The sequence below is a fragment of the Coenobita brevimanus genome, chromosome 99 (genome assembly GCF_032717465.1).
Source record: "Coenobita brevimanus isolate Jiangsu-jjx chromosome 99, ASM3271746v2, whole genome shotgun sequence".
In the NCBI taxonomy this organism is placed as follows: domain Eukaryota; kingdom Metazoa; phylum Arthropoda; class Malacostraca; order Decapoda; family Coenobitidae; genus Coenobita; species Coenobita brevimanus.
Window position 1 is genome coordinate 17,760,292 of NC_137052.1, and position 144,179 is coordinate 17,904,470.

Genomic DNA, 144,179 nt, shown 5'->3' on the forward strand with positions numbered 1-144,179 from the left:
CATATTTGCAAGTAGTGTATACATGTTCCGTACCTTCTCGCTGATGTGGTCAGCCGGAGATAGTCTGTTATTGATAATCACACCTAGGTCTTTCTCTCTTTCTGATGTGTATAGGGTTTTATTTCCTAACATATAATCCCAATCAGGTCTTTTTCCACTTTTACCAAACCTGATTACATGACACTTGTCCACACTCAATTCCATTTGCCATGTACTACTCCATTCATGAAGTTTATTTAATTCTTCTTGTAGCTCCCTACAAGAGTCTGTGCTAATAATTCTCCTTTGTATTTTTGCACCATCTGCAACCTTAATCAGATAGCTCTCATTTCCAGTGTTACTGTTTATATCATTTATATACTCTAAAAACATGATTGGTGCCAGCACTGAACCCTGTGGTACTCCACTAGTCACTTCTTTCCATGATGAGTAGTTTCCTCTTAGTACTGTCCTCATTTCTCTTTTTATGAGAAAGTCTTGCATCCAACAAAACAGTTTGCCTCGAATTCCTCCTTGATGGTACAGTTTCCATAAAAGTCTTTGGTGTGGTACTGTGTCAAAAGCTTTCTTGAAATCTAAATAGATACTGTCCACCCATCCTTCCCTTTCCTGTATTGTGTTTGTTACTCTGTCATAGCAGCTCAACAGATTAGTAACACATGATTTTTCCTTTTTTGAAACCAAACTGTCTTTCTGTTATCATACTGTGTTCTTCTAGATGATTTACCCAAGCTTTTCTTATAAGTTTTTCTAACACCTTGCTTACAACACTGGTCAGTGACACTGGTCGGTAGTTGAGAGGATTTTGTCTATTTCCTTTCTTGAATAAGGGGACTATATTTGCTTTTTTCCAAATATCAGGTAGTTTCCCTTGACTCAAGGATTTCTTGAAAATTAAAAATAATGGTTTACTTAACTCCTTTGCACATTCTCGTAATACCCAACATGAAATTTCATCAGGACCACTTGCTTTTCCTCTGTCTAATCTACTTAACTCCTCCTGTATTACTTTTTCTGCTATTTGTATATCTGGTAGTATGTGTGGACATGCGTGTTCCACATAGTCCCTCTCAAAAAAATTTTCTGTAAAAACTAATTGGAAATTCTTATTTAGTGCTTCACAAATATCTTTCTCTTGTGTATAAGTGATTCCCTCGTCCGTAATGGATTGTATTATATCTTTTACTTTAGTTTTGCTTCTGATATAGCTGTAAAACAGCTTTGGTTGATCACTACTTTTATTTATTATATCCTCCTCAAACTGTTTTTGGGCTTCCATTCTTATTCTTGTATAGTCGTTTCTTGCCTGTTTGTAATTATTATACGCCCTTTCACTATTGTGTCTTCTGTATCTATTCCACAACAAATCTCTTCTTTCTTCTGATTTTTTACATTCTGTATTGAACCATTTCTGTATTTTCTTATCTGCTTCTTTGTGCTGTGGGATGTACTTCTGGACTCCTATTTCATAAAATTCACAAAATTTTTTATATACAGCATTTAAATCTTGTCCTCTAAGCTCATTTTCCCAAACAACTTCTAAGAAATACTTCTTTAGGTCTTCATAATTTCCCTTTTTATAGTTTAGGCTCTTTTTGTAACTATCATTGCTGTTTACTATGTCATATGCTATCCTGAAGTTATAATTTAGTACTGCATGATCGCTTTTGCCGAGTGGAGGGTGATATATTAAACTGTCAATATCATTTTCTTGCCTAGTAAATATTAGATCTAGCACTGAAGGTACATCAAGTCCTCTTTTTCTGGTGGTTTCCCTCACATGTTGCGTTAAGAAAAACTCTTGTACGAGATCCAGGAGCTTTTGGTCCCAACAGCTTTCTTGGCTATTTATATCCAGAGTATTCCAATTTATATTTGTATTGAAGTCCCCAGTTAGTATAATTCTTTCCGATTTCTCTTCCATTTTATGTAGCAATGATCTTACACTGTGAATTGTACTCTCTGCCAGGTCCTCATATTCGTCTCTTTCCCATGTGTTTGATCTGGGTGGCATGTACAAATTGGCTACAATTACTTTACCTTCAGGTGTGTTGATCTCTACTGCAATCAGTTCTACTTGTGATGGTATATCTAGGTTTATTTCCTTGACTTTTAGATTTTTCTTAGTTAATATTATAATTCCTCCTCCTTTTTTTAAATATCTGTCTCTTCTCCATATATTGTATTCCTCTAAGTTTAGTATGTCATTTGATATCCTTGGTATTAATTTTGTTTCAGTTAGGCATATTATTTGTGGTTCATTTTCTGTGACATAATCATTCATCTCTAGTAATTTAGATACCATTCCATCCACATTTGAGTACATCAACTTTATCATCTTGTTTATATACTTGTCATGACATGGTTCTACTACCTTCCTCCTTTTTCTTCCATCCTGTTTGTGTACCACTTTCGTACCTGCAATCCTATTACTTTGTAAAAAAAAAAAAAAAAAAAAAAAAATCTTCTCTTCTGATCTTCCCTCATTTTTTGTTTTTGCTTCCTCCCTTTTCTCTTTCAGTAATTCCAGTTCCTCTTGTGTTAGGCATCTTTTTATCCATACATTTTTGAACTCCTCTTTTTCCTTAAGATTCTTTGCATTTTTTAGTATCTCTTCCACAGTGTTTACACTCTGGAAAGTCACCTTTAGAGGTCTTGTCTTGCTTTTCTCGTATTTCCCTAACCTTTTGTGTTCCTCTATGTCTTTACTACAGATTTCCTCTTATACTTCTTTCAGTAAGCTCATTACATTTGCCATCTCCTTTTTGTCTCTTGTGATCTTGTTTTTAACTTCTTCCTCTTCCATACCAGTGATTACTATTGATTTGTTTATCTCTACTGAATCTCTGACTAACTTTGGATTGTTTTGGATTATTCTTTTCACCTCCTTTTTAATGCTTTTTTCCTCCACCCTTGTTTCTAAGTCTTTCTTTACTTTCACCATTTCAGCATACGTGGTTTCTACATCATTTTTGTAGCTTTGCACAGCTTCATTCACTTGTGTTATCTTCTCCTCAATATCACTGCTCTGGTCAATAAGACTGCTAACTTGCCTAATTGTCTCTGTGTCATTTTTCAACTCTTCCATAACACTCTCGTGATTGACTACTGTACTTGCCATTTCACTCATTTTCTTCCTAAGTGTACTCAATTCCACTGTTAGTTCACTGATGGTTGTGTCTTTCTTATTGGCCTCCCTTCTTAGTTTTTCTATTTCTTCCTTTTGCAAGTGCATCTGCTTCTTTATTTCATCCATTTCATTTTTGAAAGCCATTTCTAGTTTGCTTACAAACTTACCTAATTGTATCTTTACAGGAATGAGTCAAGCTCGTACTGTCCCGTGTCTTAAACCATATTAATCGTACATATCCTTAAATTTGTGAATTGCTTTGGCACACACTATTTCATTCGGTAGTGCATTCCATTGATCAATTGCTCTGTTTGAGAAATTGAATTTCCTTATGTCTTTATCACCTCTCTTCTTATGCAGTTTTTTGCAGTGTCCTCTTGCTGATGCTTTTCCATATGTTAAGTAATCATTTATGTCTATTTTCTCCTTCCCTGATACGCACTTATATAGCATTATCATGTCATCTCTTTTCCTTCTCTCCTGTAGTGTTGGTACTGTAGATTCAGTTTAGTCTTTCTTCGTAGCTTAGGTCCCTTAAGCTTGGTATCCATCTTGTAGCGGCCCTTTGAACTTTTTCAATCTTGTCTATATGCTTTTTGAGATGAGGACTCCAGACTACTGATGCATATTCCAGGGTTGGTCTACTGAATGATCTTATTATCCTTCTTAGCATGTCTTCATTTATGTATGTGAATGCTATTCTCATATTTGCAAGCAGTGTATACATGTTCCGTACCTTCTCGCTGATGTGGTCAGCCGGAGATAGTCTGTTATTGATAATCACACCTAGGTCTTTCTCTCTTTCTGATGTGTATAGGGTTTTATTTCCTAACTTATAATCCCAATCAGGTCTTTTTCCACTTTTACCAAACTTGATTACATGACACTTGTCCACACTGAATTCCATTTGCCATGTACTACTCCATTCATGAAGTTTATTTAATTCTTCTTGTAGCTCCCTACAAGAGTCTGTGCTAGTAATTCTCCTTTGTATTTTTGCATCATCTGCAAACATATTCAGATAGCTCTCATTTCCAGTGTTACTGTTTATATCATTTATATACACTAAAAACAAGATTGATGCCAGCACTGAACCCTGTGGTAATCCACTAGTCACTTCTTTCCATGATGAGTAGTTTCCTCTTAGTACTGTCCTCATTTCTCTTTATATGAGAAAGTCTTGCATCCAACAAAACAGTTTGTCTCGAATTCCTCCTTGATGGTACAGTTTCCATAAAAGTCTTTGGTGTGGTACTGTGTCAAAAGCTTTCTTGAAATCTAAATAGATACTGTCCACCCATCCTTCCCTTTCCTGTATTGTGTTTGTTACTCTGTCATAGTAGCTCAACAGATTAGTAACACATGATTTTCCTTTTCTGAAACCAAACTGTCTTTCTGTTATCATACTGTGTTCTTCTAGATGATTTACCCAAGCTTTTCTTATAAGCTTTTCTAATACCTTGCTTACAACACTGGTCAGTGATACTGGTCGGTAGTTGAGTGGATTTTGTCTATTTCCTTTCTTGAATAAGGGGACAATATTTGCTTTTTTCCAAATATCAGGTAGTTTACCCTGACTCAAGGATTTCTTGAAAATTAAAAATAATGGTGTGTGTGTGTGTGTGTGTGTGTGTGTGTGTGTGTGTGTGTGTGTGTGTGTGTGTGTGTGTGTGTGTGTGTGTGTGTATTTTTAACAATGTCTGGGTGGTGGTGCGGTTCGCGCCACTTCAAGGAGTGTACACAGTGGTGTGGTGGTGATGATGCTGGCGGTAGTGCTGCGGAGTGTGTCTAGGGAGACTGCAGCGGTTTGGGATCTCGGAGTTTCGGGGTTGGGGTAAGGGGGGTTGGCGCGGAGGCTGGATGTTGCGGGGCAGCGGAGTAGGTAATGGAGGCGTGGGTGAGAAGTGGAGGCTTAGCAGTGCTCGCATTCAGTAGAGGGGCGGAGGTTGTCGTTGGTTGTGAGCTCTGTTCGGCATGCGTACCCTAGTGGGAGGCGGCGAAGGCGGGTGAGAAGGTTATCTTTGATTGGTGGTGGCGGGAGCTGGGCATAGTGCGTGGACTGGGCAAACCTCGTTGCTGATGGGAAGCAGAGTTATACTTGTCGCTGGTGGTCATTGCCGTTGCGCCCTGTTGTTCTATCTATCTATCTATTGCCAGACGCCATAATCCCGTATGGGGTGGCCATTTGACTCAGTTATTTGTTTTACAGGGAGGGGCACTAACCCTCCACCAACCCACTTGACACGCAGGGAGCACGTATGGTTTGGTTATATGGTTACCACCCTGCGTTGTAAATGGTTTCTTGGCTTACAGGAAACCATTTGGCTTGTCACACAATGTAAAGCCACCTGTAACGGAAAGAAAAGCATTAAGTAGTGACAGGAAAGATGGGAGAAATAGGAAGAGAGGAGGGAAGGCACAGAAAAAGAATGATAAAGGGTAAGGAAGAAGTAGGCAGCACTACATCAAGTGAGTGGATGATGGTCGCCACCACCTACCACCTGTTGTTCGCCGCTTGATAATTTGTTTGATAGACGAAAGGCTGGGTTTTGTGTTGATGTCAATGTGGGGACGTGTTGCCGCTTGTTTAGCAGCATTTTGTCTGCTCTTTCGTTTCCCCTGATCCCGACATGGCTGGGGACCCAGTTGATGGTGATGGATCCCCCAGCATTTTGGATCTGTTGGGCAATGACAGGGAAGTCGGTGATCAGGGAGAGACTGTCAGAGGGGATGGGTTGTCTGAGGGTGTGGATAGCAGCAGCTGAGTCGGAGTGGATAATTACGGTCGATGAGGGGGCAGTGTGGAGGGCGTCTTCCAGAGCTGCTGTGATGGTGGCAAGTTCGGTTTGTAATGTGGAGGCTCCGTTGGTAAGCCGGAAGCCATGGGTTCGTTCAGCACGTACGAAGGCTGCTCCGGCTCGTTAATGACGGAGTCATCCGTATAGTAAGTGGTGGCGTTCGGGGGAGTGACGGTGTGTATGTGCTGCAATCCTTCCTGGTGTAGTTGCTGTGTGGGGGTGTGTTGTTTGCCTGGTGAGTCGTAGATGAGGAGGTTGCATGGGGAGGGGGGTCCCATGGGGCCTGGGGACGGTAATGGGCGGCTGGGGAGTCGGGAGTTTCATTCATGATGGCGGAGAGGTCAAGGGCGTGGATGCAAGGGCTGTGCTGTGTAACCAGCTGCGAGAGAGTATGTCTGGGTGAAGACTGGCTGCCGCTTTTAGGCGTGAGAGAAGGGGGAGGGGGGAGGCCGTGCGAGCAAGTTTAGTGGCGAGGCTAGTCACTTGCGCCTGGATGCGGAGGTCGAGGGATTCCAGGTTGCATTCCAGGCGGAGGTTGCACAGTTTGGTCCATCGTGCCGCGCGACATGTGAATGGTGAGCGTGCATTGAGCTCAACTAGCCTGATTAAATGGCACACACATCACGGCAAGGATTGTGAGTGAACCAGCTTCGAAGTCAGCTACCAGACTATCAATAACTATTATTTCGGAGCTCCCCTCCCCCCAAAAAAAGAGCCATGTATAACTGAAAATATCCGCTTATCGTTAGAAGACTTGATAATATTCATCACTGGCACTTATTGAAGCTAAGTTAAAGAAAATGGGTTTTAAAAGTTGTAGTTTTCTTTGTATTTTACGGGTGATTAATTTGTTTTGGGCACTTGTATTATTTCTTAGTGAACTGTGTTTTGACTGCACGACGTACATAACCCAACCCAAGGTCACTGTAAACAATATATAGACAAGCGTTACCACTAGGGATTTTTTTGACAGGTCAGGTGGTGTTAGGCTTGGCTTGTGTGATTACTTTTTCTATAACTTACGGTATATATGTGATGCAAAAACACATGATTCAGCTGAACAATGATCAAAGGAAACAAATGATTAAACTACAGTCGGACTTTCTCTGTAATTAGCTATTCACCTTGTTTTTTTTTTGCAAACCTATTTATTTAGTCCTAACTTTGGCATTTTTTGGTCTTAGCCCAGGCATACCTTGGTCTTAACCTCTGAATCGTTAGGTCCTAGCCCTGGCATTCTGGGGGTCTAACTCTTGGCATACTTTGGTTATCACTTTAGCATACAGTAAAACCTCTTGGATAGCAATCATGTTAGTCTGGCACAATCGTCGCTATCCATGAAACCGCTGTCTTTGGGGCAAACTTCTTACCTAAATATATCAAAATAGTCTGGAGCTTTTTACAATTCACCCCATTTTTCCGTTTTCTGCCATATACAACATGTATAATGTTTGCAAAATGAAGACTAGTGCATATTAGACATGATAGAAGGATACATAAACTTACTTTTTATTGGTTTGGAGTGTTGTTTATTGAATATGACACACTAGAAGTTGACTTGGGGTCTATTGGGGGCTGGGGCAGGGGCAAACTTGCTCTCGCTCTCCCTCACATTCACTTTCAATATTGATGTGCCTCTTGATCTATCCTCATCACCTCTCTCTCCTCCTCGTCATCAAGCCCCTCAAAGACAATTTCCTCATCAGTAACAACAGGTGAAGTATCTGGATCATCTGTGTCATTCACTACAGCTTGTCTCGCTGCCTCACGCCCTGCATTCTCCTTGCTCATGAAACTGGTGATAAGTGACAGCTGCCTCGCCTGGATCTTCTCACTGAACTTCTTGTTGATGATACTGGTGAGTTTGTTGAGGTGCTGCATAGCTTCATCATGGGTGTCAAACCTCAGGTTGCTTATCTTTTCATGAAACTCTCCCAACATTCCTAGCAGTGCTGAGAAGTCTTTTGTCGTTGGTTCACCCTCCTGTGGTTCATCTCGGACGTGAACACCTCCATCTTCTCTTTCCTCGTCCTCTGCCAGCCAGGTGGTTGCTATCCACGCGGTGGTTCTCGCTATCCGCCGTGCATGGGGATTTTTATATCCTGTCGCTACCCCTGAAACCGCTATCCAAAAAAACGCTACCCGAGGGGTACTACTGTACTTCGTTCTTAATCTGGGATACTTTGACCGTAACTTTGGTATCCTACAATCGTAAAAACTTTTTATTTTATTTTTTCTTCAAGTGAGGCATTCTTTGTCACTATCCTTGAAATTATTTGATCCTCATCTTGGCAGGCACTGGTAATAACCTGGCATTATTTAGCTCTAACCATGGCATCAAAATAGGAGGTATTAATGGGAAAAGCTACCAGTCCAAAAGCACCAGGGTTCAGATCTGCCTCTCAGCTTTCTCTGAACAATTTCAGTGCAGTTCCTCTATCTCTCCTTCCTTCTGAATTCCTCATGCCTATAATTTTAGTTTTTCAAAACATATACAGTACAGTAAAAGTCCTCTCATTCGGCATCTATGTGACCAAGCAGGTGCTGAAACAGCAAAAACTGCCAAATGACTGGGAAAACCTACCAAAAAGTTTCTAGCAATCATGGTCGGTCACTCCAATGCAATAACAGTGACAAGCATGTATTATTGGTCAACCCTCAGCATTAAATATTTAATAAGCAACTTTTATTAAATGTATTTAATGATACAATACTCATGAACTTGACTTAACCTTGGTATATCTACATATACTGTATACACCATAAAATAGCACGACAAAGTTTCCATACTTTCGAAAGGTCCCACTCACAAAGCCAGACACTCACAAGTCATGATGGCAAACTGCCCATGCAGTGTTGGCAAGCAGAAATCTTCAAAAGTGCTAAGCTCAACTTTAAAATGCACTGAACTCTAGGTGAACTGTTAAAATTTTCATGTTAAATTGGACTGCAAAATGTACTGGTTATAGAAGAAAATCTAATATTGGCATTAAATTATTATGAAAAGTGCTAGATCAAGTGCCAACAGCACCAAATTAGCAACTATGGGTGCAAGGGTACCAGCAACGAGCTGGCGACCCCATTGTGGGTACCGACTGACTCAGCACATGTGCCGGAAGAGCAGAGAAGTTTTGTAGTGGGACTACAATATTCATGAAAACCGCTGAAAGACCGGAAATACCGTAAGACCAGATGCCGAATGAGAGGATTTTTACTGTACATCCTGCCCTATCCTGCCTCTGTACTAAAAAGATGTACAGTTCTGATGGGATCCAACCTGTTGTCCTCAAGAATCATACTCTCATACTGATGCCCTGTCAATGCAAATTTATCCTCTTGTTTGAAACATCTCTCCAGACTCAAATAAAATAATCTAGTAGAAGCAATAAGAGAATATAAAATGTGACTGGAGTAAAGTACTGTAGTTTAATATCTTAATGTTTCATGAACAATATTTCTAGAATGTCATAAAGTAATAAAGTAACTCTGTGACTGGAGGAGCTGAATGGGGAGAAAAGATTCGTAGAGTACAGTAATGTGAGATCAGATGTCAGAAAGGGTTGATATACCTGGTGTTCTGGAATTCAACCCAAGAAAGTCATAAATATCAGCAGGGTGATGTACTTCGCATATGAATGCAGTATGAAGGAAACATGTGGAGCTGGAGTGAATTGCCTTCACCTGGTGGCATTCGATATAATCAGGTGATTCCACTGCCCGGTAAACTGGAAGATTCTGCTGACCGGTTTAATATCTCTCAACTTCCTCCCCACCTCCTGCAAGGAGGATGGGGAACTATAGAAGGACATCTTCAACATGCAGTCCAACAGGTTCATGTCCAGATGAGACTGAAGCAACAACAACAATAACTGCAACCATACTAAAATATATGCATATCAGTTATAATTTGTTTTATTTGCAGATTATAAACTATACGGCTCTTTAAACCGAGATGGTCATCTCTGGGAGTGATGGGGCTGCACCCACCACTGGCAGTGAAGCGCCAGTTTCATCCATACAGCTTACTGTAAATGGGGTTCAGTATGAAGGTATGGTATGAGAGACTGTCATTTAAATTAAGTGTATGTGACTGAGATGGATAGGGAGAAGGGAAAAGGAAGACTGAGGATGTGGAATGATGGAGTGCATAGGTATATCAATGAAGGTAGTATAAGTTGAGGGGCGGGTAACCTCACAGCTGAGGACAGGGTGACGTGGAAACTCTTTGTCTGTGGCAACCTCCTAGACAGATATTTTATTGGTGGTCATGCTGCAGCAACTAGCATGCTCATGTCTTTTGTGGTGATGTTATACCCAAACGAAACAAATTTCCCTGAAGTAATGAATGCATTATAAAAAGGGCTCCCACAGCCATGTTAGCTAGGTAATGACTCCCACACTGATTGCAGTGCCCCAAAACATTACCAGATATTAGAATAGACCTATTTAAAGTGTAAGTTTGAGATTATGTAACAACAAATTTTGTTAAGTTATCCAAGATACAATATACCTTAAGCCAACGTATTTTGTGATGGTTTATTCAGGTGGTAGGTTGTGGCAGTCTTCATCCACTCACTTAATGCAGTGCTGCCTATTTCATTCAGCTTCATCATTCTGTTTCTGTGTCTGCCTTCCTCTCTTCCTATTTCTCCCATCTTTCATATCACTTTTTATTCTTCTTCTTTCCTTTTCAGGTGAATTTACACTGAGTGACAAGCTTAATGGTTTCCTGTAAGCCTGGAAACCATCTACAATGCTAGGTGGTAACCATATAACCAACCTATATGTGTTCCCTAAGTGTCAACAAATGGGTTGGCGGAGGGTCAGTGCCCCTCCCCGTAAAACAAAAAACTCAAAGACAAACAGCCACCCCTTACGGGATTATGGGGTCTGGCTATAGATAGGTAGACAGACAGAGAAAACACAGCCAGAAAGGATGAGTACTGCAAAAAAATGAGAGCTTACTATACACTTTCTACCAAATTTTCTCTAGAGAGACAGCCACTAAGAAAGATTTACCGGTATCCTCTCCTGACCACCTCTGGCTCCTTCTGACCACCACTGGCATTTTTGTTATACAGTTGTCAAAACACATATCTGATCAAGCAGATGAAGCAAGTAGTGTGAATGACTTTAACACTACGTTACACATACATACTCAATGCAATAGTAGTTGCAATCCCAGGCTTATCTGAATGTGAACCCAGTGGACTGCTGAGCAATGTTATCCTTCTCCTGCATTCCACCATCCTCCTTCTGGGGAACACGAAGTGAGTTGAGGGATGTTTGTATAACTGGGTAGTGGAGTTGCTCAATCATATCAGTGTCATCATGTGAAGGCACTCCTCTCCAGCACCAACACAATGTTATTTAATGGTTAAAGATATGAAGTAAGCCTGCATTATCAGCAGCCTTTTTCTATACTCTTTTGCTGGTAAGTGCAAAACAAACTGTAGAAAAACTGCCTGTTAAAATTTCATCACTGCTGCAATGCTGATTTGGCAGTTTACCCCAGTCTACAGTACCCACCGCTGGGAAAAGCAGTGATATTTTAGAATACATCCCTGGCTTATTTTGAGGACAGCCCACACATGGACAAAGGCACCAAATCCGAAAGTTTCCCTTAAGCTGAATAAAATCATTTGGTGGCAGGAAAATAAAAATTATATGACATACTTGGGCAGAAGAGTTTAACTTAGGAGATTTAAAAATCAACTGCATGGGTAAAGGTGCTTAACAGCTTCATTAATGATAGGAATATAGGCCATGGTCACCTACTGCGAACTTTTCAGCAAGTACAGTGTTGGAGATGATAATAAAATGTCATGATATCTCAGTGGTGTGAATTGTTTAAATGGAAGAATTATACAGTATAGGTTCAGTATATACCCATACTGGAAAAACTGTTTGTTGGAGAGACAACCATTCCAACATTTTCAGCCTAAAATGGATCCTCACACCTAAAGAGGGTCCCAGTCAGATCAAATTTGTTAATTTACATCTACCTCATAAATTTTTCCAAATGTGCGAGTAGCCTAATCCTTTGTGCCATTCAGCCATAGTTGGTCCTACAGATGCATCTCCCACAACATCCCTGGTTTGCTAACTGTGTGGAGTGCTACACTTGACTGGCCCTCCCTATATCATGGTTTCTCTTTCCTTTCTCTCTGTACACTGCCTCACCTCACCCTTAAATGGGGGGAGGGAGGAGGAGGTTGGACTGATAATGTTTTCATTATTCTTCTACTGCACTGTTGGTTAATAGTGAACAGGAACACTGCAGACTGGCTTTGCTGATGTCTGTGAGCATCTTCCCTTGAAGTAAATAAAGATAAAAGAGTACAGTAATGGTTGCTGAGAGAGAAAATGACTCCCAATGTAATGTTCTGGTGAATGAAGAGAGGCCTGAATTGGTATGAGAATTAAAGTACCTGGCTGCAGTGACAGGAAATGCAGTAAATGTGCAAAGGATGTGGACAGTAGAGTGGTAAGAGAAAGAAAAGTGGCTGGTGCTATAAAGGTCTTGATACAAAATGGAGCTCTGAGTGTGGTAGCAGCAAGAAAATTACAAGGAGAATAAGTACCCACACTATCATACAAGTAAGGGTTTGAAACTCTGATGTGGCCTGTAAATGAAAAGTTAAGAGTTAGAGAATTGGAAATGGGATTCTCAAAGAATGTGTATGGAGAGTGGATAGGATAACAAATACTGTAATGTGATTTGTGAAAGTTGTAGGGGAAGAAAGTCCATGCACAACAGTGATGAAGAAGGTATGATTAGGTAGTAGCCATATGGAGAGAATGGTAATGAACAGAGTGGTGAAAAGGGTATAGTGTATGTGAGTGAGTCTGAAGGTGGGAGGAGGTGTGGTAGGCCAAGAAGGTGGATAGTATGGTTAATGAGTGTGTGAGAAAGAAAGGTATGGAAGCTAATGAGGCTAGGGAACTGACAAGGGATCCAGTTGGTTGCATGAACTTTGTATGAAGGAATGTATGACAGGGCTTTGGCACCCCTTTTTTAACATGCTAGCCATCAGACTGACTCTGTCTGTTAGGTAATTATGAAGCTACATGTGGACAGCCGTACCTATCAAGTGGAGCCAGAACTCTGGGGACTTGAATGGTGAATGAATGTGTGTGGCCCATTTCATTGGACATGCTGTTGATTAGTTCACCCAATATCATATTCTTTCCTTTTTCTGGCTTCTTGTATCCTACCTCACCCCCACTTTCAGGGGGGAAAAAGAGGTGGGATGATGTGATGATAATGTTCATTCTCCTGCAGCTCATCCTTGTAATGTGTCTTCTACAATATCAAATGGCTAACCAATCACATGGGATGCTGCACCTGGTTAGTTCTCCCTTACTGTGTTTTCTCTTCCCCTGCCTCACCCCAACTTTGGAAGTGGAAAAAAGGTTAAAATGATTAAGTTTTTTTGTCATTCTTGCAGTTGGTCCCAATGATGTGTCTCCTGCAATGTCCCTGGTTGACTACCTGCGTATGGAGTTGCACCTGACTGGAACCAAGACATTCTGCCATGAGGGTGGCTGTGGTGTCTGTACTGTGGTTGCCACTGCACCGGACCCTGAGAAGCCTGGCTCCACTAAGACCTTCAGTGTTCTTGGGGTAGGGTTATAAAAGTTATTTGTTTATTCCTTTTTTGTACTACTAAGACCATCAGTGTTCCGGGTACTGCTGTCAGTTTATTAATTTCTGGTTCCACTAAGACCATCAATGTTCTTGGGGTTAGCATACTTCACTCTGATGATGTATTTTTCACTATGTATACTATACTTCACTCTAACTGTGACACCACTGTATCTTACAGTGCAGACAGCTGCTCTATGCTTGCAATGGCTGGATGATAGAGACTGTGGAGGGCCTGGGTGACTGGAAGCGTGGCTACCATCCCATGCAGACCACACTGGCTGGCTTCTATGGCACCCAGTGTGGCTATTGCTCTCCTGGCATGGTTATGGCTATGTATGGGTACGTTTTTTTACACATGATTTTAGAGTTTTGAAGCTGTATTGTGAAGCACTGGTTCTTAAACTTCTTACTATGAGGTCATGAATGTGTATTATGAAGCAAATATATGTGAATGGTTATACCCGTGAGGTGGAGTCAGGATTCCTCATGCTTGGATGGTGAGTGGCTGAGTGAATGGTCCATTTTATTTGAGCAAACTGTTGAATAATTCTTCCTTTATTATATTCTCATTTTTTGCCTTGGGCAAGAAAAAAAAAAAAAAGGTCAGGTTGATGATGATTTTGATAAATGTTTCAGAAAAGGTATTACCACAATCAAAAGTCACCAACACTTCCATACCAACTGAGAAGGATAGGTCGTGTGAAATATCTTTATATGACACCAGAAAGATGCATGCAACAAAAAAGTATGGAAAGGAAGGATACTCTCTGACATTCAGTGAGGAATGAAAAGTATGGAAAGCATGACACATACTGACAGGGAAGTGTTGGCAAGGTTTTGTTCAACAGAGTGCAGTTGGAGCGAATAGCTGGTCAAACATTTCATGTCTTCTGATGGCTTATATTCCCAAACTGAGAGAATTGTGGTACAGTATTTTTTTCTGCCTGCAGATGATTCTCTTTGATATCTATCAAGGAGAAAAGTGATGAACATGACCTAAATGTGAAGTAGAACTTGTGGAACACTAAGTGAACTTTTCTCAATGATTGCACCTTATTACTTTGTGCACCATGATATTCTGTTTTCTCAGTGATGCTGCTACAAATGTCTATCATTTTAATACATATCTGAAATTTGATTTTAGCCTACAATGGTAGGACTTGAATCAGTGATACTACTGTATGTAATAAGCATATGATACATTATGTATGCAGTATTGTACTCTGGAGCTGGACCTTAGGTTGCAGGACCCAAGATACTGATAATGCAGTTGTAAGTGTAATGAGCAAGCTCTCATATTATTCAATCAGCTTAGCCAATCACTTGAATACACTCTTTATAATTACAGTATATACAGTTAAAAGACAGTTTGCTCAGATGGTATGGGAATAGAGAAAGAACTGGTGTAGATGTGGTGGTGAAAAGATTTTACTGTTCATGCATGTTTGAATGTGGAAAATGTGGTAGAACAAGAAGAAAGTTAAAAAATAAGGTAAATGAGTTTGTAAGAAAACAAGGAATGGAAGATGAAGAAGCTAAGGAGCTGACTAGGGATCAAAATATGCGACTGAAATACAGTAATCAATGTAACTACTCTATCTCACATGTGTATACGAAGCACATCCATAAAGAAGAATACAAAATAAATATATGCAGGTGGTTTTCATTGTGAGGTGGAGCTAGAATTTCAAATGCTTGAGTGACTGTGACTCATATCACTAAGCATGCTGTCAGTTTTCACACCTCTGTACTTTCTCTTCCTTTGTTTCTGGGTCCTTCATCGCTTTGTCTTGTAGATGGGAATTATGCTGCAATAATTTTGATATGATTAAGTTTTGTGCTGGAGAGGGATGCACTGGCATGGTAGCACTGATATAAATGGGTGACTCCACTGACCAATTATACAATGTCACTCAGTTCCCTAACCTATCCCCTAAACAGAAGATGGTGGACTGCAGGAGAAGAGGGACTTCAGCCTGCAGTTCACTGGGTTCATGTTTAGATGACCCTGGGGCCAAAACAACAAGATTTTTTTTCTTCTTAAATAAAATATCCTTGTTCAAAATACCAACACAGTCAGCTGCAATCCAAAGGCAGTGTGACATCTGCTGAGGCTGAACGTGCTCTAGATGGCAACCTGTGTCGCTGTACTGGCTATCGACCCATCCTTGATGCTTTCAAGTCCCAGGCCACAGATGGGAATCAGAAGCTTAAGAACAGACTGGCTGATATTGAGGTAATGGAACCCCTGCAATACAAATTTCCACTAAAAAATCTGCTGTAACTGACACTAGTTATAACATTATATCTAGCATGACCTAGGCTTGTCAGTTTACATGGAAGTTATGATATTTTCACAATTCTGTCTTAAAAAGGAAAAATCCTTGAAGTGATAAACTTTAGACTTTTCCAGAATCAGAGGTTCTTGTTGAGTGATAAAATTTTTACTGTTACCTTGCTTTTTTTTACTCCAGATGAAAAGTGCAAGTTAAGAGCTTAAATCAAAGGTCCTGCATGCATGACAGAATGAAAGTCTATGTACTGGGAAAAGGTTGTGGATCTGTTTTCAGATGCCATGCCATTACAACAAGTTTTGGTTAGTTTTCACCTGGTGGAATTAATCCACTCCCACAGATTGAATACCAAGCTGTGGTAACGTAAAAAATTAAGTAACTCTTAGTTATGACAAAGGAATGAGTCTCTTGGGCTACTAGTTAAATAAAATCTCCAATATTATTACACATGGCCATAAACTGAACTAAAAAGGGTTAGGGACCTTCCTCACGATTAACATGTTGTTGTTGCTGGTTAACAGAAGTCTGCCTTGCTAAGAAAACCAGTACTCTGCTTAACACTGGTCTGTTTAGTTGAGTAAACCAGTCAATTGCAAGTAGGCAACCACCCCAATGGGGTAAACCCATAAGTTCCCTACACTGTCGATGTTGGGTCTACACCTTAGTGTGGCATGTACTGTACGGTGCTCCATTAGGCTATGCGTGTTATGTGTTATGCTGTGTGGGTGTATTCAACAAGTGGGTCTTGTGTAACCTGTAATTCCACCCAACCTAAATCCAAGTTGGAAACTGACGAGGGATGGGTGATGTCCTGATTAAGCCTAGCTAGGTGAACTCATTCAGCTCCATTTAAGAATACCTCTGATGGGTGGATGATTGGAAGGGGGGAGGGGTGGGGTGGGGGCTTGTAATACAGTGTACTGATGGAGGTGTTGTACTGCCCTGTGCATGAAATGAGCATGCAGAAGTTTCTTTATTGCAAGTATTGGAATGTCTAGAGGTGGGATGTTGTTCAAGAATGTTTGCTAAAGTTTGTGTGGTGCTTGTTTTGTATGCTTAGTTGTGCTGTGTGGCTGTGGAGTTGATGCCATTAGATGCATGTTGTGTGAGGCTGGTTAACAAAATGTTTGTGGAGTGTAGACCTCTAAATCCATGTTGTGAGGGAGCAAGGGAGACATGAAGTGTGACTTTGTTAAGAATTAGGCATTCAGTTATCCTGCACAGTATGCTAAGCAGTGTTACAGTTGTATATGAATATGGATGTGTTGAGTCCGTGTCTCTTTTAAGAAGAGTAATGACTTCGATGTTTTCAAATGATGGGAATGCTATAATGTGCGTACGAGTGCTGTAGATGCTGATGTTTGTGAGGACCTGTATGCCATGTGGTTCTCAGTGTTTCAGGTGTAAGTTGCTGATGCCATCTGACCTGTCTTGTAGAGTTCTTTACTTTCTCGATTCTCGATACTGTTTCATGTCTGTTCTGGAGTGAAGATGGTTATGCTGTGGTCGAGTAAAAAGGTCCGCCTATGCAAAAAAGATCTGTTTTTTGCCTCTGTGTGTTTTGGTGCAGGGTAACTTATGTTTGTGTAGTGGTCCATGAGTATTCTGCTTGTTTTTTGTAAGAAGGGATGTCTTGAGAGTTGGAGGTGAAGGCAATGTGGGTCCAGGAGGTGCTTGTTTGTGATTTAGTGATACTGATAAGTGCTTGGTAATGCTAAGAGGGGTCTGTGGAGTAGCTGAGTGTTGTTACGAAGACTTTACATTTTTCTGTCGTCTTTGTGTTAATTTTGTTGGTTGAGAGTTGTTACAAAGACTCTCCATTTTTGTCTTCTTTGTATTAATTTTACTGTCTATTTTGTTGCTTAACTGCTACAGTCCTGTGACTGTAGCTTGTGTCTATGGGCGAGGGGAGTTGTGTCTGAGTGAGTTCATTATTTTATGTGGCAAGCAGTCTTAGTGTAAAGTTTGGGTTTTCACATCTTCTTTTGCCTCATGGTGTTCGGTGGCTTCACGTATGATGTTAAATTTCAAAATGTGCCTATCAGTGTTGGTGATGGGTGTGCTGTTTTGTGTGCGTAAATACACTATACAGTATTATGCTCCATCTTATGCTTGGCACCTTCCCATCCTTCACCCCCCCCCCCCACAGGACTCCTATAAATCCTGCAGCTTGAAGGCCAAGGGTGGTTGTAAGGGCAAGTGTGGGTCCATGTGCAAGAAGATACAGAGAAGTGTGCATGTGAGGACTGATGGTGTCGAGTGGTACCAGCCCACCTCACTCCAGGCAAGTACCTTCAACTACTGTATATAGGGCTGTATTCTAGGTGGTAAAGAGGGTTTCATAGTACTTCTCCATGATGAGTGTACTTTGCCTATTACACCTTCATATACTATTGTATGTAATTTATATCACTTTAAAATTAAAGTTTGCATCAATAAAAGAGAAGAGGATATTGAGGTGTAATGTGCACAATATATTGCTAAGGAAGATGTGCTGTTAGTGTCTAAATCAATTCAGAATATCAAACTAGATCCTTTTGACTTCCCTCCCTCCATTCTCCCTACCATCCCCTGCTTCTCCTTGCTTTAAGTACAGAGTCTGTCAAAAGTAATGTACATTTCAATTTAGTGTGAGGGACATAAAACAAATCAGTAGAGCTTAGATCAACTGCAACATGATTTTGTAATATTTAAACTTAAAGAAAGAAAAGAAATGTAGATATGGTGATAGGGAAACACAAGCCTAGCACAGATCCTGTAACTACAACTAGACTGATACATACATAAAGGTATTTCATATAACACCTTTCATCGTGAGAGTCAGCAAGGAAGTGTTGGCTAGATTCTAATCATGGTAGTACAGGCAGTAGTTCTTGTTATAAATTAACCCCCACACGCCGGGCAATATTTAATGCGGTCATCACCTCACTATGGGCAATTCTCGGACGCCGCTGAAAATTGCTTGTTTTCAAATCTTAATACCTTGGAAAGTAAAGCACTTACAGAAACGAATTAACCACCATTTTACTCACCAACTCTTCCTCTTGCGAATGAAAGTATCCCCAGGTCTCTAGATCACTGCATTGATGAGTAATGACGTGAGGAAGAGAACTAATTTTCATCGGAAGACGGGCGTGAGAGCATGATGTTTGTGCATCTGCCTGCAGTCCCAACTATGGCTTTGCTGTCAACATGATAACTTCTCCATTCCTAGATAAACTAGACAAAGTGGTGTCCAAGGCACGCCCTATGGCACTATCACTGAGACCTTTCCAAGTATCCTTGGAAAGAGGCTTGGCAGGGGGGGATGAGGCAAGAGTCCACATGAGGCAGGAACGAAATCAGACAAGAAAGGTTCAGAAAAGATCATCATACACCTGGCAAAGTCACACAGACGACTGAAGTATGGTTGGGTGGGCTGGTGGGAGTCTTCCCCAAGCTTTTGGTGACGAGATAAAGTGGCAGCCACTTCAAACTATACCAAGAAAACAAGTGCGGTTCCTAATGACAGCCAGCGCTGACATGCCATCGACTTTTTTACAGTTCCGACCGACACCCGGTTAGGGGTTAAGGATATGTTCTACAAATTACAAAATTTCACTTACAACTGATGCTGTAGGTTATGGGACACTGGCAAATCAGTGGAAATGTTACATGATCATTTTTCTGGAATCAAATGTAGACTTAAAATTGTATTTCCTGGGTATCTGTCTAAAGGAGAATACAGTACCATAATCCCGAAAGGGTGACTACAAACAAATTTCCTCCATGTCAGCATCTCCTTTGCCATCAGGCTTCCCTCCCTCCAACTCATATCTCATTCTCATATCTTTCCATGCCATCCCTCCACCTCACCCTCAGTCTGCCCCTCTTCCTCGACCACACTCGCATATGCTCTCCAGGTCAGTCTCTCACTTTCCATTCCCTCTAAATTGCTACACCACCTCAAGGTACTTGTGACACTTCGCAAACTTTAAAGATGGAAAAAAAAAAAAACACTCATAACAACGATTAACTTTTTTTTTTTTCTTTCAGGAATTGTATGACATTCTTAACCACTTGGGAGCAGAAGACACATATCAGCTTGTTGTTGGCAATACGGCACAGGGTAAGACTCAGTACTGGTACTTCATCTTCTTAAACCGATTTCAAAGAAATTAATAGAAGTTATAAAAAACAGAAATGGAGGTAGGCAAGTCACATAGCAAGAATCAGGGATAATCAATGAAGCAAGAGGCTGACTGACTGGACTCCAAGAGATTGCAAGCATTACAGAAAAAGGCCAGACAAGAGGTGGAGAGATGAGACAGAGAAGCTGCAGGCAAAGCCTGACAGAGTTTGGCGCGGCCAGGGAATTCATGGATAAGGCTGGGAAAGGCCTTTTTTCAGTATAGGACTTGCACTGGCTGCTGTTGCTACTGATGATGAAATACAATATATATATATATATATATATATATATATATATATATATAAACCTGACTCTAATGGACTAATTGGGGCCCAAACCATTCCAAAAAAAGCGAAATTCCGATAAGGGACATCTGGACTTCCTCCTGCTAACCCAGACTTTTTCCGATATTTCAGACATTAGTCCACATTGCGCCAATGGTTTTTTAACTGTTTTCACTATCATTGCAATACTGTACTGTATTGTATCTTCACTACAATAATCAAATGATACACACACACACACACACATGGAAGATCGTGTGTCCCTAGTTTGTTTAGGGTCTACTCAAGGGCGACTGACGTGCTATAGGAGAGAGAGAGAGAGATAGTTGGGTGGATTGTGTATACTTAGACCTGAAGAAAGCCTTTAACAAGGTACCCCACAAGCAACTGACATGGAAACTGGAGCACATAGGAGGACTGAGGGGGAACCTCTTGGAATGGATGAGAGACTTCATGACAGACAGACAGATAAGGACAGTACTAAACGACAGGGCAGAAGGAAGTAACAAGCGGAGTCCCACAGGGCTTGGTGCTGGTGCCGGTAATGTTCCTGATCTAAGTAAACGATATGGTGGATGGAATGAACAGTTATGCCAGCCTGTTTACAGACAATGCAAAGATCATGACGATAGAAGAAGCTGAAGAGACCTGTAAAGTGCTGCAGGAGGATCTAGACAGGATTTATGATTGGATCCAGGTATGGGAAATGAAATTCAATGCAAAAAAATGGAATATACTGGAAATGGGTAAAGGTCCTAAGAGGCCATCACTGAATTGCTCTATGGGAAAGGAACCAATCACATAAATGTGGGAAGAGAAGGTCCTGGGAGTGCTGGTCCAGGATAATATGTCACCCAAAAAACACATTAACAAGACTGTCAGAGATGCACATAGGCTGTTGACAAACATAAGAGTGACATTTCAATACATGGATGAGGAGATTATGAAAAAATTGATAGTGGCCATGATCTGCCCTAGGTTAGAATATGCGACAGTGATGTGGTCTCCTCACAAAAAGAAAGATGTAAACAAGATCGAGAAAATACAAAGAACAGCAACCAAGACTGTCCTTACTCTGGCAGATCTATCGTACAAAGAAAGACTACAACAGCTGGGTCTGCCATCCTCAGAAGAAAGAAGAGATATGAGTGACATGATTGCAGTGTTCAGAGCCATGATGACAGTAGACAAAAACTGACAGAGAAGATCTGTTTCTATGGCATGGGGGAGCAACAAGAGGATATGGGAAGAAACTGAAAAAGAAAAGTTGCTTGAAAGATGTCAAGAAATACCGTACTGTACAGTTTTCCATATAGATGCACTAACCTATGGAGTAGCCTGGACAAAGAGATCGTTCAGTCCAAAAACTTAAATGAGTTGAAAGAAAAGATTGACAATTTGAGACATAGAGACGGGACCCCACGAGCATACCTCATTTTCTGTATATCACAACTAGGTTAATACACACACACACGAGCTACGAAGAAAGACTAAATAAACTGAATCTACCAACACTACAGGAGAGAAGGAAAAGAGGTGACATGATAATGCTATATAAGTGCATATCAGGGAAGGAGAAAATAGACATAAATGATTACTTAACATATGGAGAAGCATCAGCAAGAGGACACTGCAAAAAACTGCATAAGAAGAGAGGTGATAAAGACGTAAGGAAATTCAGTTTCCCAAACAGAGCAATTGATCAATGGAATGCACTACCGAATGAAAAAGTGTGTGCCAAAACAATTCACAAATTTAAGGATATGTACGATAAATATGGTTTAAGACACGGGACAGTACGAGCTTGACTCATTCCTGTAAAGATACAATTAGGTAAGAACAATTAGGTAAGAACACACACACACAGAGGAAGTCAATCGAGGCAGACATCTGACATCGGCGCTCCGTACCGAACCAAAACGGCCAGTGGCATTACCTAAATTAGTATCTTTGTATGAGTCAAGCTCTGTACCAGGTTAGACTAAATGATTTTTCATTATTAAAAGGAAAAAAATAAGAAGTTTAAACAAGACTTGTTCAAACAGAAAAGAGAACCAAGAGGAAAAAATGCACTGAGTCAGCTGAGGTTTGTTTAGACTACAGCAACACGGGGAAAGTGTACATACTCTGTAAGTACATATTCTGTTCTTTTCGTATTCCAAAATGGATACATACTTTAGTAATGCAAATTTGGAAAAGAAAAGGGATAAAGGTAAAAAGCAAAATGATGATTTCTACCAAGAACTGGTTGAAGTGGAGACTCACAATAGACTGGTTGAACGTGTACACAAACTAGAAATGGCTTTCAAAAATGAAATTGATGAAATAAAGAAGCAGATGCACTTGCAAAAGGAAGAAATAGAAAAACTAGGAAGGAAGGCCAATAAGAAAGACACAACCATCAGTGAACTAACAGTGGAACTGAGTACACTTAGGAAGAAAATGAGTGAAATGGCAAGTACAGTAGTCAACCACGAGAGTGTTATGGAAGAGTTCAAAAATGACACAGAGACAATTAGGCAAGTAAGCAGTCTTATAGACCAGAGCAGTGATATTGAGGAGAAGATAACACAGGTGAATGAAGCTGTGCAAAGCTACAAAAATGATGTGGAAATCATGTATGCTGAAATGGTGAAAGTAAAGAAAGACTTAGAAACAAGGGTGGAGGAAAAAAGCATTAAAAAGGAAGTGAAAAGAATAATCCAAAACAATCCAAAGTTAGTCAGAGATTCAGTAGATATAAACAAATCTATAGTAATCACTGGTATAGAAGAGGAAGAAGTAAAAAACAAGATCACATGAGACAAAAAGGAGATGGCAAATGTAATGAGCTTACTGAAAGAAGTATCAGAGGAAATCTGTAGTAAAGACATAGAGGAACACAAAAGGTTAGGGATATACGAGAAAAGCAAGACAAGACCTCTAAAGGTGACTTTCCAGAATGTAAACACTGTGGAAGAGATACTAAAAAATGCAAAGAATCTTATGGAAAAAGAGGAGTTCAAAAATGTATGGATAAAAAGATGCCTAACACAAGAGGAACTGGAATTACTGAAAGAGAAAAGGGAGGAAGCAAAAACAAAAAATGAGGGAAGATCAGAAGAGGAGAAGAAATTTTTTTACAAAGTAATAGGATTGCAGGTACGAAAGTGGTACACAAACAGGATGGAAGAAAAAGAAGGAAGGCAGTAGAACCATGTCATGACAAGTATATAAACAAGATGATAAAGTTGATGTACTCAAATGTGGATGGAATGGTATCTAAATTACTAGAGATGAATGATTATGTCAGAGAAAATGAACCACAAATAATATGCCTAACTGAAACAAAATTAACACCAAGGATATCCAATGACATACTAAACTTAGAGGAATACAATATATGGAGAAGAGACAGAAATTTAAAAAAAGGAGGAGGAATTCTAATATTAACTAAGAAAAATCTAAAAGTCAATGAAATAAAACTAGATATACCATCACAAGTAGAACTGATTGCAGTAGAGATCAACACATCTGAAGGGAAAGTAACTGTAGCCAATTTGTACATGCCACCCAGATCAAACACATGGGAAAGAGACAAATATGAGGACCTGGCAGAGAGTACAATTCAGAGTTTAAGATCATTACTACATAAAATGGAAGAGAAATTGGAAAGAATTATACTAACTGGGAATTTCAATACAAATATTAATTGGAATACTCTAGATATAATTAGCCAAGAAAGCTGTTGGAACCAAAAGCTCCTGGATCTCGTGCAAGAGTTTTTCTTAACGCAACATGTGAGGGAAACCACCAGAAAAAGAGGACTTGATGTACCTTCAGTGCTAGATCTAATATTTACTAGGCAAGAAAATGATATTGACAGTTTAATATATCACCCTCCACTCGGCAAAAGCGATCATGCAGTACTAAATTATAACTTCAGGATAGCATATGACATAGTAAACAGCAATGACAGTTACAAAAAGAGACTAAACTATAAAAAGGGAAATTATCAAGACCTAAAGAAGTATTTCTTAGAAGTTGATTGGGAAAATGAGCGTAGAGGACAAGATTTAAATGTTGAATATAAAAAAATTTGTGAATTTTATGAAATAGGAGTCCAGAAGTACATCCCACAGCACAAAGAAGCAGATAAGAAAATACAGAAATGGTTCAATACAGAATGTAAAAAATCAAAAGAAAGAAGACATTTGTTGTGGAATAGATACAGAAGACACAATAGTGAAAGGGCGTATAATAATTACAAACAGGCAAGAAACGATTATACAAGAATAAGGAGGGAAGCCCAAAAACAGTTTGAGGAGGATATAATAAATAAAAGTAGTGATCAACCAAAGCTGTTTTACAGCTATATCAAAAGCAAAACCAAAGTAAAAGATATAATACAATCCATTACGGACGAGGGAATCACTTATACACAAGAGAAAGATATTTGTGAAGCACTAAATAAGAATTTCCAATTAGTTGTTACAGAAGAAAAAAATTTTGAGAGGGACTATGTGCAACATGCATGTCCACACATACTACCAGATATACAAATAGCAGAAAAAGCAATACAGGAGGAGTTAAGTAGATTAGACAGAGGAAAAGCAAGTGGTCCTGATGAAATTTCATGTTGGGTATTACGAGAATGTGCAAAGGAGTTAAGTAAACCATTATTTTTAATTTTCAAGAAATCCTTGGGTCAAGGTAAACTACCTGATATTTGGAAAAATGCAAATATTGTCCCCTTATTCAAGAAAGGAAATAGACACAATCCACTCAACTACCGACCAGTATCACTGACCAGTGTTGTAAGCAAGGTATTAGAAAAGCTTATAAGAAAAGCTTGGGTAAATCATCTAGAAGAACACAGTATGATAACAGAAAGACAATTAGGTTTCAGAAAAGGAAAATCATGTGTTACTAATCTGTTGAGCTACTATGACAGAGTAACAAACACAATACAGGAAAGGGAAGGATGGGTGGAGAGTATCTATTTAGATTTCAAGAAAGCTTTTGACACAGTACCACACCAAAGACTTTTATGGAAACTACCATCAAGGAGGAAATAGGCAAACTGTTTTGTTGGATGCAAGACTTTCTCATAAAAAGAGAAATGAGGACAGTACTAAGAGGAAACTACTCATCATGGAAAGAAGTGACTAGTGGAGTACCACAAGGTTCAGTGCTGGCACCAATCATGTTTTTAGTGTATATAAATGACATAAACAGTAACACTGGAAATGAGAGCTATCTGAATATGTTTGCAGATGATGCAAAAATACAAAGGAGAATTACTAACACAGACTCTTGTAAAGAGCTACAAGAAGAATTAAATAAACTTCATGAATGAAGTAGTACATGGCAAATGGAATTCAACGTGGACAAGTGTCATGTAATCAAGTTTGGTAAAAGTGGAAAAAGACCTGATTGGGATTATAAGTTAGGAAATAAAACCCTATACACATCAGAAAGAGAGAAAGACCTAGGTGTGATTATCAATAACAGACTATCTCTGGCTGACCACATCAGCGAGAAGGTACGGAACATGTATACACTGCTTGCAAATATGAGAATAGCATTCACATACATAAATGAAGACATGCTAAGAAGGATAATAACATCATTCATTAGACCAACCCTGGAATATGCATCAGTAGTCTGGAGTCCTCATCTCAAAAAGCACATAGACAAGACTGAAAAAGTTCAAAGGGCCGCTACAAGATGGATACCAAGCTTAAGGGACCTAAGCTACAAAGAAAGACTAAATAAACTGAATCTACCAACACTACAGGAGAGAAGGAAAAGAGGTGACATGATAATGCTATATAAGTGCATATCAGGGAAGGAGAAAAGAGACATAAATGATTACTTAACATATGGAGAAGCATCAGCAAGAGGACACTGCAAAAAACTGCATAAGAAGAGAGGTGATAAAGACGTAAGGAAATTCAGTTTCCCAAACAGAGCAATTGATCAATGGAATGCACTACCAAATGGAATATTGTGTGCCAAAACAATTCACAAATTTAAGGATATGTACGATAAATATAATTTAAGACATGGGACAGTACGAGCTTGACTCATTCCTGTAAAGATACAATTAGGTAAGAACAATTAGGTAAGAACACACACAAGGCAAGGTTTACAAATGGGATGCATTTTTTGAAAACCAATCTGTATACTGTTACAAATTTAGTGTTGCACCGACTGTATATGTGACAAAATGTATAGTTTAATGAGAATCAGGGCATCTTACTGACCATATAAGTGAAAGACAACTGAAAAGTGAAAAATGGTGCTAACATATTTCCACCACACAACAGAATGATAGTAAATCAAGGGTCTAATATGCTTTATATACAGTGCACTTGAGTAATTCACAGTTATTTTAGTCTTAATACCTACCGTGACATAGAAATTCAGTGAATTATAAATCATCTGTGGGAAAATTACTTATGAGTCTAACTTCTCAGCAAAGTTGCCCCAACAACCATACGTATACCCGACTAGTCACCAGGAAACACTAACACCCTTTCAGAATTGTATGTAATGCATGTACTTGATGGGAATGAACAGTATTAACTCCAACTGACGACAATGCTTAAGTGGATGGGGGAGCAGGAGGGGTTCCAAGGATTCAGGCACACTACAGCCTCTCAGCATGAGGTGAATGTCATAGTTGCTGGGACAACAGAGTGGACTAGTGCGACCGCTTGTCGCTAGGCGCGGACGGGAAGCGCTATGCTTGTCTTATTGTGCTTGGCTTTTCATGCTTCAATATGACTGGCTTCTGCCTGTAAGTAGCGTAAATGACGCCACGACCTGGATAACTCCTCGGAAATGAGTCACTTGGGACTGCGACTGTAGTTATCAAACCGGTTACCACGACACACAAAGCAATCACAGTTTGGCCAGAAAAGTACAGCGAGATAGAAAATTATGACTAACAAAACTGCAATATATGCAAGTTGACTGTACACATAATGTGCAAATGTTTAGGGCTGTGAGGTGCTGTTAGGGTTCTGGGGTCTTGAATGTGTGTGAAAGAATGTCTGACTCATTTCAATGGACATATTGTTTATAGTTTTTACACTTTTGTGTTTTCTCTTTCTTTGTGATCTGGATCCTGCCTCAAACCATCCTTAGGCCACATCTACACCAGATGCTTGCTAGCATGGGTGGTTGCAGATGAAGATCTGAGCATCACTGTAACTCATACAAGTTCTTACCTGCACCCACCAGCTTCCAGCAGGGCCATCTGTATGAGTTCAGCAGTGTGAAACTCCCACATGGAGCTGCCCACACCAATAAATATATACTGTATTTGGTGTGGATGTGGTCTTAGATTGGAAAAATGTCAGAATAATGATGATAACTTTCATCATAAATATTAAAGTGCGATTCATAAGCAGCATTTGAGTGAAATATAAGTACCCATTCTGTTTATCTATCTTACTGACTCCTTGCACCCTCCTAGGAACTCCACCACTGTACAGCAAATAGTCACTATTAGGATCTTTAGGTTCGGGGGTTCCCAAACCCCCAGGAAGCAGCAAGGTACTGGATCATATTATGATGATGGTGATGATGACTGATGATGACAATGACAATAATGATGATGACTGACAACAACAAAGACAACGATGATGATGGTGACTGATGATGATGACTGACAATGGCAATGATGATGATGATGACAATGACAATGGTGATGACGATGCTGGTACATATACTCGTAGTTCTTCCATCTACAGTATTATAAGTGTGTATGGTATGTGACAGGTGTGTACTGGATGGGCACCCCCTCAGCATATATCAACACCACAAATTTGTCAGAGCTGTATGAAGTAAGGCAGGAGACAGAGGGCCTCACCTTGGGGGCCAATACCAGTATTGGCAGGGCCATTGAAGTCTTCCGTTCCATGGCTGCTGGTGTCATTGGCTTTCACCACCTGGAGATTGTAGCTGAGCACTGGACATATGTTGCCAACACTTCTGTCCGTAATGTTAGTAAACTGAGAGACAAGCTGTGCTATTCCACTGACCCTACTTCATTCTTAGGGCATGTGCATCAACTTTCTCTCTGATGTATCATGTCAAAGACATTTATGTATATGCAGACAATTTTTTTTTTTTTTTTCTACTTCATTCTTATAGAATATCCTTCACAATCCTCTCAGATTCATCAAATAAAAGACAACCATCTATAGGAATATTGGCTTGCAGAAGAAAGTGAGCAGTAAAAAGGTGAAATATTAGGTTAACTTTTGTACCTATGGGAAAAGCATACCAAGCCTTCTCTGCATAGGGATATTAGCCAGCAGAGGAATACGAGAAACAGAAGAGGTGAAATGTTAGGTGAACTTTTGTGTCTTCCATTATTAAAGGATGTTTTAACCAGACTGAAATAATGGGTGTCTGATGATGTGGTGAGTTCATGCATTCCAACCTGATGTGGTCCCTACTGATCTAAGTCTGAGGAGTGGTTGGGGTATCAGTATTCTCACTTTATGCCACTCAGGGATATGCAACTGGTCACTCTGAGCTTAAATGCCTGGACTGTATAGCCTAGTCCTCCACTATGTTCCTGATAGGGTATTGAAGATTTGATCATAGCTAGATAAGCAGGAATAAAGCTGCATTCCACAATTCCTCCCCCTCTCCCCCATTTCCTCACATGGAGAGCAATGGAAGAAACCTCAAGAAGAAGACTGTACCCAAATATTAACAGACCAATAGAAACAAAACTGAATTATTATGATATATATCTATATATATATGTTTATTTTTTTTGTCAGTACCTATCAATTTTATTTACGGTATTTATCTATCCATCTACGACCAGATACCTTAATCCTGGATAGGGTGGCCACATATAATTGCCTCCATATCACCCTGTCATCTGGCACCATACTGACTTGTGACTCAGACTAACCTAACTCATATACCTTTCCTTGATATTGTTTCTTTCTTTCTCCAGATAGGAAGCATTGGTGGAAATCTCATAATGAAGAATCTACACCCAGAATTTTCATCAGACCTATTCCTTACACTTGTGGGGTGCAGTGCTCAGGTGATGATAGCAACAGCAGCAGATGGTGCTCTCTCCACCATCCCCCTGGAGGAATTCACAAACATGGATATGAATCGCAAAGTTATCGTGTCCATCACACTCCCTGCTGTCTCCACCAATGTTCAGGTATTAAAAAAAAAAAATGTGTATCTATTACTGTTATCACCATTAACTTTGTTTTTGTTATCATCTTAATCATCATGTAATCACCATCATCTTAAATGCCACTGTCATTATCACCATTGGCATCATACTGTTATCAGCATTGGCATTTTCATCTTCAACATTGTTGCTGTCATCTTTGTCATCGTCATCATCATTACAAAAGAAAAAAATACAGATTAATTTGTAATACAGTACTTCCGTATGCATTTTACTGTGTTTTTTCACAAGTATTTCAAAGGACCAGAAGGAGATTTGGTGCAGCAAGTTTCTATTGTGCTAGAGCAGTTACTTCCATGTAATTTGTATTAAATAAATGGTCATCCATAGCATGCTAATTCACATTACTTATTTCCATTAAACAACGCAAAGTTAGAACTTAACTGTCACATTATACACAGATTCACTGTATGTCTATTATTTCCTTTAACTGGTTATGAACTTGAACTTACAATAAAGACAGTTACATCCAGTCACATCATCAGATGCATTTGATGTACAGTATACTGGTATTTGCAGTCCTGAATGTTATTTTCTTAATATCTGAAAAAATGCTGGAGAGGGATGACTTATGTGGTGGCACTGATATAACTGGGTGTCTCCACTGCCCAATCATACAAATATCTCTCATTTCCCTCTCTACCTCCCAAAAGAAGAAGGATGGACTGCAGGATATGGGCCACTTCAGCCTGCAGTCCACTGGGTTTATGTCCAGATTGGGTTGCAACTACTCCTGTAATACTATGACAAATATCTGAAAAGATAATAATTTTTGATGGAATCAAACCCTCACTTCATGATTTTTTACCCAACATGGTAGTTTTTAAGAACACATCTACAGCCAAGTGAAGAATTACTGTATTTCTTTTTTCAAGATGCCTGGTGGTCTGATGGTAAAGCTCTCAGATCAGAAAAGGCTGTGGCTTATGTGCTACAGTTTCAATTCCAGAGGTGCCCCTGACAAAATATGAAATACTATCAGGAGAATTGGACAGTCTCTTATCCTTACAGTAACTGTTCTGGACTATGATGGTTTAGACTCAGATCCTTCCACGGGGCGCAATATGAGGTTGGCTGTTACCACTTTCACTCTTTCTTCGTTGCAGCTGCGGTCGTACAAGATCACCCCTAGAGCAGTGAATGCTCATGCATACGTCAACAGTGTAGTGAGGCTGGAGGTGGACAGCAGCAATAACTACACCATCACATCACGTCCCGTCATCCTCTACGGAGGCATCAACCCACAGTTTGTAAGTTGCATTTTCAACATCACATCCCATCATCCTCTACATTGACATCAACCCACAGTTTGTAAGTTGCATTTTCAACATCACATCCCATCATCCTCTACAGTGACATCAACCCACAGTTTGTAAGTTTCATTTTCACACCTTCACCCCTTCTATCCAGTAACACATCTTGCAGTTTATTCTTGCAGGAGAGATGCCTTCCTGCACTGGCACTCACTTAACCCATTAACTGCTCTATACAACCTGGGCTGTTCCGAGTGTGACTGCTCAATACAGCCCTGGCTGCACGGGTGAGTTTCGAATATAGTGCCATGGTGACCAAGGCCGACCCATGCAAGCATGTTTGAGCCTTCAAAACCGAAACCAAAACCAAAACCGAAAAAGAAAACGAAAACCATACATTCCAATAGGGAATCAGACACTTCGATGTTCATCCACGGCTATACCAAGGCAAATACTGAGCTAATATTTCATTACTATATGCTTTGGCATGTGTTCTCTCAATTCCTAAGACAAAATTTGGCCTTTGGGAAATTTCATTATTACCCCTATGTCTGCACACCACGGACACCTCCAAAAAAGCACCACGCGCAGTAGTAGTAGGTTTTCCCTAGGCAGTCTGGCCGAACAGCCCCGAGTCCCTTAGGAAGGCCATGGCCGAGACCGGGCTTTCCCACAGAGCTCTCAAAGAGTGTATGTTGTGTTGTTGGCGTAGGTGATTGTGAGCAATGCAGTCTTCCATAATGTGCTTAATAGTATGGGGTGCTGTGTTGCATCCTGGACAGGCATCAGCGACGGAGTCATCCAGCCTCTTCTGGTAGCTCAAGAGGGCTGGATGGTGTCCACATCTCAGCCTAGCCAGGTGGACCCTGTCCTCACGAGGAAGATAGGATTCAGAAGGGTGGATGTCAGGAGGCCGTGCATGCAGCTGTGTGTTGTCTTTAAGTGACTGAATGGAGCAGTGAGTGATCTGAGTGTGGATATGCTTCTGGAAGCTGGTCTGAGATGGGCGAGGGGGAAGAGATGACAGTATTTGTGTACGGTATCGTGTGCTGGGTGTTGTTTTGATGTTCCTTGGTGTGGGTGGATGTGCTGCCATGTACTGTAGTGGATGTTGTGGGTTTGTGGAGGCTGCAGCAAGAAACTGGGTGCCTCTCATGTCTAGGTGATCCTTGACTTTGAGGACTTTGGTTTCTTGATGTAGGTGGTCTGTGGGTGTAGTAGCTGTGCAGTCTGTGATTATTTTTAGGGCCTTGTTCTGTATGGTCTGTAGAGTGTTGTAGTGTGTTTTGGTCAGGTTAGAAGCCCAGGCAGGGCTTGCATAATTCATCACTGAATGTATGTTTTGTTTGTATACTGTGGTGGTGGTTCTTTGTTGTGTCTGAATGTTGTATGGACAAGTGACCTCAAAGCATTGAGTCTTGGTGTTATTTTATTTTTAATGTTTGTGATGTGTTGTTTAAATGACATTGATGTATTGTATGTTACACCAAGGATTTTGAGCGTGTGTGTGTGTGTGTGTGGTAGGGGAGTGTTATTTATGGCGAGGTGTGGGATGTGACTGTGTTCTGCTGTCCAGTTTGTGAGAAGAGTCATGCGCAGTTAACAGGTTAACTAGATGGCTTAGGAGAAACTTTTCATACTGGAAGGGTTAGCCTTCATTAACTATATCACTACTAGACATCTCTCTTAAGCTTAGAAAAACATCAGCTAGCACCATGAATAATCTTTAAGCAAAATACATCATTGGACTGCAGGAGGAGATCCCTTCAGCTTTATAAAAGATTATTCATTTTCATCAGACGACCACCAGGTTATTGCATTAAGCTAAAGGGTGCTGTCTCATAGTTGTTGAGGTTAAAGAAGTTTTATTTAATCCTTCAATTCAAAAGACTCTCCTAGAGTGAATGTGGGTGTGAAACTAGTATGGCATAAGTGACAGAATTTATAAGTAGGAACAGCGGAAATGGGATGCACATACAGTGCAGTAATCCATCGATCATCCGACGTAATAGAGCCATCCGTACATCTGGATACAGACAAAATCCAGATACAGAGCAGCCTACCTGCTAGTACCCTACCCGTACCCAACCTGTATGTACAGTACCCCTCCTAATTGTGATGATGTTCTTCGGTTTTCAGCTACTATATTTAGACATCAAAACACATATGGGAATATCCAAAATAATGCTAGACACTAAGAAAACTATGCATTCGTTTTCGTTTTTAAAGGCTCCAACATGCTTGCATCTGTTGGCCTTGGTCACCTAATGGCGGCTCTCCATGCTGCACGATCCATTGCAACCTCCCTGTTCAGTCCCTTAACCCTGAGGTCACACTTAATGACCTCGCCCCATGTCTTTCTCAGTCTACCCCTCATAGACAATAAAAATTTAAAAAATCCACAGTCCTTACCACCCAGTGGAAAGCAGACAGGTATTGTAACCAGCTAGCCCCCAGTTGGTGTCTAACAAAATGTCAAACACTTCCATCCGCTGGAGCTGGGCAAGGAGTGGGGACGTGCGGCAAGGTGATGGAGGCCTACTCACCTCAGGAGACTCTGAAGAAAGCCGCAAGCCCACGTCTAACGGCAACTGAACAACTGTCAATGTGCTCGGTTGTGGTGGTGGTGGGGAGAATGGGCTCACAAAATTAGGGGATGGGGGGGCCTGAAGGAGTCGATATTGATCTGGAGATAAGCGCAACGATTCTGACGGAGGTTGACGACATCCCTGACTGCCCGCAGATCCATCGCCAGCTTCACTGGCACCAACTCCGTGTCACAGTGCGGATGCTCGGCATATTCGAGCACTTGCTTGATGCCAGCACATAGCACACCCAAGACGAGGGTTAGTGATGGAGTGGCGGGGTGCCCAGAGTCAGAGTCCTCGTCCTTGTCCTCTGTCAGCCCTGTAGAGACAGCAGCAGCGATCTCCTCATCAGACAATGTCTGATAACCTGGATCGCCGCTGTCATCACCCACCCACTCCCTCACATTGTCGACATCCACATCCTTGTCAGCCATTTACAGATGAAGGTGGAAATCGTCCAAGCCAAATCCCTCAAAGTCATGCATGGTTTTGTATCCCTGAGGAGATGAGACAACCACTTTCGAGGGTTTTGATGGAGATTTCCTCCCAAGTACTCGCCCAGTTGAACACTGCAGACTTGATGTTGTAATGACAAAGATTTTCCAAGGTCTGCTCCCCACGTGTGTTGATTAGTTGTTCATCATCTCATCAAGAAACCTCTCACGGTACAGTCTCTTGGCTGCCACAATAACACCTTGGTCCATTAGTTCAATGAGAGCAGTCATATTAGGTGGCAGAAACGTGCACCTGATATGATCGTTATCAGCAACCAATTCCATCTTTGATGGATGCGCAGGGGCACTGTCAAGGATCAGGAGAGCCTTCACCTGGTCGCGAAAGATACCAAGTTCCTCTGTTTTATAACAGATAACCTTCTTGACAAAGTGTCTACAGAACCAATCTCTGAAGATCTTACAGGTAAACCAGGCCTTCACAGAGTGGTACCACACAACAGGCAGGCTATCCATCAACCCAGGGAGACAACATGGCTGTTTGCACATCTAACAATAATGGACTTGGAAAGTGCATCGTGTTAGCACTGGCGCAGAACAAGACTAAGACACACTGTTTGGCAATTCCCTCTCTTCTGCCAGGGTGCTGGTGGGCAGCTAGTTTCATCAGCATTTTATAGCTGACCGAGAGCAAAGCCCTCATTCTCAAGCAAGCACTGCAATTTCTGGCGAAATGGCTCAACATCCTCTGTTGTCACATCAAAGCCTCGTCATGTGTCTTACGGCCAGTAAGTCCTTGTCGAAGTTTGAACCGGAGAAGCCAACCTTCAGATGCCTTGAAGTCATGCACATTGTGTAGACATGCACTCAGCTGCTGCCTTCAGCTCGGTCCCACGTACAACCACACTGGCACCCCATTGTTGGCGGAACCAAACCAAAGTTGACTGGTTGATGGCTGTGTGGTGGGGCTGAGACATCACCTTCCTGTCACCCTTCCTAGTGCCACTGCCGTAGTCATGTCCGTACTGAGTCAGCCTGGCCTGTGATTTCTTGATATCAAACAAGGCTGAACAGGCCAGATTATATTCCGGCAGAATGTGTGAAGTGGTCCAGCCAGCATCAACCTTGCTCAATATCTCACGCTTCTTCTCCAGAGTCAAAACCTTCCTCTTTCACTTCTCGGGTTGTGGTGGGGCTATCATCACACATACGATAATGCCACAGAGGAAAATCAAGGCCTGAAGAAGGTAGGGAACCACCATCAATGCACAATGGAAGCAGCCATGGTCACAAGCATATCCACACTCACAAACGAAAGGTCGTAACTGAGGTGCGGTACTGCCATGTGAATGCAGTTCTGCCATGTCTCTACCCATGCTTGGTTATGAGTACACGAGTAAAAAATGCCAAACTGACCTAGGAGTGCAAGGATTAATTCTGCTCAGCCGAGCAAATGTTGCCAACACTGGATCCCCATACATCGTGGCCTCAGGGACTGTCTGAGTAATCCAGCTGGTCAGGCGACTTGACCATTCGGTAGGGAGGTGGAGGGCGGCACGTGCCCGGGAGTGTCCGAGTGATCCAAGCGGCTGGGGGACCTTGACTGTTTGGTGAGTAGTCAGATGGCCATATCTGCTAAGCTGTGGGTTAAGGTTTGAATTACTCACGTGAGGCCGGTAAAGTCCAAGCGATAGGGGCGACCAGGGGACTCTGACCATTCAGTGAGGAGTCAGATGGCCATATTTTCTCAGCTCGTGGGTTAGGGTCTGTATTACCCACACGCGGCCAGTAGCATCTGAGTGATCCAGGCAGCTGGGGGACTTTGACTGTAGATTGAGGAGGCTATCTATCTATCTGTTGCCAGACGCCTCAATCCCGTACAAGGTGGCCATAAACAAATCGTCTCCATGTTGCCCTGTCCCCCGCCATTTCACTGCCCTCCTCTCAACTCACACCCCCTTCTCTCATATACCTCTCCACCCCATCCCTCCATCTCATCCTTGGCATCCCTGTCCCTCTCCCCCCCTTCACCTCACCCACATACACTCTCCTCATCAGCCTCTCACCCTCCATCCTCTCCACATGGCCAAACCACCACAGTGCGTTCCTCCTAACGCTTCCTATCACATCCACATCCACACCACATCGGTCCTTTATATCCTCATTTGTCAGCCTGCCCCTCCATGTGACTCCACAGGCTCCTCTTAAATAACTCATTTCCACTGCTCTCACTCTTGACTTGTGTCCTTCCAACAACGTCCACGCTTCACTTTCATACGTTAGAGTTGGTATCACAATACTGTCATGTAGTAACTTTTTCACTTCCATGTTTCTTATCACTGCTTTCAAGGAACCAGCAACCTTTTTTCCTTGTTTTACCCTTTCAAGCACTTCACCCTCCAAACTTCCATCCTTACTCTTCACACTACCCAAGAACTTAAATGCACTCACATTTTCCAATTCCTCACCATCCAACCTCACTGTACATTCACTGACTTCACCTCTCTCAAAGACCATCACTTTACTCCTCCCTACAATTTCCTTTAGATTCCGTTTCTTACACACTCTCCCAAATTCATCCACCAATCCTTGCAGCTCCCCTTTAACTTCACTCAACAACACAGTATCATCTGCAAACAACAGCACAGCGAGTTTCCAAACACTAACCTCTCTCACCAGGGCCACTCCAACATCCACTACCCTACCTTGTACCTCTTTTATTACCCCATCCATGTACAGATTGAACAACCATGGAGACATGACACATCCCTGTTTCAACCCAACCTTCAAAGAGAAAAATTAACTCAGTTCACCATCCACACGCATTGCAACCTTAGCACCATCATACATACTCTTCACAGCATTCAACAACTTCCCATCTACTCCATATATTCTTAACACTTTCCACAATCCTTGTCTATCCACCCTGTCATATGCTTTCTCCAATTCCATTATTGCCACATACAACTTCTTTCCCTTCTCTAGAAACTTTTCCACTAAAGATCTAAGAATGAATATCTGATCTACACAACCTCTTCCCTTCCCAAAGCCTCCCTGTTCTTCAACTAACTCCTCTGTTCTTTCCCTAACTCTGTCAATAAGTATCCTACCATACACTTTTCCTATTACACTAAGAAGACAAATGCCCCTATGATTACCACACACTTCTTTTTCCCCTTTTCCTTTGTACAAGGGAATAATTATACCTGACTTCCAATCCTCCATGACTCTACCTTCCTCCCAGGCCAATCTGCACATCTTCCACATCCATTCTACTACTATCTCTCCCCCATGCTTCAGCATTTCACCACACACTCCATCAATTCCTGGGGCTTTCCCCAATTTGCCTTTCATCATTGCTTCCACAATTTCTATCCTACTGATTTCTTCCTGTCTTCTCACCTCCCTCCTTCTCCCAGCCATTCCCCACCCGCATTACTTCCATCCTCTATGTTCAACAATTCCTTAAAGTGTTCTCTCCATCTGCTCACTTTTTCTCCCGTCTCCACTAGTATTCTACCATTTTTATCTTTCACTCCCCTGCTAACTTTACTGCCATCCTGTCTTACTCTCATCACCTCTTTCCAGAACATTTTCTTACAGTCCCTCCACTTTACACTCAAATTCCTTCCAAATTCCTCATCCACTCTCTTCTTACTCTCTCTTACTAATCTTTGCACCTCTCTCTTCCTTTCTACATATAACTCTCTTCCACCTCTCAACTTCTTCCACCCCCCTATTTCTCATCCATTCATTGTATGCTTTCTTCTTTTGTGCCACAGCCTGTCTCATCTCTTCATTCCACCACGCTGTTCCTTGCACCCCCCAAAGTCTTCTCTTCACCCGACACACCACATCACATGCTGCACATATTTCTTCTGTGAATATCCTACACACACCTTCCATGTCCCCCATCTGCTCCAATTCATATTTCCCCAATCGTTCCTCCACTTCTCTCTTATAATCTGCCTTTTTCTCAACCTCTTGTAACCTTTCCACTCTCCTTGCAACTACTCCTTCTTCCCATCCTTCCCTTCTTCTATTTCTCTCCATCTTACTTGGATCTTGATTCTGGCCACCACCAAGCAGTGGTTAGAAAGTCCACTCCCCCAACCTCTATAAACTCTTGCATCCATTACACATCTTCGCATCCTTTCATCCACACACACATAATCAATCATTGCCTTCCTTTCATTCAGTTCACCAACCACCCTTCTCATCACTCGTCATGTATACCTGTGGATCATTTTGTGCCTGAAGAGGGTATTGGCTATCACCAACCCCCTCCTGGCACAAATGTCCACTAACGCACTGCCATTCTCATCTGTCTCAGCAGGCACACCCCACTCACCAACTATTCCATTCACCTTCACATTCCCTACTTTACCATTCAGATCACCGATCAAAAACACTCCTCATTCCTTCCAAACTTTTCCATGCACACTTCCACATTTGTCCTGAACACTTCTCTTACTCTGCTTGCATGATATTGCGTTGGAGCATACATGCACACAATCGCCCACATTTGTATTCCAACTTTCAATCTTACCCACACAATCCTTGACCCAACTGATCCATACTCTCTTATGTTCTTCTTCCATCTTTTACTCACAACAATACACACTCCTTCTTTTGCCCTCTCATTCTCACCTACTCCTGCACATATACCCCATCCATACTCCCATCCTCTCACACTCTCACTACCCCATTTTGTTTCAGTTAGTCCACATACATCCACTTTTGCACCCTCAAGCACCTGGACAATCTCTCTCTCTTTCACCTCATCATTCGCACCCCTTACATTCCATGTTGCTATCTGTACCATGTCCTTTGTCTGGTCCTTGGCCATCATCTTTTGGTAAGGCAGATGGCCATATTTGCTCAGCTTGTGGGTTAGAGTCTGTATTACTCACATGTGGCTGGTAGCATCCGAGTGATCCAGGCGGCCAGGAGACTTTGACCATTCAGTATGGAGGCAGGTGGCCATATTTGCCCAGCATGTGGGGTAGGGTCTATTACCCACGCTTGGCCAGAGAGGTCGGCTGGCCGCCAAACTGATTTTTTGAATCAGTAGGCCGCCCAACTGGCAATATCGGAAATTTTATGTTCGGATACAGACAAATAAATCCAGATACAGAAATAACTAAGCCAAGGCCTAACATTCATATATGGCGCACGTTGGATACGGAGCATCAGGATAATCAAGTGATTACTGTACCATAAACTCACAATAATCCTTCGTTACAATATCTAGCCCTAGACAATATCAGGCGCTTCTGGCTTGGCTCTATTAATGCAATATCCGGTGAAATTATGCAATATCCAGTACCGACATGATATAATTGGCAGTGCTGTGCAACGTCTGGCATCAAGCTGTATCAACCACCTTCAAAACAAAAGCCAACTGGCTCTGTATTACTGTATTATATCATTACTTTATTGTATTTTATGCTTAATTTAAATTTTTTACTCATGGGAAAATCTTTTGGTGAGAAAGTTGAGATGGATAATAATGCAATATCCGGCTCTATGCCAAATATTGAGCCAATGGGGGGTACTATGCAGTATCTGACCTTTTGCAATATCCAGCATTGGGCTGGGCTGAATTATGCCGGATAATTGAGAGTTTACTGTAATGGATACGATATGAAACAAGATGTGATGTATGGAGATTTGTTGACAAGAAGAGAGTGCAGAGATGGTATGAACAAAGGGAAAGAATGGATGTAGATAAGGGGTGAAAAGGGTTTACTGTATATATGAGTGAGTTTGAGGCTGGAGAAGACATTGTAGAATAAGGAGAGCAGATGGATATGGCAAATGAATATGCATTAAAGTAATGAATGAAAGTTTGATGGCACCTCAGAAATTACAGGGGACCAATTTGGTTGCCTGAAATATGTACAGTGTACAGTGGAGAATGTGGCAATGTTTAGGCACCACTATTTTACCTTGATAGTCACTGGAGTGACTATGTAGCTTATGAATGTCAAAAGCATCTGTAAAAAAATATTGTATAAGAAAGATATGTGCAGATGGTTGGATTTGTGAGGCGGAGCCAGGGTTCTGGGGACTTCAATAATGTGTAAATGACTGTTTGGCTAATTTCACTGAATATGCCTTCAATAGTTCTCCCATTTATGTAATTTCTCCATTGTTACTTCTGTAACTTTTTTTGTGAAGAGGTCTAGATTATGATGATGATGGTGATGATGATAAGTTGCCCAAATACTACATGTTAATGTTTTACCGGGTATTTGTTCTTTTCCACGTGATCAGCTTCATGCCAGTGGGACAGAGGACTACCTAACAGGGCACAGCTTGACAGAAACAGACCTTGTGGTGAAGGCTTGTGAAGTACTGGCCTCAGAGGTTGTGCCTGATGCCTTGCCTCAGGATTCTGCACCGGAGTACCGCTTGGCACTCACACAGGGACTCCTCTATAAGGTAAAACATACACACACACACACACACACACACACAAAATGATGTAGTTTATAGTATTATTATTTTTATTATTATTATTATGATGATGATGATGATGATGATGATGATGATGATGATGATGATGATGATATTGATGATGATGTTGATATTATTATTATTATTATTATTATTATTATTATTATTATTACTGTATTATCATTATTTTACTATTATTAAAATTATTAAAATTTATCATCATCATCATCCAGACCTCTTTTCCCACCCTAGGGTAGGGTGAGGAGTAGCAATGTCCAGACAGCCCAATGGGCCTCACTTCCATTCACTCTTCATTCAAACCCCCGGAATCCTGGCTCTATCTGATACGCCAAAAACATTCACTACGATCTGTAGCTTCACATAAACGTAGCTGAGAAAGTCAATTATTAAAATTATTATTATTATTAAACTTTGCATTATTATTATTATTATTATACATCCAATCTGGACAGCCTGATTAATTCGAAAATCTGTTCCCTAAGTCCCAGTAAACTTTTGTGGTATATGCCTTCACATGTCACCATTATGGTATTAAAACCCACCATCCATACTAAGACTGATTCAAGACTGGTGTGACAGTATTAGTGGAGGCATTTTTATAGAATGTCTATCAGTCTTGTGGGGAATCAGTAAAGTCTGTCTTAATAAAATTCAAATCTCCAGACTGTTCCTTGCCCTACCCTGGGATTAAACTCACATCATTACAAACATCAGATCCCTTACACTAACCACTGCCTCCCCAAATGTGGTGTGTTGTACACCCCTTCAAGCCAATGCTACATTTTCATGATGTATTCTTGGTATCTACAGTGTTTGAGTAACTTTTGAGAATTTTTTGGTTGTGAAGAACGTATTGGGGGCTACATTTAACCCATCCTGTTCGAAAAGTCTCTCCTAAGTTGAATAAGACTGTCTGATGGTAGTTAGAATAAAATATAAAATACCCGGTACATCACACAATGAAGTGGTAAATCAGTTTGTTTTCCCCAGGCGGTGTTGAGCATACAGAGTGCACTAGGCATCAACGTTCCATCTGAGCTGGCCAGTGGTGGTAGCATGATAGAAAGGCCAGTGTCAACAGGTCAGCAGTCCTTCACAACTGATAAGGATAGATGGCCAGTAGGAGAGCCCATACCAAAGGTGGAGTCACTGCCACAGGTTGCAGGTCAGTACACCATACAGTATACAGTCATATTTTGTCAGCTTAGGGAATATTTCAGCACCTCTGTCTCTACCTCTCTCTCTCTCTCTCTCTCTCTCTCTCTCTTTTTTTTTTTACACAAAGATAACCAGAGGAAGGAAAAACAAATTAAATTTTAAAAATTCCATCTATCCATCATCCAGTCCTATGCTGCCCCTTTAGAACCATAGAAGCCCGGGGCTAGGCAAGTTGGTTCCTGACATTTAAGATGAGAGTGACCAGCCTCACTCATCCCTGAGTGGGATTATGTGAGCAATAAACCCCAACCACCCCTTGGATATAAACCTACACAGGCTTAATCCCATTGGAGCACCTTCTTTACCCACTAAAACACCAGGCACCATAATTTGGTTATATGGTTACCACTCAGTGTAGTAAATGGTTTCCTAGTGTACAGGAAACCACTTGGCTTGTCACTCAGTGTAGAGTCACCTATACAGTAGGCAGGAGGAGGAGGAGGAGAGAATGAAGGAAAGAAAGACAGAAGAGGGAGTCATAGGCAGAAAGAATGAAGGAAAGAAAGACAGAAGAGGGAGTCATAGGCAGAAAGAATGAAGGTAAGAAAGACAGAAGAGGGAGTCATACGCAGAAAGAATGAAGGTAAGAAAGACAGAAGAGGAAGGAAGGAAGAGAGGAAAGGGCAGACACCCAAAGCAGCACTACATCAAGTGAGTGGATGGTGAGCACCCCCATACACCAAATTACAGGTGTCCTCTGTTCATAATTCATTTATTTATTTTGTAATTTGTAGTTTACTATTCTCTTTTGTGGTACTCATGCCTTTTGATTTCTTTATAAGGATTCGTATCCAACATGGCCTCCAAAAATTATCTCTGGGAGCACCTGGCTGAAAAAATCAGCAGTACTGGCCTGACTTATTTCATGCATTCTTTCTGTGAAGATTGGCATCATTTGCTTTGATTTTGTTCAGCCCATGAAGCAGAGCCAGGATTCCCAGGACTTGAATGGTGTGTGAATGACTGGCATACTCATTTCAGTAGGCACAGTGCTGATAGTTCTGTCTGTGTTGTGTATTCTGTTTCCTTGTTTTTGGGACCCTGCCTCACTCTCTCCTTAGATGAGAAAGAAAGATCATGCTGATGACAATGTTGATGATGGAAATGCTGTGAGATGATATGGGACTGGCAGCATTTGGGAAAGGGACAGTGAAGAAATTTGAGATAGAGAATGGCATCAATGAAGTACAGTGTGTGTAAAATGCTGTTACTGGGATGAGAGAGAGAGAGAGATCAACTGGACCTGGACCTGCAAGATATGTAAAGTATATTTTTCAACTTAACATGGTAGAGGTTTTCATCCTTTTGCAACTTATTAATTTTAGCTCAGTAGTACAATAAGACAGTACTATGCCTCTGCATTCTTTTCTTAGCACTTCTTTGTAACTGGAACCACTGTCTGACTCTCTTCTTCTTCATTTCTGCAACATTCACAGCCTTTCCTCTAACTTTCGCTCTGTTGAGCACCACCTCTCTAAACCTCACCTTCTTTTTCTAACTGAGACTCAGCTGTCTGAGGCAACTGACAGCAGACCCTTTTCTGTATCCTCCAATTTTCTCTATACTCATTTCAAAGCCAAAGGTGGCTGTTGTGTGTATATATATATATATATATATATATACAGTAACCCCTCCAATATCCGGATCAATAGAGCCATCGGTAGGTTCGGATATTGGTTTTGTCCGGATATTGGGCCCCAGCTTATGGACTTGTACTTACGGACCCTAACACAGAGAAACACCTATACAACTCCCTCCGGAGACCTTTTATACATCTAAATCATCATCCCTATGCTCTACATGTACAGCCAAAAAAACAAAACAGTAATAACCGTAACCACAAAATAGGCAGTAAACCACATTCCTACTGGTACTTTTATGGACTCTAACCGAACCTAACCTAACCGAACTCTAACCGAACTCTGAAAACACATTCCTACTGCAAAACATGCATGAGGTAAGTTTAGTATGGAAAGAAGTACAGTATGACACTTTCTGGTAAGTATAGTATGGGAAAAAATACAATATGAAACATTCTGGTAAATATAGTATGGGAAATAGTACAACATGAAACATTTTGGCTACTTACAGCAAGTCCCTGGCCACCTCGATGAATAACCGCCTCCTCTCGGACTCTGACAGTAAGAACGATTTCCTGAAGCATTTGCACTACACTCTTCCTGAAGTCTTGCACTGAACTTAGTCAATAACACACAGAAGTCCGTTCTTTTCACAGTGTTCACTTTAGTCCAAATAATGTTCCATTAAATTTAAGTGTTGCACATTAACTTTTCCCAAGTTTTTTAAGTTTCCAAAGCCAAAACAAAGAAGGTTAGTTACGTTAAATTTCTTTTCTACTTAGTCTTTTCTCCCAACTTGAAAACCTTAACACAACACACCGTTTTTTCACTGCACAACACTCAAAATTCCCGTGTGGTCTAGTGGAGAAGTTCTTGCTGTTTATTCACTGTCAGAGCCCGAGAGTATCACTGGCAGGCGTCCAAGGGTGCATCGGTGGGTAGTGAGTGATGGCGTACCGACTACAGAAGACTCTGAAGACAGCTGCAAACTCACGTCGAGCGGTGACTCCACTGTAGCTGATGTGCTGGGCTGTGGCTCGGAGCAGGGGCCTGTCTTGGGGAGGCAACGCGGAGTGGAACCAGGAGCTTGGCACAGCGGGGGTCCACGGGCCTGAAAAAACTGTCAATCGTTGACTGACGCAAGGACCGACGATTCTGGCGATTGATGATGCGCTGCCGGAAAGCACACACTTCCTCCACGAGTCCCAAGGGCCCCATCTCCCTTTCGCAGTCCGGGTGTTCCAGGTAGTCTAGGACGAACTCTAGATGTTCCCGGAGTGCGCTCAGCTTGGGGATGGCTGGAGTAGTGTCCTGCCGGAAGTGAGTCTGCATCATCATCGCCTTCGTCGTCGGAATCTTCAAGTTCGGGACTGACACCAGCAACCGAAGACGCGATCTCGATATCAGACAACGTCTGATACCCAGGATCGCCCTCGTCGTTGTCCAACCACTCACGAACATCGTCCACATCAACATCGTCGCCGTGCGTACGTAGCCGTGCATGGAAGTCATCCACGTCAAACCCTAGGAAATCGTACTCCACATCTGTTCCGAGAAGCAGAGCCAGACCAACCATTTTCAAGAGTTTTCACAGGGACTTCCTTCCATGCACTAGCCCAGTTGTACAGCGCAGACTTGATGTTGTAGCGGCGAAGGTTTTCCAACTCTGCCTCCTCGGTGCCACGCCCCCTCCCGCTGTCTCCCCTCAACACTCTCTTTTCCTCTTCCTTTCTATCTTTTTCCACTTCTCCACACACTTCTGACACTTACGAGAGGTTATAGGCACCACCTCCTCACTGTAACTATGTGATGAACTCATCTTGTCACCCCCCCTTCAACCCCAATAACAACAGCTCATCTTGTCACCAATAATCTACGATAAATTGAGTAAAAATCCAATACGTAAAATCACAGCTGTGAACCATGCTTTCAAGAATGGTACCATCGACAGGAAGGACATCCATCACCCCACGAAGGCACGAGGCTGCTTTGCATGGCCAACAATAACGGGCTTAAGCCGGTGCATGCCGTTAGCATTGGCACAACACAAGCCGATATCCGTTCCTTAGAAAGCTTGCGGCCAGGTACACGCTTCTGCGTCTCATCGGCGAGTGTTCGTTGGCAGAGAGTGAGAATGCTAATTGGTTTGGGCTGTGTGGCTTAGATGCCTGCCTGCTCTGATTTGTTCGCCCGGCAGCATGGACAAAACCACGTGACTTTGAGCCCCTCTACCACTGTCCAGGAGGCCGAATCTTGTATGGCAACCAGTGCTGTCACTGAGAAGAGGGTTAAGCCTGTTGTCTCCCCTACCTAACTCAAAACCAGTATATTGGTGGGGATGCCCCTTTGGCTCTAGACGCCTCATATATACTGTATATATATACAGTATATATATGCAACAACTTATCTTGCTCTCATGTTCCTGAACTCGATTCTTCTGAATTCTCTACACTCTGGCTTCAGCTTTCCTGTCATTCTCTGACTAAATATATCTGTGCTGTTTACTTAGACTGAGGAGTAGACTGTAGCACCAGTCGAACAGGGCAGTACTCCCGAGGTTGATAGCAAGTTGGTGATAGGGAGAGCTGGAGCTCCCGTTTCACCAGCCCTCAGGACTTGATCCTGACCATCTCCCTTTTCTGAACATTTTCAGTGCATTCATTTACACAGAGAGTAGGCCAGCATGCTCTCATAATAGCTCTACCTTCAACTGTCTACACCACACTATGTGCGCATAACATATCACACCTTCTATTCACATCTTTAGTAATGGCCGCTGCAATCTTACAATCAAATGAGGTGGTACCTCGGATTGCCACCACCGGCAAGGTAGGGCTGGAGGCACAGGGTCCTCCCAGTCGCCATCAAGCGACTGTGCCGGCAGCGACTGTTGCTATTTCCGGGAATGCTCGTCAGCGAAGGGGTGATGGTGCGGCCTTATTCTTTACCAACATCCGCGGCCTTACCACAAATTTAAACTCAGTTCATTTTTTCCTTCAGTCCATATCCCCTTTGGCCCTTCTCCTCACAGAACCACAAATCTCACCCTTTACCGATATATCTCCATTTTGTTTTCCCGGTTACCATCTCCTTACAAACTTTCGAAACAAGGGTGGCACCTGTTGTTATATCAAATCTCAATATGCAGTTGACACTATTTTAAACTTCACTTCATCCAGTTTTGATTACTCATTATATAAATTAAATTGCCAAAACATTACCAAATATATCTGTGTAGTTTATCGTTCCCCCAATGCTTCTTCGGAACCCAGTGTATTTGATTCCATATCCACTCAATTGAGTAACCTTGACCTTGCCCTTGGCAATGAAATTACCATTTTGGGTGATTTTAACATACACAATGTTGAATGGTTATTGCATTCTGCCCGGACTGACGACGCTGGTCTAGAATGCGAGCTGTTTGCAGAATCGTTTAATCTCACCCAGTTGGTAAAGCAACCAACCAGAATACCTGATAATCCTGACCATAATGCCCATCTCTTGGATTTATTCTTGACAAATAATCCAGATCAATACAGGATAGAGGTACTGTCACCACTTGGATCCTTTGACCACAATCTCATCAAAGCCTCATTAGTTAACCCTCCTACACCTCCCCCATTCCGAACCTGTCAGGGTGACCCGATGGCACTTTGACAGGGCAGACTGGGATGGATTTAGAAATTATCTTGCTGATGTTCCATGGCAGTCTTTCTTCTCTAGTGATCCCAATTCTACCCAGTCCCACATTTGCGACTTAATACTAGCTGGTATGGATTTATTCATACCAAGTCAACAATTCACTAAAAGATCAAACTCTCCAAAATGGTTTAATGGCAATTGTGCCAGAGCAATAGCCCAAAAGTCATTAGCATATAACTCTTACTTAAAATCAAAAACATCTGAATCACTCTCCCAATTTAAAATTGCTAGAAATCATGCAAAAGCTGTATTAAATCTATCTAAATCAAACTTTCTTCAAAAGCAAGCATCAAAACTACTTAACAACCCTAATGACAACAGAATATTCTGGTCAACTCTTAATTCTTTCAGTAATAACTTTAACAAGTCATCTTCCATTCCCCCACTAAAATCTTCAGATGGCAATATTACAAATGACCCACATGGGAAAGCAGATATCTTTGCTAGTACCTTTGCAAGAAATTCTACCATAGATGATACCAGCCAGAATGTCTCAGTACTGGAACTTGATTCTCCCGAAATTGCCCCACTTAAAATACAGACAAGATACATAAAATCCATCCTAGACAATTTACCTACCAACAAAGCTCCAGGCCCAGATGGAATTCCGCCAATTGTTTTGAAAAAGTGTTCCCCTGAACTTGCCTCTGTCCTAGCTAAATTATTCAGACTATGCATAAGTACTTTTTTATTCCCAAATTCATGGAAAGAAGCCAATATCCACCCAGTTCCGAAGAAAGGAAGTTCGTCTGACCCCTCCAATTACAGACCAATAGCTGTCACATCTTCTCTCGGTAAGATATTTGAAACTTTAACGGCCATGCCACGTTGAGTACACCGCTTCCCGTCCGATCGGCGAAGTTAACCCGCCCCGTCCCGACCACTTTTTGACCACTGGTACTCCCCAATCCCGACCATTTTTCGACCCTTTTTTTTTTTTTTTTTGCTAAAACTTTCGCTTTTGGTGAGAAACATCGAAAATTCATAGAGAAATCGCTCACCTGAGGTTTAAAATACTCATTACAGGTAGGAGAGCCTCCTTACCTTACTGGGTTTTCTATCAGGCTGGCACCAAAGAAAACGAGGTCTATGGGAGGATAACTATTTCACACCACTCATAAACGGTATTTATTTATTTACTGTTACGAATTTACATGTAGTACAAGAGTATATTGGTTTTCAAGCAGTAATATAGGCATTATAAGCATTGTTTCACTCACTAATACCTGACCTTTTTTTGCCACATTACCTGATCATCATTTCTAACTGTTTCTTCCTCTAATGCTATGTAAAGTTTGTCCTCCACATTGTCATTGATTGGGGAATCACTCTGGCCCTGAATTTCGTACCGTGGCATGACATGGCTATACTGGCCAGGTCACTGATAACAGGTGAATTGCTGAGACAATGGCATGCAGGGGGGGGGAAGAGGTCATGCTGGGTAAGGCATTTTCTCTGCCTGGCATCTTGTTGAGGAAGGTGTCACGTGTATAAGTACCAAAAATGACTCGCGAAAATTGAAAATTGTGGAAATTATGAACCTTGCAATTGCAGGACGTTGAAGTACGTCCCCGGGATTAGCTGTGACAAAACGTGAGGACGTGGAAGTACGTCCCCGGGACGCCGCGGGTTAAGCAACGTTGGGTCTGGTTAGTACTTGGATGGGTGACCGCCTGGGAACACCAGATGCTGTTGGCATAACGTTCTCCCTACGTGTCAAGTGGGGTTGGTGGAGGATTAGTGCCCCTCCCCGTAAAACAATTAACTCTAAGCCCTTGGCCACCCCGTTTGGGATACATGGCGTCTGGCAATGAATGAATGAATGAATGAATTAATAAGGAAATTGTTAAACATCTTGAATCCAACAACTTAATTAGTGATAGACAATACGGTTTTCACCACGAAAGATCCACCATTGACATACTCAATCTCTTAACTCATACCATCCATCAATCAATTGATCTTTTTGGAGAAACTCATGCAGTAGCTCTTGATATCTCTAAAGCTTTCGACAGAGTATGGCACCGTTCCCTGCTGTCCAAACTCCCTTGCTATGGACGAACGTCTTTTGTTCCTTTGATTTCTTCTTATCTTAGTGACAGGAAAATAAGAGTTAAAGTACATGATGTATATTCGAATTTCCACTCAATTAACACCGGCGTGCCGCAGGGATCAGTTCTGGCGCCAACCCTATTTCTGGTTCATATTAATGATCTCTTATCTGTCACTCACAATCCCATTCACTCATATGCAGATGACTCAACACTACACAGTTCATTCACACTCAGACATCCATTTACAAAGTCTAATATCTCTGCCTCTCAACTCAGTACAGCCATCTCCATAAATCAAGATCTATCTACAATCAGTGAATGGGGTCAAAACAACCTTGTCTATTTTAATGCTAGTATAACTAAATATATACGGTTTACTAATAGACAGATGTTGCCAGATTCGTACATTACCTTCAGTGCTACTAATATTCCCATCTCCAAAAGTATTGAAATTCTTGGTGTCTCACTTAACAGTGCCCTCAGCTGGACCTCTCATGTCAGATCACTTGCTAAAACCGCCTCAAAAAAACTTGGATTATTGTACAGAGTCCCTAACTTCTTCGCCGATGAGCAGTTAGCTATAATTTATAAGAGTCATGTGCGCTCTCAGCCTGAATATTGCTCACCCTTGTGGAATGGTTGTGGAGAGGTTGCATTAAGACAACTAGACAAAATTCAGAATAAAGCTGTTAGAATCATTAACAACCCTGCCATTACATATAAACTACCTCCCCTGCAAGTAAGAAGGAATGTTGCCTCCCTTGCATTATTTTACAGATATTTTTTTGGCAAATGCTCAGACGAAGTTGCGTCCATGGTGCCACCTCTCCATGCCTTCCCTCGTGCTACACGGGCATCTGGTAGTGCTCATGACTGGAATGTCACTCAACCATATTGCAGAACTTCTGCCTATCAGAATTCTTTCATTCCCCGAACTGCATCTCTCTGGAACTCGCTTCCCCAGAGTTGTTTTCCTCCAAATTTCAACCCACAACTGTTCAAATCTAACTGTTACAGATATTTTATAAACAGAGGACACCAGTAATCTGGTGTATGGATTATTTTTTTTCCCCATTTGTTTTTCCTTCCTCCGTTCTGTTATTTATAAAAAAAAAAAAAAAAAAAAAAAAAAAAAAAAAAAAACTAATTCTACTATCAAAAATTCTTTGACTATCTTACTTCTACGATGGAACACATTCTATCCATTTCTCTGAAATCTCCATTCAAGGTGATTTCAATGTTCACCACCACCTTTGGCTTTCCTCTCCTTTCACTGATCCACCTGGTGAACAAGCCTACACCTTTTCTATCCTTAACCACTTAAACGCGAATCGTCGCATTTGCGACGGTCGGCCCAAAGGACATAACGGCGGATCGTCGCGTTTGCGATTTGAGTAAATTTTCAATAACCGCGGGCAAGCAGGCTCCAGCTGGTATTGTCTATCAGTACCACCACCCTCTAGCTACAACTAGCATACTTTACCTTTGTACTACTGACCTCAGTTGTTGCCAAATATCGCGTTTTCCCCCCGTCCCCCCCCCCACCACGGCCCGGCCAGCCTGGCTGTGATACATGGCAGCGCTCTGAGCACTCAGAACTGTAAATCTGCACTCTCCTCTCACAAGCAGTTTATGCTACTAGGAAACGCTTGTTTCCCCAGTTGTAACACTAGCTTTTTTTCTCACGGTTTGCCCCTGTTTAGCGTCAGTTTACTGCAGGCTTTCAAAGTGAGATTATGGCGAGTTCTAGCTCTTCCCAGTCAGTGCAAGCAGCCGACAGGAACGAGAATAAAGTGGCGGACGTAAGGCAGAATAAAAAGCGCGCCGTGGTGATCTTTTGGGAAGTAATATGATTGAAAATAATGTAGTATACATGTTTTTAGCTGTGAAAATGGAAATGTTTGTTGAGTGACGGGAAGACCGCCGCCACAGTGCATGTCGGCCGTACGCTCCGTTGATTTTAGCCTTATTTTCAGTGCTTATTGTACAAATACGGATTCCTAACTACCTTTACGTTGTAGTATAAAGTTTACTGTGACAGAATGAGGCTGTGGTAGAGGGGAAACCGGGTTGCTGGAGGTGTGAAAGTGAAGATTTGGTTACCCAACTTTGCAAGTCTCCACAAGTCCTTGGGTAGTCCACGAAGGCTCAACACCTGTCTCTGGAGAAAGCTGAATGTAAGTACTATCTGCCATACCAAGTATAATGTTCTAGGATTAATCTCTGATTTTTGGCGAATATTTTCCTACAGGTACTCAGACCGCGTTACAACCCCGCCACTCGGGGGGGAACGACTGTACACAGCCGCGTTTAAGGGGTTAATAACCTAGAGCAACTTGTACAGCACCCTACCCGTATCCCTGACCGCCTTGGAGAGAGTTCCAACATACTTGACCTCTTCCTTACAACTAATCCTTCTGCTTACACTGTTAATCTTTTCTCTCTGTTGGGCTCCTCCGATCACAACCTTATCACCTTAACCTATCCTATCGCTCCGGTACGGCCTGCGGACCCTCCAAAGAAACGTCGTCTGTGGCACTTTGGAGTTGCAGATTGGGAGGCCCTCAGGCAGTACTTCTTTGATTTTCCCTGGAATGATTATTGCTTCCATGGCCAGGAGCCATCTGGGTGTGCCTTGCGCATTACGGAGGTTATTCTCTCGGGCATGGAAGCATGCATTCCTTTCTCATATCCTTTGACTAATGCACGAAAGCCTTGGTTTAATCATGCTTGTTCTAATGCTGTCCGCAACAAGGAGAGGGCCTATAAAAGGTACCGGAGCCAACCCACCCCTGAATCACATCTTTTATACGTTTCTGCACGGAATCGTGCTAAGTCTGTTCTTCGCTCTGCTAAAAATACTTTCATCCGTACTAAATGCTCTCAACTCTCTAACTCGAATTCTTACCGCTCCTTCTGGCACCTTGCCAAAAACCTTTCTAACAACTTTACCTCATCATCCTTCCCTCCTCTTTTCTACTCTGATGGTTCTGTAACTATTTCTTCTACTGATAAAGCAGATCTCTTCGCTCAGACTTTCTCCTCCAATTCCATCTTAGACAATTCCGATGCTGTTCCTCCATCACTTCCCCCCTCTGACTTCCTCATGGCTGACATTAAAATTTCTTCAGTTGATGTATTTTCTGCCATTGTTGGCCTCAATACTAATAAGGCATATGGGCCTGATGGAGTCCCTCCTGTTGTCCTCAAGAACTGTGCTTACACCCTGCCTAGGCAAACTCTTTTGCCTTTGTCTATCAACTTGTACCTTTCCTTCTTGCTGGAAGTTTGCTCTCATTCAGCTAGTCCCAAAGAAGGGTGACCATTCCCAACCCTCTAACTATCGCCCAACTGCTTTAACATCCTGTATCTCAAAAGTTTTTGAGTCTATTCTTAATAGAAAAATTTAAAGCATCTTTCCTATCACAACTTTCTTTCTGATCATCAGTATGGGTTCCGTCAGGGACGCTTCACAGGCGGTCTTCTCACCTACCATTCAGACTGCTGGTCATCCTCCTTTTGGGACTTTGGCGAAAGCTTTGTCATTGCACTTGACATCTCAAAGGTTTTCAGTCAAGTTTGGCATAAATCTTTTATTTCCAAACTGCCCTCCTATGGTTTCTATCCTTCTATCTGTGCCTTCATCTCTAGCTTCCTTTCTGGACGTTCTATAGCCGCTGTTGTAGACGGCCATCGTTCTTCTCCTAGATCTATTAACAGTGGTGTTCCTCAGGGCTCTGTCCTATCACCAACTATCTTCCTTTTATTCATCAACGACCTTCTAAGCTGTACATCTAACCCTATCCACTCATACGCTGATGACTCCACCCTTCACCTTTCCATTCGATTCCCGCAACGTCCATCTCAACAGTTACTTCAACAAACAAGGGATGAGGCTATGGCACACCTAATGTCTGACTTGGCTCATATCTCTGACTGGGGTAAAAATAATATGGTTGTTTTTAATGCATCAAAGACTCAGTTTTTGCACCTATCAACCCAACAAAATCTTCCACAGGTATACCTACTAATGTTTTAATAATGTTCAGCTTAATCCTGCATCATCTTTGAACATGCTTGGGGCTTCATTCACTCGGGACTTATCTTGGAAAGATCACATTACATCTCTTGTAAAATCTGCTTCCAAGAGATTGGGTGTGCCAAGCCGACTCCATTCCTTCTTTATCCCTGCACAATTGTTGACTCTATACAGGGGTTTTATTCACCCCTGAGTGGAGTACACCTCTCATGTGTGGGGAGGCTTCCCACATACAGCTCTTCTCAATAGGGTGGAGTCAAAGGCTTTTCGTCTCATTAACTCTCCTCCTCTTACTGACTCCCTTCAACCTCTGTCTCTTCGCCACAGTGTTGCATCTTTATCTCTTTTCTATCACTACTTCAATGTTCACTGCTCCTCTGAACTGTCTTCAAGCATTCTTCCACCTGTACGACGGGTGCATAGCACCCGTCTAGCAGCAAACTCTCATCCCTTTTCTGTCCAACTCTTTAATGCAAGAGTTAACAGTTACTCCCAGTCCTTCATTTATGCAACAGGTCAGCTCTGGAACTGTCTCCCTCTGTCTGTATTTCCTGCTTCCTATGATCTCCAGTCTTTCAAACGCACTGTGTCCAGGCATCTCAAAATGATCGGATCTTGCATTTGGCCCTCTCTTGTATTTTGTTTTTCTCTTGGAAGGATCAGTTTTGCGGGCTCGTTGCCTTTGGTTCCTTCTTCCTCACATTTAAAAAAAAAAATAGTACCATATTCTAATTAGTATTGTATGTTTGTGGTTGTCAGGTGAGGCAAACTACATGAATGATATACCAGCTCTTCATGGGGAGCTGACTGGAGTGTTTATCCAGAGCACCCAGGGCCGTGCCACCATCAAGTCCATTGATACCACCCAGACACTGGTAAGTAGGGAGGATTCTCACTCACATAACCTCTTCAGACATGAGCGGCTGCTAGAGAGGGATGCTATGTGGTAGCACTGATATAACCATGCGGCTCCACTGCCTGCTTATGCAAATATTCCTTGACTCCCTCCCTGTTCCATTATGCAAGGATAATGGACTGGAGGAGGAGGGCAACTTCAGCCTGCAGTAGAGTAGGTTCATGTTGGAGATAAACCTAGGGCTGCAATTACTACCATTACTGCTACTACTACTGTGGTATTACTACTACTTGAAATGGGCCAACATGCCCTGCGTTGTTGTCGTTCAGTTCCCATCCGGTGGACTGCAGGCTAAAGTTGCCCATCAACTGTAGCCCACCATCATCCATTCAGGAGACAGTGAGGGAACTGAGGGATGTTTATATGAGAAGGCAGCTCCACCACCCAGTTATACTGGTGCCACCACATGGTGTTCCTCTTCAGTGCCTCTGGAATTCATAAAGATGCAAATTCCACAACAAACTAATCCAGAAAGATGAACAGACTCAAAATCTACATCCATAAGACACACATGTCTGGTTTTGGACTTGCCTAGCTTAGTGTTTTCATTACAGATATACACTTCAAATCCCCAAAAATTTAGGACTGAAATGTGCAAGTAAAATACTGTGAATCTAGCTCTTAACTCCATCAGTCCATTAATGATCTTCCCAGTGTATTCTTGTCATATACAGACGATTTTATTCAACTTAGGATAGATCTTCCATATTGAACGGGCTAATAAAAACTGTATCTATACTTTTCAGTTCAAAGTCTCTATTAAGCTGCATAAAACTGTCTGAAGGTAGTAAAAATAAAATGAAAAGTAGTCATCATGGCAATGGAATTAATGCCGAAGAAAAATTTGTAATGAAGTAGTCATTTTTCTGAAGTATCAACTTCTTTAGAAGGATAATGTACTCTTCATTTTGTTCTTACTACCTCCTGATAATTGTACTCAGCTTAGGACAAGCTTTTCAAACTGGAAGGATTAAACACAGTTTTAATTCAATAACCAACAGACATCCTTCCTAAGCTTCATAGTGATGGAGATGTCGTATGACTTACCATTAAACCTCTTGCTTTCAACATCATCTTTGTCCTCAGCTACCCCATAACTCTCACAAATGTTACTGATGTTCTCAGCTTGCACAAGGGGCATGCAGACCACTGCTGCATGCCAGTAACTTTGAAAGTGTGTTGTTTTTTGTACCAGTGGACTGCCCTCTTGTAATATATATATGAGAACATTGGCTTCAGACTACTCTCTACTTTCTTATCATATACAGGCAAGTCCCATTATGTAAGCATCCACCATATAGTACAAGAATCCGATGATATGAGAATGGCCAATTTAAACCCAAATTTGTTTGATGCATGCACGGTCAGCTAGCCTAACCCTATTTTTCCAATAAGTTATATTCTCTGTTAGACGAGTTTTGTGATCCTATTTTTCCGATCCAGTGTATGAGTATCCGCTATCCAAGCAGTCCACAGTTAACACATCCCACACGTAAAACAGGACCCGCCTACACATGCAATGTATGTGTGCAAATTTTGTTGACATTAATTGTATGTGACATTGCAGGCAGTTCCTGGGGTGGTAGCAGTGGTAACGGCGAAAGACATCCCCGGTGAGAATAACTCAATGGCTCTGGCTAACCCAACAGCAGAGGAGGTGCGTTGCTTCATACAGCATGTTCAGCCTACAGTAGTCACTAACTTAACCTAACCTAAACAGAATCTATTTGAGCCCAACCTAACCTAATGTATCCTGACCTGACCTGACCTGGCCTGAACCTAAAGTAGGGTCAGTTACAAAAGTTCACCAATTCTATTGCCAGACGCCTCAATCCCATTTGGGGTGGCCACAAACAAATCGCCTCCAAGTCGCCCTGTCCCCCTCCATTTCACTGCCCTGCTTCCAACTCACACCCCCCTCTCTCATATACCTCTCCACCCCATCCCTCCATCTCATCCTCGGCCTCCCCCTTCCTCTTCCCCCCTCCACCTCACTCACATACACTCTCTTCGTCAGTCTTTCACCCTCCATCCTCTCCACATGGCCAAACCACCTCAGTGTGTTCCTCATAACACTTCCTATCACATCCACATCCACACCACAACGCTCCTTTATATCCTCATTCATCAGCCTGTCTCTCCATGTGACTCCACAGTCTCCTCTTAAATAACTCATTTCCACTGCTCTCACTCTTGACTTGTGTCCTTCCAACAACATCCAAGCTTCACTTCCATACGTTAGAGTTGGTATCACAATACTGTCATGTAGTAACTTTTTCACTTCCATGCTCACTTCCCTGTTTCTTATCACTGCTTTCAAAGAACCAGCAACCTTTCTTCCCTGCTGTACCCTTTCAAGCACTTCACCCTCCAAACCTCCATCCTTACTCATCGCACTACCCAAGTACTTAAACGTACTCACATTTTCCAATTCCTCACCATCCAACCTCGCTGTACATTCACTGACTTCACCTCTCTCAAAGACCATCACTTTACTCTTCCCTACATTCACCTTTAGATTCTGTTTCTTACACACTCTCTCAAACTCATCCACCAAGCCTTGCAGCTCCCCTTCGTCTTCACTCAACAACACAGTATCATCTGCAAACAACAGTACAGGGAGTTTCCAAACACTATCCTCTCTCACCAGGGCCACTCCAACATCCACTACCCTACCTTGTACCTCTTTTATTACCCCATCCATGTACAGATTGAACAACCATGGAGACATGACACATCCCTGTTTCAACCCAACCTTCAAAGAGAAAAATTCACTTAGTTCACTATCCAGACGCACTGCAGCCTTCGCACCATCATACGTACTCTTCACAGCATTCAACAACTTCCCATCTACTCCATATATTCTTAACACTTTCCACAATCCTTGTCTATCCACCCTGTCATATGCTTTCTCCAAATCCATGAAAGCCGCATACAACTTCTTTCCCTTCTCTAGAAACTTTTCCACTAAAGATTTAAGAATGAATATCTGATCTACACAACCTCTTCCCTTCCTAAAGCCTCCCTGTTCTTCTCCAACTAATTTCTCTGTTCTTTCTCTAACTCTGTCAATAAGTATCCTACCATACACTTTTCCTATTATACTAAGAAGACAAATCCCCCTATGATTACCACACACTTCTTTTTCCCTTTTTCCTTTGTACAAGGGAATAATTATACCTGACTTCCAATCCTCCGGGACTCTACCTTCCTCCCAGGCCAATCTGCACATCTTCCACATCCATTCTACTACTATCTCTCCCCCATGCTTCAGCATTTCACCACACACTCCATCAATTCCTGGGGCTTTCCCCGATTTAACTTTCTTCATTGCTTCCACAACTTCTATCCTATTGATTTCGTCCTGTCTTCTCACCTCCCTCCTTCTCCCAGCCATTCCCCAGCCACTTATACTCGCATTACTTCCATCCCCTATGTTCAACATTTCCTTAAAGTGTTCTCTCCATCTGCTCACTTTTTCTCCCTTCTCCACTAGTAATCTACCATTTTTATCTTTCACTCCCTTGCTAACGTCACTTCCACCCTGTCTTACTCTTTTCACCTCTTTCCAGAACATTTTCTTACAGTCCCTCCACTTTACACTCAAATCCCTTCCAAATTCCTCATCCACTCTCTTCTTACTCTCTCTTACTAATCTTTTCACCTCTCTCTTTCTTTCTACATATAACGCTCTCTTCCGCCTCTCAACTTCTTCCACGCCCCTATTTCTCATCCATTCATTGTATGCTTTCTTCTTTTGTGCCGCAGCCTGTCTCACCTCTTCAGTTCACCACGCTGTTCCTTGCACCCCCCTCCATCTTCTCTTCCTTCCACACACCACATCACTTGCTGCACATATTTCTTCTGTAAATATCCTACACACACCTTCCACGTCTCCCATCTGCTGCCATTCATATTTGCCCAATCGTTCCTCCACTTCTCTCTTATACTCTGCCTTTTTCTCATCCTCTTGTAACCTTTCCACTCTCCTTGCAACTACTCCTTCTTCTCGTCTTTCCCTTCTTCTATTCCTCCATCTTACTTGAATCTTAATTCTGGCCACCACCAAGTAGTGGTCAGAAAATCCACTCCCCCAACCTCTATAAGCTCTTGCATCCATAACACATCTTCGCATCCTTTCATCCACACACACATAATCAATCATTGCCTTCCTTTCATTCAGTTCACCACCCTCCTTTCTCATCACTCGCCATGTATACCTGTGGATCATTTTATGCCTGAAGAGGGTATTGGCTATCACCAACCCCCTCCCAGCACAAATGTCCACTAATGCACTCCCATTCTCATCTATCTCAGCAGGCACACCCCACCAACTATTCCATCCACCTTCACATTCCCAACTTTACCATTCATATCACCGACCAAAAACACTCTCTCATTCCTTCCAAACTTTTCCATGCACACTTCTACATTTGCCCAGAACTCTTCTCTCACTCTTCTAGCACGATCTTGCGTTGGTGCATACTCACACACAATCGCCCACATTTGTATGCCAACTTTCAACTTTACCCACACAATCCTTGACCCAACTGATCCATACTGTCTTATGCTCTTCTTCCATCTTTTACTCACAACTATACATACTCCTTCCTTTGCCCTCTCATTCTCACCTACTCCTGCACATATACCCCATCCATACTCCCATTCTCTCACACTTTCTCCTCTCCATTTTGTTTCAGTTATTCCACATACATCCACTTTCGCACCCTCAAGCACCTGGACAATCTCTCTCTCTTTCACCTCATCATTTGCTCCCCTTACATTCCACGTTCCGATAACCATGTCCTTTGTCCGGTCCTTGGTCGTCATCGTTTGGTCAGTCCTTTTCCGAGGCTTATTGTTTGTTTTTTTAGTTAGTTGTTTTCCAGGGAGGGGCACTAACCCTCCGCCAACCCTTTTAGTCGCCTTTTACGACAAGCAGGGATACTGGGGGAGTATTCTTGAAAAAACCCCTACCCCCAGTTCACCAATTATTTCACCTATTCTCTTTCTTGGTTTTCTTTGGTGGCTAGTACAAATCCTCATTACAAGTAGCCTTATTTTTTGGCTACTGTTGTATCTGCACTGTTTTACAGAAAAATTGCCTTTTAAAGTACCACTGTTACATATCTGTCAGACTAACCTGCTAGTTTATTTATATTATATATACACTCTGAATATACAACATTATGAGATACCAGAGTTAAGAAGTAAATGACATTATAACTGACAAATGACTGTCTGAAATATGTGACAAGGTTGTATATGACATGGGATGGATTTATTTACTTTAGTTATTTGTTTCTTTAATTATTAGTTTTGCAGTTGATATAATGGCTTTACCTCATAAGTACAGTATTGCAGAGATGACAGGGCTGAAGTTATCTTACCCTGTGGCACTACTGTATTGTACTTTCGTCTTTATACGAGTTCTCTAATCCATGAAGGGAAATGAATGGTGGGCCATCATGCTGTATACTAATGTAATGCATTAGCCTCATTGCTTTTACACAGTTTTTTTTAGACTTCTGGTGGTCTAGTGAGTCTGGGTTCTCCACCTGGTCCTCACATATATAGGTTTACTTCTATGCATTAGTTGGATTTGCTTTCATATAATAATACTCAGGGATGAGCAAGTGGTCACTTTCACCTTAACCGTCTTGCCTGAGCAGCCTACCCTCAGGCTCCTACACTTCTGCTTGGACAATACTGGATTGCTGAAGATGATGGATGGATGAACAATACTACCTGTGATGGGAATAATCTGAAAGATTTGGCTGGGAATTTTGAAGAATTGTATGACCCACTCTACTGGATCCTGCTCCATAATACTTCTACTTTATGCTCCTACTAGGATGTTTCAGCAAACTTAAGAAAAAGGCTCTACATTTCACATTCTTGCAAGATTGAGGATATCTACCTATCTGTCTATTTATGGATATACTGTTCTTGTATACTGTATCTTTCTGCATCTGTCTATCAGTCAGTCAGTAAATGACTAACTGTTTATCTGTCTAATCAGTAAAGATGGCAATGCACAACCAACTACTCAGTCTGGTGCCAGCGTCAAGTGAGGTGATATATGCAGGCCAGGCGCTGACTCTGGTTCCAGTCACCAGTTTTGCAGTAGCTATTAGGGAGCACAAAAGGCTGTGGAGGAGTACCAGAACATTTAGACACCCACACTCACTATTAGGGATTTATATATCTTTCTGTCTGTCCATCTACCTATAAATCAATCTGTTAATGTCTGTAAATGTCTATCTATTTATCTACAATACATAATCCACTGTAGAAGAGCTGTAACAGAACCAGCTGCTGATTCCTTTAGGTGTTTGCATCGAGTGAGGTGATCTACACAGGACAGGCACTGGGTCTGGTTGTGGCCACCAATTTTGAAGCAGCATACCAGGGAGCACAGAAGGTTGTGGTGCAGTACGAGAACATCCAGACACCCATACTCACTGTCAAAGATGCCATTGCTGAGGGTACCACATCACTGCTTGGTGATGAAATTGTCATGGGTAATGTGCATGGTGGGTATCAGTGGTTTATAGGTGTGTATACTATGTTCTATTTACTGAGAGTTTATTCACTTTAGCTTGGCATATATTTTTGTCCTTTTGTATCTTATTTCCCATACATCAATGGCAGAAGACTCCATTACTTTGTGTCCCTACATCCTTTTCATGGAACTTCTTTGTAATTAGCATCATATTCTAGTGTTCATGAGCTGAATATTCAAGATGGGGATATAGTAATTTTATGCCAAATTAAAGTGAAGAGTTTAGGCATAAAACTGCTGTCTTTCCATCTTCAGTGCTGAGCTATAACAAGATAATAACCCAAAAATATGATGCTAGTCTAACCTGACTAATACTGAATATGTAATCCCTCACAGCTTACTAGATGGTTAAGTATGGTTAAACTGTTGGGTCAGAGTGACCAGTAACCACAGAGAGTCATTCCTACCTCATAACTAAGAACACTGAAATTCACACAACTATAACATTATAGTATTTTTTATATTAGAGGGACCCAGTTCTGTCAGGAACAGTAAACGCAAACCATCTGCAGTATAAATATTTCTTTCACCTCACTTCAGATGTATAGGTTGTGTAAATGACTCAGTTCAACCACATAAAAAACAAAAACAACAGAACTATTTCTTTCTGTCTTGCTACAGATGCCTTTGCCAACTCTGAACACGTGCTGAGTGGTGATCTCGAGCATGGATTCCAGCATCACTTCCCACTGGAGAGTCTGGGAGCACGTGTGACCCCCACTGATGATGGTTACGATGTTATTGCTACTTCAATTTGGCCGACTGAAACTCAGGCCATTGTGGCTCAAGTCCTTGGTATTGATGCAAGCAGGTCAGTGGCAATGAACACAGTGATACAGTTAGTCCTCACTGAACCCACTGAATGTGTGTGATGTTTCTCTTCGTTTATTCTTGCTGCGATCACATCCAAGTTGTTGTGGCACCAAGATTTATGTAATAATGATTCAGCATAGGGTCCTCGTGTATTACAGTAACGTGGTATTATTAAGGCTATGTCTAACTCCCCTCATCCACTACATAAGTTTATTCCATGCTGATGAAAATTGTTAGGAGGTGGCACGAACATGATGAATAAGATGTTCCTAGGTTCAGAGGGTTAGCTTTTTCACAACCATAAACAGAACATGAGGAAGAGGGATGCCTCAAATGATGGCACTGATATAGCTGGATAGCTCCACTGCCTGCCAATAAAAATTAACCTCAGCTCCCTCCCTTCCCCTGGAAAGAAGGATGGTGGACTACGGAAGAAGGACAGCTTAAGGTTGTAGTCCGATGAGTTAATGTTAAGATGGGCCTTGGGCCACAACAACGAGAGCTGCTGTGAATGCACTTGGGTATTTTAATCAGGTTAAATCCAAATTATTTAATTTCATTGAGGAAAATTTAAGTGTTCTACAGGTTAATAATGACACCTTTGAATATGGTAAACCACTGTTCTAACAGACAGACTAGGGGGAAGGACAGTTAGTTGAAACTAATTTTGTCCATTAGTTCCAAATCTAGCTTAGAAAATACAGTTGTATGTAGAAAAGAGTGAAAAAAGTGAAGAGACCAGTAAGAGGGAAAGAGTAAGAATAGAGTGAATGTGGATTCTAGAAGAAATCTGAGCGTAAAATGGAGGGAATGTAAGAAACTGTTGTTGAAGGTCAAGAAAGTTAGACAAGGTGATACATGAAGTAGTAGAGGTGAAATTAACCTTTATGTTACCATTCGATGCAGACTGCATCCTACCGCATGCGAGTACTCGGGAGGCGGGCCTCAACCCCCATAGCCAGGCATTGAGAAACCTGCCTTGTCACCGTGCTATTCCCGCGCACTCAATAGTTCGTAAACAATTTATCCTCACACCCTTGTTTATGCTTCGATAATCATAATTTTTTTCCACCGTAATCCTTAATGAATGTACTTGCTTAGGGTGTTGTAAAAAAGATCAGATGAATGTAAATTATGCCTTAATTAATTTTATTTTAATTTCAGTTCTTTTCATTTGTTTTCACAGAAATATAATTTTTATGGCAAATATTACTGACAAAAAGTTACAGGGAATTTATTTGGCTACATTTTGACGCACAAAGAATTACTGAGTAGGGTCTCACTAATAACGACTTTGACGATAATGTTTTCGGCAAATAACAGTAAGTTAGAGTAGACACCCAGTTTCTTTCATAACGTTTGGATTCACTTGAATAACGGTTATATCACGAATGCCAAGTTGTTATACTGCAAATATGTCCATAACAAGAAGAGGAATGAAACAGACAAACAAGAAGAGATGAAGGAAATCGCTGAAAAATGTGAGCAGTAGCCAGGAGGAGATGGAGGATCCTCCCCTCGCCACCTCCACAGATGCACCTGCCGCCATCCCCTCCACCTCCACTGCCCCACCTGACTCACAATCTGCCTCCCCCTCCACCTCCACAGCCCCATGTGACTCACCTGCTCCACCTGGCATACCTGCAACCCCCAACATAATGACTATTACTGTATTCTGGAAGAAATATAACATTCAACAGGCCGTAAATTTCTTCATCAATGCCTGGAATAATATAACGTTGGCAACCATTAAGCATGCCTGGTTGGCACTCCAGCCACAACTCAAGTCTGCTGAGACATAGAGAAAGCAACCATCAGAATTAATGACTAATTGTAAATCAGATTTCAAGAAAATATTGTACCATAAACAGTATCACGATCGAATGAATGCCTGCCATCAGTCACTCATCACTCACTTTCTTTCACAACTAGCCAGCTGAGGAAGAACGACAGAGAAGGGTTGAGTAGATGATGACACTGATGACATTGGGGACTTTCCTGAAGATTTTGACTTTATGGGGTCTTATGAAGTGTTGGTGGAAGTAAGTGACCCTGGCATGAGAGGCAAGAGTGGGGATGAGGCCAGCGAGGAGTCAGGGGGTACGCTGCAGTAGCATCCATGCGCAAGCCTCAAAACAATCATCATAACAAACACCTCATAACTCCTTTAACCCCTTAACCGCGGGGCGTCACTTTCGTGACGCTTGGGAGCAAGGGATCATACCGCGGGGCGTCGCTTTTGTGATTCTGTGTTATTTTGAATTCACCCGGGCTTCCAAGTGGGGGCTTGTATCATCTATCAGTACTGCCGATGTCCAACACTAGTCAGCACTCCTAATCTCATCTGTACTCCCATCCATTGTTGACAATTTAGCCATTTCTCCCCGTTCTTGACTCCCCTCCCTACCCCCCCTCCATTACCCTAGCCTCTCGCCTGCCCGGCCATGCTACGCTAAGTAAATCTTCCCTGGAATTTTTCACTGATTTCATCCATTGAAATAAGCCCTATGTCGTATTCTTATACCAAATAATATATACAAGAAAGAAATAAGGTAAGTGAGAGTGCCATACACCTGGAATTGGCTAATTATCACCTGACAACACCTCACGTGCACTCGTTCGCTAATTTTCGCTGTTTTTTTCCCCTTGAAATATTCCGTATAATCTATTTTCGTAATAAATATACATGTAAGGAGGGAAGGGAGAAGCCTAAGTGATATTTACATTCACCTGGAACTACCTAATTTATAATGTATTGTCTAGATTTCCTGCCAATCATATCAGTGCTACACAAAGCTGTTTCAAGATTTAACATTGGTAGCTCTGATTATATATCTCCTAAGTAGGCCTCTAATCTATTTTCGTAATAAATATACATGTAAGGAGGGAAGGGAGAAGCCTAAGTGATATTTACATTCACCTGGAACTACCAAATTTATAATGTATTGTCTAGATTTCCTGCCAATCATATCAGTGCTACACTTAGCTGTTTCAAGAGCTACGTTGGTAGTGCTGAATAACCCTCAAGTAGGCCTCTCAACCCGGGCCGGCCTTCCTAGCAGTTCTCTCTCAGATTCCGAAGAGGAGGTACGGCTCATCCTCTTGCTGACTTCAGGGCCTTTTTTCACCCCCATGCAAGGGCCCTGTGACCTTTACCCCCTACTAAACCTCGTGTGGAAAGAGGTAAAGGGCTGACAATTGATAAAAGAGTGACTACGATCTTTCTATTGAGTAAAACAGTGCAAGTGGAATTGTAAATAATGTGTAAATAATGTGTAAACAGCAAGTGAAAGTAATGAATGTAAATATACGTGAACAATGGAAAATAGTTTTATAAGTTACTTCAAGTGACAGTGCATAACACAGTGTAAATAAAATATAAATGTAAATAACGTAAATAAAATAGAGAACGTAAATAGAAACATAAATGAGTAGTATTATAAGAATACGAGTATATACCCTAGGAGTAATGAAAGTGAAAGTTTCACTATAGCATGTCTGAATACTATGAGTTGAGAGAGTGAAGATGAAAGTGACATTCACTCTCAATGCCAGTATACAGGACGAGAAAGTGAATGCTATGTATTTTACTGAAAGAAATTGAATCCCTACTGTGGCAATAAACTAATACTACTGAAGGAAACTTATGGATAAAGACTGTAGATATATATAAGTGTTATGTAGTTATAGAAATATAAAGTGTGAGGGGTTTTATGAATAATAAATGACAGAGTACCAAGAGCGAACTAGCGGAAGTGCGGCGGTCAGACGCGCTCATAATTTTCAATGCTTTCACAGTGGTTTTTTTTTTTGGAGTATGGATCCCAAACTACTTGAAAATCATAGAGTAGTATTTATAGTGTTTATATCTGGCTGTGGTAATCATATTACGGGTTGTCGGGAACTGTAAAGTGGAGACTTCGTTACCCAACTTCAGAGGTCTCCACAAGTCCTACGGTAACTGACGAAGGCTCAACAAACATTCCAGGAGAAAGCTGAAGGTATGTGCCATAAGCATATATAATTTTAATATTCTAGGACTAATAACTGATTTTTGGCAAATATTTTTTGAGAGTCTGTCGGAGCCCGAATAACCCCGCGGCACACGCAAAACATCGGTAAACATGCCCGCGGTGTAGGGGTTAAGGTGAGGTTTATATTACTCATGATGACTTAATAACTGATCTTACTATTTCAGCTAAAAAAAAGTAGTGATAGGAGGGCTCCAGGTGGGAAAAGTGGATAAAAGTCCTGCAGTGGCGGCACCAATAAACCCTCTATACATGTATTTTAATGTCACGCAAATAATGTTTTCACTAATAACGACGTTTTTCTTGCACCAATTAGATGTTATTGGTGAGATCCTACTGGAAATCAGTTAGGGCCGATTTTATGGAACGCAAAAAGAAATTATCCTACACTAAAGCAAGGCTCACAGCACATTGACTGGGACAGTGGGGTGACACTGGATGCAGAGTGCGTTAAGTGCGACAGAGGGATACAAGGTGACACAAGTGGTGCTTTCTTCTCGCCCAGAAATCATTCCATAACCAAATAAACGGGTATATCATTCGACGCAACCAGCGACAAATGGTAACGAGCGGTTGAAATGTGCGCAGACGCAGCCTGCATCAAATGGTAATGAGTGCATGAAATTTGCACCGAACCCATAAACACCAAAGGGTTAATGGCAGAATGCTGGTGGAGAAGAGAGAGAAAGTAAGAGGATGAAGGAAACAAGTTAAGGAACTGCTGAATACTGGGAACAAAAGTAGTGCAAAAATAAGTGGTTGAGGAATGGCTGGGAGAAGAAGAAAGGTGAGTAGGGAAAATAAGAACAGTAGGATGGATGCAACTGAAGCAATGAAGAAAGTCAAAATGGTTAAAGCCCCATGAATTCATGGAGTTTGAGGTGAAATGTCAAAATACAAGAGGGGAGAGAGAATAATAGAATGGTTACGGAACACGTGAAGATTGGCCTGGAAGGAAAGTCAGATTCCAGAGGATTGGAAGTCAGGTATAATAGTTCTTACACATAAAGGAACAGGAACAAAACAAGAGCACGGTATTTGTCTTCTGGAAAGATATACAGTACGTTAGGATACTTATTGATACCGTAGTTAGGGCAATAAATGCAGAATTAGTTAGACAACAATAAGATTTTTGGAAGAGAGGAGGTTGCATAGATCAGATATTCATTCAAAGATGTTTAGTGCAAAAGTTATTAGAGAAGGGAAAGATGCAGTATGCTGTCTTCATGGATCTGGAGATGGCATATAACAGAGCAGACAGACAAGGAATATGGAGGGTATTATAAATATCTGGAGTAGATGGGAACTTGTTGAATGCTGCCAAGAGTACAGTATGTATGACAGCAGTAGGACTGCAGTACATGTGGGGAGTGAACTAATGGAGCTCTTCTATTTGAATTTTTGAGCAAGGCAGGAATGTGCTATGTTTCTGTGTTGTTCAGTGTGTGTGTGTGTGTGTGTGTGTGTGTGTGTGTGTGTGTATATATATATATATATATATATATATATGTCCGATCAGCGAAGTTAAGCAACGTTGGGTCTGGTTAGTACTTGGATGCGTGACCGCCTGGGAACACCAGATGCTGTTGGCATCCCTACGTGTCAAGTGGGGTTCGTGGAGGATTAGAGCCCCTCCCTGTAAAACAATTAACTCTAAGCCCTTGGCCACCCCGTGTGGGATACATGGCGTCTGGCAATGAATGAATGAATATATACTGTATATATATATATATATATATATATATATATACAGCAGGGAAGAAAGGTTGCTAGTTTACTGAAAGCAGTGATAAAAAATACAGACGTGAGCATGGAAGAAAAAAAAAGTCGCAGCATGACAGTATTGTGATCCCCACCCTAATTTATGGAGTGAAGTTTGGACCCTGTTGGAAAGATATAAGTAAAGGGTGACAGCAGTAGCAGTGGGTTATTTGAGAGGTGCATGTGGAGTTACATGGAGAGACAGGTAGACAAATGAGGAAGTGAGAGAGCATTGTGGTGTTGATATGGATGTGACTGAAAGCAGTAGGAGGAATTTTCTGAAACAGTTTGGTCACATGGAGAGGATGGAGAATGAGACTGATTAAAAGGGTGTATATGAGTGAGATGGAGGGTGAGGGGGAGAACAAGGATGAGATGAAGCAATGGGGTGAAAAGATACATGAGAGAAGGGGGTGTCAGCTGGAGAGAGGGCAGCCCACTAGCAGAGGACAGAGTAACATGGAGGTGATTTGTTTGTTTCCACCCCTGAGATAAATAGATCATAGTGAAGGGGGTTAAGTGTGGCTGTGGTCCTACTTTCCAGCATTAATGTTGAAGTCCGACGCATTGGTGGTTCGTTTGGTGGTAAGATCAACCGTTGTCACCCGATCGTCGCAGCAGCAGCAGTGGCAGCCTGGCAGTCACACCACCCTGTCAGGGTTGTCCTCAGTCTCAGCTCCTTTATGACCATAAGTGGTGGCCGTGGCGCCTCCTACTCAAAGTACAAGGTATGGGGTTGTATTCTTGGCGGCTTAGAAGGTTTAGTGCTGGAGAGGGACATCTTCGAGTGTTGACACTGATGTGACCAGGTGGTGGAGCTACCTGGTTATACAAACACAGCTCAATCTCCTCCCTATCTCTCAAAGGGAGGATGGTGGACTGCAGCAGACGTGTGACTTCGGCCTGCAGTACACTGAGTTCATATTCAAATAAGCCTGGGGTTGCAACTACTACTAATAATAGTGAGGAAACTTTCTAGTCTCCTTAACAACTTACTGTATTATAGAAACTAGACCATATTATTCTATTTACAATACTTATGTATTGTTTATATATACATAGACCTAGATGGCAAAAATAATCTATCTATCTATCTATTGCCAGACGCCTCAATCCCATTTGGGGTGGCCACAAACAAATCGCCTCCAAGTCGCCCTGTCCCCCGCCATTTCACTGCCCTGCTCCCAACTCACACCCCCCTCTCTCATATACCTCTCCACCCCATCCCTCCATCTCATCCTCGGCCTCCCCCTCCCTCTTCCCCCCTCCACCTCACTCACATACATTCTCTTCGTCAGTCTTTCACCCTCCATCCTCTCCACATGGCCAAACCACCTCAGTGTGTTCCTCATAATGCTTCCTGTCACATCCACATCAACACCACAACGCTCCTTTATATCCTCATTCGTCAGCCTGTCTCTCCATGTGACTCCACAGTCTCCTCTTAAATAACTCATTTCCACTGCTCTCACTCTTGACTTGTGTCCTTCCAACAACGTCCAAGCTTCACTTCCGTACGTTAGAGTTGGTATCACAATACTGTCATGTAGTAACTTTTTCACTTCCATGCTCACTTCCCTGTTTCTTATCACTGCTTTCAAAGAACCAGCAACCTTTCTTCCCTGCTGTACCCTTTCAAGCACTTCACCCTCCAAACCTCCATCCTTACTCATCACACTACCCAAGTACTTAAACGTACTCACATTTTCCAATTCCTCATGTAAGAATATTTTAAAGTACATCATCACCATCCAGACCTCCTTTCCCATCCTAGGGCAGGGTAACAAGTAGCAACGTCCAGACAGCCAAAGTTTGCTCAATTCAATGGGCCATGCTTCCATTCACTCACCATTCAGGCCCTCTTAATCCTGGCTTCATCAAATAGGCCAAAAAATTTCACCACATTCTGTAGCCTCACATATACCTATCTGCTAGAGCCAATCCGAAAGCTGTTGCATTAGAAAGGGGTGCCAAATCCCTGGGTATGTGCTTCTCTGCAAAAAATTCATCCAGCCAGCTTGGTCTCATCCTCACCAACTTCCATACCTCTCTTCCTCACACACTCATCCACCATATCCCTCCACTTACTTCTTGGCCTACCTCGCCTCCTCCCTCTCTCAAAGTCGCTCAGATATACATTTTTTACCAATCTATTGTCATCCATTCTCTGGATGAAGCAGTGGGAGAAATGCGCAGGAGTTATAAAGTGATCATAATGGGCAACATGAATGGGTGAGTAGGCACTGGTCCAGTAAATTATATAATGGGTAATAATGGAGTACCAGGAGAGAATGATAATGGGAAGCAACTGGAGGACATGTGTCAGGAAAGGAGGCTGTGCATTTGTAATTCTTTTTTCAAACACAAAGATACACAAATATACATGTTATAGAGGGAACGGAGATCTTGTTGAAAGGAGCCTGACTGATTACGTGCTTGTAGAGAAATCAATGCTGGGTAGTGTTGCTGATACGATGGCAGTGAGCGAACAATGTGAAGGGTTGTCAGATCATATGATTGTGGTGTGCAAGACCAATCTGAGAGGAGTGAGTTGGACCAAGAGAGAGAGGAACTGTCTGGGAGAGAGACTGATACTCGAGAACCCAAATCTTGTCTTGCTCTGTTTTGCTCCTTTTCATCACACGGTGCATAATCTACAATCACTGCCACTTTCACCATTTCAACCTTGAACTTGACAAACATACATCTTGAGCTGACACATTTGTAATCTCTCCACTCTGTCACACTTCATTAATCAACAAAGCAACTCCTTCCTTGCATCTTCCTCACCCATTCATGCCTGACCTTACACACTTTACACCCTCTCATTCCACTTCACGCCCTTCCATCTTTGTTTCACACAATGCCACCATGGCATATCTCGCACTATTGAACACATTCACCACTTCCACCCTCTTGCTCTCCTCATTCACACCTCTCACATTCCACATGGCCATGCAAATCTGCCCATTTGGTTGGGGTCCTGGGCAGTTATTTTGTCCTCCGAGGCTCTCCGAAACATTTGCCATAATTTAGTTATTTTTGGTAGGGTGTCTGGGGGATGTGGTCAGAAATAAGTACCATGGAGTCTACTTAACCCCTCAACCAGATGATGTATTTTCCGTTTTATTCTTGCTATATCCATACCATTCTGTTTAGCTCAGAAGAGACTTTTTGAACAAGAGGAGTCAGACATGGCTTTTGTTAATGCCTTCATAAGAAGAAATCTTCTCTAAAAAATAAAACTGGCTGAAGGTATCAAGAATCAAGCAATAAGTTATATCACTAGATTCAAGAGGTTAATTAATTTCTCTGTACACCCCCAAAACCAATCATGTTAACAATCGCTTTGCTCTCTCCATTCCTATTCATCACAATTTCAAAATATTCTTTCCATCTGGTCCTTACTTCATCCCCATTGGTTAATAATCTACCAATTACAACCTTCACACTTTCACATTTCTTTCCATTGTCATTTCTACAGTTCTGCACCTCTTCACAGAACAACTTCCTATTTTCAGAGTAATTTGGATTCACTTCTCTTCCTATATCATCATTTACCTCCTTTTTCCTCTTCACTAGTCTCTTTACGTGCTTCTTGCTCTCAATTTAATCATTTCTTATTTCAACTGAACCTGTTTTGTATCCATTCTAGCTACTTCTTCCTCTTTCCCTCCACTGCTCTCTTAACCTCTTCATCCCACCATGTCATATCTTTCTTCTTTGTTTTTACTCCTGCCACACCACACACCACTTTAGCATTCCTAACTAAGCAATCCCTATATACATTCCACAAGCTGTCCAGATATATTTTATTCCATTTCACTGATTCTGGCTTCTCCCTTACTTTGGCCCTGTATTCATGTGCCATTTCTTGAAAACATGGTCTGAGGTGTGCCCCAAGCAATGCTGCTGTTGTGGCCTCAGACTCATCTATACATGAATCTGGTGGACGGCAGGCTGATGATGCCCTTCTCCTCCTGTCTGCTGTCTTCCTTTTTAGAAGACTGGATGGAGACAAGGAAGGAGATCAGGGGCATTCTCAGAGCCAGACAGCTCCTCTGTCCATTTAAATTAAAGGCTATCCAATCTGAATGTATCTGTAAGCCACGCCCCCTTCCCCCAGCACCTAACAGTTATCATACAGCTGGCATGGCTGTATCACTTAGCATCTTACCATAGAACTGGCAGTATCCCACACAATATAAGAATGTTTTAATACCTGTGGATCTGCAGTTATTTGTGCTATACAATTTTCCTTTACACCGCTACAGTATACTCGTGAATGTTTTGTCTGTGGAAATTGATTTTCAAAAGGTAAAGAGAGGATACAGTAATAAAATTACAATAAGAATAAATAGAAGAATGGTTGAAAAATGTTTATACCACTTTTTACTTATCAATGAATGATGGGGTGAAAGAGAGAGAGATTATCCAGTTGCATGAGGCTGCAAAAAAAGGTTTATATGGAATAACTGAGATAAAATGGAGAGGTGAGACTGTGAGAGAATGGGAGTATGGATGGGGTACATAAGCAGGAGTAGGTGAGAATGAGAAGGCAAAAGAAGGAGTATGTATTGTTGCGTGCAAGAGATGGAAGGAAAATATATGACAGTATGGATCTGTCAGCTCGAGGACTGTGTGGGTATGAATAAAAGTTGGACTACAAATTTGGGCAACCGTGTGTGTGTATGCGCCAACGCAAGATTGTGCAAGTAGAGTGAAAGAAGAGTTCTGGACAAATGTGGATGTGTGCATGGAAATGTTTGAAAGGAATGAGAGTGTTTTTGATTGGAGACATGAATGGAAAAGTACAGAATGTGATGGTGGATAGAGTAGATGGAGAGTGGGATGCGCCTGCAGAAGTGGATGAGAATGGCGGTGCTCTAGTAGACATTTGTGCAGGGAGGGGGCTGGTGATAGCCAATTCCCTCTTTAGACACAAAATGATCCAAAGGTATACGTGGCGAGTGATGAGAAGGGTGGGTGGTGAACTGAATGAACGGAAGGCAATGATTGATTATGTGTCTGTGGATAACAGAATGAGAAGGTGTGTAATGGATACAAGAGCATACAGAGGTTGGTGAGTAGACTTTCTGACCACCACTTAATGATGGTGAAAGTCAAGGTTCAAATGAAATGGAGGAATGGGAAAAGGGAAGGACAGAAGGAAGGAAACCAAACAAGAAGGGTAGATAGGTTGCAAGAGGATGCAAAAAAAGCAGAATATAAGAGAGAAGTGGAGCAATTGGGTAAACATGATCTGGAGTAGAAGCGTGACGTGGAAGGTATGTGCATGATATTCACAGAAGAAATCTGTGAAGAATGTGAGGTGGTGTGTGGGGTGAAGAGAAGACAAAAGGGGTTGCAAGGAACAACATGGTGGAATGAAAAGGTGAGATAGGCTGTGGCACAAAAGAAGAAAGCAGACAGTGAGTGAATGAGAAACAGGGGCATGGTGGAAGCTGGGAGACGGAAGAGTGAGTTATATGTAGAGAGGAAGACTGAGGTGAAAAGATCAGTAGGAGAAAGTAAGAAGAGAGTGGATATGGAGTTTAGAAGGAATTTGAGTGTAAACTGGAGGGAATGTAAGGAAATGATCTGGAAAGTGATAAAGAGGGTTACATAGGGTGATAAAGAAGTAAGTCGGGGAGCGAAAGATAAAAATAGTAGGCTGCTAGTGGAGAAGGAAGAAAAAGTGAGCAGATGAAGAAAACACTTTAAGGAACTATTGAACACAGGGAATGAAAGTAAAGCAAGTATAAGTGACTGGGGAATGGCTGGGAGAAGGAGAGAGGTGAGAAGTGAGGAAGAAATCAGTAAGATGGAAGCAAAGGAAGTAATGAAGAAAGTCAAAATGGGGAAAGCCCCAGGAACTGATGGTGTGTGTGGTGAAATGTTGAAGCATGGGGGAAAGACAGTAGTAGAATGGATGTGGAAGATGTGCAGATATGCCTTGGAGGAAGGTAGAGTCCCAGAGGATTGGAAGTCAGGTATAATTATTCCCCTGTACAAAAGAAAAGGGAAAAAAGAAGTGTGTGATAATCATAGGGGCATTTATCTTCTTAGTGTAATAGGAAAAGTATATGGTAGGATACTGACAGAGTTTGGGAAATAACAGATGGAGAAGAACAGGGAGGTTTTAGGAAGGGAAGAGGTTGTATAAATCAGATGTTCAATATTAGGTCTAAAAAAGTTTCTAGAGAAGGGAAAGAAGTTGTATGCAGCCTTCATGGATTTGAAGAAGTCATATGACAGGGTGGATAGATAAGGAATGTGGAAAGTAATGAGAATATATGGAGTAAATGGGAAGTTGTTGAATGCCGTGAAGAGTATGTATTGGGGTGCTAAGGCTGCAAAGCGTGCAGATAGTGAATTGCGTGAATTTTTCTGTCTGAATGTTGGGTTGAAACAGGGATGTGTCATGTCTCCATGGTTGTTCAATCTGTATATGGATGGGATTATATAAGAGATACAAGGTAGGGCAGTGGATGTTGGAGCAACCAAAATGAGAGACGGTAGTGTTTGGAAACTCCCTGTGCTGTTGTCTGCAAATGATACTGTATCATTAAGTAAAGACGAAGGGGAACTTCAAGGCTAGGTGTATGAGTTTGGGAGTGTGTGTGAGAAATGGGATCTAAAGTTGAATATTGAGAAGAGTAAAGTTATGATTTTCGAGAGAAATGAAGTCACTGAATGTACAGTGAGGCTGGATGAGCAAGAAATGGAGAATGTGAGTGCATTTAAGCACCTGGGTAGTGTGATGAGTATGGATGTAAGTTTAGAGGGTGAAGTGCTTGAAAGGGTACAGAAGGGAAGAAAGGTTGCTGGTTCTTTGAGAGCAGTGATAGGGAACAGAGAGTAAGCATAGAAGTAAAAAAAGTCACTGCATGACAGCATTGTGATATCAACTCTAACGCATGGAAGTGAAGCTTAGACCTTGTTGGAAGGACAAGAGTCAAGCATGAGAGCAGTGGAAATGAATTACTTGAAAAGAACATGTGGAGTTACATTAAGAGACAGACTGACAAACAAGGAAGTGAAGGAGCGCTGTGGCATGGATGAGGATGTGATAGGACGTGTTAGGAGAAATACACTGAGGCAGTTTGGCTATGTGAAGAGGATGGAGAGCGAGAGACTAACGAGGAGAGTGTATGCAAGTCAGGTGGAGAGGAGGAGACAGAGGGGGAGGCCAAGGGAGGGATGGAGTGTAGAGGTATATGAGAGAGGGATGTGTGAGCTGGGAGAAAGGCAGTGAAGCGGCATTGGACAGGGCAACAAGGAAGCAATTTGTTTGTTGCCACCCCTTACAGGACTGAGGCATCTGACATTAGATAGACAGATAGATGGATTTTTTTTTTGTCACTACTGTAAATGGTTTGCGTTCGTTATTCAAGACCACTGTACATTATGAGAGAGAGAGAGAGAGACAGAAAGATGGGGGGGGGGAGGACTGTGGTACACAGAGACAAGGGAGGAAAAGGTGGTAGGGGACACCACCCAAACATAGAAGTCCATGTGCTTGCAAATCTTTGCATAAAAAATTCTCTTCCTTAGCTCTTCCATATTTTTCAAAAAATTTGAAGTAACCATGGTACAGTACTCATGATAACTTTCTGTCTAAGAATTCTTACTTTATGCTTGAACTGATTCGATATTGTTGGAAAAATCACTGACAAGTAAAAAGTCAGTACCCTCGCGTCCAGCACGCGTTAGTCCAGCACGGTGAGCAATTAATTAGTATTATTTAATACGATTTAATTACTGCAACACGAGTGTGTTAGCATAACACGCGCAGAGCTCCGAGAAGTGGGCCAAATCCGCAGAGTTCACTCTAGCACGATCACCCCCGGTCCAACACGGCCATACTGGACATTCCCATGATGATGATAGCCAATGAAAAACTTCTGATCAAGTAGCCTTCCCCGCCCGCTATCGTGACGTGATCGTGATGCCGCCCAATTAAAAACGCTTCTGGTGTCACGTGATGTTTTGTTTACATTTCTCCCACCACAGAGCCACTCAGTCGCATAATGGCATTGCAAGGTGCTTTTTTCTTGCTGCATTTTCTACCCTTGTTACTGCATTTTACCCTGCTCACGATGTCTAGGAAGCCTTCTGAGAACCCCAAGAAGCATCGGCACCTCCCTCAGGCCACCAAGCTAGAAAGCATCGAGAGGAAGAAGAAAGGGGAGAGGAAAGTTGACATTGCCAAGGCCTACGACACGAATGAAGCCAACGTGATCATAATCAAAAACTTAAGACAAGATCCTGGCAGCCGAAGGCTATCACACGGCACTTCATACCAGGTTTGCCGAGGATACGATGGTAAATCGGAACGGTAACGTGGTAAAATTGCTGACGATACCACGGGCATTTGGAATTCATCTGGATGGATTCCTGCCAAGGATACGATGGGGAAAACAGTGTGACCAAACCCAGGCGACTCGACAGACAATGTATCGTACTACAGCATTGAACATTTAGCCTGACACTGAATACATATTAATATTTTAGAATAAATATCAATCGTTTTGAAACCCTTCTCATCGGCGTGCGTACCAGTTTATAAACAAAGTTGCTTCTCCTTATTCTCTACCGAGTCAGCGACAGCGATCACTTTCCACAGTCACGAGACGAGGCTCTGGCAACAGTGTGAGAAGCATGCACTTTGCCAAGGATTAATGGACAAAGATAGTGATTCTGAGTGTGATTTCGAAGGATTTATGAGGGAGGTTTGAGTTCGAAGGATTTATGAGGGAGGTTGAGGAGGAGCAACAGCCATTACCCGCTAGTGACGCCAGCAGCCATCCTCCGGGGACCCAGTAGGACTAACTACTGCCTTGGATACCACCTTCCATTCCCAGCAAGCCCACCAACACTATCCTAAAAGGTTAGTTATCATTCATAGCACAGTACCATTTATTATAATTACAACAGTACCAATATATGTATAGGTATATGGTAGGTATTTAGGGTGACTTTTCCGAGGGTTGCTGACATAATTCATTTTTCCCCATAAGCTCTATTGTTAGTCCAACATGTTTTTGGTCCAACACGTGACCCATGCATGACAATATTACCGTGCTGGACGCGAGGGTACTGTACAAACATTTTCCAACCATTCTTCTACTTATTCCAGTTTTATTACTGTAGTCTTTCTTTACCTTCTGCAAATTAATTTCCATAGACAAAACACTCATGAGTATACTGTAGTGGTGTAAGGGAAAATTGTGTGGTACAAATACCTGCAGATCTACAGGTATTAAAACATTCTTATATCGGAAGAGATCTTACCAGCTTTGTGGTAAGACACTAAGTGATACAACCGTGCCATCCGTACAATAACTGTTAGGTGCAGGGTGAAGTGGGCGTGACTTACAGATACATTCAGACTGGATAGCTTACAGTGCCATCACATGATGGGGTCCTTTCCCAGCACCAGCTCAAGTAAGATCAGTCATATAAACGCAACAACAAAAGTTCACCTGCTATTCCACTGTGTCTATTTTACACTTTGGGTATACAGTAGAATCTCCTAAATTGTGGTCTTATAAGACTGGGCACAGGCTATGATTTGAGAATTCCTTGAGTTAGAAATAATTAATCTTATGAGGAAAGTTACTTCTGAGTCTGTCATCTTGGAAAATTTGTCCCCCTTACCTCCCATACCTACATCAAACTGGTCACCAACAAACACTAACAATCTGGAAAAGAAATTAGTAAAGCATATTTAATGGATGTGAACAATGTTGTAAGATTCTTACCTGACTCTGACTGACAACACTGCTTGAATGGACGGGGGAAGGGGGGAGGGTATCCGAGGGTTGAGGCAGACTACAGCCTCTCAGCACGAGGTGAGTGTGCTGCTGCCTCATGCTGCTTCCTCATCATCATCCTCCCTCACAAATCCCTTAGAGCTCAGTGTAGCAGCAACAGAAACGGTTTCGTCGTTGCCCTCAGCTGCCTACGTGTCGTCAATTAATTTAGCTTAATTCTTTACCGAACGGGCGCAGCCATTCCATATTTTCTATGGAAATGAGTTTTTCACAGGTTACTTATTATTCCTGGATTACCACAGCTACTGGGCATTTTTTTTAACTTACCTCTGAAAGCTATAAATGAGGATTTAGAATGCGTGATACACTGACGCATCCAGTTGGAGCGGTGGTTGGTAAACAACACGGCCAGTTGGAGAAATTGTTTGTAAACACTGCTAATGATGACCTGATAGCTTCCTTAATTACCCCAATTCTGTTTGTTTCCCACTCGCTTTTTGCAGTCACAATAACAGTTAACTATCTGTTACATATGTACCAAAATTACTTACCTTGAGATCATGAGATTGTTTCTCTATAGGTGGACTCCCTGCGCTCGTCTAGTGATGAATTACTGCGTGTGATTCAGTCTTTATCAGACAGGTGCAGTGTTTCTCTTTTCTCTATTGAAATGAGCCTTTCACAGGATACTATTTATTATTCCTGGATTACCACAGCTGCTGGACATTTTTATAAACATACCTCTGAAAGCTGTAAATGAAGATTTAGAATGTGTGATACACTGACACATCCAGTCAGTGTGGTGGTTGGTAAACAACTGATACTGCAAAATGTTGCATGATGTTGCCATGTATTATGAATCTGCTGTTTAGAAGTGCACGATTTTGGAGATTCCACTGTATCTATCACTTTCCTCCCTGAAGCATCACATGAAAGACAATCATTTGTGGGCAGAGAAACATGTCATGCCTCTCACAGCATATGAGTATTTGTCAGCAAAGGGGAAGATAGTTGAGGTGAAATATTAGACAAACACTTGCCCTAGGCTGTACAATACAGTATAGCATATGAAATACTGCAATTCATCACCATGGAGGTAATGCTGTCTTTTTAATGCCCTATGTTTTCCCATGCCAGTAACAAAGTTGTGTAAGAATAATTACAGTACTGGAATAGTGTTTCCCTTTTTTCTTCTGTTTTGTCATTACCAAAAGTGTTTTAAAATTTCCAATATAAATTTTGATTCTCAAAGATAAATTGGCTGGAGGTTGAAAGTGACTAATAATGTATGAGATTAGTTGTTACCATTCCTGTTTATTTTTTTTATCTATGAGACAACACCATAGAGGTGGTTGCTCACCTATGGTCGATAGGTCTGCTTGATCAGTTAGACCGGGGTTAAGCAACAACAACAACAACGTGTTATTTTTTATTGATTAATAATATTTTTCATACACAGGGTAGATTTAGCATTGTTTTTCATCGCCACAGTGGATTTACAATTACTTTTCATTATCAGGTTGGATTTGACAATACAGGCAAGATAAATGGGATAGAAGTTGATCTGTATTCAAATGATGGGTGCCTGGACACTGACCATGTTTCCGACCTGGCAATGACCGTCCTCCACAACACATACTACTGCCCAAACTGGCTGATGCGGCCATGGGGTGCCATCACTAACACACCCTCAAACACCTTCATGAGGGCACCAGGTACACACACAATATTATTATTATTTATATATATATAAGTCTGTCTTCATCATTATGATCATTCTCTTTTTCCTCCTCCTCCTCCTCAATATCATCATCATCATCTGCATTAGGTAACTAAAAGCCTTTTTTACAATCTTTTCTCTTTAACTTGGCTTAAAATTGATCTTTCTCCAGCTTGAATCCTGGGCTGGAACAATAAATTAACACTTAAATATAATGCCATACTCTACTTTACTTTAACCTGACCTTAAACTAATCTCTCCATCTTACATGCTGAGTTGTGACAATAATTTAACACCAGAATATACAATAACCACAGAATATACACTAACTACAATGTATTGCTATGGAAAGACTGCAGAGCTATATCTTTGTCTTTTGCTGCCACTGAATTGCATAAAACAGGTGACAAAAGGATGAAAATCTGGGCCAAGTTAGATGAAAGGATTATAGTCCATTTCTAATTACTATATGTTCGGCCATGTCTCACACCCTTCCACACCCAGCCATATTCCCTAACTCTGACTTCATCACCTGTTACTATGATAATACTTTAGACTGGACAATAGTTCATGTGATGGGGCTAGAGTGAGGGAATATGGACAGGTGTGGAAGTGATGGCTAAGTGAAATTCTCAGTTGGAATGAACTATTCACTACCCTTCTAACTCTAACTTGACCTAAAATCATCATCATCTCTGTTTTGAATGCTGAGTCGTGAGAACAGATTGACAATAGATTACAGTGGAAGTCATGATGAAGTTGTAGGGACATGACCTAAAATCATCACCACCTCTGTCTGGCATGATGAGTCGTGAGAAAAGATTGACACTGGATTACAGTAGAAGTAATGATGAAGCTGTAGGGAAATGTTGTTGAGCCATAATGTTGTCTTATTCTGCCACTGTGGTATGTGGGATATGCTGCTAAAGGGCAAAATCTGGAGGAGGAGGACCTCAGGCTCATCTGAATGTGCACCTGGTGGACTGCAAACCAAAACTGCCTGACTTTTACAGTTCACCATCCTCCTTTCAATAGATAAGGAGGAGACTGAGGGGCATTTGTATAATCTAGCAGTTCCATTGCCTCTCTCTCTCAGCTACAGTACAGGCTGGTGGTGCACTGGTAGCATATCTAGTCTATAACTGGAAAATCTTGAATTTCATTTTTGGGCCATTCAAACTGCTGGACTGTCGGACAAAGTCTGTTTGCCCCTTGTCCCTGTTCATGGTACAAGTAATGACCTGGAAGTAAATTCAAAGGATGTGGGTTGTATTCTAGAAGAAGACTGAGAATTAGCAAAAATGAACTGTTTGCCTTAACAACCCTTATGCAGTTGACAGGCATTAATTCTAAGCCTTTTCTCCTCCTGGACACTTTTCCAAAGCTCTTTGTCCCTGGTTACTACGCAGTGAGAAGATACAGTCAAATTCAAAAGTTCATTTGCCTTTCCTGCCTCCTTCTCACTGCTGAATGCAGTGATGCTTGAATAAAACACAGTGGAAAAAGATGCATACCAGTATTATTACCCACAAATAACTGACAATACCGGTATGTGGAGTAGACTGTAGCACCAGTCGAGCAGGGCAGTACTCCCGAGGTGGATGGAAAGCTGATGACAGGGAGTGCTGGAGCTCCCGTTTCATCAGCCCTCAGGACTAGTTCCTGACCATCCCCCTTTGCTGAACTTTTTCAGTGTCTCAGTTACACAGAGAGTAGGCCAGCATGCTCTCCAGTACAAATTTCTCTATCTATCTTCACCAAACTACATGCACAGTACACACTACACTTCCTATTCAAAATTACCAAAATGGCGTCAATTCACTTAGCCTCGGAGTCCCCAGGGGGGGGGACCATAAATGCCCCCGCCATCTGCCCCTCTCCCGGTGACGACTCGAGGTGCCTGGAACCACTGTCTGACTCTCTTCTTCTTCATTTCTGCAACATTCGCGGCCTTTCATCTAACTTTCGCTCTGTTGAGCACCACCTCTCCTCCTCTAAACCTCACCTTCTTTTTCTAACGGAGACTCAGCTGTCTGAGGCAACTGACAGCAAACCCTTTTCTGTATCCTCCTACTTTCTCTATACTCATTTCAAAGCCAAAGGTGGCTGTTGTGTATACATACGCAACGACTTATCTTGCTCTCGTGTTCCTGAACTTGATTCTTCTGAATTCTCCACTCTCTGGCTTCGGCTTTCCTGTCATTCTCTGACTAAATATATCTGTGCTGTTTACTTATCCCCTAATTCTACTGACTATCAAAAATTCTTCGACTATCTTACTTCTACGATGGAACACATTCTGTCCATTTCTCCTTTCTCTGAAATCTCCATTCTTGGAGATTTCAATGTTCACCACCACCTTTGGCTCTCCTCTCCTTTCACGGATCCACCTGGTGAACAAGCCTACATCTTTTCTATCCTTAATGACCTAGAGCAGCTTGTACAGCACCCTACCCGTATCCCTGACCGCCTTGGAGAGAGCTCCAACATACTTGACCTCTTCCTCACAACTAATCCTTCTGCTTACTCTGTTAATCTTTTCTCTCCGTTGGGCTCCTCCGATCACAACCTTATTACCTTAACCTGTCCTATTGCTCCAGTACGGCCTGCGGACCCTCCAGGGAAACGTCGTCTCTGGCATTTTGGAGCTGCGGACTGGGAGGCCCTCAGGCAGTACTTCTTTGATTTTCCCTGGAATGATTATTGCTTCCATGGCCGTGAGCCATCTGAGTGTGCCTTGCGCATTACGGAGGTTATTCTCTCGGGCATGGAAGCATACATTCCTTTCTCATATCCTTTGACTAACGCAAGAAAGCCTTGGTTTAATCACGCTTGTTCTAATGCTGTCCGCAACAAGGAGAAGGCCTACAAAAGGTACCGGAGCCAACCCACCCCTGAATCACATAATCTTTACGTTTCTGCCCGGAATCGTGCTAAGTCTGTTCTTCGCTCTACTAAAAATAATTTCATCCATACTAAATGCTCTCAACTCTCCAACTCGAATTCTTCCCGCTCCTTCTGGCACCTTGCCAAAAATCTTTCTAACAACTTTACCTCATCATCCTTCCCTCCTCTTTTCTACTCTGATGGTTCTGTAGCTATTTCTTCTACTGATAAAGCAGATCTCTTCGCACAGACTTTCTCCTCCAATTCCACCTTAGACGATTCCGGTGCTGTTCCTCCATCACTTCCCCCCTCTGACTTCCTCATGGCTGACATTAAAATTTCTTCAGTTGATGTATTTTCTGCCTTTACTGGCCTCAGTACTAACAAGGCATATGGGCCTGATGGGGTCCCTCCTGTTGTTCTCAAAAACTGTGCTTCTGTGCTTACACCCTGCCTAGGCAAACTATTTCGCCTTTGTCTGTCAACTTGTACCTTTCCTTCTTGCTGGAAGTTTGCTCTCATTCAGCCAGTCCCAAAGAAGGGTGACCACTCCCAACCCTCCAACTATCGTCCAATTGCTTTAACGTCCTGTATTTCAAAAGTTTTCGAGTCAATTCTTAATAAAAAAATTTTAAGGCATCTTTCCTATCACAACCTTCTTTCCGATCGTCAGTATGGGTTCCGTCAGGGACGCTCCACTGGCGATCTTCTCACCTACCTTTCAGACTCCTGGTCATCCTCCTTTCGGGACTTTGGCGAAAGCTTTGCCATTGCACTTGACATCTCAAAGGCTTTCGATCGAGTCTGGCATAAATCTTTAATTTCCAAACTGCCCTCCTACGGTTTCTATCCTTCTATCTGTACCTTCATCGCTAGCTTCCTTTCTGGTCGTTCTATAGCTGCTGTCGTAGACGGCCATCGTTCTTCTCCTAGATCTATCAACAGTGGTGTTCCTCAGGGCTCTGTCCTATCACCAACTCTCTTCCTTTTATTCATCAATGATCTTCTAAGCTGTACATCTAACCCTATCCACTCATACGCTGATGACTCCACCCTTCACCTTTCCATTCGGTTCCCGCAACGCCCATCTCAACAGTTACTTCAAGAAACAAGGGATGAGGCTATGGCACACCTAATGTCTGACTTGGCTCATATCTCTGACTGGGGTAAAAATAATGTGGTTGTCTTTAATGCTTCTGAGACTCAGTTCTTACACCTATCAACCCGACAAAATCTTCCACAGGTATACCCACTAATGTTTAATAATATTCAGATTAATCCTGCATCATCCTTGAACATGCTTGGGGTTTCATTTACTCGGGACTTATCTTGGAAAGATCATATTACATCTCTTGTAAAATCTGCTTCCAAGAGATTGGGTGTGCTAAGCCGACTCCGCTCTTTCTTTACCCCTGCACAATTGTTGACTCTATACAGGGGTTTTATCCGCCCCTGTGTGGAGTACAACTCTCATGTGTGGGGAGGCTCCCCACATACAGCTCTTCTCAATAGGGTGGAGTCAAAGGCTTTTCGTCTCATTAACTCTCCTCCTCTTACTGACTCCCTTCAACCTCTGTCTCTTCGCCGCACTGTTGCATCTTTATCTCTTTTCTATCGCTACTTTAATGGTCACTGCTCCTCTGAACTGTCTGCTTGCATTCCTCCACCTCTACGACGGGCGCGTAGCACCCGTCTGGCAGCAAACTCTCATCCCTTTTCTGTCCAACTCTCTAATGCAAGAGTTAACCGTTACTCCCAGTCTTTCATTCATGCAACAGGTCAGCTCTGGAACTGTCTCCCTCTGTCTGTATTTCCTCCTGCCTATGATCTCCAGTCTTTCAAACGCAGTGTGTCCAGGCATCTCAAAATGATCGGATCTTGAATTTGGCTCTCTATTGTATTTTGTTTTTCTCTTGGAGGGAACTGTTACTGCGGGCTCATGGCCTTTGGTTCCTTCTTCCTCGCATAAAAAAAAAAAAAAAAAAAAAAAATATACCTCAGTCCACTATGTTGCACTGAAGCATTTGAATCCAATGATGAAACAGGGGTAGGAGAGGAAAATAAACTTTAGTATTTGATGTATACAGATGTAAATGGACTGGAGGGTCATACTCTGAGTGAAAAAACTACACTCTTACCACAAACACAATCAGAAAACAAACTATCCCACATGAACCCCAACTCCTCCCAACGTGATCTTAGCCAGTATGGGAAAGTTTTAGCTGTGGCCCTCCTTAATAGATAAGTCCAGTCCTGCAGTGAACTACAAAGGACAACATATTCTTCTCTTAGTACAGATAATCTCCATATAACTGCTTCACTCTAGTAATGTATTTTCCATTTTGTTTGTGCTACCTTCAGATTATTATTTTGCCTCCCAGCTTAGATTTTTTTTTTTTTTTTTTTTTTTTTTTTTTTTTTTTTTTTAAAGGAATGAACACAGCCTTCCTTAATCCTTTCAGTACCAGAGATTAGTCCAAAGCTCCACAGAATCATCTGGAGGTATTGTACTGTACTTAATGTGATAATAAGTATTTGATATTCATTATTCTCTCTGATATTTGGATCATTTTTGGCTAGAGGTGTTCCAAATATTGTGGAGATCTAAATACAGTAATAGCAAGTTTCCCCCCACCCTATGCAAAATAAATTTCAAAGTAATATTGTAGTGTAGAGCATCCATAACCCCTCTCCTGCGGACCACGAGTGCATTCATGAAATCTAAACTTCTTTGAGCCCTGCAGGTCACTCACATACTCACAACTGCATCCCCACCATAGTTTGAGTGTCCTGCCAATATTTTTCCCCACCAACCTCTCCCCAGATACCTACAGGCTTGAGTACACTCCAGAGTCAATCACCCTAATGACTCCACCAGTCATGAGAATTTTCTGGTTATCAGACTGCGTCCTATTCGCCACCCCCATGTGCTGGCTACTCCACCTCAGCCTCTCAGAAGGTATCATGTGAATTAGTGAGCAACACAGATATTCAGTATTATGGCGAAAACAAGGGCAGTGAATAGTGATTTTGTTAGCAACTGGCAAGCTATGGGAGGAGATTAGGTTATGGTTGCTGACACACACACACACACACACACACACACAGTCAGCTGAGTGCCAAAGTTACTCCATTTTCACAGTCTGTTCTCCATAATACCTTCACCTGCAGTCATAAAAACAGTTACAACAGCGAGAGGAATGACTGATGAATTTTCTGGACTGTAACTGAATGTCCTAGGTGGTCTAGTCTATGAGATATAACGGTGTGATGATGATCAATTTGGGGGCTTTCCCTCAGAAATGGTGCATGATCATTACATAATAAACCCAGAGGGTGTGGGTTAAGACAGCAATGTACACTATATAAAAATGAAGCAAAATGCAATATTAACCACCTTCATGAAGATCCTCTTGCATGTACAGTACATTACTGTACTCTACTTAGATTAAGAGGCTAAAGATCAAAACAAATCACAAAATAACCTTGTTCCTTGTGGCCTAAGCCCAAACAATGGGCAATAACAGTAGGCTAGCACTTGTTACTAAGCCCATTATATTTCACAATATTACAAAGTTCTGTACACCATTTTTATATTGCACAGTTTAATTGGCTGGATGTCCAAGAATAATAAAATTTAATGACAAGACATCAGAGCAGGTTTCTGAATGATGTAAAAAAATATAGTTTCTCTAAAAGAATTATAGATATTTGAAACAGGTTGGAAGAGGAAGTGATGTGTTTAAAACTAGACTGGATGACTGGATACAAGTTGATATGGAGACAGGACAATACGAGCTTTCCTCAAATCCAATATACTACAACTAGGCAAATACAGTAAAAGTCCTGTAATCCAAATGGCAGCGGACCAAGGGACTTTCGGACTATTGTTTTTTTCGGACTACTGGGGGGGATCTTTGAAAACAGAAATATGTGCATGATCATTAAATATTTATCTATCTACTGCCAGATGCCTCAATCCCATAAAGTGTGGCCACAAACAAATCACCTCCACGTCGCCGTGTCCAATGCCACTTCACTGCCTTGCTCCCAGTTCACATCCCCGGCTCTCATATGCCTCTCCACTCCATCCCTCCATCTCATCCTCAGCCTCCCCTTTCGTCTCCCCCCCTCCATCTCACTCACATACACTCTCCTTGTTAGTCTCTCCAAATAAATAAATCATTAAATCAACACTTAAAATGATATGGGTTATTGTTTTAGATACAGGAAATTAATAGAAGTGCAGCTGAATAGCTGCAGACACGTACATCCAAGTCGAAGAGCAAGTCCATGCCAGATAAACCCTTAGATAATGCCAAGAGTAATTCTAAAAAAGCCCTGAAAAATTTAAAAAAATTTTGGCTTGAAAAATTCGGAGTATTGGGATATTCAGATTATTGGTGGTCAGATGAGGACTTTTACTGTACAACTAGATAAATACACATGGTAAACTATTCATACAAGCACACACTGATCTTTCAACATAGCTGTACACTACCTGTTACAATCTTGGGGTGACATTATTCTCTGCCAATGATACACTTCTACTGGCATGTAGTTAGTCTTACTTCAGTTTAATTGTTTTCTGCTCCAGTGTGATGGGCTGGAGGGGGGGGGGGTATACTTAAAAGATTCACTAGCTTTGGGTGGAATATAAACCTACAGAATATGAATTTTTGGACATATGGTACCTTCAGATTTCCTCCAAGATGCACATTACAGTACTGTATATAATTTTGATGCAGCAGCTCCATATAGGAACTCCAAAGGCATCATGGATAAAAAAAAAAAATCTGCTGCCTAACCTCAATTTTCTCAGTTTTATCATGTTTCTCACTTCCAGAGTTCCTCCATGGAGCTTCTTACATGTCATTTGGGTTGAAATTATTAATATCCATCATCATCATCATCATCATCATCATCCCTGTCATCACCATTATCATCATCATGATCATCCATACCTCTTTACCCACTCTAGGATAGGGAGAGGTAGGGTCCTGAGCCAGAGAAAAATAAAATAAATAAACAAACAAATAAGTAAATAAATAAATAAACTGATATGTAGTAGGTGGGGGAACTCATCATCCACTCACTCAATGCAGTGCTGCTTTGGGTGTCTGCCCTTTCCTCTCTTCCTTCCTTCCCATTCCATCTTTCTTTGCTTCATTCTTTCCTCTTCCTTCCGCCTACAGGTTACTTTACACTCCCTCTTCTGTCTTTCTTTCCTTCAATCTTTCCTCTTCCTCTGCCTAAGGGTGACTGTACACTGAGTGACAAGCCAAATGGTTTCTTGTACACCAGGAAACCATTTACTATGCTGGGTGGTTACCATATAACCAAATTATGGCACCTAGTAGTTTAGTGGGTAATGAAGGCATTCCAGTTGGATTGAGCCTGTGCAGGTTTATATCCAAGGAGTGGTTGGGGTATTTTGCTCATGTAATGTCACTCATGGATGAGTGAGGTTGGTCAATTTCATCTTAAATGTCAGGACCAACTTGCCTAGCCCCGCGCTCCTAAGCTCTTCATGGGGCGACATAGGACTGGATGATGGATGGATGGATGAATAAACTGATACAAGGAGCCACCTTAATTCTCGAAGGGTGGTTACAAACAAATAACCTCCATGACCCCAGTCTTCCTGAATCAGGCTGCCCTCCCTCCAACTAGCACCATCCTCAATCATGTTACTGTTGCTACTTAACCCCAGTATGTCTGGCAAGCAGTCCTGTTGACCACACGTAAGCAAATGCTTCTGTGGGGCTCTCCAACAAGAACAGTACAGTACATAATATAACCATGTAGGGAACTGGCCCTCCCTTGTGGTAGACTGTACTGTACAGTGTTTTGCAAGGGTTGGATCAGGGTCCTTCCCTATGGCAAGGTGCAGGGAAATATGGGGAGGTTTGGCTCCTGGGTGGACATCGAAACTGCTTTGCTCCACCCAGGATACACAGTGCCACCACAAGCAGGCTCCTCAACAACACCCCTCAATCATGTAGAAATGTATAATTATGAGCCCTGTACCAGTACTTCATCAGACTGCTCTCTCTCAAACCCACACCACCCTCACTCATGTACTGTAATAATATAAAACTGTGTGCCCTGTGCTCTTCCATCAGGCTGTCCTTCCTCAAACTAACACCAATCACTTACCACAGTGTAGTGATAGTAGTAGTTGTTCCCTAGGCAGTCTGGCCAAACAGCCCCGAGCCCCTTAGGAAGGCCATGGCTGAGACCGGGCTTTCCCACAGAGCTCTCAAAGAGTGTATGTTGTGTTGTTGACGTAGGTGACTGTGTGCAATGCAGTCTTTCATAATGTGCTTAATAGTATGGGGTGCTGTGTTGCATCCTGGACAGGCATCAGCGATGGAGTCATCCAGCCTCTTCTGGTAGCTTAAGAGGGCTGGATGGTGCCCATATCTCAGCCTGGCCAGGTGGACCCTGTCCTCACGGGGAAGATAGGATTCAGAAGGGTGGATGTCAGGAGGCCGAGCATGTAGCTGTGTGTTGTCTTTAAGTGACTGAATGAAGCGGCGAGTGATCTGAGTGTGGATATGCTTCTGGAAGCTGGTCTGAGGTGGGCGAGGGGAGAGAGATGACAGTATTTGTGTATGGTATCGTGTGCTGGGTGTTGTTTTGATGTTCCTTGGTGTGGGTGGATGTGCTGCCATGTACTGTAGTGGATGTTGTGGGTTTGTGGAGGCTGCAGTAAGAAACTGGGTGCCTCTCATGTCTAGGTGATCCTTGACTTTGAGGACTTTGGTTTCTTGATGTAGGTGGTCTATGGGTGTAGTAGCTGTGAAGCCTGTGATTATTTTTAGGGCCTTGTTCTGTATGGTCTGTAGAGTGTTGCAGTGTGTTTTGGTGAGGTTAGAAGCCCAGGCAGGGCTTGCATAATTCATCACTGAACGTATGTATTGTTTTTATACTGTGGTGGTGGTTTCTTTGTTGTGTCCAAATGTTGTATGGGCAAGTGACCTCAAGGCATTGAATCTTGGTGTTATTTTATTTTTAATGTTTGTGATGTGCTGTTTAAATGACATTGATGTATTGTGTTACACCAAGGATTTTGGGTGTGTGTGTGTGTGTGTGTGTGTGTGTGGTAGGGGAATGTTGTTTATGATGAGGTGTGGGATGTGACTGTGTTCTGCTGTCCAGTTTGTGAGAAGAGTCACTGTAGATTTGGCTGGGGCTATTTTGAGCCTGTTTGTGGTGAACCATTTGTGTAGTGTGTTGAGGTAATGTTGAATGATGTGTGCAGCTGTGTTTGCGTTTTGGTGCGTACATGTAAGTGTTATATCATCTGCATAGGAAGCTATGTGTATCTGTGGTGTGTGGGTACGTCGTGCATGTATAGGTTAAAGAGTGTAGGGGACAAAACAGATCCTTGGGGGATGCCGTTTGTGAAGTTTCTGATGTTAGAAGACTGACCGGCAAATGTTACGTGTGCACATCTGCCTGCTAAGTAGTTTGCCAGCCATCTCTTTGTGTTATTGTGCATGTTTGTGTTGAGTATTTTGTTTGTGAGGTTGTGGCGGGGGATGGCATCAAAAGCTTTGCTAATGTCTAGTGTGATTAGAAGTGTTCTGTGTGGTGGCCTAGCTGAATTCATGCCATCGAAAACTCTCTGTGTAAGGTCTATAAGAAGGGTGTTTATGGAGTGTAGTGGCCTAAAGCCATGTTGTGGCTGGGCTAGGGGAATGTGAGGTGTGACTAGTTGTAGTACCAGTCGTTCAGTGACTTTAGAGGGGGTGCAGAGAAGTGTGATGGAGCGGTGTGAGGAGGGTAAAGTGGGGTCTTTGTTGGGTTTAGGGATAGTGATGATATTGCCATGCTTCCAGATGTTGGGTATTATGTTGTGTGAGTAGCTGTAGTTTGATATGTTGGTGAGTGCTTGTATGCCTTGTGGTCCTAGGTGTTTAAGGTGAATGTTGCTTATGTTGTCTGGTCCACAGGCAGATAAGTGCTTGAGGTTGTTAATGATGTGCTTCGTCTGGTTGTAACTGAAAGGTGCATAGTCTGGGTCTGTGGGGAACTGTCTCTTACGTCTGATGACACATAGGTCTTCCGGATGGGGGGTTAGATGGCTGACTTGTGAAAAGTGATTGATGAGAGTGTTTTCTTGTTGTTTGTTTGAGGGTATGGTGTCTGTTGTGATGGCAGCATGTGATTGTGTGGTGTTGCTGTTGAAAAGTGTGATGCTGTTTAGTGTTTTGTAGAGTTTGCTGATGTTTGTTTTATGGTCAAGTGTTTGGAGGTAATTTTTCCAGTTTAGTGTTTGCTGTTCTGATATTTTATTGTTTATTTGAGTGTTGAGTTCTTGTATTTGTTGTATGGTGTCTTGTGTATGGGGTGTTGGGGAGTGTCGCAGTGTGTCCCGTTGTCTGATGAGGCCTTGAATTTCTGGTGTGAAGTTGGGGTTGTGTCTCTTTCTGTTGCCTCTAGGGATGTGTCTTTTGTCTGCATTTTGTATAATTGAATTGAAAGTGTGCACAGCTTTGTTTATGTTTGTGATGGGTGTTTAGTGTTTCGAGATGTTGTTCTGTTTCAGTTACAAAGGCCTCCCAGTTGGCTCTCTTATAATTAGTGTATGTGTGTTTGTGGCCAGCTGGGGTGATTCTGGTTTTGGTAGTGATGATGATTGGGAGGTGATCAGAACCTAGGGTTTTGACCACTCTCCATGATGTAGTGGGGGTGAGGTTTGGGGAGCAGAAGGTGATGTCTGGAGATGATGGGAGGAAGAGGGCTTGGTGTGGGATATGGGTATGTTGGTCTAGACTGTTTAGTATGAAAAGGTGGTCTGTCTGGGATTGTAGTACCAGCCCTCTGTCTGTGTCAGGGTTGTTGACATGCCAGGCTGATGACTTGGCGTTGAAATCACCGCCCAGGATGATGTTGGGTATGTTAGTGATGTGGTGTATTTGTGGAGAGTAATTGTGTGGTACTGTGAGGGACGATTGGGGGGGAATGTATGTGTTAGCGATTGTTGTGTGTGATTTGTTACCAGTGCTTATTTTGATTGTATTTCTGTTGTGGTGTCATGTGGGGGAAGAAGTGACTTTGTGTGTGCACTGGTATCTGCAAAGTTGATGGATTTGTGTACCAGGGTGATGAGTCCACCGCCACTGCCGTCGGCCCGGTCTTGTCGAATGGTGAAGTTATGAAAAGTTGGTGTTTTCTGTGCTCTGTGTAGTTTTGTTTCTTGTAAGATGGCAATGTGTATGTTCTGTTGTTTGATGAAATGTGTGAATTCATGTTTTTTGGTGTTTATGCCATCTATGTTTAACTGAAGGATGTTTATGTTGTGTGTGTGATGTGTGTTGGCTGCTGCAGCACGGGGGGGAGGTGGTGTGGGTGGAGGGGAAGGGGTAGGAGGAGGTTGTGATGGAGGTAAGGGTTGAGGTGGATTAGGATGGGTTGGAATGGGAGGAGTTGGGGGACTGGATGGTGTGGGAAGGGTTGGTGGGTTTGGTTGTGGAGATGTGAAGGAAGTAGGAGTAGGATTGGAATGGGGGTTGATGGGTGGGGGGAAGGAGCATAAGGAGCAGGTCCAGGTGTTTGTGTAATGTTTCCTGGATGCAAGTGTTGTGCAGGTGTAATGGGTCCAGTTCTTGCAGGAATTCCAACAAACTGAACCCTTTGTCTGTCGGCTCGACGTGATTGGTTTTGAGCATGTTGGACATAAGTATTTGTTGGTGGGTCCTGGATTGCTCTCAATGTCCCCAGCTAGAAGAAGTCGTCGAGAAAAGACAGCCAGGGAGTCATTTCTCAGTGTAGAAAAAACGGTGTTGTTGTGTGTGTTGTGTTGGGAGATGTGGTACTTGCCCGGGCAACCAAAGCCACTCCCAGGTACTCGAGCCCCGTGAGGGGCTATGCTATAGGTCTTTCATACAAACTTGACTTAGATTTTTGTCCTTTTGTATCTTATTTCACATGGGGCAATGGCATAAAAAGACAATATTGCATCTTTATATCCCTTCCATAGCTTTTCTTCATGACTAGCACCATCTTCTAGTGTTATGTCTTGTTACAGCCCTGCGTTGAAGACAGAGAGATGGCAATAATCCAACTGCACAAAGTGAACAAAATACTGTATAATTTAAAACTGTCTGACTCCTTCAGGCATTGCAAATGGCATTGCAACCATGGAGACAGTAATGGAGCACATAGCCAAGTATCTGGGTGCTGATCCACTGGCTGTAAGGGAGGTGAACTTGGCAGCTTCAGGTGCTCCTCGACCCTACAAGGAACCCTTTGGCCGTAATGTCTTTGCTGAGGACATCCTTCCCTTGCTGAAGGAGACAGCAGGCTGGGACCAGCGCCAGGCAGAAGTAGCAGCATTCAACTCAGTAAGTATAAGTGAGATGGTGTGCGTGAGTTGGAGAAGGGGCAGCCTAATAACAGAGGTCAAGGTGACATGGAGATACTTTGTTTGTGGCCACTCCCTCAAGGATTAAGGCATTTAGCTGCAGACATGGTAAGTATGATTTCTAACTACAGTAAAAGTCCTGTAATCCAAATGGCGGGGGACCGAGGGTCTTTTGAACATATGGTTTTTTCGGACTATTGGGAGGGACCTCTGAAAACATTAGAAATTATGTACACGATCATTAAATAAACACCTATAATGACACAGGTTATTGTTTTACCCACTGGAAATGCACAGAAGTGTAGCTGAATAGTTGCAGGCAGGTACAGCCAAATCTAAAGGCAAGTCCAAGCCAGATAAATCATGGATAAGCCCAGATAAAGCCCAAAGAAAAAAATCCACTAGAGTCACTTAGTTTTCACTCATTTCACTCAACAGTAACTTACTGTAATTCACTTAATTTTCACTCAATACACTTAAATTTACTGTTACACTTAAATATATCTGCAGCCTCAAAAAAATTGGAGTACTGGGATATTCGGATTATTGGTGGTTGGATTAAAGGACTTTTACTGTATTTACAAAGAGACATGTTAATCCTACAAAGGGTGGCCACAAACAATGTACATAAATATCACCCCGTCCTCTACCTACAGGCAGCCTTCCCTCCACCTCACACCACCCTCATTCATATACTGTATGGTACCTCTTCATTTCATCCCTCCACTTCATCCTCAGTCTCTCCTCCCCCACCCCCTCCATTTAAATCACTTACTTTCCCAGTTAGCCTCCAATTCTCCATTCTCTCCTCATGGCCAGACCTTCTCATCATTTTTCTTAACATTTTCCAGCATATCTACCTCAAAACTACAATGCTTCCTAACATTCTCATTTGTCTATTAGCATTGCTCCACATGTTCCACTTGAGCAGCTTGTGTCCTTCCAAAAGAGTCCATGCATCCCTTTCATACATTAAAGTGGGGACCACAATACTGTACTGTTGTGCTATAGCTTCTTTACCTCCACACTTGCTTCCCTATTTCATATCATCAGCATTGTAAAAATTTAACATCTTTCAAGTGAAACAACTCTGACATTTTTGCTTTGGTTGGTGCCCATTATCCATTCACTTGATGTAGCAGTGCCTTTGGGTAACTCTACACTGAGTGGCAAGCCAAATGGTTTCCTGTGACCCAGGAAACTATTAACTAGGCAGGCTGTAATTATATAATCAAATGATGCCTGGTGGTCTAGTGGGTTAAGGTGCTCCAACCAGATGGAGCTTGCAAGGGCTTCCATCTAAGGGATGGGTGGGATTCATTGCTCACATAATGCCACTTAGGGGCATGTGAGGCTGGTCACCTATACCCTAAATGTCAGGCACTAATTAGGCTAGACCTGGGTTCCTTTGCTACTGTTGGAACAAAACAGGACTGAATGACGAATGAATGACTCAAAACTAGAAGGCTTTGTTCAGCTGAGGGAAATTTTTTGCGTCAGAAATTTTACAAACTTCAGTAACCCTTTCAAAGCTATTGGTACAACCAAGAATTTTATTTAGGCTTAACACTGGACAATTTTGTTCAAATGAGAGAAATACTAGTAGATGATGATGATGTGACCAAATGCACGTATGAAATGTAAACCCATTGGATTGCTGGCTTAAGTTATTCTCCCCCTGCAGTCCACCATCCTCCTTTTCGGGGAGGGACATTTCTATAGCCAGGCAATAGAGCTGCCTAGTTATATCAATGACACCACATGAAGATGTCCCTCTCCATCACCAGTTCTTGCAGTGAAAGAATTAATCATTTCATTTGGATGATTTTTCTTCATTTTATTTTTGCTATCTTCAGATGGTTTTATTCAGCTTGGGAAAGACTTTTTCAACTGGATGTGTTACAGACAGCCTCCATTAACTCATTCAATACATCTTCTTTTTATGTGAATAAAGCATTAGGAGACATCATGAATCAAGTAAAAAAGGCCACTGTATAAAAATGGCTAAATGATGATTAGATGTCTGTATGTTCAGTCCAACAGGTGGCGCAAGCGAGGCATTGCGCTGATGCCCATGTGCTTCCACATTCCCAATGGCTGGTTCCACTATGGTGTCATGGTTAACTTATACATTCACGATGGCACCGTGGCCATTGCACATGGTGGCATCGAAATGGGACAAGGCATTAACACAAAGGTGAGTGGCATTCTTAATTTTCACTCAACATATACAAAGGTTCATTATTATTTTTAGTTCAAGACAATCATAACACTGACGTTTTAAAGTATAACTATTTTTGTGGTCAACAATGCAGACAGGCAGTCACAGAATACCTGTTTTAGTTACAGTGCAATAACAGTGATCATAGTTGTCAGACTGATTGTCTGATAGGTAACTATGAAGCTACGTGCAGAAAAGTGTACCTGTCAAAAGGAGTCAGGTTTCTGGGGGCTAGAATGGTGAATGAATGAGTGTGTGGCCCATTTCACTGAGCGTGGTGTTGATTACTTCTACTATCATATTCCTTCTTTTTCCTGGCTTTCTCTTTCCTACTTCACCCCACCTGCAGGAGGGATAAGGAAGTGGGATGATGATGATGGTGATTAATGATGATTAATGATGAGGAATGATAATGATGATACTATGTACTGACATTCATTTGGTGTGCAGGTAAGCCAGATAGCATCATCCATTCTGGGTGTTCCACTGGAGAAGGTGAAGATCAAGGCTACTTCTACCACCACCAATGCCAACAGCACGCACCACGGGTCTTCAGTATGCTCTGATATCGTATGCAATGTAAGTATAGTATTATTTGTAGTAATATATATAATGCCTGTGAGGTGGAGTCAGGATTCTGGGGACTTGAATAATGAATGAATGAGTGTGTGGCCCATTTCTCTGGAGATGCTGTTGAGTAATTTTTCTTCTTTCACTTATTCTCCTTCCTTGCTTTCTGGTCATAATCTCACCTCATCTTAGGTGTGAAAAAGATGATGACTCAATATTAATACAGTACAGTATATAACTCTGATGGTGTATTATGCTATATTTTGCAGTATTAATGATGTTTGACATAGGCTACAATGTTTTAATGGCCTGGGGTGACTTTGAACTGAGGTATGATTTTGATAATCAAATGAATTGTAATTTAAAGACACTTTACTTATTAACTATGACACTTCCTCAAGGCATATTATACATAAAGTTGAGTGACTGGTTCACCAAAATCAACCATCACTCTTCATTCCAACCAGACATGAATCTCAAACACAACTTCAGATCACCTTAAAAAATTGTAAGTTCCTCCACTTAAAGACATTCTAAATTCTAGGACTTATACTTTGGATGCAGTACTATACACCCGAAAGCACTAATTTCTCCCCCTCTAGTAGCTGGAGTTGCAGCCAGTGATGACTTGGAGATTGAACACCCCACACCCACCACCCCTACCCCAATCCCAGTGTAAACATGGATGGATGTGGAACGGCCAAAGCTGGTGATATAACAATGTGTCATGATTGTTTTTATAGACAGTCAGAACCAATAGGGGTAAGTATATAAAGGCATTTAATGTGTAAAACTGTGCTGTTATCCACAACATATGCAAAGGGCACAAAAATAAAAGAAAACATACAATGTGTTATGTGTTATTGTCTATATACTTACATCCAATATTATAATGTTACAATAAGTATAGTACAGTATAGTGAACAACATCTGTTGAAAGATACGATGTCTTTTCTTATTCATTCTCACTCCCACCATCACCAACCTTCTTTCTGAATTCCTCTCTCCACCAAATTCTCTCTTACCTTCTCGTTCCCCAGTCCCTCCCTTTGTTAACCAACATAAACAATGATAATGATGAAATGATCCGTCAGGTATTGATCTTATTTATATTATCATACACCTCTCTATTAAGCACCAACAAATCAATAACATACAATACTTGGGTACACCTGCCAACTATTTCATCCTGTTGTAAGGTGTTCTGTGACATACACACTGCAAGTTGGACCTTGTGTTAAAAGGACATATAGTTATTTATCGTTAACACAGGTTATGTATGGTTTTAGACATTCATTAATTCATATTAATGTGGCAATTTAAGCCTTACATTATAAATACGTAAGGTTTATGTTCCTGTCATCATTGCATTAATCAAATGAACCAGAGATCGGCACTGATGAACCACAAACTCTCTGCTTTAACGAAAATATTCCGACCTCTTGTCACAACGGTGACACAATGTCATTACCGTATGTATATGACTAACCCACATTCAGTCACATACATAATGACATTGTGTCACTGTTGTGACAAGAGGTTGGAATACTGACAATAAGGCAGGGAGTTTGTGGTTCATCAGAGCCGATCTCTGATTTGTTTGGTTAATGCAATGATGACAGAAACATAAACCTTACATGTATATAATGTAAGGCTGAAATTGCCACATTAATATGAATTAATGGATATCCAAAACCACACAAAAACTGTTAACGATAAATAACCATATGTTCTTGTAAAACACGGTCCAACTTGCAGTTTGTACGTCACATAACACCTTACAACAGGATGAAATAGTTGGAAGGCATACCAAAGTATTGTATGTTATTGATTTGTTGGTGCTCAATAGAGAGGTGTATGATAATATAAATATGATCAGTACCTTATGAATCATTTCATAATTACAGGTCTCCCTCGTTTTACGCTGTATCATTTTACGATATTTCGCATTTACGATCCTTCTTCTTTAGTACCAAGTGTTCATTTTACGATTGAGCTCCCTCGCATTTACAACTGGGCATGTGGAAATTCCGTGCTCACACGCAGATCAGCTAAGAGTTGTGTGGCATACCTGCCCCGCCCACACAGTTTCCCACGTCACCCAAACCTCCACCACCTCTCGTTCTCCTGAGTCATCCACCCCTGTCATTCAAACCTCCACCACCCCTGCTTCCTCCCTCTCCACCTCTTGTGTTGACGAGTGATGGGCTATGGCCCAGGATGTCTCCTAGCCTCGGAGGAGACATTAAGGCATTATGTCCTCCAGCCTGGGGGGGGGGGAGAGAGAGAGAGAGAGAGAGACTAAGGGTGGACAGAGCTACAGTACAGTAGGAGGGTACATTGTACAGTACAGTACAGCTGTAATATCATGTTGTTTTTGCTATTTCATGTCTTTATGTTTGCAAATGTACATACATACTGTATGTGATTCAGATGCACTACAATACATAAAAAACATCATTATTATTGCATATTAGATCACTTGTATGGGTCTTGGGTTCCTTATACACAAGTCCAGGAACGCATCCCTATTTTTCCCATTAAACCTTAATTTCGCTTTACAATATTTTGGTTTACGATTGCCTTTCTAGGAACGCATACCAATTGTAAAACGAGGGAGACCTGTATCTTTGTTTATGTTAGTTAACAAAGGGTGGGAGTGGGGGACGAGAGGGTAAGAGAGATGTTTGGTGGAGAGAGGAACCCAGAGAGAAGGGTGGTGGAGGTGAAAGCAAGAATGTATGAGAAAAGACATCATATCACTTAACAGATGTTGTTCATTACACCATACTTGTTGTAACATTATAATATTGGATGTAAGTACTGTACATAGACAATAACACAAAACACATTGTAGGTCTACTTTCATTTTCATGCCTTTCTCATATGTTGTGAATAACAGCACAGTCTTACACATTAAATGCCTTTATTTACTTATTCCTACTGGTTCTGACTGTCTATAAAAACAATCATGACACATTGTAATATCACCAGCTCTGGCCATTCCACATCCATCCCTGTTTACACTGGGGTTGGGGTAGGGGTGGTGGGTGTGGGGAGTTCATTAGCCCAGTCGTCACTGGCTGCGACTCCAGCTACTAGAGATGGAGGAATTAGTGCTTTTGGGTGTACACTCATTATCTTAGTAAACACATGAGCAACAGAAGCACTTGGTCTGCTCAGTACTTGGATGAGTGACCAAGGAACACCACCACTTGGTGATGGATGGGGGACACCTACCATTCACTCATCTGTTGTGCTAACTTCAAGTGACTCTGCACTGCATGACAATCCAAATGACTTCTTGTAACCCAGGAAACCATTTACTAAATCTGATGGTAACCAGATAACCAACAGATGGATGTCTGGAGTGAAGGGACCCTAATTGGATGTGACCCTTAAATGTAGAAATGCAAGGGATGGTTGGGGTTTATTGTTCATATAATGCCTGGCCACCCTCACCTTTAATGACTGAACTGAGTACTTTAGCCCTGGGCTCCTTCACTGCAGACAGTGCACTAAAGAACTGACTGATAAATACATGGATGAACCAATAAAATCAATGTAAAGGCCCTCAATAGTGTGTGAATGACTATGTGGCTTTTTCACTAGGCATGCTGTTGAGTGTTCTCCCATTTTAGTGTTTCCTCTTTCCTTGTTTCTAGATCCTACCTCTTCCCCATTTTTAGGTGGGAATAATGGTCAGGATGAAGATACTGATAAGGAATAAGTAAGTACTTCACTGACACGCACTATCACATTGGTGATATTATGCCCAACCTAACTTCGGTGAATATCCCTCTAATAATCTATCTACCTACAGGTATCTGTCAGTCTGTCTGCATCTATCTATCTATCAATAGCCTGATGCTTCAATCGTAGAGGTCATGGCAACAAACAAACTGCCTCCATGACACCCTATCCTCTGCCATCTGACTGCCCTCTCCAACTCACACCACCCCCAAAGTTATACCTCACCACCCTATCTCTCCATCTCATCCTCGGCTTCCCTTTCCCTCTCTCCCCCTCCACCTCACCTTCTAACAGACTAAACAATATTTCTGCTGACAGGGTGTGAAGATGGCGTGTGAAAATATTATCGGCAGGATAGCAGACTTTAAGGCCAAGTACGAGAAAGAAGGAGGGAAGGAGACATCATGGCCAGAACTGCTCAAACTCTGCCAAGACAATGACATTGATGTCAGTGAAAGGGTCTGGTAAGTACTGTAATTAGGAACAAATATTTTATTACTTCATTTTATTTAGTATTAGGCACAAACATTTTCCAAATTACAAATACACCCATAAGCCCTTCAATCCAGTGATATCTTTTGTATTTTATTCTTCCTGCCTTAAGATGACTGTCATCATATTTTGAATTTTATTTTTCCCCATATCAAGTGCTACCCTCAGGTGATTAAACTCAGTGACAGGTTAAATAGTTTCCTGTATGCTAATGAAGTAATTATTTTACTATACAGTATTGGGTTGTAACTATAACTGCCTGGCACCTAGTGGCTCAACGAGCTCCAACCAGATGGGTCCTGTAATGGTTTAAATCCATGGCATGATTAGGGTTTACTGCTCACATACTCATAATGCCGCTCAAGAAGCATGGAGGCTGGTCACCCCCACTTTAGATGCCTGGACTGAGTGACCTAGCCCCAGGCCTCTATGCTCCTGATAAGGCACAATAGAATTAAATGGAGATAAACAATGAAAAACACATGAGTGCACAGTGGAAATGATGGTTAAACACTCATAAGGAATGTACTGATGGCCATATTGTAAGTGGTTTTGGAGACTGAAAATACCTCCTTCTTAGCAATTTATTCCACACATTACACCTCAGTATCCATTTTTATGTTATTGATATAAACCATGTTGGTATTAATATGAAACAAATAACATACAAAAGGATGTTAAGGTGTAATATGCAATGGAAATTGCTAAGGAGGATGTGCTTCAAAGCCTAAGGATCAAACATTGGTTTGTAGATCATGAACCAAGTTCGGTGACACTTGCATTTGAGAAAATTCTTTCCTACAAGAACAGTTGGGATAGCACATCTTTTTTTTTTAATCTTGGCTGTTTCAAGGCAATTTAGTATTCCTCAAACAAAGAGCAAATGACAAGGGAAGTACCTTAATTCTTAACACCGCCAGATGATTTTATTTATCTCAGAAAAAACTTTTCATACTGGAGGAGTTTGATATATCCTTAGTTAACCCTTTCACCAACAGAGATCCTTTCCAAGTTGAATTACAAAAATCTATAAGTAGCATGAATAAATTTAACAATACATCTTCAGGATCAATGGAGTAAAAGTGATAAATACCGTAAGTATGATGTCTTCCTGGTAGCATCCCGTATCTGTTATTCCTAATATTCTTTGTGAGACATTGGCCATCCCTTCTCAGTTAATGAGGTCTGTCTGGCTATAGATACACAGATACTGAGTTTACTTGCTTTAGGTAATACTGCAGATTAATTACTTCCATTGATCCTGGGAGGTAGTGTCATGAGAGTGAAGTGTGGTTACAAGCTTAGTAAGTAGCCACACAATGATCACTCCTAGGCAGAACGCATTCAAAGCTCAAGTGAGTCTCACACTGTTAACTCCTTTGCCACGAGCTTAACCCTGTAACCACTTCGCCACGAGCCTATCATCCCATTGGTACCATATTCGAGTAGTAGGAAGAGGAGCTAGGAAGCTTTAAACAGCCCTCTGCTATCCCCATTGTAAAGCACTGGCTTTTGACATCCTGGGTATGTCCTCATAGAAATGATGTACTACAGTGTACATCATCATGGCGAAGGGCATAAAAATCTTATTACACATTCCATGTTATTCCCCCCCCCCCCAACAGCTTCCAGCAACTGATAGGAAGTAATTACCAGATAACTGGTTTTTGGCACTTGGTTTAGCTTCCAGTCCATAGAAAAACTCAACTGTACCATGGCCAACCTCTGAAATGGGAATCCTTTATTTGGAAACATGCTGTCATATTTATGTCTATGATATTTGCAGACTCAAATGTACTAAAATGTCAATGCTTAGATAGCTGTGTAGTGTGTCCATGAATGCAGGGTCTGGGGGGCTCAGGTTTATGATTAAGGAGTTGAGAAGAAGAAAAGGACTGGAGTGTACTGGCACTGTGATGAGGAGGGGTAGACTGAGATGGTTTGAGCACATCAAGAGGATACAGGATGACAACTGGGTCCGGAAAGTGAGAAGTGTGAACAATGGGAGTAGGGTTACAAAAGGCAGACAGAAAAACACCTGGGATGAGGTCACAGAGCGTGACCTCAGGGATAGAGGAATGAAAAGAAAGGCTACCAGAGAACGAGTGGCATGGAGAGCTATCATTAGGTGACCAAAGCAGAGGCATGCAAGCAAGCTGGAACCATTATAAAGAATACAAATGATATGATATGGTTTAGTAAGTTAAGGTGCCCCAACTGGAGTGAGCCTACAAGGGTTTACATCCATGGAATGGTTGGGGTTTATTACCAACATAGCTAATCCCACTTAGGGAAGAGTGAGGCTGGTCACCTTCCCTTAAATACTGTGAGTGAGTAGTCAAGTCCAGCATTCCTGTACTCCTGATGGGGCAAAAAAGCGCTGAATGATGATGAAGGAATGAACATATGTACGAATGATGATGTTTGTATCATGACCTGGTTGTACTTGCAGGACACGTGAAGCAGATCTCACCAAGGACTATGATGTATATGGAGGAGCAGTCACTGAGGTGGAAATTGATATGCTTACAGGACAGACACAGGTATGCTTTTTTGCCACCAATATTTAAAAAGAATTACTGCTTGCTTTCTCTTCTTACAATCGACAATAAATGAGTAATGTTATATAAAGCATTATATATGGTGATAATTACACTGTCATGTACAGGTATAAGGTGGCCATTATTTCAAGGATGAGAAATCACAGAGATGACACTCTGTACAGAAATTTTTCAGTTTCCTCTATCATAGGAATGTGAACAACACATTTTTGAGTGGTAGTCAGAGAGAAGTGTACATGCACAGCAGTCATGGTTAGAGGCAATTAACATATCAGGCAAATATCAATGCCTTAACCTGTGAACTGAGTTTAATTCCAAAATGCCCAGTGTTCAACTGCTACTTACATCACATAAGTTGAGCCTTAAATCTTGGTTTTCGCACTTTGTTTTGGCATGAATTGTAGTCAGCTGTTCATTTGTAAGTCAAATGAAGGCATCTAATTTCATTAGCATACAGTAACATACCTTCTTTCATCTCATAACCCTAAAGTTGGTTTCCAATAAAATGACAATGTCAATATTTTTCAGAATAGTGCCAGGCACTGTAACTTTAGATATCCACAGTGCCTAAACTACAGCATTTAATAACCTAAAAATTTAGGAACATTCACTTCATTACATCCCTATTACCGTAATCCGTAGGAACAGAATTGGAATAATCTATCTATCTATATATCTATATACCTAGGCTGCTTCCCCCAAGGAAAGGGAGGTAGCCGAGACAGGACGACACACTCCCCATTTACTCATCCATTCAAACACATTCATTCGCATCTTAGCCCCAAAGGGGAGAACGGACAGATCCTCACCGCACCACACCGCACAAGGGTCAACTGCGCAATGCAATCAGTGACATCCGCAGCAGGGCACGACAGCAGAACTGGTTTACCCCTGCCACATTATAACAGACCCATCCCCTTACCCGCACCTCCACACACACACACACACACACACACACACACACACACACCACAGAGAGTCCCCTTGAATCTTAATGGTGCAGTTGATGGGTTAGTATGGAAAAATACGTAAATGCTATATGGTAACTAAAGGAAATAACTGAGTGACAGTCAGAGAGAGGTAGTGTATACCATATTATGAGCACAGTCCAGCAGTCACTGTTACAGACAATAAATATACACAGAGGTAGGCAGTCACAACAGTGTATTCTCATAAGGATAGGACACTTTCTAACAGCTCTTTCTTAGTAATTTATCTTCAATTTTACACCTTTATATCCCACTTTATCCTACATATATCACTGTAATACCAATACTGTTTGCATAAATGTCAAAGATAAGAATAATTAGTGATTTACCACCATCCACTCCCCTGATGTGCTGCCTACTTCTTCTTTCACCTTTATAAAGCTTTTTCTGCATCTGCCCTCCTCTCTTCCTATTTCTCCCATCTTTCCTGTCACTTTGTATTGCTCTTCTTTCCTTTTCAGGTGGCTTTACATTGAGTGACAAGCCTAATGGCATTCTCTACGCCAAGGAACCATTTACAATGCTGGGTGGTAACAACAGCACATAACCAACCCATATACAGTAAAAGTCCAATTCTTCGGCATCCAATTCCCCGGCAAATCTGACATTTCGGCAGTTTTGAGAAATAGTCCCATTTACGAAAATCTTTGATCGTTCGGCAGATTTTCCGATTTTTTTCGGCTCTAAGGACTCTTCTCCCTGTTGCTGCGGCAACAGGAAGAAGAGTCCTTAGAGCCTGTTGCAGGACCCTCTACTGCTGGGGACTTCTTCCAGCAGTAGCAGACTCCAATCAACCCCTTCTATTGTACATATGTAAATAAGGAACCTACTATAAGTTTAGGTAAGTGGATGTGAACTTGTAGGCCTACTGTACCATTACATTTATATACAGTATGTTCACTAATTTCTTTATTTTTCATATTCATGTATAGTACTGTATTCATTACAGTATTGTACAGTATCAAACAGTATACAGTACTCTCTCCAAACACATTTGTAATGATATGAGTAGTGATGATAGTGTTCACCGAAACATATAAGGTACTAAGTGGGTAGGGTTTTTGATAATTCGGCAATTTTGATTTTTCACCACTAGCCTGGTCCCATAGATACCGAAAAATCGGACTTCTATTGTATACTGTACATGTTCCCTACATGTCAACAAGTGGGTTGGCGGAGGGATAGTGCCCCTCCCCATTAAACAACTAACTCAAAGACAAATGGCCACCCCTTACAGGATTATGGCATCTGGCTGAAGATAGATAGGTAGATAGATTTTGCATTTCACACCTCTCTAGTCCCCTGAATGTAACATTTATAGCCGTAATGCCAAAACAGTTTGCATAAATAAACTGGTTAGAAAAAGGCACTAAAGAGCCTTCTTAACTGTCAGAACAGGAGCTCTTGGATCATATCCCTATCAGCTCATGAGGAATTCTTCCCTCTAGATGATTTATTTTACATACTGCAACTTGTTATTCTGTTGTTTATTATTCATATTTTTTGTAGCACCTCTTTATGATTTATTTCCCATATTACATAAGCCATCAGGTGACCCAGCCAATGGATGCAAGCATGCTGGAGCCAATATAAACGACACAGTAACTATATGATTTCAGTACATTGTGTTTTTCTCTAGGATGTTATTTATATACTGTATATAAATTTTTTCATCTATATGGGGGACCACTGATGCCATATTCATTGTTCGACAGCTTCAGGAAAAATATATTGGTAGGAGAAGGGATCTTTATTTTGTTTTTGTTGATTTGGAAAAGGCCTTTGACAGAGTCCCTAGAGAGGTGGTGAAGTGGGCAATGAGAAAGCTTGGCTTGGAGGAGTGGCTGGTTAGGGTGGTTATGGCCATGTATGTGGGTGCTCACACCCAGGTGAGAGTGAATGGAGATTTGAGTGATGAGTTTTCCGTGAATGTTGGTGTGCATCAGGGGTCAGTCTTGAGTCCCATGTTGTTTATCATGGTACTTGAAGCCCTTTCACGTGACTTTAGAAACGGACTCCCGTGGGAGTTGTTGTATGCTGATGATTTGGTGTTGATTGCAGAGAATGAAAGGGAGGTGGAGGAAAGGTTTAGGAAGTGGAGAGATGGTATGGGGCAAAAGGGTTTAAGGGTAAATGCAGATAAAACAAAAGTGATGATATCTAGGGTTGGTGGCGGTACTGTCAAAGACGAGGGAGAATGGCCATGTGCAGTTTGCCACAAGGGCATGGGAAGTAATTCCATCTTGTGCGGTGTGTGTGATAAATGGGTGCATAAGAGATGTAGTGGCATCAAAGGTAGACTGCGAGATAATGCTGATTTTATGTGTACGGCGTGCCGGGGTGAGCAGGTGGAGATCGTCAGACGTGAAAAGTTTGAACTTGCTGGTGAATCTCTTGAGTGTGTGGAAGAGTTTTGTTATTTGGGAGACATGTTGTGTGCTGGAGGTGGGGCTGGAGCTAGCTCTGTGGCTAGGGTGAGAAGTGGTTGGAAGAAGTTCAGGGAGCTCTTGCCTCTCCTGACACTGAGAGGGCTCTCCCTACGTCCTAAGGGGTCTTTGTATGCAGCATGTGTTAGGAGTGTAATGCTTTATGGCAGTGAGACCTGGGCAGTGAAGGAGGAAGACATTCGCCAGCTCAGACGTACAGAAATGACAATGAATAGGTGGATGTGCAGTGCGTCCCTGCGTCCAAGGCCTGGAGGGGCTGGGTTTACAATGGAAGAGTTGAGAGGTAGGATGGGACTGGAGTGTATTGGTGTTGTGATGAGGAGAGGTAGATTGAGGTGGTTTGGACATGTGGAGAGGATGGGGGATGATAATTGGGTGAGGAAGGTGAGAAGTGTTAATATTGGGGGTGGGGTTATGAGGGGTAGACCGAGAAAGACATGGGACGAGGTCATTAAGTGTGACCTTAGGGTTAAGGGACTGAATAGGGAGGCTGCAATGGATCGTGCAGCGTGGAGAGCCGCCATTAGGTGACCAAGGCCGACACATGCAAGCATGTTGGAGCCTTTAAAAACGAAACGAAACGAATGGATTACATAAATAATGTACAAGAATATATTAACATACCACATACAGTACAAAAATAAGCTGGTCAGGAAGAGGTGCCAGGGAACCTCCATAACCCACTGAGTCTGAAGACATCTTTTAATTTTATTTTTGCTATCTTATGATGGGTGCTGGAGAGGGATGCTCTCATGTGATGGCACTGATATTACCAGGTGGCAGAGTTGCCTGGTTATATAAACTCTCAATCCCCTCCCTGTCCCCCAAATCCCCCCAAAGGATGATGATGAACTGCACAATAGTGGCAGTATTGGTCTACAGTTCACCAGGTTTATATTTATGAGTCATGGTTTGCAACTACTACTGCTACTAGATTTCCTGATTATTTTATTTTGCTCAGGACAGACTTTGCAAACTGAAGAGGTTATAAATAGCCTTCATAACTCCTTCAGTATGAGAGGCCTTTCCTAGTTGTGTACCATTATCTGAGACTGAGGGGGGTGGGGGGGGAGCTTAATTCGGATTCAACAAAGCATCAAGAAAAATCTATCTTTGGCCAGATGCCTTTATCCCACAATGGGTGGCCATAAATGCATCTCCATTACGTCATTCTGTCCTCTGCCATCAGGCTGACCTCTCTGTAACTCACACACCCCTTTATCACATACCCCTCCACTCCATCCCTCTATCTAATCCTTGGTCTCTTCCTCCCCCTTTCCTTCCATCTCATTCATATACTCTCCTACTCAGTCTCTAATTTTCCATTCTCTCCACATGGCCAACCCATCAACGTATTTCTAAAGCTTTCCATAATCATGCAATACTGCAGCAGCAACAATGCAGGTAACTTGTATTTGTCAGATTCGCCGTGTGGACCTCATCGAAGACTGTGGCCAAAGCCTCAGCCCCTTCATAGATATTGGACAGGCGGAAGGTGCTCTGATCATGGGCCTGGGTATGATGCTTACAGAGACGGTCAAATTCAACTCTACCACTGGTCAAAAACTCACAGCTGGAACCTGGGTCAGTCATAATGTTCAACTTGGGTTAATACTCACATTCTTTCACATTACTGTTACACTATTTTTACAGAGAAGCATATGACAAGGAGTTTTCCTCCCCCCCTTTTTTTGTTTTTTAACTTGATAACTGATTAATTGATTATGTGTGAACTGGAGTGAGTGAATTAGTGTGGTCCATTTCATTTGGCATCCTGTTTATTAGTACTCCCTCTACCATTTCTCCTCCTTTCACTTTGCTTTCTGTACCCGTCCTCACCCCATCCTTGACTGGGAAGAAGTTAGGATGATGACCACTATACCAGTGTTTTTCGTATGCAGTTCCACTGAAGAAATACATCATATTCAAAATACATGTTGTCTGAACTACAGATACGCCTACAGTATGCACAGGAGAAGTGCCAAAGACTTATATCATAAGCCTGTGATGGGAGACCTAAATGAGAGAGTTGACTCTGACCCTGTGAATGATGTACTGAATCATTTTAGTGTCAGCAGTGAATGAAAGCAGATGATGACTGATAGGTGTGTCAGGAACAAAAGTAATGCACCAGTAAGTCATATTTCAAGCAAAAAGAACCACACTACTGCATTATGTACTCTCTCTCCCTCTCTCTCTCTTGTTTGATTACTGTCTATATAGATAGATAGATAGATAGATATAGTGTATATATCTCTGTCTGTCTATCTATCTATCCATCTATATAGACAGATAGAGATAGATAGATATAGATGTATATATCTCTATCTGTCTATCTATATATATATATATATAAAAGGTATATGATATATATATAATCACCGCTCACATAATGTGGGAATATTGTACCCTGAAGCTCCGCTTTATGAGAATTCTGTGTTGTAGGACCCTATGTTTACATGTTAAAGGGTTTCATGGTACCCAAGCCAGCCCCAAGTTCACCTTTTGGGGCAATTTTCATTTTTTTTTTTCCCCCATGACATTTGCCTAATAATGACTTCATTACATACAAACACTGGAGGATTCCTTACCTTGAATCGAAGAGGTTGTGAGCTTGCTGGGGGGAGGTGGAGTGGGGTTCTGTGGTTAAAAAAAAAAAAGAGAAGAAGAGATGATGAAGAAGAAGATCACACAGAACACTTGTGCTGCCAGAGTGAGGGGAGAAGGTAAGCTCAACTAGGGCAGGAATCCTAAGTGGACTGTGCCGACACCCCGGGCAGACACATGACAGCCATACATCATAGGCTGATGCATCCCGTGCTATGACTATCACTGGCCTTTTGTTCCCACCATGTTATGACCCTAGTTTGCCACGTTACGACTGTGTGAACCATAATTTGGGGCCTCTGGCCACTTTATGTCTATCATCACTGCTTAGTAGGGTGTTAAAAAAAAATGGGCAGCTTCCTCCACCCGCAGTATGTCTGTCATTTTCATGTTGTGACTAAATTTTGGCATCAAATTTTCCCTTCCATGTTATGTGAGTTTCATGCCATAGGATCGCATGTCATGCTAGCAATGACCATATATATTAAAATACGCACCGCCGCCAGCGCTGGACCAACCACCCCACCACCCCCCACCCCACTCCCAACTCGCAGCCCCACCACCACCCCAGGAGGACACCACGGCAGGCCAGGGCAAGGTAAGCCTGGGCCGGAGCAAGAAGGGCGCCGGGGCGCCCCCACCTTGGGTCCATCTTCCACAGAACCAATCCAATAGCAACCAAGCAGGAAGAGGGAATGACCCTGCAAGCCAGGCAGCCTTCACCAGGTTCAGGGTGGGACTGCTCCAGAAACAGTCCCAAGCAACACTGCGGATACAGCCATCGTACGTACCAGGGAGGAAGCGGCCATCGTACGCCCCTCAGTTGTTTCCCCCTGTAACACCGCCAACATGGCCATCGTACATGTGGGGGAAGGAGCGGCCATCGTATGCCCTTCGGTTACAGACCTATCTGGAGACGGTCTCGGTGGAGTAGCTATTGAGCGCACACCGACAGGCAAAGGAAGGAGAAGTGGAACCGCGAACACAGCCATCATATGTGTCGGGGAGGGAGCAGCCATTGTACGCCCGTCATCCACTTCCTCCTCCTCCTACGGGAGTAACACCGCCAACAAGGCCATCGTACGTGTGGGGGAAGGAGCGGCCATCGTACGCCCTTCAGTTACTTCCCGTCGGGCAGGCAGAACCGCGAGCACGGCCATTGTATGTGCCGGGGAGGGAGCGGCCATCATACGCCCCTCATCTGCCTCTTACTCCTTCGGGAGCAGCACCGCCAACACGGCCATCGTATGTGTGGGGGAAGGAGCAGCCATCGTACGCCCTTCAGCTGCTACCCTCAGGAGCTGTGGAACCGCCAACACGGCCATCGTATGTGTGGGGGAAGAAGAGGCCATCGTATGCCCTTCATCTGCAGCTCCTAGGGTTCTCCCGGAGGGGAAGGTCCCTTGCGTGGCCGGCCCCCTACCTCTCGGCTGCGTGGGACGGCCTTCTCTCTCTCCCTTCAGGTGTGGTTCTCCAGAGGTGCTGCCGTTCCTAGAGTGGTGGAGCGGTCCTGTACCGGCCCTGCAGCCAACCCCTGGACAACCCCGGCCCCTGACGGATGCACCAAGGAAGAAGTGCTGCAGTTTCCTCCTGACGGCGCCTTGCCCTATAGGCAACCGCGTGCCCGGACCTCCAGTGCTGGTCAGCAGGCCCCTGAGCAGGGCTGCCTGGGCCCCACTCCCCCACGGCCCTCCGCCAGGAGCAAGAGGCGGCAGGCCTGGCTCCTAGAACTGTTTGGCCCCAGCCCCGAGGGCCACCTACCAGGTCGAGGCCCCCAGACCGGCAGGCCTCCCTGCACCCCACCGACGAGGCTCCTACACGAGGACCTCTCATCAGGTCGAGGCCCCTAGTGTAAAAGGCCTCCCTGCACCCCCCGGACGAAGGAAGTCTGGGAGACGACGCCCCTACGGGTGATCCCCTGTCTCCTGCAGGAGGGCTCCCCTGAAGGACCCCCTCCCACGCCCGGATGCCACCTCTGCTAACCCAGGTACCGGGCACTTGTGGCGATCTGAACACATCTCGCCCGTAAAGTATAAGTGCAAACCTCAAAGGCAGTGACAGTAAAACAGTGCAGAAATCAATGTAAAGTGACACACTAAAGTGACATACCTCAAGACAGTGAATCAGGGCCAGAGAACATATACGGTATATATAAAGTGATTGAAAGCAAAGGAACTAATTCAGTGGAGAAAAGATCAGAAACCAGTATATCAGTGTCGCCGTGGCTAAGTGACCATCTCTGAAGACGTGCCACGTGCCAGAACAGACATATGCAAATATAAGCTAACTAGGTCCGTTGTTCCAACTATATACTGTGCATCTTGTCTAGAACATTAAATGACAATTATTCACTATACATAATACCGTTGCCATACTCTAGTCAAAGTTAACTTGTAACATATGGATGAATTCTGCCCTTGACATTCCTGTGTGTATAGTGTGTTAATAAACCCACTCTGTCTTCTTGTCCATACCATATCTAGTGTCTCTCTGTTCCTATTATAAGGTGTATTGAATAAGTGCAATAGATGTGTTAAGGTGTACTGCTGAGTTTTTATGCCCTGTTCCTTTGTTGGTGCTTTAACTCCGGTCCGGAAAGAGGACCCTGCTCAGTCGCGGTCGTTTTTAGGACGAGAGGTCGGACTAAAACATCCCGCATAACATATATATATATATATTACATACAGGTATATGCAGAGAGAGAGAGAGAGAGAGAGAGAATGTGAAAGTGGCCAGACTGATTGTGCTGGCAGAAAGATACTTAGGAGTGCTGCTGACATGGAGGTAAGAGAAAGTGTCCATAATATAGTAGTTGTACTTTCTGCTAGTTGAAACTGTGAGGAACATTTTATTGTAGTTTTCATGGTTTCTAAGGACTTTAATTCATTCACCATGATTTGAAAAACTTCATCTTTTTGTAAATTACTTCCAGTACTTCAGTGGCAGAATCAGACAATAAAACTGCTCTAAATCCTTTGTGATTAGCACAATATTCTAGTGTTAATCTATGGTCACAGTGGAGTGGCAGAATATTAGAGCTCTAAATCTTTTCCAAAGCACTTCTTTGTGATTAGTATGACATTCTTGTGCTAACCCTAGTTACAGTTCCGTCCTGGGTTGAAAAAACAGAAAGTAAAAAGGATGAAAGGCCCTCGAAAATCAATGGTCTATGATACAGTAATTTACTGATGATGCCCATGTGTATCAGAGATTTAATATACCTGTACTTTGGTGGTTACACTGCAGGAATACAAGCCACTGACTGCCCTGGATATCCCTGTGGACCTCAGAGTAACACTGCTGCCCAACTCCTACAATGACACTGGTGTCCTCAGATCCAAGGGTTAGTACACTTGCATTTACATGATTTTTAACTACAGTTCATTCACTTCAATGTGGCCCTGATTTTTGTCCTTTTGTATCTTATATCCTGTACGTCTGTGTCAAATAAGATGATACAGTGGTCTTATATCCTTTCCATAAAATTTCTTCCTGGCTAGTGCTAGGAAAAAAGTTGTAGCATTCAGAGTTTGACCTAGGCTTGTGTTCTCTTTTCTTCATATTTACACTCATCCAAATCATTTCTGATCATGTGAATGAATTTTGCCTCCACCACATCCTCTTCCAAACTGTTGCAAATAGCTGTGCTTCTATATCTATGCTTCTATTTGGGGAACTAAAAACTCTTTTTACATCATTTAAACATCTGTTCTTCCTCAGTTTACATTCATGTCCTCCTGCCCTTCCATCTATCAGCTACAAGAGTCCATTTGCACCTCCTGCCTGTCTCATCGCTGGAGTCATAGGCTGGCATTCTCAACGGTTAAGGAAGCTCCCTAACACCTTTTCCTTAGTAATTTATTGATACGGCTTGTTGACATCAATTTGTATATTATTTTTGCTGAAAATGGTGGCTCTGGAATGATTTAAGCGACAAAGAAGAGGATAGGAAGAAGTAATAGGCAAAATGACTCGCTTAGGAGGAGGCATTAGGGAGCTTCCTTAAGTGGGCCATAGATGCTTGAATGAGATGTAGTGGACATGGGTGCATATTATTACCCACAGATGAATGACAGCTGTGCACCCCAGTCCACTGTATCACATCTGAGTATCTATGAATCTGGTCACAAGGGAGATAGGTACAAGTGGCAAATGGACTTTTGTGCAGTAGTTGACTCACTTTCGTATTCACCTTCATCCACTTTTCATATTCTTCTGTACTGTGCTTTCCACATTTTATGTTCTGCATAGCTCCCCTCCACCCCTTTCCCCTTCTCTCTCTCTCTCTCTCTCTCTCTCTCTCTCCAACTCTGAGTAAAGGCTTTAGCCCACTCCCTGAGACCCAGGAGTACTCCGATGTGTCACATACCTTCACATGTCACCAAGTTGTCACTAATACCTACTGTGCATAGTGAATACATGATACAACTGTTTCGCTCAGGACTAATGCAATGTATTAACGAAGATATTTTTATAAAATGTCAGTGGGTCATGCGGAAGATCATTAAGACATGTTTTAATTCATCAAACTGTTCCCTGCATCAGCCTGGAATCAAACTTGCATAATTTTAGACAACAGACAACCTCTTCAACCACTTGGTCACCACCTCCCCCCGCCATGTATGTTCAGTTGGAATTCTTAGGAGGTACTTGAAAACAACCACCAGTTCCCTTTAATAACCCTCGTATCATCAACTTCCGTGCCTTCCTTTCTCATATATTCATTTTATCACACTCTTCTATCTTCTTCCTGTCTTACCACACTTCTTCACATCTTCAAATTCATTTATGCTATTTTCACTACCCTTCCTCCATCAATTCTATCCATATGACCATACCATATAAGCACACAATACTCCCCAGTTATCAACAGATTTTCACACTCCACATCTTTTTGCAGATCACAGTACTGTATTTCTTACCTCCTATGCACACTCCACACATACATTCTTCAACTATCCCTTTAGCAATGCTGCAATGTTCATACTCTTAACTCTTCACATTTATCTCATATTCAAGTATGAGTATTTATGTATATTGAGGTATTTAACTATTGCAGTTACTGCTCTGCATGCCCAGTAATATATATTAGTACTAGAGAGGGATGCCTTCATGTGGTGGTACCAGTACAGCCAGGTGGCTCCATTGTTGATTAAACAAACATCTCTCAACTCCCTTGCTATCTCCTGAAAGGACGATGCTGTACTGCAAAAGGGTAACTTTAGCCTTTAATCTACTGGGCTCTCATTCAGATGAACCTGCGGCCAGAACAGCAGCAGCAACAACAACAGTACAGTATACTAATAATCATTCCCATCAGCTGTGGGTGAGCCACCTCTGGTGTTGGCACACAGTGCGGTGATGGCACTGAGGATGGCCATTACTGCTGCTCGTGCCCATTCTTCAAACACCGACTGGTTCAACTTAGGTCAGTGCCAGCCTGGTTTAATCTTGTCACTACAATTGCCTTTCTTCTTTTTTCTGACCTTCTCCAGTTTTATTTAAAAAATAAATAAATAAATAAAGGTTTATGAGGGCAGTATAATATAGTACAAAGTACATCCTTACAGTGAAGCATGCAGTAATATTTGCCTTTTGTCTATCCATTATTCTGCCTGTATGATATTACAAATAAGGTAACTGAAAAAACTTGGCACAGTTTTACTTCGCCCATGAAGAACTGTACATACTGTAACCTGGTTTCCTCTTAACATACTGTACTTTAGTCAGATTCAGTAGAGCAACAGCATTATCCCTTTACTGTAACACAAGTTAATCATATTCAGTAGTTAATCATATTCACTACAGCAACATCATTTATTTTCTTTAGATATCTTTGCAAACATATGGATCACTTGTCATGAATGTCTAATTCATCATTTACTGAAGTAGGGTATAATACAAATGAACTTTTTTGGAAAACTCTCATCTATTTACTATCTCCACAGATACCCCTGTGACAGTTGAGAATGTACAGCGGCTGTGTTTGGTGGACGCAACTCAGTTCGCTACTGTATAGTGAAGACTTCATGCAGGTGACACTTAGGGCTGTACTTCAAGTGGCATAGGAGGTTCTGCAGCATGTCTTCCTCAACGATCATTTTGCACATAATATCTATTTTAATACAGGTGCTCTCTTTTATGCTACAGTATTTCATATTATTTTTACACTGTATTGATATAGTTTCCATCAATATCATACTGAGGATACTGGTCTGCAATGAGTAAAATATACAGTACTGCTAAAGAAGTATTAGAACATCTCCAACCCTACCCGGGTACCTAAATATGACCTTTAGAGTTATCGTGTACTTTTCAGTTTATGGCTGAGCGCACACTGACAAACAAAGTCCACTTCATGCAATTTCTTAAAAATATTTGTTTCATCCTCCCTCTCTCTCTCTCTCTCTCTCTCTCTCTCTCTCTCTCTCCTTTTAACTAAGTCCAGAGTTTATTATTAAAAGACTGTCCATTAAAGCTCCAGTGCTATTTATAAAGCTAATTCAACAGTTTCCACAGCTAAGTTCTGCTGTTATAAAAACATCACAGCTGATATTTTGGAACATTCCCACCCTAAAGTAAAGACTTAGTGTACAGTTGCGAGCAGATGACTCGAGGCAACCTAGTCCACCAACATGTTGGTGTTTTCCCTGGTAACAGTGGTAGCTATGAACTTAACCGAGATTCAGTCGGCTGTTTGGGTGAAACAAACCCAGTGATAATTTGTCAAAGTGCAGTTCTAGCTGGTCTCCAATTGATATCATGCAAGTAAACGTATTATATTGATAATGATTAACGTGTTTGGCCATGTGGAGAGGATGGAGGGTGAAAGACTGACGAAGAGAGTGTATGCGAGTGAGGTGGAGGGGGGAAGAGGGAGGGGGAGGCCGAGGATGAGATGGAGGGATGGGGTGGAGAGGTATATGAGAGAGGGGGGTGTGAGTTGGGAGCAGGGCAGTGAAATGGCAGGGGACAGGGCAACTTGGAGGCGATTTGTTTGTGGCCACCCCAAACGAGATTGAGGCGTCTGGCAATAGATAGATAGATAGATAGATTAACGTGTTATACACATGGTAGATATTTTTAAAAACCATAGTATTACAACATAGGCATCCAAATAGTGGTGCGTTCATTCATGTGAGACACATGAGAATCAGTAGTGGTTTATTTGTTTTACTATCGTCATGAACCAAACAACCTTTACCAGTTTTCAAGAGATATGCTGTAGGGGTAACAGCTTCCCTGCAACTTAGCATGATCACAAAAATACCGTCACACCAGTCATCCATCAACGTGAACCTCACCTTCGTTGACCTCTGACTCCGAAGCAGGTGGGAGAGTTAAAGGTTCACACCACAGTAGGCGAAACAAGGGGAGGGGGGTGTGGGAGTTACATGGAGGGTGGTGGGTGAGGAAGGGCGGGACGTCTGATAGGAGGGAGAGAGAAAGGGGCAGATGGTTGGCTGCGGTATTTAACCTTACCGCACTGGCAGCAGATCTCCCACCTCGACCCTCCCTTCCTCACCCATGATTCTGCTCACTCCCAGACCCTCCACCTCTTCCTTCCCATCCATTGTCACCCATCGTCCTCCTCACTCCAAGACCCTCCATCTCCTCCTCCCCACCCTTCCTCACCCATCGTTCTCTTTGTGCCCACATCCTCCTTCTTCTCCCAACTCTTCTTCACCCACCCTCCTCACTCCTACCTCCTCCTGCTTCCCTTCCTAGAGCACTAACTATGGTATGCACCTTTAACTCTCCCAATTCCTTCAGATTCGCAGGTAACAGGTGTATGTGTCTCAGGTTGACGATGCGGGGAGAGGGGCATCACGGAATATTTGTGATCATGCTAGGTTGCATTGAAGTTGTGACCCTATAGCATATCTCTTGAAAACTGGTAAAGGTTGTTTGGTTCACGACGATAGTAGAACAAATAAATCACTACCGATTCCCATGTGTCTCACATGAATGAACGCACCACTATTTGGATGCCTATGTTGTAATACTATGGTTATAAAAATATCTACCATGTGTATAACACGTTAATCATTATCAATATAATACGTTTACTTGCATGATATTAATTGGAGACCAGCTAGAACTGCACATTGACAAATTATCACTGGGTTTGTTTCGCCCAAACAGCCAACTGAATCTCAGTTAAGTTCATAGCTAACATTGTTACCAGATAAAACTCCAACATACTGGTGGACTAAGTGGACTCGAGTCATCTGCTCGCAACTGTACAGTTGAGTGTGGGTACATGTAATTTACACAGTTCTTTCAACTTAACCTGGCCCAGATCTTTGTCCTCTGCAGTTTGTATCTCAAAGCTCAATGTCCCCCATCCCCCAAAAAAACAAAGACAATACAGGTACTATGGCTCTAGATGTAATATGCAGAATAAATTGCTATGGAACAGGTGTTATGAAATCATTTAAACTTGGAATTATTACTCTCTTCAGTCTGATGCAGATGACATTAATAAGAGTGATCTGTGGCCAAATAAAGTCATCAGTGTCATTTGTGGCAGAATCAACAGACTGATATTCAAAATTCATGAAGATGTGGAGGAGAAGCAATATGACTCCTGGACTGGCATTCCCATCAGTCAAGAAGGCTCCAAACACCTCTTCCTTAGTTATTTTTGGATATGGCTGGTTAATAACCTTCTGCACTTTACCTATGCAAAGTATGGTGATAATAGAATGATTTGTGTAATACAAAGACAGTAAGGTGTAAGAAGCAAAATAAATTGCTTAGGAAGAGGTACTTGGGAGTTTCCTTAACCAACAAGAATATGAACCCTGTTGCCGATGTTAACACTGGCATGTAAATATACAAGGTGGACCATATATTAGGCATTCCATGTCTCAGTTGTTGAGGGGATGGCTCAGTCAGTTATCAGTACCTACCAATATTATTTTCTACATCCCATAACCCTTTTCATGATTCACAGTGTATGATTTTTTGAGTTCACTCACTCAATGACTGTATGGTTGATAGTTCTAAGTGGCAGTCCAAATATCTTCATTCCCCACACCAGCAGACTGAGCCATCACTGCAACACACAAGACCGAAGTGTGATAACTGTATGGATCTCCCTGTATATATATATCCTGTAACCAAACGTACTGTAGTTTTGTTCATTGCTAACTGGCTGGTATGAATCACCAGTACTTGCACTCAGTATGGGACGAATATATACAGTAATCACTCCAATATCCGGATCAATAGAGCCATCGGTAGGTTCGGATATTGGTTTTGTCCGGATATTGGGCCCCAGCTTATGGACTTGTACTTACGGACCCTAACACAGAGAAACACCTATACAACTCCCTCCGGACATGCATAGCACCTATTTAACACCCAAATCACACCAATAAGGCACATAAATGACTGAAATAAATGCAATAGACACATAAAATGTGGGTTTAGAAGTATGTTCATACATTAATAAACATTCTGGTACTTATGGACTCTAACCGAACCTAACCTAACCGAACCTAACCGAACTCTGAAAAACACATTCCTACTGCACATGCATGAGGTAAGATTAGTATGGAAAGAAGTACAGTATGACACTTTCTGGTAAGTATAGTATGGGAAAAAATACAATATGAAACATTCTGGTAAATATAGTATGGAAAATAGTACAACATGAAACATTTTGGCTACTTACAGCAAGTCCCTGGCCACCTCGATGAATAACCGCCTCCTCTCGGACTCTGACAGTAAGAACGATTTCCTGAAGCACTTGCACTACACTCTTCCTGAAGTCTTGCACTGAACTTAGTCACTAACACACAGAAGTCCGTTCTTTTCACAGTGTTCACTTTAGTCCAAATAATGTTCCATTAAATTTAAGTGTTGCACATTAACTTTTCCCAAGCCATGGCGAAGAGCGTAGGTCTTGTCACGGTGAGAGACAGGCGGGAAGTGGGGAGGATGCAGCGGCGCTCTATCGGACGTCGGAGGAATGACGAACCAAAACAATGCTCTCACGCGGCGCGCGCGGCAAGTTCAAATTACGGACGGCAAAAAATCGATTTTTTTTTTTTCCAATTTTTTTGGATTTTCGGACCATTTTGGGAATGTTTGATCCCAGGACGATAAGGTTCGGTTAGTGGGGATGTTCGGTTATTGGGCGTCCGGATATTAGAGGGATTACTGTAATTTTATAATAGCACTATGTGGTATAAGTGCTGTAATTGACTTAGCTGATTGTTTACTATCTGATGAATGTTCAGAATCTTTAATATCAGGGGTACAGTACAGTATATCGATCCGAATTTTTTGTTTCTCCTAAGAATTACGACAGACGTATAAGAGTTCTGATGGTAAAATCTGAAAGTTTCAGTTTCTCTCTCAGCCTGATTGAACTTATGATACTCCAGGATAAGATTAATATGAATATTAATTTCACTCTACTGTACTGTGACACACCAGGGTTCACATATCAAATGGCCGAGGGATCATAAGTTTTATAACACAACTGTAATACAGTACTGTTATGTACAATATTCCATATAAACTATAACTCTATTTTACGGTACTCAGTACTGTCAGAATATATACTGTGTATGTATGTATGTAGGTATCTATCTATCTATCTATCTGTATACTGTATATATACCACCATCATCTAACCCATTGTTGCCTCATGAGGAACATAGAAGCCCAGGGCTAGGCAAGTTGGTCCTGACATTTAAGATAAGAGTGACCAGCCTCAATCATCCCTGAGTGGCATTACATGGGCAATAAACCCCAACCACCCCTTGGATGTAAACCTGCCCAGGCTCAATCTGGCTGGAATGCCTTAATTACCCACTAAACCACCAGGCACCATCTGGTTACATGGTTTCCATCCAGCATAGTAAATGGCTTCCTGTGCTTGTCCCTCAGTGTAGAGTCCTTCTTTCCTTCTAACTTTCCTCCTCCTCTTTCCTTCTTTCTTTCCTCTTCCTTTTGTCTGCGTGTGACTCTACACTGAGTGACAAGTCAAATGGCTTCCTGTACACCAGGAAACCATTTGAGGCCATTAGAGGGAAAACCAGGTAGGAGCCAAAAAAAGGAAACAGACAAAAACGCTGTTAAAGTTTGTGTATTTTAAATATGACATAACTTTCAACCAGTGAAGATATTCTGCTCTTATTTTTTTTTTCCATGTAGCCTAATTCATCTACTTTTCCGTAATGATACCCAGACGCTGATAATTAGTGGTATTTTAAATGAAAAAATTCAATAACATCTTCTTTCTCCTCTTGTTAGACAACAATCGACGACAAAGTAGCAGTACTTTTACCCATAATATGTGTTATTGTTGGTCAGCTATAAGATATTGAGACTGAAAATATGTCAGTAGGTAAGGACATGTGCCTTTATGGTGGTGTCATAAAAAAAAGCTTGGTGGTATGCGTCTAGCCATGCGATATGGCGCGTCTTGTTGCCATCTCCTGCTGTGTGGCGCTCGCCTGGTTTTCCCTCTCACTCTTAGCCTCACATACATGCGGCTTACAATAAGTGCGTGTTTTGACATGAATACTATGGTAAAATCGCCTTAACTCAAGTAGGAAAACCGGACATGATGTTGGTTTCCAAGGATGCAGTACTTGGGAGAAGAAAATACTAAGCCAAAATGGTCCTAATGGTAATGTCATGGAGTGGTTGGCTATCAACAGCAGTACGGTCGTTCACAGCCCTTTAAATATCATAATTTGCAACCATCTTAGGGACATCTTTTTCACTTAAACCCTTGTTGTAGTGGTAGAAGAGGATTTGGGGAATAAAGTGGTATATGTAACTCCGTTTCTGGCCGGGGTGGCGCTTACCTGGTTTTCCCTCCAAGCGCCTCATTTACTACGCTGGGTGGTAACCATATAACCAAATTATGGAGCCTGGTGGTTTAGTGGGCAATTAAGGTGCTCCAATTGGATTGAGCCAATGCAGGTTTATATTCAAGGGGTGGTTTACTGCTCATGTAATGCCACTCAGAGATGAGTGAGGCTGGTCACTCTCATCTTAAATGTCAGGACCAACATGCCTAGCCCCAGGCTCCTATGCTCTTCATGGGGCATCACTGGATTAGATTTTGTATATATATATATATATATATATATATATATATATACAAAACCTAGGCTGCTTCCCCCAAAAGAAAGGGAGGTAGCCGAAACAGGATGACACACTCGCCATTTACTCATCCATTTAAACACATTCATTCGCATCTTAGCCCCAAAGGGGAGAACGGACAGAACCTCACCGCACCACACCGAACAAGGGTCAACTGCGCCATGAAATCAGTGACATCCGCAGCAAGGTCCGACAGCAGAACTGGTTTACCCCTGCCACATCATAACAGACCCATCCCCTTACCCACACCTGACCTGACTAGCTGATCAGACCACATGAGGGAGAATATCCCCTCAGGGCTGCATCATCACTTATTCATTCACAATTTCTCTCCATTTATTTCTGTCACGCACAGCCACTCTTCCTTGCTCAACAGACATCCCTCTCGCATCCAGCGCTCTCTTCACACTGTCCATCCATCCTATTCGTGGTCTTCCTCTCAGCCTTACACCTCTCACATCAGATCTAGTTATCTTTTTCACCAATCGCTCATTATCCATTCTCTCTATATGCCCAAACCATCGCAACACCCTCTGCTCAACTCTACCAGCCATCTCCCGAACAACTCCAGTTCTCCTTCGCACTTCATCATTTCGCACTCGATCCATATGCGTCACTCCACACATACTCCTCAGACACCTCATCTCCATTACATTCAAACTTTTCCTCTCTGTTACACCCATATTCCATGTTTCAGCCCCATATAACACAGTCGGTACCACAACACCCTCATACAGCCTTCTCTTTACATCCATTCTAAGTGAACGACATCTAAACACTTTTTTCATTCCTCCCAGCACCTTTCCTACTTCATTTATTCTAAACTTCACTTCTGCATCTATTCTTCCATCCACAGCAACATGTGACCCTAGATATTTAAAACACTCTACCTCCTCAAACAACTCGCCATTCAAAACTATATTCATCCCCCTACCATCTACCAACCTCGTACACTTCATCACTTTACTCTTATTCTCATTTACTTTCAATTTCCTTCTTTCACACACCCTTCCAAACTCCTCTACCAACTGTCTCAATCTCTCCTCTGAATCAGCCACCAGTGCAGTATCATCTGCAAACAGCAGCTGCTTCAGATTCCACTCTCCACCATCAACATTCACCAGACTCAGACCTCCACCTAAAACTCTTGCATTCACCTCCCTTACAACACCATCCATGTAAATACAGTATTAAACAACCAAGGCAACATCACACATCCCTGTCGCAACCCCACTCTCACGGGAAACCAATCACTCACAGCATTTCCCACCCTTACACATGCTCTACTATTTACATAAAAACTTTTCACCCCTTTTAGTAACCTACCATCAAGTCCATACAATCTTAAAACAGTCCACAAAGCCTCCCTATCAATTCTATCATATGCTTTCTCTAAATCCATAAATGCCCAAAACACATATATATACACACACACAAAAAAGAAAATATTGAATTCAAATGCATAAACAGTATTCATATTTGTACATGATTTCAATTAAAGGAACTGATCATTACTGAGCTCTTGAATCAATCCCCACAACAGTCAGTATTATGAACACAGCTTACAAGGAGTAGGAGGTGAGTATCTACTGGCCATAACATAAACTCCTTGAATATGGAAGGAAACTTTTTTGCTTACTGTTGTTGCTACCAAATTATCTTACTCATTTTAGTAAAGACCTCTTGTACTGGAAGAATTTATTATGGCTACATCTAACCCCACCAGTTCAGAATGTCAATCCTAAGCTGAATGAACTCGTTTGGAGAGGGTATGAATAGAGTTAGGAGAGACTCTTTCTATCTCAGGCTCCACTAGTTATAAGAGCCGTCCAACACCTCCAGCCAAACAAGCTCCATGAACCCCCATCAGAAATTCATCTCTCAAAAACTGCCTTTCCCAGAAAGATGAGACTTTTTAAGTTTTTCATTACTTTTTTTTTTTTTTTTTATGTGTCCAACTCTGGGCATAGGCTTCACAGCCTATTCCCAAGGCCCAGTAGTCCTCCTATATACCATACACCTCCACATGTCACCACTTTGGCACTAACACCCACCATCCATATTGAATACATGCTAAGGCTGTCTCATACAGGACTGGTGTATTGGTATTAGCAGGGGTATTTTTACATGTCGATGGGTCTTCTGGCAGATCAGTAAAGTCTGATTTTATGAAATTCAAGTCCTTAAACTGTTCCCTGCCCCAGCCTGGATTCGAACCTGCGTCCATTAGGACTGCAGGCTGCCTCTCTACCAATTCAGCCACAGCCTCCCCCACCAATAGTTTATGCACATTATCTTTCACACAGCTCAGTGGCTAAATAAGACATTGCTGTAGCACTTCTCCATGATAAGAATCATATTCTCGTGTTCATTTCCTATTATAACTCAGTATTTAATGTGGAGATGATACAGGCCTTATTAAACTATGCAAACTACCTCTACAGACATATTACGAAGTGTCTATTGCCCTTTCCAGCTTTATATATATATATATATATATATATATATATATATATATATATATATATATATATATATATATATATATATATATATATATATATATATATATATAAATCACTGCACTGTAGCCCCACAAACACACTCACTTCATGCACCCTTAACACAGACAGTCTTTTAACATCACCTCAAGAAAGACATCCAGGAGCACTCAGATGAAGTGGCTGGTTTCCTGCAGTCCACTGGGTTCATATCAAGATGAGCTTGAGATGACACCACCACCAACAACAAAAACAATGACAACAACAAGATTACAACTGATACTGCAAAGGGGAAGGCAAGGCCCTGAACTCAGATGATAATTTGTGGGATACCCTGTACCTAGTTGGTAGCAAAACAAAAATGTTTAAAATTGCAAGACAGATGAGGAAAGACATGGTGGGAGCTAAATTTGTAAACGATGAAAATGGGGAAATAAAAACTGACGACGCAGAAATACTGGAAAGGTGGAAGAGGTACTTTGAGGAGCTGTTAAATGAAGAAAATAATTACGAGATAGAAGAGATGCGAAAAGTTGAAGGGCCAGTTGCAGTGATAACAGAAGTTGAAGTGGAGATAGTCTTAAAGGAAATGAAGACCAGGAAAGCTCCAGGCCCAACAGGTATAACAGTTCATCTGATAAAAAAGGCTGGAAGTACAGGTGTAAAAGAACTGACAAGGATTTTTAATAACATCATAGTAGGAGGACAGCCACCTGAGGACTGGAGAGAGAGCTGAACAACGCCAATTTATAAAGGCAAAGGAGATGCCCTTCTGTGTGGAAAGTACCGAGGGGGCAGACTGTTGGAGCACGGGATGCAGATATTCGAAAAGGTGCTGGAAAGAAGGCTGAAGCAGTTAGTGAAGATAGATAACCGATAGTTTGGATTTTGTGCAGGTAAATCCACAACTGATGCAATATTCATCATGAGACAGTTGCAGGAAAAGTTTCAACAGAGGAGGAAATGTTTGTACCATGTGTTTGTGGACCTGGAAAAAGCTTTTGATAGAGTACCAAGGAGAGTTATAGAGTGGACCTTGAGAAGACAGAATGTGCCTGATAGACTCATTGCAGTTGTCATGTCTCTCTATATTGATACGAGATCAAAAGTCAAGACAACAGCAGAAACATCAGGAAATTTTGGAATAGGAGTTGGGGTACATCAAGGTTCAGCACTCAGTCCATTGCTGTTCAACGCAGTAATGGAGAAGGCAACACGGGAATGTAGGGGGGAAGGCCCATGGGAACTGCTGTATGCTGATGACCTGGTGCTGACAGCGGAGACTAGGAAGAAGTGGTGGAAATGATTAATAAATGGAAAAATGAAATGGAGAAGAGAGGAATGAAAATAAATATGGATAAGACAAAAGGTACTGGTGACAGGCAAAAAACCAGTAGAAAGAATTCAGTCAGGAAAATGGCGATGCGGCTGCTGTGGCAGAGGAGTAGGAGTGAACTCAGTGTTGTGCACGGTGTAAGAAGTGGTGCCATAGAATGTGTTCAGGTCTGCAGAATTTGAGAGGAGTGCAAAATTTCCACTGCCCAGCCTGCATAAGAAGAGAGGCAGAGGGAGATGAAGCAGAGGATGAGCTAGAGAGGAATGGGGGCACACTACAGGAAGTGCAGCAGTTCTGCTATCTAGGAGATGTACTGGACTGTGAAGCAGGGGTGGAGAGATCAGTTAGAACAAGAGTGGCATCAGGATGGATATAGTGGAAGGAAATAGCTAGCCCACTGGTCAACAAACACATACCACTGAGACACAGAAGTAAAATATATGAGGTCTGCATTAGTACCAGTATTGATATATGGTGTTGAAACATGGGCTTTGACAGACAGACTGACAAATGTTCTGAGGAGCACTAATCATAGAATGTATACAGTAGATATATGGTGGGAGTGAGACGGGAGGACAGAGTTATGAGTGAGGAGGTAGCCAGAAGATGCAGGGTGAGGGATCTCGATATCATCTTGAGGCACAGGCAGCTTGGATGGTTTGGTCACGTGAGGAGGAGTGAGGAAGGGAGCTGTGTGAGAATAGCAGAGGAACTGGAGGTGGTGGGACATCGACCGCCAGGAAGACCTAAGAAGACCTGGAAAAGTGTTGTAACGTAAGATATGGAAAGACTGGGTGTTGGAGAGGATTTTATGCAGTATAGGAAGCAGTGGAGAAAAGCCATCGCCCATCCAACCCGTCTGAATATGAGAACAGAAGGACGAAAAACGAAGACGATGATGATGATGGTCGGTAGCAGATGGGTGGCTACCATCGGCCCTGGGAGGTACTATAATAAATGTGGCTAAAAGCTTGGTAACTAGCCACACAATGATTACTTTCAGGCACGAAACATTCAGCCACATGTACACAGCATCAAAGACTCTCACATTAGTATATATTTTATTATGCATCTCAAAAATCCCTGAAAATATACGAGATTATCAATGTTCATAGTAATCCTCTTTTGTCTCTATATGCACGAATCAATGACCACTGTGTAGCAACAACTGTGCACTAAGTCTTACATATTCCATAATCTTCGGAGAGTTTGCGGGAGGGCAGTGTAACAGCAGGGGACAGGGTGACACGGGGGAGATTTGTTTGTGGCCATCCCTTACGGGATTCCCACAACTGTAAACATTCCCACCACAACTACCAACACTCCCACCACAACTACCAACATTCCCACCACAGATACCAACATTCCAACAACTACCAACATTCCCATAACAAGCAACATTCCTACCACAACTACCAACATTCCCGCCACAACCACCAACATTCCCGCCACAACTACCAACATTCCTGCCACAACCACATTCCCATCACAACTACCAACACTTTCACCATAACTACCACTTCCACAACAACCAACATTCCCACCACAACTACAGACATTCCCAACACAACAACCAACATTCCCACCAAAACCAACACCACAACTACCAACATTCCCACCACAACTACCAACACTTCCATCACAACTACCAACACTTCCACAACTACCAACATTCCCACCACAACTACCAACACTTCCATCACAACTACCAACATTCCTACCACAACAACCAACATTCCCACCATAACGACCAACATTCCTACCGCAACGACCAACATTCCTACCACAACGACCAACATTCCTACCACAACTACCAACGTTCCCACAACTATCAACATTCCTACCACAACTACCAACATTCCTACCACAACTACCGACATTCCCACCACAACTACCAACATTCCTATCACAACTACCGACATTCCCACCACAACTACCAACATTCCTACCACAACTACCAACATTCCTACCACAACTACCAACATTCCCACCACAACTACCAACATTCCCACCACAACTACCAACATTCCCACCACAACACCATATGCAAAGCAGGACTGGGGGAGCAAGGGCAAAAGTACAGCCAGTGTGATTAAAAAAAACAGGTCAAGAGATGTTCTTACCTAATTGTATGTGTGTACAGGAATGAGTCAAACTTGTACTGTCCCGTGTCTTAAACCATTTATATCGTACATATCCTTAAATCTGTGAACTGTTTTGGCACACACTATTTCATTCGGTAGTGCATTCCACTGATCAATTGCTCTATTTGGGAAACTAAATTGCCTTACGTCTTTATCGTCTATATTTTTATGCAGTTTTTTTGCAGTGTCCTCTTGTTGATGCATCCCCATAGGTTATGTAATCATTCATGTCTATTTTCTCCTTCCCTGATATGCATTTATATAGCATTATCATGTCACCTGTTTTCCTTCTCTCCTGTAGTGTTGGTAGATTTAGTTTTTTAGTCTTTCTTCGTAGCTTAGATCCCTTAAGCTTGGTATCCATCTTGTAGCGGCCCTTTGAACTTTTTCAATTGTATCTATGTGTTTCTTGAGATGAGGACTCCAGACTACTGATGCATACTCCAGGGTTGGTCTGATGAATGATGTTATTATCTTTCTTAGCATGTCTTCATTTATGTATGTGAATGCTATTCTCATATTTGCAAGCAGTGTATACATGTTCCGTACCTTCTCACTGATGTGGTCAGCCGGAGAGAGTCTGTTATTGATAATCACACCTAGGTCCTTCTCTCTTTCTGATGTGTGTAGGGTTTTATTTCCTAACTTATAATCCCACTCAGGTCTTTTTCCACTTTTACCAAACTTGATTACATGACACTTGTCCACACTGAATTCCATTTGCCATGTATTACTCCATTCATGAAGTTTATAAAATGCCCGCCGCCGGACCACCCACCCCACCACCGGGCCGCTACCACACCACCACCCCAGGAGGACACAACGGTGGGGCTAGTGACCCAGGTCAAGAGGGTCACCGGGACACTACTGTCCTGAGTCCCTTTTCCCCGCAACTACCTCAACACCAGGTGACCGGAAAAAGCCAACGACCTTGCGGGCGGGACAACCATCGCCAGAGGTTTCAGTCCCAAGTAACGCCTTGGCGACGGCCATTGTTACAACCTCAAGGGCAGGAGGCCCAAGGCTACGGCCAGAAGTGTGCACCAGGGCGAGGGGGCCCTTAGCCACTCCAAGGGCAAGAAGCCCAAGGCTACGGCCAGAAGTGTGCACCAGGGCGAGGGGGCCCTTAGCCACTCCAAGGGCAGGAGGCCCAAGACTACAGCCAGAGGTGTGCACCAGGGTGAGAGGATCCTTAGCCACGGCTGTAGTACACCCAGGAAAGAGAGTCGCCTCTGTGCTTCCCTCTCCATGTACCGGAGAGGACACAGACTCCGTGAATCCTTCTCCTACCTTGTACCCCTGTGGGAACCCTTCGTCATCATCCGGGAGTGTTGCCCTGGAGGTGTCGCCAGAGTGGTGGCAAGGCCCGAAACTGGGCCTACCTCCCACGCCTGGGAAATCTCTGTTCCTTCCAGACACCAGACGGAGACGAGGCCGCAGTCCAACCCTGTCGGCGCCTCTCCCAACAGACGACCGCAACCCCAGGACCTCCAGGCGTGACCAGCAGACTCCAGACGAGGGTAACCCAGGCTCCCTCACCCCGCGGAGCCGTAGACGACAGGCCCGCCTCCTCCAGCTGTTTGGCCCCAGTCTCAAGGGCCACCTTTCAGGTCGCGGCCCCCAGACAGGAGGGCCTCCCTGCATCCCACCAACGAGGCTCCAATACGAGGGCCTCCTCCCAGGTCGAGGCCCCCAGACAGGAGGGCCTCCCTGCACCTCGCCGACGACCAGGACCCGGGCAGTGACTCCCCTGCGGGTAGTGTGTTGCCCCTGTCAGGCAGAGTCCCCCTAGGGCCCTCTCCTCACGCCCATACGACAGAGTGCACTCCTCCCAGGAAACACGGGTAAATAAGTGACGCCCCTTGTACCGAGAACAAACCAGGGGAAAGAACAGTGAACAGTGACCGAGTAAAGACCAGTGTAAAACCAGTGACAGTTACTATTAGTCTAAAAGAACTCAATACCCGGCAGAACAGAAAATGACTTGAACCCCCAGTAAGAAAACTTAGAGTAATTGTGTGAGTCCCCAAGTAAAAGAACTTTCAGTGACTGTGAATGGAGACTAGGGTGCGCGGGTGAATCAAAAGCCTGTGTGTAAGTGCCGCCGCGACTAAGTGACTGCGTCAAGTGTCGCGATCCGCACCCTGTCTTATTTATAGTAGTATTTCCCCCACGGACTCTCAATCTTGTTTATTCCCCTTGTGTCCCCCCAAGTATATATTCTGCCTTAAAGTGAAATACGGGTTTCCACATATATAATTCAGGACATTAGTGTACATGTATTATATCGTGTATTAAATGTAACTGTACCTTGTGGTGTCAAAGTCTAACTCTGTGTCCCTGTCTCCTGTGTCTCAAATATCACTGTGTTATATTGTAACGGTGTAGAATTAAGGCAATAGATGTGTTGAGGTATACTGCCTGGTTTTTATGTTCTGTTCCTTTGTGGGTGCTTTACTTCCGGTCCGGAAAGAGGACCCCGCTCAGTCGCTAGTGCTTTTAGGACGAGAAGTCGACCTAAAAACACTCAGCATAACAGTTTATTTAATTCTTCTTGTAGCTCCTTACAAGAGTTTGTGTTAGTAATTCTCCTTTGTATTTTTGCATCATCTGCAAACATATTCAGATAGCTTTCATTTCCAGTGTTACTGTCTATATAATTTCTATACACTAAAAACATGATTGGTGCCAACACTGAGCCCTGTGGTACTCCGCTAGTCACTTTTCTCCATGATGAGTAATTTTCCCTTAGTACTGTTCTTATTTCTCTTTTTCTGAGAAAATCTTGCATCCAACAATACAGTTTGCCTCGGATTCCTCCTTGATGGTAAAGTTTCCATAAAAGTCTTTGGTGAGGTACTCTGTCAAATGCTTTCTTGAAATCTAAACAGATACTGTCCACCCATCCTTCTCTTTTCTGTAATGTGTTTGTTACTCTGTCATAGTAGCTCTACAGATTAGTGACACATGAATTTCCTTTTCTGAAACCAAACTGTCTTTCTGTTATCATACTGTTTCTTCTAGATGATTTAGCCATGCTTTTCTTATAAGCCTTTCTAATACTTTCCCTTTCTTGAATATGGGAACAATGTTTGCTTTCTTCCAAATATCAGGTAGTTTACCTTGTCTCAAGGATTTCTTGAAAATTAAAGATAATGGTTTACTTAACTCCTTTGTACATTCATGTAGCACCCAACACGAAATTTCATCAGGACCATTTGCTTTTCCTCTGTCTAATTTATTTAACTCCTGTATTTCTCTTTCTGATATTTGTATATCTGGTAGTATGTGTGGGCATGCATGTTCCACATAATCCCTCTCAAAAATTTTTTCTGAAAAAAATTGATCGGAAATTCTTATTTAGTGCTTCATAAATATCCTTCGCTTGTGTATAGGTGATTCCCTCGTCCGTAATGGATTGTATTTTATCTTTTACTTTGGTTTTGCTTCTGATGTAGCTGTAAAATAGCTTCGGTTGATCACTACTTTTATTTATAATATCCTCCTCAAACTGTTTGTATAATCGTTTCTTGCTTGTTTATAGTTGTTATATGCCCTTTCACTATTGTGTCTTCTGTATCTATTCCACAACAAATCTATTTTTTCTTTTGATTTTTTACATTCTGTATTGAACCATTTCTTTATTTTCTTTTCTGCTTCTTTGTGTTGTGGAATGTACTTCTGGACTCCTATTTCATAAAGTTCACAGAATTTTTTATATACAGCATTTAAATCTTGTCCTCTAAGCTCCTTTTCCCAATCAATATCTAAGTAGTGCTTTTTTAGGTCATGATAGTTTCCCTTTTTATAGTCTTGGCTCTTTTTGTAACTTTCATTGCTGTTAACTACGTCATATGCAATCCTGAAGTTGCAATTGAGTACTGCATGGTAGCTTTTGCCGAATGGAGGGTAATATATATATATATATATATAATATCAGACATGGGGTCTATTACTGGGTTTCTATTACTATTACCATTACTATTAATTTCAATTGCTGTCTATTACCGTATATTACTATTATAATTACTTTAGTGGTCATCTATTACTATTACTATTACTTGGTCATCTATTAGTATTACTATTAATATATTATTTATGATAACGGTATTAATTAAATTGAAAATGGTTTTTATTTTCATTATCGTTGGGAGGCTGTTCCACTGAATGCACAGTTATGTCTAGATCACCTGATGGCCTGTTGACCACTCTCCATTCTGCACGGTCTCCTGTGGTGTACCTGCAGCTTGGAGAGCAGCTAACAGGTACAGGTAACCAAGGTGAGAAGGCTGTTTTTATTGATTATGGTAAACGGTATTAAAGAAGTGTCTATAATGGGAAAGTAATATACAGTTATCTATTACTTTGCCTTCTATTACTATTACAATTACTATTACAGTCAGGAACTTGTGATCTATTACTATTACAGTACTTTGAAAACCCTGTAATAGTCTATTACTATTACATATTGCTATTACCCCATGTCTGATATATATATATATATATATATATATATATATATATATATATATATATATATATATATATATATACATACATACATGTGTGTGTGTGTGTGTGTGTGTGTGTGTGTGTGTGTGTGTGTGTGTGTGTGTGTGTGTGTGTGTGTGTGTGATACTGGCGGGACAGAGTGGTAAAATACATAATGAGATGAAGCAATGAGGGAATATAGAGAGTAAGGTGTGACGAGTGCATATATAAAATACAACTGAGGACTTTTACGGGATTGTGGAGTCTGGCAACAGATAGATAGATTGACTCTTCTGCCATGTGTCCACCCTTTGAAGGATTTCCTGGATTTAACGATGCATCAGAGACAGAAACAGAAAATGATTATGCTCTCTATATCACTCTAATTTCTACCTTGAGATTCTTAGCCATACAAATAGTGGCTATCCTAAAAGCTAAAATTTTATTCTAATTTATTTCGCCCTGACAGAGTATATGACTGGCCATTTTGAAGACTAGCACAAGGTAACATATGTATTCAAAATTCTTGTTATAATCACACAGTGTATCTGTGATGAGTTCGCGACGAGATACGGGGAAGGGAGGTAAAAATCCTCGTTTGCCCCCCCCCTTCTAAAAATTCAGGGGGGGTACAACTGCCCCCCCCTTATCCCCCCACTTCCGGCGCCCTTGCTCATTCTCCTATCTTAGCCCTGAGAGGCAGCATTCCCCTCCCCCCTCCCCTGCCCGTCTCGCCCCTATGTCTCCTGCACTGCAATTCTCTCTCTCTCTCTCTCTCTCTCTCTCTCTCTCTCTCTCTCTCTCTCTCTCATATCCTCCCCTACTACACCCCCTCTCTCTCAGTTTATCCGTCTATCTATCTGTCTGTCCATCCACCTCATATATTCTCCCATTCTTCATCCCTTTCTTTCCTCTCTTCCCTCTCTCTTAATTTATCTATTTATCCATCCATCCATCTATCTCATATATATTCCTCCATACTTATCCCCCTCCCTCCCTCTCCCCCTCCCTCCCTGCCAGTGCTGGGGGTGATGGCACAATCAATGGAGGGGGATTGGAGTTTCATTTCACGGCAAATTTCCCCGTCGGATCCCCACTGGCTAACGAGACGGTCCCCTCACTGCCTGCTGCCCCACTTTACTTTATCCCTCGCAACTTTTACATAAGAAGTACTGAAAGAGAGAGTACTATATTCGTTGCACCTCCTTCTTTGCGATTTATTCTTTATTACTATTTATTTACTATTTCTTTGCGATTTTATTCCCAACTGGCTAACGAGATGGTCCGCTCACTGTCTGCTGCCACCACACACACCTCTTTTTGTCTCGCAACTTTTACGTAAGAAGTACTGAAAAGGGGAGAGGACTATATTCGTGGCACCTCTTGCCTTGCGATTTATTCTTTATTATTTATTATTTCTTTGCGATTTTATTCTGACAAACATCTCATGCTATCTTTTCCAACTTTTACATACTAAGTACCAAGAGAGCACACCAAATCCTGCCCTTGGGTCTTCATCATTGGCCTGTTGTTTACTCGGAAGAATACAAATGAACAAACACAAAGCAGATAGTTTTTCATTTTTCTTTTTATTTATGTGCTTAGCGGGATATGTAAAAGCAAATTATATATGAAGCAAACTATGTATAAAGTTTTCGTGTCGTTCAATGTATAGGTGTTAGACAGAGGAAAAAATGAAGCTAAAATAAATGTGTGGTCCTTCTATCAATGTTTCATAATTTGGCAAATACTCCTGAAGTTTCATAATCCGGACCTCCTGAAGCACCTGAATGGCCCTGGTATAAATAAATGAAAAACAATCCTCGTGGCACCTGCTCTTTAGCTATTTACTCTTGTGATGTATTTATTTAAACACCTGATTTTCTCTCACAATTTTCACACTATAAGTTTTGTGTCGAAGGAGGGGAAATGACTATTTAAATTCGAAAAAAAAAAAAAAAAAATCGTGACACCTTTCCTTCTGCAATTCATTCTGGTTCCATGACAAACACTTTTCCCCTTGCGACTTTTACATAAGTTTAGTACCGAAAGAAAGAACTACATATATTCGGAAAAAATGTGCACTTCGTCACACTTTCTACTTAGCGATTTATTTTGCCCAAAGGAAAGGCTCATAAATTTGGGGGGTGGGGGATCATAGCTCCTTTTTATTGGCGATTTATGAAAACAAACTTCGTGACACCTTTTTCTTTGCGATTTATTCTAGCTCCAGGGTAAACAGTTTACTTTTTCTTGCAGCCTTTACGTAATAAGTTACACACACACACACACACACACACACACACACACACACACACACACACACACTAGCACCTTTTCTTAAGCGATTTATTTTGCATACAACTTTTTTATTTCAAGGTAAACTTCTCACAGCTTTAACAAAATATTCCAAATACCTGACGAAAAGGAAGAAACCATAAATCTGAACACGAAAACAGAGAAGAGGCCAAGGGGAGCGCGTAACACCCATTTTTCATCGATTTATTTTAGCACCTTCACGAAGAGCTTATTACTATTATTATTATTATTTTTTTTTTTTTTACCGAACTTTTACATTAGTTACACAAACAGGGAAACAATCATATAAATTTGGAAAAATACGTGGCACCTCTTCCTCAGCGACTTATTTTGCGTATTATACTGGCTCCGCTCTTCAACTCTCTCTCTCTCTCTCTCTCAAGTGCTGGAAGATGAAAAGAAAAAAAAAAGGAAATAAGGACCAAACTGTAAATGACTTAGATTCCGTAGCACTTCTTACTCAGCGATTTATTTTGCGTAAAACTTTGGCTCCGGGTATACTTTCTTTCGCAACTTTTACAGGTTCACATTGAGATGAACCTGAAGCCACAAGAAGAAGAAGAAGAAAAGAAGAAGAAGAAGAAGAAGATGATGATGATGATGATGAATGAGGCAAGAAAGAAAAAACCCAGAAGTATTTCTATCATCCAATAATAATAATAATAATAATAACAATAATAATAATAATAATAATAATAATAATAATAATAATAATAACAATGATGATAATTATGAGGAGGAGCAGCAGCATTGGGGTCCGGGGCTAGGATTTCAGTCCCAACATTAAAGGCAAGGGTGACCAGCCTCGCTGCCCCTTAGTAGCATTATGGGAGTAATAAACCCCAACCAACCCTAAGACGGCATTACGGGTCTCAACGGTAATAATAATAATAATAATAATAATAATAATAATAATAATAAACAAGTATATACGGTACTTAACAACATGAAAGGTGATTGCAGCCTAACCCGCGACGCAAGGCATATGTTAATAAAATCATAATTATATTTCAACAGACAACATAATGCTGGTCAGGGATGGACATTTTCTGAGATCGTGAGGGCAAGTAAAAAAAAAAAAAAAAAATGAAATATGAAGAGTACCGTAGTCTTACTCTCAGCTACTATATTAATCCATTTAATACTGACACTCTGTGAATATACTCGTTACGTCAAACTAGTGCTTTCTGGCAAATATCTGTGGGACTAACCAACTGCCCTTCCATCACAAAATGCCTGCAAATACCATTACCTTTGTTTCCATACCGTTACTGAGTCCACAATGACCAATTCTGACCAAAAAGTCGGTAAAATGATCTTCGTATATTTTTGCGTGTCGCGATTTGCAACATTTTCGCGCCGGTGCGTCGCGCGCGATCGCCATTTTTTTTTTTTTTTTTTTTTTTTTTTTTTTTTTTTTTTAATGGTATTTTTCAGACACTCCCTGGAATGACTCCGACATGATGCAAATGGATTTAGGTTAATATCTATTACCGTTCTTGTGGGAAAAAAAAAAGATAAAAAAAAACGAACAAACGTAGACACACATATACAGCTTGACTATTACTTATACTGATTTACTGGTTATCCAGGTGTCGTTATTTCATGAATGCAGATGTGAGGAAAAATGGTAAACACAGAACTGGAGAAAAATGGGGAATTAGTGGAAAGGTCATAAAGCCGGGACTGTCCTCTTATTGCCTCTTCTGAAGCAGGAAGGACAAATTAACTGGGTATGCCTTGTCACACTGGCGCCACTGATCTGGGTCGGAGGGGAAAAAAAAAAAAAGGACAAAGAAAATAACAGACCAAGACGGCGAAAAGACGACGCACTGGAAGCCAAAGACGACCTCCCATTGGTGGAGTCGGTCCCTCAGCAAGCCAATCAACGCTCGCAGAGGGACTTGGAAGCAGCGTTGCCAAGCCTGAACACGCTAGTATGTCGCTGGCTACACATAACTCAGGATATAGCCAAGAAAGATGCAAAAAAAAATTTCAAGATATTAATACATTATTGGTAAGGCCTCTGGATCATTGCTATAAAGTTCATAAATCTTCTTGCATATCGCTGGATTAATACAGAAGGGCTGAATCATTTAGCGCTTCATAAATGTGAATGTGTCTTGATCAATATTCGAAGTGTATGAGGATTTCGTAGCACTTCTTCTTTGGCTATTTTTTCTGCACATTATACCTTAAGAAACCCTCTTGCATGCTACAGATTCAAAGTTCTGCGACACTAATGCGACAAGAATAGCTCAGTAAAGAAGGTTATAACTTAATATGCAAATTAATCGTAACCGGAAAGGCGAAGCTTCCGGAGGCACATAATAGTCAGCCAGAAGTGCTAAATTGGCAACGCTGTTTCGGAGAGCTGCTGGGCGCTCAAACTTGGTCGGGTCTTCAGAGTCTCCTCGGCCATGGTCGAGTCTGGAGCCTCTGGGACGTATTCTAAGTGGCATAGGAGACTTCGTGGCACTTCTCCCTGAGCGATTTATTTTCCGTGTTACCCGTTAACATCCTCTTTTATGCTATTTTTAACGCTTTTTAACACCGACACAGTCTACATCAGAAGCATACAAGATAGCCAAATGAAAATAAATCGCTGAAGAAGATGATTTACGAATTCTCAGTCACTTACAACACCTCCCTCTACCTCAACTTCGGGAACTCTCAAGTGCCTGACTCATTCAAATCAAATTAAGTTCTTTATCTCAGAGCTGGACACAGATAAATAGTTACGTTAGGAGTGAATGAGGGAAGATGGCGGCTGAGGTATCGAGGAACGGGAAGATTGGTGCGGGGATTGTGGTGTTATTGGTGCTAATCAGTGTGGCGGTGCTGGCGGTCGGCTCCGTCATGGGATGGTACACGCCTACACAACCACACATTAACGAAGAGGAAACAGTCACGGAGCGGGTGAGTATACCTGGTTTACTACTGCAGTGTTTCATTATACAGCTGTAGCGTTGACGAGGTGCCTACACGTGGAGGAGCTGCGGCATCCACCCGGGAACCAAACCTCCTAATAATTCCCTGCCCCTCGCCGTGGGAGGGGCCCTGATCCGACCCTTGTGAGGCGCTGTCTACCACAAGAGGGCACGGGATCCCTACACGGTGTATTTACCGTATGCACTTCACTGTATCTTCAGGACGGCCTTGCAGAATGATGTGCTTACCTGTGGTCGACGGGTATGATCAACAATAACAATACAGCAGTTGTAATATAGAGCTGTTTTTCCTATATCGTTATATTCATCTGTACTGCGGTTTCCTATATCGCGTTATTTCAAAATTTAAAAAGGTGGATACAGTCTATATAGCGAAGTCTTTTTATAACGTGTATCTCTCTCTCTCTCTCTCTCTCTCTCTCTCTCTCTGTTTTTTTTTTTACTACAAAGTGTTTGTTCTAACCTGACAAACATCCTCAACTTCAACCAACCCATAATACCGCTAGGGAAAATAAATAAAAATAAATAAAAGTAAATAAATAAAATATATAACTAAAAATAAAATATGAAAGAAATAAGAGGTAAAAAATAAAAGTACATAAATAGAGTAAATGAATATAAATACAATAATAAAACGCAATAAATAACTAAAATAAATCCATATGATGTGGTGATATACAGGGCTGTTTTACTATACCCGGTGGTGGAGAGGGACACCTTCACGTGGTGGCACTGATATGACTGGGTGGCTCCGAGGACTGGTTATATACACGTCCTTCACCACCCTGCCTATCCCCCAAGTAAGATGATGATGATGATGATGATGATAATAATAATAACAATAATAATAATAATAATAATAATAATAATAATAGTAAAATAATAATAATAATAGTATAATAATAATAATAATAATAATAATAATATAATAATAATAATAATAATAATAATAATAATATAATAATAATAATAATAATAAATCATTTTTTCATTCATTCATCATCTAATCAAGTGTTGCCCCACGAGGCGCGTAGGAACCCCCGGCTAGGCAAGTTGGTCCTAACATTTAAGATGAGTGACCAGCCTCACTCATCCCTGAGTGGCATTACGTGAGCAATAAACCCCAACCACCCCTTGGATAGAACCCTGCACCGGTTCAACACGACTGGAGCACCTTAATTGCCCACTAAACCACCAGGCGCCATAATTTGGTTATATAGTTACCACCCAGCGCAGTAAAAGGTTTTTGGTGTACAGGAAACCATCTGGCTTGTCACTCAGTGCAGAGTCACCCGCAGACAGGAGGAGGAGGAAAGAATGGAGGAAACAAAGACGGAAGAGGAAGGATGGAAAGAAGAAAGAGATGAAAGGGCAGGCACCCGAGAGCAGCACTATATCCAGTGAGGGGATGGTGAGCGCCCCTAGCAACCACTTAAAAATAATAACAATAACAATAATAATAATAATAGTAATAATAATAATAATAACAATAATAATAATAATAATAATAATAATAATAATACCGGTAATTATTATTATTATTATATAAAAATGGTGAACTGTAGAAGGGTAAATTCAGCCAGCAGTCCACTGGGTTTAAGTTACGTTCTGCCTGGAGTTACTACTATAACTTCTACTACGTCGTCATCATCATCATCATCACCAGCACCACCACAACCACAACCACCACCACCACCACCATCATCATCATCATCATCATCATCACCACCACCACAAGCACCACCACCACCACCATCATCATCATCATCATAACCACCACCATAACCATTCATCACCATCATCATTATTACGAAAACAGCAATTTTAGGCCAGGTAAAAGGAGAGAAGTACCTGTATAGTATTAAGTCGTCTGTCGTTTGTTACTAAAGTTATCTCGAGAATGAATGGGTTAGGTAGATATTTTTCTCCCTAAGTATCATGTTGCTCTACTCCTTTTACTTCAATTTGGCCTAAAACTGAAACCTCTCCAACTTGAATGCTGAGCTGTAGCACTAGATTCACGCTAGAATACGGTGCTAGTCACGAAGAAGTGCTATGGAAAGGAAGTAGAGCCGTAGTAATGTCTTCTGTCGCTGAGCGACGGGAAATAATCTACACTAGAGCGGAGATCTGCCTCAAGTTAAGATTAAATAGAATAATAATAATAATAATAGTAATAATAATAACAACAATAATAATAATAACTAGAATGCGCTTACAATAATAATAATAATAATAATAATAATAGTAATAACAACAACAATAATAATAATAACTAGCATGCGCTTACAGAACGCGTACCTCCGCCAATGCCATTAAAAAGGATCGGATCCACCGCAAAATTTAATCAATCTTTTCTTGGTCCATGGTTCAAATTTCCACAAAATTTCATTTAAATTCATTGTGAACTTTTGGACAGTGTACGGGATACTCCGGATCCGCCCTAAAATTTAATCATTTCTTCCTCGGCCCATGGCCCACTCTTCCATAAAATTTTATTAAAATCCGCTCATAACTTCTTGAGTGATCCTGCTAACATACAGACAGAGAAATATAGAAACAGACAGACAGACAAACAAACCAACGCGGGGTAAAACATAACCTCCTTGGAGGAGGTAATAATAATAATCCGAGGGCAAGGCATTATCTCTTCAATAAGCTGACCTGTTTACGTTAACACTGTGCTGGAAACTACATATTTTTTTATTTGCTTAGTTTCTTTCTTCTTTCCTTCCTCCAAACACTTTTCATTTTGGTGACACTGCTATTTTTTCACTAATTCACTACATAAAAACATGGATAGTGAAATATGGCACCGTGAATCCGTGGAGTTTTGGCCCGTATTTCTCGTCGGGTGAGGAAGCTCCCTAACACCTTTTCCATAGCGATTACATATTTCTTCATTAATTCACCACAAATTACAATGAAAAGTTGCACCATGAATCCGTAGACTTTTTGGTACGTATTCTCGTCGGGCAAGGAAGCTCCCTAACACTCTTCCTTAGTGATTTATTTTGTTTTGATGTGGCTGGTTAAAATCCTTCTCTGTTATCTTTTTGAAAATGGCGATATTGAAATGATTAATGTAACAAGGAAAAGGACAGTTAGATGTAACAAGCAAAATAGGTTGCTTTGGAAAAGATGTTAGGGAGTTTCCTTAACCGACGAGAATAGGGGGTTTTTGTGTCAGACTCTGGGCATAAGTTTAATAGTCCGTTCCCTGAGGCCTAGCAGTCCTATACGCATACACCCTAGTCACCAAGTTTTTGCGAGGCAAGGTTGACTGTATATGTAGAGACTCTCCTCCATTTGCTTGGGAATACTGACAATCATTTTTTATTTTATTCCATCTACCTACAGACGATTTTCTTCAGCATAAAGAGAGATATCTGGCCGTTAAAGGGTTGCCGGAGACTGTATATACGGTTGTCTTTTATTTATTTACTTATTTATTTTTTAAATTGAGAACTCCACATTCTGTCGAGAGTTTCTTGCTATTGCAGATATTATTATCATCATCATCATCATTATTATTATTATTATTATTATTATTATTATTATTATTATTTTAGGGGGGACATCTAAAAGGCTGGCATATCAAGACCGTTCGAGATACAGACTTGAAACTTTCAGGTGTGGTGTATCTTGGTTTGCAGGGTTCTTTTGGCAATATATATATAATGTATATAGCACTAGCGGCCTCTGTGCTATTTTTTCAATTTTCGCTCTCCTTCTCAGCAAAAGCTACTCAATCGTTTGCTTCCTAAATGTTCCAGTATGTACTCGTCAACAAATACTCCTGCACCTGGGTACTGGTATTGAGATCTAACAAATACTTTTTGAATTACTGTGGAAAATCACAATGACCGCCTCATGCCTGAAACTGCAAAGTAGGAAGGTATTTGGCCAATTTTGACCAAACTGGGTGGACATGTAGTGGGTCATGAGTGAACATGATCTGCATTGTATGAATGACCTTGGCCTTGATCTAAAGGTCACAGGTCAAATCCGTAAAAAAAATTTGAGTTACACCGAAAGTCTCTTAATATTAGGTCTACAGTGATAGTATTTCCATCTGGAATGTGGAGTTCTTTGAATAGTGCTTCAGTAATTTTAGTTTTTCCTTCTTCTGTTCATCTTCTGTAAAAAAAAAAAAAAAAAGGGGGGGGGTCTTCATCGTCAGCAAAATCGTCTGGAGTTTGCAAGAAAAAAAAAAAAATCACCGGATTCAAGGGTCTGTATTCTCGTCGGTTAAGGAAGCTCCCCAACAGCTTTTCCTAAGCGATTTATTTTGCTTACGGTCCTCTTCTGTGTCATACAAATCCTTCCGATATCGCCATACTCTGCAAAAAATAACGTATAAAACGCTCTTAACCAGCCATATCCAAAAATAAATCGCTAAGGAAGAGAAAATGCCATTACCCAGCCAAATCCTAAAATAAATCGCTAAAGAAGAGGTGTTAGGGAGCTTCCTTACTCGACGCGGATACAAGCCACGGTCTTACCCTCCTGCATATGGTTTTTAAAGACAGTATGGGGTATGGGGGGAGAATGGGTGTGAAGAGGCTGAAGAAAGTGTACCGTAAGTGTATCTGTGTGAATCTGAAGGTGAAGAGAGGTGTAGTAGTAAAAAATGGTGTGTGTGTGTGTGTGTGTGTGTGTGTGTGTGTGTGTGTGTGTGTGTGTGTGTGTGTGTGTGTGTGTGTGTGTGTGTGTGTGTGTGTGTGTGGGAAGCCGAGATATGAAAAATAATGAGGCAAGGGAACACACAGTAGATCGAGCACGTTGGCAGAAGTTTGTACTGAGTGGCATATGAGAAGGTGTTTGGTACTCCTGTTCTTTCTCGGTGAAGTGTAAGTTGAAGGAGCGATTCTAGCTAACATTCTTTTTTTTTTTTTCCATCTTGCTCTCTGAACCCTGCCTCACCCCATCCTTAGGTGGGAAAAGAGGTGTGAATGATTGTTGTTGTTGTTGTTGTTGTTGTTGTTGTTGTTGGTGGTGGTGGTGGTGGTGGTGGTGGTGGTGGTGGTGGTGGTGGTGGTGGTGGTGGTGATGATGATGATGATGATGATGATGATGATGATGATGATGATGATGATGATGATGAGGAGGAGGAGGAGGAGGAGGAGGAGGAGAAAAAAGAAAAAGATAATGATGATAATAATGATGACGATGATGATAAATACTGTGACGTCATATTGTACTTCATTCACAAAGGAAGACAATTTCATTAAACGTAACCGTTTGACTCTAGTCTAGTTGTTGATAGAGCTTTGATGGACTATGTGGTTGTGTCTAGGAATGTAATAGGAAGATTGTTGGATGTGAGAGTTCTAAGAGGGGAGGGTGGAGGTATGTCTGACCACTACCTGGTGGAGGGAAAGTTAAGAGTAGGTAAGAGATGGGTGAGAGCTAGGAGGGTTAGGTGTGGCAGGGAGGTTTTGAAAGTGAGTCAGTTGGATAAAAGAGAGAAAAAGATAGAGTATCAGGAGAAATTGAAAGATGAGTGGAGCGCAGTGAAAGATCGGGAAAATGGCAACGTGGAGGAGGAATGGCATTTGTTTAAGAGTGCTGTGGTGGGGCATGCAGAAGAGGTGTGTGGTGTGAGACGTGTGGGTGGTGGTGTAAGAAAAGGAAGTGAATGGTGGTGCGAGGAAGTAAGTATGGCTGTGGCCGAGAAGAGACGTGCATATGAAGTGTGGCTGCAGAGGAAGGATGAGATGTCATATGAAAGGTATAAGGAAAAGAGGAATAGAGCGAGAAGGGCTGTGCGTGATGCTAAAGTGACAGCAGATGAGAGGTGGGGTAGGCGGCTGACAGAGAATTTTCAACAGAATAAGAAAATGTTTTGGAAGGAGGTGAAAAGGGTGCGAAAGGGAGAGTCTGGGAAGGAAGAACGAGTAAAAGCAGAGGATGGAAGGATGTTAATTGAGATGGATGCAGTAAGGAAGAGATGGGCAGAGTATTTTGAAAGATTATTAAATGTAGAGGAGGAAAGGGTGGCTGAGATTGTGGCGGATGGAAGGGTGCAAGGAATAAATGTGTTGGGAGAGTTGAATGATTCTTTGATCACGAAGGAGGAAGTGGAGAAGGCAGTAAAGGAGATGAAAACAGGGAAAGCTGCAGGTATGGATGGGTGTGCTGTGGAATGCCTGAAGGGTGGTGGAGTGACTATTGTTGACTGGTTAGTAAGATTGTTGAATGTGTGCTTTGAGAAAGGTATGGTGCCAATTGACTGGGCAAGTGCTTGTGTGGTCCCGTTGTATAAAGGCAAGGGTGATAAGTATGAATGTGTACTAGCTTTAGGGGTATAAGTCTGTTGAGTGTTGTAGGTAAGGTGTATGGTAGAGTGTTAATTATGAGAGTTAGAGAGGGTACAGAGGGAGTGATTAGTGATGAGCAGTGTGGCTTTAGGAGAGGGAGGGGATGCGTTGATCAGGTGTTTGCTGTGAGACAAGTGTGTGAAAAGTATTTAGCGAAAGGCAAGGATGTGTTTTGGGCATTTATGGATTTAGAGAAAGCGTATGATAGAATTGATAGGGAGGCTTTGTGGACTGTTTTAAGATTGTATGGACTTGATGGTAGGTTACTAAAAGGGGTGAAAAGTTTTTATGTAAATAGTAGAGCATGTGTAAGAGTGGGAAATGCTGTGAGTGATTGGTTTCCCGTGAGAGTGAGGCTGCGACAGGGATGTGTGATGTCACCTTGGTTGTTTAATATTTACATGGATGGTGTTGTAAGGGAGGTGAATGCAAGAGTTTTAGGTGGTCTGAGTCTGGTAAATGTTGATGGTGGAGATTGGAATCTGAAGCAGCTGCTGTTTGCAGATGATACTGCACTGGTGACTGATTCAGAGGAGAGATTGAGACAGTTGGTAGAGGAGTTTGGAAGGGTGTGTGAAAGGAGGAATTTGAAAGTAAATGAGAATAAGAGTAAAGTGATGAAGTGTACGAGGTTGATAGATGGTAGGGGGATGAATATAGTTTTGAATGGTGAGTTGCTTGAGGAGGTAGATTGTTTTAAATATCTAGGGTCACATGTTGCTGTGGATGGAAGAATAGATGCAGAAGTGAAGTTTAGAATAAATGAAGTAGGAAAGGTGCTGGGAGGAATGAAAAAAAGTGTTTAAATGTCGTTCGCTTAGAATGGATGTAAAGAGAAGGCTGTATGAGGGTGTTGTGGTACCGACTGCATTATATGGGGCTGAAACATGGAATATGGGTGTAGCAGAGAGGAAAAGTTTGAATGTAATGGAGATGAGGTGTCTGAGGAGTATGTGTGGAGTGACGCGTATGGATCGGGTGCGAAATGATGAAGTGCGAAGGAGAACTGGAGTTGTTCAGAAGATGGCTGGTAGAGTTGAGCAGAGGGTGTTGCGATGGTTTGGGCATATGGAGAGAATGGATAATGAGCGATTGGTGAAAAAGATAACTAGATCTGATGTGAGAGGTGTAAGGCTGAGAGGAAGACCACGAATAGGATGGATGGATAGTGTGAAGAGAGCGCTGGATGCGAGAGGGATGTCTGTCGAGCAAGGAAGAGTGGCTGTGCGTGACAGAAAGAAATGGAGAGAAATTGTGAATAAATAAGTGATGACGCAGCCCTGAGGGGATATTCTCCCGCATTTGGTCTGATCAGCTAGTCAGGTCAGGTGCGGGTAAGGGGATGGGTATGTTATGATGTGGCAGGGGTAAACCAGCTCTGCTGTCGGGCCCTGCTGCGGATGTCACTGATTGCATTGCGCAGTTGCCCCTTGTGCGGTGTGGTGCGGTGAGGATCTGTCCGTTCTCCCCTTTGGGGCTAAGATGTGAATGAATGTGTTTAAATGGATGAGTAAATGGAGAGTGTGTCGTCCTGTCTCGGCTACCTCCCTTTCCTTGGGGGAAGCAGCCTAGGTATATAGATAGATAGACGATATTTATTTATATATTTACTTACCCTATTTATTATTTATTTGCCATCATTACACATTTTATTAAACCTAGTAAAGATCTGTAGTAAGGATGGAATTACTGAAGGCTACATCAAACCCTGCGTTGGAATCTATCTATCTATTGCCAGACTCCTTAATCCCATAAGGGGTGGCCAAAAAAAATTCGCCTCCATGTCACCCGGTGCCCAGCCATTTCACTGCCCTGCTGCCAGCTCACACCCCACTCTCGCATTGAAATCTATGTGCTAAATTTTCCCCAATTTCGTTTTTATTTATTTATTTTATTTTTTATTATTATTTTTTTTTTGGGGGGGGCTGACACCACCAAGAATCACAGGGGGGTTACGCTCCCCAAATATCGCATTACGGATGAGTCCACTGAGCCACATGTGCTAAGATATCAAAACCATATATCCCCCCCTTTCACTGTTTCTGATTTTTTTTTTTTTGATTTGGTGAGGGAGCTTGACACCCCCTCTTCCAAATATATATATATATATATATATATATATATATATATATATATATATATATATATATATATATATATATATATAAATATATCATGGCTGGAAAATTGTTTATAGTAAAAGTCCTTTGGAATACCTTGAACTGACTTGGGAAGTTTTGTTCATATCCACCAGCGCGCGCGCGCACACACACACACACACACACACACACACACACACACACACACACACACACACACACACAACATCATCCACACACACACACAACAACATCCACACACACACACACACACAATCATCATCATCCACACACACACACACACACACACACACACACACAATAAAAATCATACACACACACACACACACACACACCATCATCATCATCCACACACACACACACACACACACATCATCATCATCATCCACACAAACACACACACGCACACATCATCATCATCCACACACACACACACACACACACATCATCATCATC

At 42.0% G+C, this 144,179-nt stretch overlaps 2 protein-coding genes across 2 annotated transcripts in view; both read left to right on the forward strand.

Annotated features, from left to right (window-relative positions):
- The first annotated feature begins 9,880 nt into the window (after positions 1-9,880).
- LOC145414445 (uncharacterized) lies at positions 9,881-113,425 on the forward strand. Its single transcript, XM_080284001.1, has 26 exons — positions 9,881-9,977; positions 13,380-13,555; positions 13,758-13,918; positions 15,656-15,815; positions 18,023-18,157; positions 19,909-19,981; positions 28,099-28,322; positions 29,297-29,515; positions 30,658-30,801; positions 40,124-40,291; positions 41,318-41,492; positions 53,680-53,795; positions 55,404-55,493; positions 60,168-60,372; positions 61,023-61,212; positions 67,551-67,734; positions 78,305-78,500; positions 91,520-91,746; positions 93,802-93,963; positions 94,438-94,566; positions 98,629-98,774; positions 101,255-101,345; positions 106,222-106,383; positions 110,653-110,749; positions 112,727-112,834; positions 113,355-113,425. Exons 1-26 carry the CDS (start codon positions 9,881-9,883, stop codon positions 113,423-113,425), a joined length of 3,906 nt encoding a protein of 1,301 aa, XP_080140127.1.
- Positions 113,426-135,092: 21,667 nt separating this feature from the next.
- LOC145414446 (uncharacterized) overlaps positions 135,093-144,179 on the forward strand; it is a 59,172-nt gene continuing 50,085 nt past the window's right edge. Inside the window, exon 1 of the mRNA XM_080284002.1 lies at positions 135,093-135,248. Within this exon, the coding sequence (XP_080140128.1) occupies positions 135,093-135,248 (156 nt within the window). The remainder of the gene's footprint in view (positions 135,249-144,179) is intronic.

Excerpts from the sequence above, each read along its gene's own strand:
- LOC145414445 (XM_080284001.1), top strand. The coding sequence starts at position 9,881 with ATGGTCATCTCTGGGAGTGATGGGGCTGCACCCACCACTGGCAGTGAA. Across the intron at positions 9,978-13,379 it reads AAATGGGGTTCAGTATGAAG|TTGGTCCCAATGATGTGTCT; the intron begins GTATGGTATGAG and ends TCATTCTTGCAG. Across the intron at positions 55,494-60,167 it reads CTAACCCAACAGCAGAGGAG|GTGTTTGCATCGAGTGAGGT; the intron begins GTGCGTTGCTTC and ends TGATTCCTTTAG.